Source organism: Pogona vitticeps, chromosome 6 (assembly GCF_051106095.1).
Source record: "Pogona vitticeps strain Pit_001003342236 chromosome 6, PviZW2.1, whole genome shotgun sequence".
Lineage (NCBI taxonomy): Eukaryota > Metazoa > Chordata > Lepidosauria > Squamata > Agamidae > Pogona > Pogona vitticeps.
In genome coordinates, this window is record NC_135788.1 from 120,962,481 (window position 1) to 121,101,090 (window position 138,610).

At 50.0% G+C, this 138,610-nt stretch overlaps 7 protein-coding genes across 30 annotated transcripts in view; 4 read left to right on the forward strand and 3 right to left on the reverse strand.

The window, feature by feature from the left end:
* Nucleotides 1–12,627, forward strand: part of DLG4 (discs large MAGUK scaffold protein 4) — a 133,063-nt gene extending 120,436 nt beyond the window's left edge. For all 10 annotated transcript variants that reach the window (XM_072977205.2, XM_072977207.2, XM_072977208.2 and 7 more), the window contains 9 exons: nt 294–470; nt 2,992–3,028; nt 3,872–3,899; nt 4,196–4,243; nt 5,845–5,946; nt 6,143–6,315; nt 6,869–6,978; nt 8,910–9,001; nt 10,993–12,627. In XM_072977205.2, coding sequence (XP_072833306.1) covers nt 294–470; nt 2,992–3,028; nt 3,872–3,899; nt 4,196–4,243; nt 5,845–5,946; nt 6,143–6,315; nt 6,869–6,978; nt 8,910–9,001; nt 10,993–11,099 — 874 coding nt within the window. In that variant the 3' untranslated portion in view covers nt 11,100–12,627. The remainder of the gene's footprint in view (nt 1–293; nt 471–2,991; nt 3,029–3,871; nt 3,900–4,195; nt 4,244–5,844; nt 5,947–6,142; nt 6,316–6,868; nt 6,979–8,909; nt 9,002–10,992) is intronic.
* Nucleotides 12,628–19,358: 6,731 nt separating this feature from the next.
* LOC110082366 (asialoglycoprotein receptor 1) lies at nt 19,359–33,924 on the forward strand. Of its 3 annotated transcripts, XM_072977220.2 has the most exons (10): nt 19,852–19,970; nt 20,901–21,019; nt 21,701–21,802; nt 23,181–23,306; nt 23,958–24,053; nt 28,097–28,168; nt 29,386–29,478; nt 30,254–30,405; nt 31,274–31,380; nt 33,107–33,924. In XM_072977220.2, the coding sequence occupies exons 3-10, from the start codon at nt 21,733–21,735 to the stop codon at nt 33,255–33,257; spliced, it is 867 nt and encodes a 288-aa protein (XP_072833321.2). In that variant the 5' UTR covers nt 19,852–19,970; nt 20,901–21,019; nt 21,701–21,732; the 3' UTR covers nt 33,258–33,924. The 3 variants fall into 3 exon arrangements, with proteins under 3 accessions (XP_078234610.1, XP_020655495.3, XP_072833321.2); XM_020799836.3 differs by lacking the exon at nt 20,901–21,019 and having other exon boundaries at nt 19,826–19,970; XM_078378484.1 differs by lacking the exons at nt 20,901–21,019; nt 21,701–21,802 and having other exon boundaries at nt 19,359–19,970.
* Nucleotides 33,925–40,041: 6,117 nt separating this feature from the next.
* KCTD11 (potassium channel tetramerization domain containing 11) lies at nt 40,042–50,262 on the forward strand. Its single transcript, XM_072977217.2, has 3 exons — nt 40,042–40,274; nt 43,162–44,550; nt 45,934–50,262. The coding sequence occupies exon 2, from the start codon at nt 43,388–43,390 to the stop codon at nt 44,474–44,476; it is 1,089 nt and encodes a 362-aa protein (XP_072833318.2). The 5' UTR covers nt 40,042–40,274; nt 43,162–43,387; the 3' UTR covers nt 44,477–44,550; nt 45,934–50,262.
* Nucleotides 50,263–55,615: 5,353 nt separating this feature from the next.
* TNK1 (tyrosine kinase non receptor 1) lies at nt 55,616–91,783 on the forward strand. Of its 4 annotated transcripts, XM_078378486.1 has the most exons (16): nt 55,616–55,696; nt 56,293–56,377; nt 57,722–58,482; nt 72,514–72,684; nt 73,002–73,075; nt 73,733–73,927; nt 76,561–76,713; nt 78,088–78,356; nt 79,087–79,213; nt 82,220–82,366; nt 82,997–83,091; nt 83,598–83,801; nt 85,013–85,089; nt 85,363–85,724; nt 87,735–87,830; nt 89,334–91,783. In XM_078378486.1, the coding sequence occupies exons 4-16, from the start codon at nt 72,522–72,524 to the stop codon at nt 89,454–89,456; spliced, it is 2,085 nt and encodes a 694-aa protein (XP_078234612.1). In that variant the 5' UTR covers nt 55,616–55,696; nt 56,293–56,377; nt 57,722–58,482; nt 72,514–72,521; the 3' UTR covers nt 89,457–91,783. The 4 variants fall into 4 exon arrangements, with proteins under 4 accessions (XP_078234612.1, XP_078234613.1, XP_072833323.2 ...); XM_078378487.1 differs by lacking the exons at nt 55,616–55,696; nt 56,293–56,377 and having other exon boundaries at nt 56,407–58,482; XM_072977222.2 differs by lacking the exons at nt 55,616–55,696; nt 56,293–56,377; nt 57,722–58,482 and adding an exon at nt 62,990–63,407.
* LOC110082342 (phospholipid scramblase 2) lies at nt 91,305–107,284 on the reverse strand. 8 transcript variants are annotated; one of them, XM_072977223.2, is made up of 8 exons: nt 107,201–107,284; nt 102,261–102,354; nt 98,265–98,536; nt 97,957–97,999; nt 96,848–97,068; nt 95,817–95,978; nt 95,133–95,294; nt 91,305–94,173 (listed from the first exon to the last, which is right to left on the reverse strand). In XM_072977223.2, the coding sequence occupies exons 2-8, from the start codon at nt 102,271–102,273 to the stop codon at nt 94,111–94,113; spliced, it is 936 nt and encodes a 311-aa protein (XP_072833324.2). In that variant the 5' UTR covers nt 102,274–102,354; nt 107,201–107,284; the 3' UTR covers nt 91,305–94,110. The 8 variants fall into 8 exon arrangements, with proteins under 8 accessions (XP_072833324.2, XP_072833325.2, XP_020655461.3 ...); XM_072977224.2 differs by having other exon boundaries at nt 107,193–107,240; XM_020799802.3 differs by lacking the exon at nt 107,201–107,284 and adding an exon at nt 105,252–105,929.
* Nucleotides 107,285–113,568: 6,284 nt separating this feature from the next.
* TMEM256 (transmembrane protein 256) lies at nt 113,569–117,640 on the reverse strand. Its single transcript, XM_072977227.2, has 4 exons — nt 117,480–117,640; nt 116,427–116,464; nt 115,994–116,074; nt 113,569–114,169 (listed from the first exon to the last, which is right to left on the reverse strand). The coding sequence occupies exons 1-4, from the start codon at nt 117,571–117,573 to the stop codon at nt 114,026–114,028; spliced, it is 357 nt and encodes a 118-aa protein (XP_072833328.2). The 5' UTR covers nt 117,574–117,640; the 3' UTR covers nt 113,569–114,025.
* Nucleotides 117,641–129,614: 11,974 nt separating this feature from the next.
* Nucleotides 129,615–138,610, reverse strand: part of NLGN2 (neuroligin 2) — a 53,074-nt gene continuing 44,078 nt past the window's right edge. For all 3 annotated transcript variants that reach the window (XM_072977228.2, XM_078378490.1, XM_078378491.1), the window contains one exon: nt 129,615–134,637. In XM_072977228.2, the coding sequence (XP_072833329.2) occupies nt 133,689–134,637 (949 nt within the window). In that variant the 3' untranslated portion in view covers nt 129,615–133,688. The remainder of the gene's footprint in view (nt 134,638–138,610) is intronic.

The following is a 138,610-nucleotide window of genomic DNA, read 5'->3' on the forward strand; positions in this document are numbered from 1 at the left end:
GATTTCCCCGTTCCAGAAGCATCCGGTGGGCTCCTCCTCCAGCCTGCCCCACACCGGTGCTTTCCAGAGGCGGTGGGACTACAACTCCCATCAGTGCACAGCCAACACCTCTGGAGAGCCCCCGCTCTCCGTGAACCAACCGCTTTGCTCAAGGGTGTATCTGAACCTTTAGGGCTAAGAAAGGAAGCCCGTTGTCCTTGTCAGCGGTGCCGGGGTGAGGTGGGGATGGCTCGGCCCACGTCAACCAGGGAAGGGGGCCCTGCTGTGACCCCCCCCTCTTCCTCCCCACGCAGGGCGCTCTTTGATTACGACAAGACCAAGGACTGCGGCTTCCTTAGCCAAGCACTGAGCTTCCATTTCGGCGACGTCCTGCACGTCATCGATGCGTCCGACGAGGAGTGGTGGCAAGCGCGGCGCGTCCACCCGGACGGCGACAGCGACGAGATCGGCTTTATCCCCAGCAAGAGACGGTAAAGGGGCTGCAGGGTGGGTGGGGGGAAGTATGCGATTCATTCGAAAGAAGGATAAACCCCACCCCCACCACTTTTGGCAAGGGTGGGAACCGCACCACCCGCACACGGGCCCGAGAAGTGTCATTTTCGCCGAGTCCCCCAAAGCCTTTCTCGGAATGTAGCGCTTGTTTAATTTTTTTTTTAATTGCGCACTCCACTGCTTTCAGCTTTTAAATAATGTCCATTAAGGGTCGAGGCCTTTTAAGGAGAAAGGCGGGGTGATCCTATATGAAACAAATAAATTAAATTAAATTAATTCATTAAAAAAATTGCTAAGTCATTTTGAAAAGCACACACAAAAAACCAGGAGAATTACACCTCGACGACCCTCCACGGGCCAGGGGGTCTTCTCTAAAACAAGCTGCAGGGGAAGGTTCCATTCTAAAGCAGCCGAAGAGAAGGTTTTCAGGAAATCGGCAGCCACTTCCAGCTTTGCCAGGAGGGACTGCCAGGGTTTGCAGGTGAAACAGAGCGTGTGAGGAAATGGTCCCTGGACCTTCCAAAGGGGCCCAGCATCCTCAGTCTGCTTCTGAGCTCTTATCTCCGGGTGTGATCAGATTTGCACGTTTGCCCCATACGTTGCTTCAGTTTGGGGAATGGGCTGGTTTGCTCCTTCTCCTGCTGACCACACAACGTGCGCACTGTTGCAAATCAGTCTATCGCTTACTGATGCCGACCTGAACCTTTTTTTTGGGCTCCTGTCCGGGACTCCTGTGTGTGTTGGGTTTTTTTGTGTGTGTTTTGTTTTTTGGTGCAGTTTGGCTTGCTCTGTTTGGTTTGATTCCAGCAGGTGGTGATTGCTGGGATCGAACCAAAGTGCCTGCGTGGCTGTCTCTTTGCTGAAATGGCTTCCATGATCTTTTTGAAATGGAAGGTTTCCATTCTGTTCACCTTTTTCCATTTCTTTTTAATTGTGGCTAAGGGATCAACAATTCTGTGAAAAGGTGGGGTGTGTTGTGGTTTTGGTTTTTTTTTTAAGCATTGCTGATGCACTGTGTCCGCACCAGTGAAAAAGAAAGGGGAAGCTTTTTCTTTCTCTTGCTTCCGCTCCAAAGTAACAGAACTTCTCGTTTCCCTTCATTTAAAGGCAAAGAGAAACAAGGCTTTCCATTTCCTTATTTTATTTACTTAAAATATTTTTACCCTGCCTTTGTCCTTAAAAAAGAACCCAAAGGGGCTTACATAATTGAAAGACAACATTTAAAGCTAAAAACAATGAGTATACACCCTTTATTTTTCATTCTTGCTAACTGACACGGTGCATCAGAGATGCTTTGAAAAAGCTGTAAAAAGAGAACCCTTTCAAAACATCCCCAGAAGGTCAAGTAACAACTGAAAGAAATGCAAAGGTTCCTTTCCTTTCTCCTGCAAAGACAAGCGCAAAGGGAGATTTCCATTTCTCGAGACTATTTTGCGGCTTCACCTGAGGGACAGCCAGCAAGCCGCTTATCGATTTTCAGAAAGGAGAGGCTTCCTTCTCCCAAAGATCCGTCTAGATCATGCTGAACAGGGTCACGAGAGCTGCCGTGTGGTCATTCCTTGCCTGTACGGGTTCTGCAGGGGTCACCTCACGTGACAGGCAGCACCTCAAAGCGACCCTTGTTTAGCATGATTTAGGGCAGTGGTTCCCACCCTTGGGTCCCCAGATATTCTTGGAGTAAAACTCTCAGAAGCCTTCTCCACTGTGCCTGGCCAGGATTTCTGATAGGATGGATGGATGGATGGATGGATGGATGGATGGATGGATGGATGGATGGATGGATGGATGGATGGATGGATGGATGGATGGATGGATGGATGGATGGATGGATGGATGGATGGATGGAAAAGGAAGGATGGATGGATGGAAGGAAGGATGGATGGAAGGATGGATGGATGGATGGATGGAAGGAAGGAAGGAAGGAAGGAAGGAAGGATGGATGGATGGATGGATGGATGGATGGATGGATGGATGGATGGATGGATGGATGGATGGATGGATGGATGGATGGATGGATGGATACCATCCCATTACTGCAATGCACTCTTCTGGGTGATTTGCAGTATGATTAAATAAAGAGAACGATGAGATTTTAAATAAATGATTAAAAAAGCAACAAGAATTAACAAGAGGCATATTATTCTGATAGATGTTGGGAGGGAAGGACCTGGGGTATCCCCACCGGGAGCTGGCTCCAGGGAGCTGGTGGCCATCATGAAGAAGGCCCAACCTTGTAGATGAAGCCCGGGCCAACATCAGAGTGCCCCCCCCGGGAGGAGCATGGCCTGGGAGGGATCTGGTGGCACGGGCAGGTGACCTTGGCAGGGATAAGCACCATGGCTCTACTCCAGGAACATCTGGGAACACAAAGTGGAGGACCCCTGTTCTAGAAGGATCTAGGATGGGATCTTTTGGCCACCCGGTGACACCTCTAGCCTCATGATCTCTCTCTTTCTCTCTCTTGTTGTTTGGGCATCTCTCTCTCTCTCTCTCCTGCAGGGTGGAGCGAAGGGAATGGACAAGACTAAAAGCAAAAGTAAGCGAAAGATTCCGAAAGCTCCCTTTCCCCCCCCTCCTGGTGCGTGCTTAAAAGGGAGGAATACAAGGGGGCCCCCGTGCAGACGCAGGATTCGCCCTCTCGCCCACACCCTCTGCTGGGCTGTCCCGGCCACAGCAGAAGTGGGAGCTCCCTCTGTGCAGAGGATTGGGACCGCAGAAAAGATCAGGAGAGCGCAGGGTTGGGGGGGCAGAATAAAGGCCCAGGTTTTCCTCGAAGGGCTCGAACCCCAGGCGAGCTTTCTTGTCCTGGACGTCCCATGGCAACGTCCACATGCAAGACACGGATGGCGTTAACTTTGAGATTGTTTTGTGCCTGTGTGCAAGTAACACGGGTGTAGGTCTGCAGGCAAGATGTTCCGAAAGGCCAAAATTTCCGAATTTGGCTGGATTCTCCATCCTGTGTGCATGAAAGACATTTTGCGTGGGTTATTTGGCGTAAGGTGCTTTGATGCTTCTCGATCACGAGGAGGGGGCTGGGGACCTACGTAGGATGCTGTGCCTCTACCTTCACCAGCCCGAGGCCGTCCAGATGGGTTAGATTCCAATGCCCATCCTCCCCAGCCACCTCTGCCCTTCGCCAGTAAGAAGCTGCTACGTCTAACACAGAGGAAACCCTCTCCTCTGGACGTCCAGCCTCCCGTAAAGTAGTGTGAGCCACTGGACCCGATGTAGCCAGGTGTGAGTGTTTGTGTGTGGACGGGGGTGGGTGGGTGCCTTGATGGCATTTCTGTAGGTTTTCTGTTTCCCTTGGTCTGCTGCCTCTTTTTCTCTCTCTTTCTTTTCCTGGCTTCTCCTCATTCTTGCTTCTTTCCCTCTCCAGGATCGGGTGCCAGGATCAGGCTCTCAAGGTGGGTCTCTCTCTCTCTCTCTCTCTCTCTCTCTCTCTCTCTCTCTCTCTGTCTGTCTGTCTGTCTGTCTTTTCTGGGCCTTTGGCTTTCCTTTTTTCTCTCTCTCTCAACCTACTGGTGAATATATTTCCACGCCTGGGATTCCCTTTGCCCGCTGGCCGGGGTCCTGTCGGACTGCCCTTCGGAGCCACTTAGCTGAACCGTTGCTTTCCACGGCTGGCCAGAAGAGGCCGTGGGTCGGGGGCTTGGGTGGTACACACCAGTGGGGGTCACGGCTCCTTTCTTTTCCTCTCAAGGTCGGGAAGATGCCGTCTTGAGCTACGAAACCGTCGTACAGATGGAAGGTAAGACTCCCAAAAAAAACTCCCTTGCCCTCAATGGATTTCTTTGATTTTAAATGGGCATAGACTCTCTGTTCCTTAAAATGCTTTTGATGGAAATACAATAGGACTCCCATGTCCACAATTTCCATTATTCGTGGTCTGAAAATATTTAAAATATTAAAAGAAGAAAAAAAACCTAGAAATATGCCATATTTTTCCATGTATAAGACTATACTTTTGTCTTAAAAAATGTAGACTAAAAATTGAGGGTCATCTTATACATGGAAGTATACTGAGGAGAGAAAAAAACAAGTGGATCCTGCAGAGTTTTGATCCCTGTTTTCCCCTCCACTTGCTAAGCCTTAGCAAAAGGAAAGCAGGGATCAAAGAGCTGCAGGATAGCTTTGATCCTTGCTTTGATCCCTTTGGGCTAATTCCACAGGAGAAAGCAGGGATCAAAGCAATCCTGCAGTGCTTTGATCCATTTTTCCCTAGACTTGCTAAACCCCACTTAGATTTCTTAATTTTGTATTAGAAAAGTGGGGGGTGTCTTATACATGGGGGCGTCTTATACACGGAAAAATACGGTAATTTTTTTAAATGATGTATTCATTAGAACTGGCCACTAGAGGGAGAGAAAGACCAAGCTATGTATTCTTGTTGTTGAAGAATCTATATCATGGTCTCTGGCTTCCTTTAGTGGCCAGTTCTGTTCTAGTAATACATGGTGAAAATATGTGTTTCTGGATTTTTTTTCTTTTGCCATGCTGTGCAGAGCGTCTGCTATTATCTGCTGTTTTCAGCATCTGCAGAGGGCTTAGAACGAATCCCCTGTGGATACGGGGGTCCAACTGTATGTCAACAAGGAAGGGAATTGATCAGTTAACGTTCAGAATATTGGCAGGCTAAATCCAGAAAGCCATTTGTAGGGCTAGAGGGGAGAAAGGCTGGGTTCCCATGAAAGGCAGGTGCCGACCTCCTCAACCTGCTGCCCTCCAGATTTTATTGACTACATTTCCCATTATCCTCTGCAATCTTTCAAGATAGGAATCTGTCATCTTGAAGTCTGCGAAGCACCAGGAATGTTGGTAGCAATACATTCCTTCCTGTCCTCATCACCTCATTAGTGTGATGAGGACACTAATCTTCCTGAGTGACCCTGTCTAGCCCCATGGCCGTGCTGGGGATTCTGGCACTCGTAGTCCAAAATACGTATTGTATCCAGATTCTTGGGTGGCTATATCTGGGAAACCCGGCTGTCACCTTCCCGAAGAGCCACGAAGCTCCCGCCTCTGTTCTGTCCCGTGCCGCAGAACTTCCTCATCTTTCAGCCCTCAAGAAGGGCTTCCCGAAAGCTTGCTTACGGCTTTCATAGTTCAGGGCTTGTTTTAAAAATCAAGCAACGGTTTTGGTCTCTCCAGTAGGAGTAAGGTGTGCCACAAATCTTGCCGGAATTGTCTTTTTCACGACTCCAGAATCCCTCTCTTCTGGACTGTCATACCTACTGGGATTGAGCAAGTCTGGGCAATTCCCCGGCTGGTGAAAGCATTCTGGGCATTGTAGTCCTTCCGTACCCCAGCCCTGTTCCTTTTCCTGACTTCTTTCCTTTTCTTCCTGCCTAGTTCACTACGCCCGGCCCATCATTATTTTGGGACCCACCAAGGACCGCGTCAACGACGACCTCCTCTCCGAATTCCCGGACAAATTCGGCTCCTGCGTCCCCCGTGAGTCCTGAGGGGGGTGGCCCCATCCCAACATTTATCCCCTTCTGGGGAAGGGGTAAATGTTCCCTCTCTCCCCCCCCACTGCCCCAAATGGGGTTGAAGGGAGAGGGGGCAGCCCGCTTTGAGTCGAGACCCCCCTCTGCCCCAACATCTAACGGCATGTGGCCCCACGCTTCCCTTCCGCCCCCATCTGCAGACACCACACGGCCGAAGCGGGAGTACGAGGTCGACGGGCGGGACTACCATTTTGTGGCCTCACGGGAGAAGATGGAGAAGGACATCCAGAGCCACAAATTCATCGAGGCCGGCCAATATAACAGCCACCTGTACGGGACGAGCGTCCAGTCGGTCCGCGAGGTGGCCGAGCAGGTGAGGAAGGCAAGGTGGACCGATACGAGAGGAGCCGAGGCGGGGGCCCCCTGAGCGAGGATCTGTTCCTTTTGTCAACGACCTATTCCCAGAATCCCCTTTCATGGACTGAGGAGGAGGAGGTGCATTTTCCAAGTTCTGGTCTCTCCTGCAAACCCCCCGTGCAAAATCCAGGGTGAGGAAAAAGTCTTAGCAAAGCCCACAAGGACATGATTTGGGCCAAATTTGAACGGTCTCATTCATTGTGCCTGGTCTCCAGCGCCACCTGGCAGGCAGGCAGGATGTTGCCCACCACTCACAGGCCGACCCCTGTGGGACGGGATCTCTCTGCTCCTCCCTTCAAACAGAGTCCCTGAGAGGTTATCTACACTGCATAATTGTTTCAGAATGTGAGACCATTTTGTAGATTCTCACAGCTCTGCACTGCGGAGTCCGGGAATGCGCACGTGGGAGAGGTTCTTCTGGGCGGGCGCCGGACCTGCACCCTTCGGGGGTGGATGAGGGGGTGGGCACGGGGGGGGTCACTGTCCCTAACCTCTTTCTCCCCTTCCAGGGCAAACACTGCATTCTGGACGTGTCGGCCAACGCCGTGCGGAGGCTGCAGGCGGCTCAGCTGCACCCAATCGCCATTTTCATCCGGCCACGCTCCCTCGAGAATGTCCTGTGAGTGGTTGGCGGGAGGCCCCGAAGGGCGGGTGGGATGGCGGGCTGGGCCAGGTGGGAAGGGCAACAAGACCTGGCCTTTTAGCCAGTGGTGAAAGGGGGGGGCGGGCTCGGCTGCTCCTTTTGGCTTGGGTGCAGAAGAGAGAGGTTTGGAAACATACACAAAAGACACCGAAACCGGGAAGGCTAAATCAGCAAAGGAAGCCGGAAGCTTTTCCTTTGCCCAAAGTCTTATATCCCCATTTTTCCATGTTTAGTCTTAGAACCTCTAAGCAATTTCTGGGGCTGCTAGACTATAATGCCGATCACCCCCCAGCAAGGCAGGCTGGAAATGCTGGGAGTTGTAATCCCCCCCCCCCAAAAAATTAATTCCTTCTTTTGAATGCTTGTTTATTTGGGTAAAGGTTGGGGGGAAAGGGGGAGCCCACCAGGCCAAAGTGAACAATGGGACTGAGGTTTTGAAAGTATACATGGTGCGGTTAGAGGGACTACCTCAGCTTTCCCTTACCTGGAACTCTTCAGAGGTTATTGGGCTATAGTGTCCATAACAATCCTGGCTGGGGATGATGGAGATTGTAGCAGAACCCTTAACAGAAAGTCCTGGCTCTCGTCTCCTATTCCCCATTAAGCCAAGGACCCAGAGAGCCACGGCTGCCAGTCAGAGCCCGCAGTATGGGGTATTTGACTCGGAATAGAGTGGTTTCCTGTGTCCGTCCCCTGTCCCCCCCCCCCCCCCCGCGCGCTTCTTATGGCAACAGATTCAAGGGCAGCTCAAGAAAGACCTCGGCCTGTTTAGCCTTGAGAAAAGGAGACAGAGGGGAGACAGGAGAGCCGTTTTCAAAGACTTGAAAGGGAATTCTCCAGAGGAGAGGCAGGATCTGTTTTCGGTGATCTAGATTTAGGCTGAATGTCAGGGGGAAACTTCTTAACCGTTAGAGCAGAACAACGATGGAACCTGTGACCTTAGGGAGAGGTGATGAGCGCCCCAACGCTGGAGGCCTTCGAGAGCCCTTGGGGCAACTGTCTGTCTGCTCTGCTTTGATTCGGATTCCTGCCTTGAGCAAGGGGGTTGGACTGGATGGCCTCAAGAGGCCCCCTTCCCACTCCATCATTCTACGATAAGCAAAGCCCTTTCTTTTCCCCTTCTCCGATGCCTAATTAAGCTACGGAACACCTTGCCACAAGATGTGGCGAGGGTGACAGGTTTCCCCGTTGTGTTCAAGATGGATCTGGCCAGTCTGTGGTCAGGAGGGTGGAATGGAGCACAAAGACCAGCTGCTTGGGGGGGGGGTGTTCTCCGACAGACTCAGGGTTTGCCAACTCTTGAGACCCCGCCCTCTCAGAATACCCACCCTTTGGTCATGCCAACCAGAGCGTCTGGAGCTGAAGTCCCACAGCACCCAGGGGGGCCCCATTACAGAGCACGAGAGAGCTTCTGACCGCTCGGTTTGATACTCTTGGATTCTTCTTCTGTTCTGGGTTTGTCCCTGGGAAGAACGGGAAGTCCAGTTCCGTCCATTCGTGAGTGAAATAAATCTGTGTGGAAAACCGCAGCGTCCCCCTGAATTCCACCCCTGGAACGAGGAGGCGGTTTGCACCGAAAAAGAAAGGAAAACCGCCTTTGCTGCGGCAGTAAAGAGATGGCAGGAAAACAGACTTTCCCCTTGGCCCGTTTCAGAGTGGATGAAGACTCTGGTTTGTAGGTTTCGCATTTCTGGCCAACAATAATTTCTACCCAGAGCAGCTCCCGGGTAAAAATGCCAGCAGCTCCTCAAACCAGCCCCTGTCCAGCCATCTGGGAGTTGTAGTCCAGGAGGGTCACTTTTCTAAGAGCTGCTCCAAAGCAGACGAAAGGGTGAGGGAGACCCATTCTCAGCAACCGAGTAGACTAAGATGGTGAATCCTCTCCTCCCCCCCCCCTTCTTGCACAGAGAAATTAACAAGCGGATAACGGAGGAGCAGGCACGGAAAGCCTTCGACAGAGCTACTAAACTTGAGCAGGAGTTTACAGAATGCTTCTCAGGTAAGCGGGGCACGTCTTGTTACTTACAGTTGGACAGATCAAACAGCAAACGGACAGACGTGACTGCTTTTTAGAGACAGACTTCAACGGACTCGAGAGAGGGGGAGTGAAAGACAGAGCAGAGAGGTGGGGCTGTCTTTGAATTCAGAAGCAGGAATGATTGGTTAATACTGGATAGATTGACAGTCACCCCAGCCCAGAAAGGTCCCTCCCTGCCAAACCTAAAGGCAGCCTGCGAGATTGCCAAAACTTCAACCATGCTCTGAATCTTGGCAGTTACCCTAAACAAAGGTTGCTGTAGAATCCAGCTTTCACCGCTCCAAACTGATGGTCACGTTTCTAGTCCATATGTCTGCAGAAATGAACTTGAAAGCCCATGAGCTTTATTTGGGAAAATTTCAAAGGCTAGGTTAGGGCTAGTCCAGGCCTTTTCTTGCCCCAATAGAAGCAACGGTGTTAGTACATATGGATTTTTCCAGATCTTGAACATACAGTGGTGCCTCGCCAGACAAATTTAGTTCATTCCGCATTTAATGTCGTCTTGTGAAAAATTTGTCTTGTGAAATGCGTTTTCCCACAGGAATGCATTGAAATCGAATTAATGCGTTCCGATGGGCAAAAAAAAAAGTCAGAACAAAGACAAATTTGGTTTACAAAGGGTTTATTAAGTGCTCTTTAAAGCCATACATATTGTGCAGATGATTTCAAAAATTTCAATCAAAAAACTTTTTTAAAATCATAGAAAAACATTTAAAAATCAGCAAACACGAGGCAGGAACAAAAAATTGAAGACATTTGTTTTGTGGAAGGAAGACCACTGGAACATTTGTCTTGCAAGTCATCAGCCCCCATCGCCAAAACCATTCGTCTTGTGGGTTTTTCGTGTCCGGCGAGGCATTCGTCTTGCGAGGCACTACTGTACAGATTTTCTTTCCTTTAAAAAATATCAAAGGAACTGTAAAACCTTCATGGGTGGAATTTCTAAATATCTTGATTACAAAAGCCCCCCCCTTAGCCAAGGGATTAGTATCAGTATTCACTTGTCCATGATATGAAAATATTAACAGTATTTATTTCTAAAGTGACGAAGAGTCGGACACAATTTAACGACTAAACAACAGCAACATATATTTCTAATGGTGAAGTTACCAGAACTGGGCACTAGAGGGAGCCAGAGACCATGTGATGGATAACGTTCACTATTATAAGTAGTGTTTGTTATTATCCACGCTTTTCAGCACCTGCGGAGGGGGCTTGGAACCAAACCCCACCCCCGTGGATACAGGGGTTTTCCTGTATACTGAGCTAGGGAGACCACTCCTCTTAACTTTTGCTGCAGAGAAGAACATGGCCCACCTGTCTGGTGGCGAGGGCTTGCTAGCACGCCCAGGGACCCTTGCTTGTATGATGATGAGGGGCAGTGTTGCAGGTGCTAGGGATGGAACGGAGCAGCGGGTGAACCTCTCTGTGTTGGCGGGGAGGCTCTTCGGGGTGGGGGGAGGCATTGTGTAGGAGAACTATGGGTCCCATAATTTCCACCTCCTGAGGGCTAGAGCATGCAACCGCCGCAGCCCCCTCTGAAGTCCGAAGAAGGAACTCTGTGCATGCCTAGGGGGCCCTCCTGGAGAGGAAGAGATGTGAACAGGGGGAAGGGAGTGGAGGAAGTATCTAACGGATCGTGCTTGATGAAGCTGTTTACCTGGGGTGACTTTTTTTTGAGGGGGGGCAGTCATCTCTTCCCCTCCCACCAGGTGAGAGATTTAATACAGGGCTCAGAGTCCACCCCCTCTCCACCTTCTGAGCCCCCCCCCCCCCCCCGGTCTCTGTTCCCTGCACGGATAGTCTCACAATGGCATCCTCCCTGTCTGTGGAGCTTGGCCGAAGCTGTGCCCGGCATCGTGGGTGGTGGCGGTGGAGATTCTCGTGCCCATCATCCCCGTGCCCATCATCATCATCATCCTCGCTCACGCCCGCTGTCTTCCCCCCCGCAGCCATCGTAGAAGGCGAGAGCTTCGAGGAGATCTACCACAAGATCAAGAGAATCATCGAGGAGCTCTCCGGCCCTTACATCTGGATCCCGGCTCGGGAGAGACTTTAGGAGCTTTAACGAACTGCATTTTCCCGGGGAAGGGATCGTTGGGGGGAAAAAAAAAAAACACAACGACGGCGGGGAAACTCTGCAAGCGAGCCGTCTCCAGAGGAGGGGGAACCACCTCTATTTTGCCACTGAACTTAGCTGTTTGGTTAATATTTGGGCGAAGGGGCGGGGAGGGTTTAGGGTCGAGCTACTTTCGTTTCTTCCTTTAATTCTTTAATATTCTCATATGATTATTATGATTATTATTATTTTTTGTTCTCTCTTCTTGCGTGATCCGGCCACCCCATATGTTGACCCGAGTTGAAAACGCTCCCGTTTTTCTTTTTCCCGGCCATGGGGGTGCCTTCCATTTCCCCCCCCCCATTCTTCACCCCGACACCACCACCCCAACACAGCCCTAGCGCATGCATGCTGTCCTTTGGGGAGGGGGCTGATGGGGAGGAAAGAAAAAGACCGGGGGGGGGCTGTTCCTCAGAGCCCGATGATGCTCATTCTCCAAGAGGACGGGCGGCCCGTGCACAGGGAACAACCCTTAGGAAAGGTAGGCAGAAAAAGAAAAAACAAATTTAGGGAGATCTGGCGCTGTCTCTCTTTTCTTTTCTTTTCCTTTCCCCCCCCCCCCCCCGAAACAACTTTCTACAATGAGAAGCCACTTTTGATACATTTTGCCTTTTAGCGGAGGGGGTTCTTCCCTGTCTCGCAGGTGGAGCCTCGTTAAAGCAGAAAAGTCGTATCGGAAGCGCAGGGAGAAAGAAAAAGCCATCCCTGCATATTTAAAGGTGTCAAAATGAGAAGCAAATTCACAATGCGCAGTCTGCTTTTTTCCCCCTAAAAAAAAAAAAAAAACAAAAAGAAGGGGAAAAGACCTCTATTTTTCCCCTAGGAAGGAAAAAATTAAGTTTCCATTCCTTTCCTCTGTATTTTACAGCGATTGGGACAGTTGAAATAAGCACAGATCCAGAAAGACTAATGAGGAGCAAACATAAATCTTGCTTATAACAGTGTGGCCTGACAACTTTGGAATAGATATTACCGTCCTTATTTCCAATTGAATTTTTCTCTCTTTTCAATTTCTCTTTCATTTTTTTATTTATTTTTTTCCTCTTCTTCTGTGCATGAAAGGTTCCTTGTGGCTTCAAGAGAAAAACTTTAAAAAAGCAAATCCTGAACCGTTTTGCTGAAACAGTGATCTATATTTTTCTTTCCAGGGGAGGGGAGGGAGGATGTGTGTGTGAGTGCGTGAGAGAGAGAGAGAGAGAGGGAGAGAAGATAAAAAGGGGGGAAAAAAGAAATAGAGTTTTTTGCTGTCCTGTGACTATTTTTGGGGGGTCATATCAAGTATTTTGGTGTGGCTGTACGTGTGATGTATGAAAAAAAAAATTACGATGAAAAAGAGAACCGTTTTTTTGGGGGGTGGGCGTTCTGTTTCAGAAGACTGCTTTGGTTTCACATAGGATGATTTTCATTTCCAAATCTAATGGATTATTATTTTTTTGTATATAAAGAAAAATAAAAAAGAGAGAATGGACTTGGAGGGGCCGGGGTAAACAAAAACAAAAAATAGCCCCCTCCCGCCGCCACCACTCCGGCCAGCGGTGGCCCTTCGCAAGACACAAAATGCCCACAGTGGAGAACCCAGAACCCCCGTGTGTGTGTGTGTGTGTGTGTGTGTGTGTGTGTGTGTGTGTGTGTGTGTGTGTGTGTGTGTGTGTGTGTGTGTGTGTGTGTGTGTGTGTGTGTGTGTGTGTGTGTGTGTGTGTGTGTGTGTGTGTGTGTGTGTGTGTGTGTGTAGAAATTTGTGAGTTGAAACAATCATATTGGGGGGAAAGGGGGTGGCCGTTCAGTGAGGATTTTTCTTCTCTTAGTAGCTGTCGTGACCTTGAACAACACGGACTCTCCACTTTCCATCCGGCTGGGTTTTTCAACCCTTCTCCAAAAGAGAGCCAAGCTGCTAGTCCTCACTGTTCTGAGACTCACCCATTAGAGAGAAAGGGGACAAACCTGACCAGTGCAGATTTGCCCAGAATTGCTCAAATGGAGCTGAGATTTGGGGGGGGGGGGGGAGTTGTCCAAAATAATAATAATAATAATTGAGAGGCTGATGGCAGGGAAGCATTGACGCTCTCTGAAGAAAGGAAGGAAAAATGAAAAATGGAATAAGAAAGAAAGAGAACGAACGAACGAACGAACGAACGAACGAACGAACGAACGAACGAACGAACGAACGAATGAATGAATGTGAATGAATGACCGACCAAGCTAAGGAGAGCTCCCAGTGAGACCCATAGGGGTGGAGAAATAGCTCAGAGAAAACAGATACGGAAGGAATAGAGGGTAGAAACAAACACAGAAAGAAAGAAAGAAGGAAGGAGCCCTATCCTTGTGGGAGGAGGCAACCTATGGCTGTACGTCCTTTGACGTGCCGCCCCCCCCACCTCGCAGCCAATTTCTGGCCGAAATGAGATCTGGGGAGGCCGTCGGCCCAGCTGCCCCCGCGGCTTTGCAGAGGTCACAGACCCATAGGACCGGGAAGGGTTGACCCTGGCGGTGGGCTTCGCCAGGGCGGACCTGGAGAAGAGCCCTCCAGTGCGGGCCCTGATCCTGGCTCACAGTTTGATCGGGGGCCCCCCCGGGACACCCACCCCACCTCTTTCTGGAGGCCCTTCGGAGGCGTTTCGAGGCAAGAGGGTGGCAGGATCTGCTTCCCCCCCCTCCATGCTGCATCCTTCTGAGCCTTTTAAGCGAGCAAGGGGGGGGGCAACGCTTTGGATGCAGCTGCTGCCTCCGGACCCTCTGCCGCCCCCCCCCCCTTTTAGGAGGCACGCCTCTCCTCACGATGCTGGTTTCTCAAGGGCTTTCTCACAAGGGGTGGGTGGGACCCCTGTTGCCCCCCCATGCTCCCCCCATAAATATTTGGTGTGTTGGCACAGAAAGGGGTCAGTCAGGCACCATGGAGTCCTTCCCTCCCTCCTCTTCCCTTCCCCCCCCCGGCATTATTGGGGTGGGGTGGGGGAAATCCAAAAGAAAAAAAAATAGGATGTGATTTGGAAGTTGTTTCTTGCTGAGGGCCAAGTGAGATTTGTTGGGGTTGGGTGGGGGGTGGGGACGGGGGTGGGTGGGGAGATATAAGAGAGTATTTTGCATAGAAATATTATCGCCTACGGCAACGAATAATTAAAAACCAATGAAAACCCGCTGGGATCTGGAGCTGCGTGGTTCTTGATTTGGGGTCTGTTTCGTTTCGTTTGATTGCCTTCTGGATTTGGGGAACATCATGGCTCGGGTTTAGAAACGTTAGGTGGGTTTTTTTTTGGTCTCTTAACTCCCGAAACTAAAAAAAAAATGACAATGTCCTTCTTTGGGTGCATCCTGAGAAGGCAGGTTTCTCAGGAAAAGACAAGAATGATGGGAAAAGTAGCAGGAAAAGAGGAAGACCCAATACGAGATGGATTGGGTCTAAAAGAAGCCACAACTTTGAGTTTGCAAGAGCTGAGCAAGGCCATTGAGAACGAGATATTTTGGAGGTCACTCATTCATTCGGTCACCATCCGTCCGAGGCGACTTGACAACACATAACAATAACCGCTCTTGACTTCTCTGGCCATCACAGATCAAGTATGTAACTTTCCAAAGCTCAGAGGAGAAATTAAGTCTGCTAAGACGGCTTTATCTCTTTCAGCAAAAGGACCTGTAAGTGGGCGGCTGTTTGTTTTTCAGCTTGCAACCGTCTCGGTCAGTTGGGCTTCAGCGTCAGGGAGCCCCACGTTGGGGTTCAATTAAGGGCCGCAAAGAGATGGTTTCCCCTCCTACTTTGGCCCTCGGGAGGGGGGGGAACTATCTGCTAGGGATCAGACAGCCCTCCGAACGCTGTGGAATCACAAATCCCATCTGCCGGCATTTATTCGTTGCATTTACACCCCAACCCTCTTGCGGCAAGCCACTCCTCTGGGCGGCTGACCAAAGCGAGACGCAAGTCCAAAAATATAAATAACAACAACAAAACGCAACCTGAGCATGATATAACATAGCACAACCCACCCACTTCCCGACAGTGTCGGCTAGATCAAATAAAAGTGCATAGGATCGGTCAAGAAATCTCTCGTACGGGGAGGATGTCCCTGAACACGTCTGAATTAACCCATTTTAAGCTGTTTTCCTGAAGGACAGCAGGGAGGGCGCTTGGCGGGCATCCACGGGCAGTGAGCGCCGCAGTGTTGTGGCCGCCACCGAGGAGGCCCCGCTCCTGGTGGTTCTTTTCGGGGCCAGGTGATGGGTGGTCTAGCCCTCCTGAAAGGCAGTGACACCAGAGGCCTCCTTGATTAGCTCTCCCCTTGCCAATTAATGCATGCCTTTTAATTAGCACCTCTGAGCCCAAAGAAGATGGCAAGCAGTTCTTCCTGTCTGGGTGCAGATTCTGTGATCAGAGCGTTACCCCTTTGGGAGGCAGAAGTCGCATAGAAACACACTGGTCGTGCGAGGCAGCTGTGCGCATAAGGTTTCCCTTGCCCGCTTGGCTCGTGTGGGCCCAGAGAGGTGGCCCCTTTCAGCCATCCAGTTACTTGATTTTTGACATTTCCAGAGCCAGCAAGAGGAAGATTTTCTGCCTGAAGTGCCACCATAAATACACATTGTCTTTCAAGTAAAGCACACCTCGACTTTGGGATCTCATTTGCTCAATGCCTGGGAACGTTAGCCTTTTTAGGACTCAAATTCCCAGAATCCACCAGCCACCTGGAACTGGGAGTCCAAGCCTGATGCTTTGAACCTGATGTCTTGCTGCGTTGACTCAGGCAGCATAATGTCTCGGGGCAGCCCAATGTGGGTCGTCTTGTCCTCAAAGAGGACGCAGAAACGGGAACACACTCAAAGGTCAGAGATGCTGTGGTTTGCAGCTGGAAACATCTGGAGGGTCAGATGTTCCCCCACCCCTGATTTACACACTTGGTCTTAAGTTATTATTAAGCTTCATACCTCTCCCTCACCACCACCACCATATAGGCTGCCTGAGTTTACCGTATTTTCTGTGTATAAGACTGTAGTTTTTTCTAAAATCTTTAGACTAAAAATGGAGGGTTGTCTTATATGTGGAAGTAAGCTGAGGAGAGAACAAAAACAAGTGGAGAGGAAAGCAGGGATCAAAGCGATCCTGCAGCGCTCTGATCCCTTTCCTCCCACCCTTGCTAAGCCCCACTTAGATTTCTTAATTTTGGATTAGAAAAGTGGAGGTGTCTTATACATGGGGGAGTCTTATACACTGAAAAATACGGTACTTCTGTCTTTCTCTATATTCTTCCTCTAAGGCTTCCGGTGTGGCCCGAAAATTTAGAGTGAATTTCATACAAAACCGAAATGGCAGCTTTAAAAGTGAGTTGGAGGGCATGGTACCAGTGACCCACCTTAAAGGGTTGGCGCAGGAAAACCCATTGCTCTGTGATGCCCTCCCCCCCCCATCAAACATGCTGAGGTGTGTTCACTTTTATTGTCGGCCGTGATACTAGTGGCCCATGACAGCTGCTCCAAAAGAAGGCCTTGGTAATGTTACTTTTTTTTTCAGACTATAAGAATAGGCGCTTATTGGCAAGTGGAGAAAGGTAGGGAAGGCATTATAGAAATGACAGGGTCAAAAAGGCAAAATCTCCAAGCTCTGTTCAAAAGCACTTGCAAGACACGGGATTCCCCAGAACCTCTTTGGGGACTTTCCTGAACTATGAACGGAGTGGTTGAAAATTTTCATTTTTCTCACCCTCTTCAATTTTTAACAAACCACGGGGTTTTCCAACAAAACAAGGAAAATGGCGCCATGGTAGCACACTTGAATTGGGGAAAATCCTTTTGATATCTACCTACTTCTTCATTCGTGTCAGAAGCAACGAGAACATTCAGTTAAAACGAACATTCTGCATGTGCCCATAACGGAGTCCCTCCTCCGGTCGAGAAAGGGGAACCGAGCAATCCTAGACTCGATGATTTACCGCATCCCACTGAGGCTGGGGCTGATGTGACACCGAAGCCCTGTGCCAGGTCTCCTCTACCTGCCTGGTCTAGGGCGAGACGGCAGAAAGTTCAGCAAGAAAACCGGAAAGGGGCAGGTTTTGCTGACTTGCTTGTTTATGCTCATGCCAAACAAAATTGCTAGAGCCTTCAAGGTGCTTTGCAACAGCCATTCTTAACCCCCTTTTTTGGGCCGCCTTCCGGAGAAAGGCAAGGTGAAAATATTTTAAATAAACACAATAATGTTGTTCTCGTGGTTGGCCAAAGTCGTAAACACCATATGGAAGAAACATCGGTGGCATCAGGATGGTATAAATCCTATCATTTGGCATGTGGAAAATGGTTTCCAGTCTATGACCCCCTTTAAATCTGCTGGGGGCAACTAGACCGTAGGTTACCTTCTTTGCCCATCTTCGTCCCAAATCGGGACCCTCTCTCTGGTCAGGCACCGTGGGCATGCTGTGACTGACTGGGCCAGGCGGATTTGGAGCCAGGACCCCCCACCCCCACTGGATCCCAGCAGGGCTCCTGGGCTCGCTTCCCTGGCACTGCCCGGTTGGCTTTGGTGCCAGGGTGCCCGCCCAGAGGTGTCCGTTGGAGGGGAAGAACCCCAGCCAGAAAGGAGGCGCCTCCCCTTCAATGTTACCATCACCACTCCGTTAGTAGGAATTTAAGAATTTCTAAATGTCATTTTTCCCCCCATTGGAAAAGAAGTGTATTGACAGTCCAAAGATCGCCAGAGTCAGGAGGGGGGGGTGTCGGCCGCTGAGTGCCAACCAACAAGCAAGGCTGGGTATGTGTGTGTGTGTGTAAGACAGTAGAAAAAAGTTGTTAAGGCTAATAAATTGTGAGTAGGATGAGGCCCCTTGAATCAATGGGACTTAATGGTGGTGCTGATTCCTCAGATCCCCACTGATTTCAGTGGGCCTGCTCCAGTTGTAATGTACAAGGTGATGCAACAGGATTTGAGCCCGCCAGCTCCACAGGGCAATGGCATGTGGGTGGAAGAACTCATTCTTTTTCCTGCCGGAGACGGCCACGGGTTCAAAACTCATTCTTTTTCCTGCCAGAGATGGCCATGGGTTCAAAAGTGAGAAGGGGACGACAGAGGACGAGATGGTTGGGCAGGGTCACCGAAGCGACCAACATGAATTTGACCCAACTCCGGGAGGCCGTGGAAGATCTGGTCCATGGGGTCACAAAGAATCGGACACGACTTAACCACTAAACAACAACAACGACTTTGAACGAGGCCTCGTACGACGCTGTCCCAACCCGGCCGATTCAATTCAGTGTGTTCGAGGCTGGAGGGCAGCCCTCACGAAGATCAATCCTCCAGATTCTTTGCAAATATGTATTTTTTGGGGGAATACCACGTGAACACCCCCTATAAACGCTTCTTGACACCTCAGAGAACGCCGGAAGATCGGTGAGGCTTCTCTTTAGCAATGCCCGGCTATCTTTTCCTCCTCAACAATGCTTTGCTTTTTTCCGCGTTGTATACAGTAATCTTGAAGGCCCAGTTATTTCCAGGCTTGTTCTGTTATGCTGACTTAGACGTTTTCTCCTCCCTAACCAGGAACCGCTTTGTAAGCATTTCCTGTTTCATTGGGACAAACTCTATGTATTATTCTCCAAAATCCAACTATTTCACCTACCGATTCTACAGTGTGTGCAAATCCAACCCCGTGATTGGTTAATTTTTAATTTGGCAATTAACCCTTGGACGCCCTCTTTGGCCAACCTTCTTTCATTTTGGAAACCCTCTCCAAATATATAAAACCACATTAAAAAGGCAATTCAGAAGTGCTCAGCAGCTGTTTAACATCTAGTGGAATAAAGTAAAATATCAGGTAGTTAGTTAGTTAGTCAGTCAGTCAGTCAGTCCATCCGTTCGTTAGTTTTATATAGTGCCCCATTAGTGTGATGCGCTTATTTTAGGTAGTTCACAACAAGCAGAACAAAAAAGATAAATAACAAAAATGTTATTTTATATTTAGTCAGAGCATGGTTCCTTCTAGCCCTGCACTGACGTTGCAACCTCTGGTTATCCCACCAAAAATTCGCTGGTAGTATCCCTTCCAGCTGGCTGGACAGCTCAGTGGTTTAAGAATATGGCTGGGAGTTTGAATCCCCACTGGGCCTCCAAGGTATAGCGCTAGCCTGGGTAGCCTTGGGCGAGCTACACAGTCCCAGAAAAAGTCACAGAAGAAGGGAATGGAAAACCACTTCTGAGTTACTCTGTGCCTCTAGAAAACACTGGAAAGGGTCCCCATCGCTCAGAATTGACGTGATGGTACGTGATGTTGCGGCTGCTGATTTTTAGCACATTTGAAGCTCAAAACCCAAACGTCCTCCCTTCTTCCTTTGCACGGCTTGCTGCCCGCTTGCCTCCATTCCGCCACAGCTGGCCCTCGGTGTGGGCTTCCTCTCCTGGGAGATGCTCTTCTGCGGAGGAAACAAGACGCGGCACTTCCCCTTTGCAAAGGGCGCCGGAGGGAGAGGACGCGGCGGGCATCTGTGCAGCTGCCGGGTGGGGTGCGGGACCCGAATGTTCGCTTTTGGCCCGGTGGACCGTTTGGGAGCAACCTCTTCCTGTAACCGTGCCCTGGAAAAAGAAAGCTATTGACAGTACAAAGATCACCAGATTCTGGGGGCGAGGGGGGGGGAAGAGCACCAGAGAGAGTCAACAGGGAGTCACTCCAAACAGCACCTGCGGAATTGCCCCCAAGCCTCCGAGGGGGACAGAGAAGGAGGACGGGGAAAGACGGACGGAAGGACGGACGGACGGACAGACGGACACAGGGCTTTCCAGGTCTAGGCTTTGCACCCGCCGGTCTTTTCCTCTACGGCGAAGTGGTGACACCCTCGGAGGCCAAGGTGAGCGGCTCATGGTGTCCCAGTGACATCCCACCAAAGGTTTGAGAGATCGAGATGCTGTAGGCTGTCCCTTCTAGTCCCAAAGACTGCTTGTGGACAAACAGGATGGGGAGGGGAGAAGGGGAAGACTCTTTTCTGCTGCGGGACTGTTGACGGCAGAGGGTCTCACGGGGTGGCAGCAAAAATAAAAATGCCAAGCCCTTTGGCGCCTCAGAAGGAGAGATTTGGGCATGGATTTCAGAGGACAGCAGGGCCTTTGGCAAAGGTGAGGGCAGTCTCTCAAGATCCCAGAGAGGGTGCCATCATCATCATCATCATCATGACGGGTGTACCTAGACATCAGTACAAAGGGGGCAAAGCGTAATGCTAAAGGTCATGGTAGAGCGAAAAGGTCAAAGAAACAACGGAAAGTTCAACAACATGTTTAGTCACTGGGACAAAAACAGCAAAAAGCCAGTATAAAACTTCTTTAAAATTATTTCAAGTTTTTCTGGTGAATAGGACGTACGGAACGATGAAAAATACCGAAATCATGAACAGCTTTGTGTTCACAAACAGGGTTGCCCTGGCAGAGGCTGCTTTGAAGGGGGCAGGATCTGAGCCCTTCCGAGCGTGACATTTGGGAGAAATGTCACTTTTCATGGAGGTAGGGGTGGGGAACCTTCCGGAAGAGAAAAGGTGAGGGAGCTGACAACGCAGGGTTGAAGCAAACAAAGCTGATTCACGGGGCATAATCCACCGGGAAGGACTGCTCAGCTGGCCAACCTCTGGAACTCTACGGACGGTCCATGTTCATGGGGTGGACGATGCAACTATTTGCTTTAGGTGTTGCAAAGTGCTTTGGGCTGGCCTGTCCTCACCCTAAAATGTTCCCTTCAATGCCTTCATGGACGGCGATTTAGAAGGCCTTCTCTGTGGCTGCTCCTTTAGACTCTGGAACTCCCTCCCACTGGAGGCCAGCCTAGCCCCCTCTTGGCTCTCCTTCTGCAAGCAGGCGAAGAAGACCTTTCTCTTCCGGCAAGCTTTCCCTCAATAACTATCTTCCCTGAGTGAGTTTTTTAAAAAGTGGTCTGTTATGCCTTAACGGCTTCGAATGTGTCTTTAGTATGGCTTGTGTTTATCATTTCTCAGAGCGAAACTTGATTGTTCCCTTTTAATATTTGTGTACTTCTTGTTTTGAGCTTTAAATATTGTTTTCCAATCGTGTAAGCCAGCTTGGGTCCTTTTTAAGGCGAAAGATGGGGTTTAAAAAAACATCACAAACAAATAGTGATTCTTCTCAAAGGAGGCCAATTTGCTCCAAAGGCCTTAGCTGAAAAACAGCATGGGGCTTTGGTCGATCGGTCGGTCAGTCGGTCGGTCGGTCTACTGTCTCCCATTGTGCAATGCACTCTCTTTTTTAAAAACTGTATTTGAAATCCTGTTTGCTTTCTTGTGTTGTCCCAGAATGTTACACCGAAGGGGAGATAAAAATGACCCGACCAGCAAAAAGCAATGTTACTTCAGGACAAAAAAAGAGTGTTTCCTAAAAGCCTTGCTCGTTTGTCTGTGACGGCAGCTGGGAGAGATTGTGCACCACCGCAATCATGACCTTTTTGTGCAGAGTGCCTGCATGGAAGGTCTCCTCGCCTGTTGTTGGCCCGTTGCATGCAGCTGGGCATGCATGGATGCCAACGTGCCTGGGTATCCCTGGTGCCAAGCAGCGTTCTCTTCCGTGTCTCTCTCTGCAGGCGGCTGCCTCCCTTCCAGAGTCTGAGTCACAATGAGCCAAGATTATCAAGACCTCACCTCCCTGGACGTGGAAGGGGAGGGCGGGAGACCGATCCTAAAAGGTGTGTAGGCTGGGTGGAATTCGGGACAAAATGGAAAGAAGGAAAAGCACATGTTAAGACTTGTGAGGTTTGGGGAATTGGTGCCAGTTTGATGCACAAGGAAAGTAGCTCAAGGTCTCTGCTGAGGTGACCTATTTATTGCAAAACAAAATACATGAGGAACCTCAGGTACCAATGGAAATGGCCAAAATAACATACAAAAAGGGATAATGTCAGGGATTTCTTAACGTTGACAGAGCCTGGGGGCTTCAACATGTCTTCGCCCATCTCTCTCTTGACCGCGAGTAGCAAAGATTATGTTGGATAGTTTTTAATTTTTGGTAATATTTTTTTGGCTACACAGCAGAAGTACAGAGATCCACATTAACTGGTGCTGAAAGTCTCAATAACTCACACTGAGAAAGTTGTAGGAGAAAGAATAAAAAAAGTTTCTTTACTTACAGTCACTCGAACCTAGACTGGTGTATAGTGCTTTCTTTTCTGCACACATTCTTAGCAGCCATCCGAACAGTTCAACAGCAAAAAATAAATGCCACTAGATGGATGGAAGAGAGGGACAGAACTATCAGCAGAGAGGTGGGGCTTTCTTTGAGTCCAAAAGCTGGATGAAATGATTGGTTAGTGCTAGATAGATTGGCAGTCATCTCAGCTCAGGAAAAGTCTTTCTTAGTCACTCAAACTACAGACATCATGCGACATTGTAAAAACTACCACCAATTGGCTGTGGGTTCTTATTAGGATGGACCACAAGAACACAGAACTGGCCCTTTCATTAGGCAAAGTGAGGCAGCCACCGTAGGTGGTGGGCCACCGAAAGGGGCAAATTCACCATGACTCCTCCACTTTCTTGGGAAGGGCCAGACAGCTCTCTGGAACCGGGACTCCCAAAATGACCAGCTCTGTGGTATCCTTAGACCCAAACCAGCGTCACGGGTGGGGTGATTTGGAAAACATCTGTGCCAGATTTTTGCCTCTGCTGTTATTCTATACCAGCTGCTTTTTTATGCAGGCAGCTTTGCAAACAATCCTCCCAGAAGTGAAAAAGAATGCAAAAAAATTAAAAAGTTACTTTTTAAAATATTGCAGTGAGTGTCTAGGGAAAAATTACTTGGAGAGCTGAACTTACAAACTCTGATGTGAGCCCTGTAAGAATTGCATTGTATTGTGCAACTGCTCTGCATCATCCCACCCCCTTTTTTTTGTTACGCAATGAAAAAGATGGAAGAAATCTAGGGGAAATCCAGCGAAAACAATAAACATAAACCAAAAACAGTGTAACTCAAGATTGCCAGCCAACTTTCGTGAATGGGGGTAACCCAGTCTAGAAGTGCCCTTATCATCACAGCCCTGATGCTTTAGCTCCTTCTTCCTTCCCCAGCGCCTACGAGATTACCTCCAAAGCCATCCTGGAAGCCACATCTCTGCCCCAGCCGCCGGCTGGTCCTCATCGGATTGGGAGTCTGTGGCATCTTCTCCGTCGTGCTCCTCGCCTTTGGTGTCAAAGGTAAATAATCCACCCAGGGAAGCCTTGGCTGTCAGATGGGAGGTATATAAATCAAATAAATAAATAAGCCCTCTCGTGGTCAAAAAGAACCGGGTACAAGGAAGAAAAGCGTGCGAGGAAAAGGTGAGCAGGAGTCCAAGGAAGGATCAGAACAGAGGTTGGAAAAGATCCATTTTTCTTTGCATGGCGTCGCTTTTTCTTGCTTGTTTATTTAATGGAAGTCATTATTACAAGGGTTAACTCTTAAGAGGTTAAATTTCCTTTGCTTATCCTAGCACGAGGTTTCTCAGCTATGGAAGCAGCAAAACCCCTTGCTTTTTCCTTTTCCGGTTGCTCCTTGGGAGATAAGCCCCCCGTTTCCTTCGCCTGTTGATTGTCCAAGCAGAAGGAATACTGTACATGTCTGGAGAACAAACTCCTTATCACCTTCCAGTGGCAAAGCTGGTCTGGTTTCCTCTAAGTCGGCCGTGGGTTCTGCAGTCCAAAAGAAGGATTTCCACCACCCCCAAGTTGTCGTGATGAGTGAGACAATGCAGTGACGTGACTGCGCATAAGGGGAACGGCCGATGCAGAAAAGTGGGATCAAGATAGCAGGCAGATGGTTTGTGCAGTTTCTCAATGCCTACTGCTTTCTTTCCTCCTCGTCACCAGGCAGTAACTACAGCTCACAACTCTGGGGACTGGAGGAGACTCTTAGAAACATCAACGAAACCATCGCAAGGCAGATGGGCGTTCTCCAGGCAAAGGGTGAGCGAAAGTCGCTTCCATGGTGGGTTTCGGCGGAAAAGGATAATCACTTCTGTGTTAGTGGTTCTTTGCATCCTTGATGGATTCCTGGTTTTATTTCTGCCAGGAGGCCCCAAAAAGGGTAGACGAATCGACGAATCAAAAATAGGTAAAAATTTGTATTCATCAGGCTGTCCATATTGAATGAATACGAAGCAACACATTTTTTGTTGTTGTAGGTTTTTCAGGCTGTCTGGCTGTGTTCTTGAGCTTCCTAACATTTCGCCAGTCACTGTAGCCATCATCTTCAGAGGACAGGAGTCAGAACTCTATGACTCTTGTCCTCTGAAGAGGCCAGCCACAGAGACTGGTGAAACGTTAGGAAGAAAAACCTCCAGAACACAGCCAGACAGCCCGAAAACACCAACAATAACCATCAGATCCCAGCCGTGAAAACCTTTGAGAATACGTTCAGCATATTTTCATTGAATCGGCAATTTTTTGACGAAGATCATGATTTGTTTTTTTTTAATTCGTTCCCATCTCTATGTGATACACATTCTGGGACAAAAAATTTAAAAAATTCCCTCTTTGGAAGTTCTTTAGGGTGGGTTAGACTGCAGGAAGATTCAGAAGAGCGCTGTGAAGATGGGGGATGATCAGAGCAAAGGACTTTTAAGCATAAAGGGGTGTGTGTTGAAATCACAACTTGACGTATATGCTGATGAGGTCTGAGCTGGGAGGGATTGGGTGAGGGAAGTTCCTGGGGATGGGTTGTATCAGGCAGCTTGGTGAAAATCAAGGGTGAGGAATCAAGTCACAGGGCTCAATTTTATTTTTCTATATTTACTTAAAATATTTTTATCCCACCTTTCTTTCACGTCAGATTTAAGTCTCCCTGGTGACTTGACTTAGACTTGACTCTGATTCAGATTGCGACTCAGAACCAACTCACCTTCTCCCTTTGTTTCTGGGACAAAAAGCTTGATTTTAATAGGGACTTGGATTTTGGAACTCCAGACTCGGTGCCAAAGGCTCGAACTCAGACTCAAAGACTTGTTAAAAGGATTTCCTGGTGAAAAACTGCCCTGTTAACTACGCCGAAGGCAACTTCACGCTGGGCATTATTAGGAAAGGAATCACAAATCAAGCGGTCCTCCTGCGTCGTCTTGCATGTATACACATCTGTGTATTTGCGAAGGCTTTCACGGACGGGATCTGGTGGTTGTTGTGGGTTTTTCACACTCTTTGGCCATGTTCTGAAGGTTGTTCTTCCTAAAGTTTCGCCAGTCTCTGTGGCCGGCCTCTTCAGAGGATGGACAGAGTTCCTACTCCTGTCCTCTGAAGGTGCCGGCCACAGAGACGGGCGAAACATCAGGAAGAACAACCTTCAGAACACAGCCAAAGAGCCCGAAAAACCCACAACAACCATTATACACATCTGTGATGTGACCCAGTTGGAAGTCTCCTGTAGAGATCAGATTGTCACCCAATTGGGGGGGGGGGGATATCTCACACAGAGCTGGAGAAGGCAAAGAAAAGAGCCGCCAAAATAATTGCAGTTCCCATATTTCCTCCACGAGTTATAGAAACCTTAACCTATTTGACCAAAAACAAAAGAGAAACAGATAATAGAGAAGATAAAAGCGTGGAGGCCCCTTAAAGACAAACTGCTCTGTTTTAATTTGAGCTTTTAAGGGCAAGGCCACTTCCTCTGATCCATGAGATATTTGGAACATTATATTGTCTATAACCACCACCATCATATTAGAGAAAATTAGGCATCCTTCAGTCTCGAGAGCCTATGGTCACTTGGTCTGTATGGAGGACTTGGAACAGCGTCTAGTATTTATTTATACAACAAGATTCCATCTAAACGTAATCCATAGATATTTCTTTCTGTAACGTGATGGATTTTGAAATCAGAGAAAGGAGAAGGAGCAAATCTGCAAAAAACCCAGGGCCGCAGGGAGCTACGAGATGCCCACATCAGAGCTGACGAGGACAGACCTTTATCAAGAGGCTCTGCTTCAATCTTTCTTTCACGGTTGCAAGAATCGAAAGTCTTATCACTGTCACATTCTCCCCAAGATGTGTGTATTGTCCAGTTTCACTTTTGAGTGGGTCCCAGGGAATTTTCTCTGAAATCTAATAATGACTTATGGAACTGATTACTTAAACCTTGTGTTTTCCCTGCCTTGCTTCGGCTTTTCAGCGCCTGCCCCTGTTTGCTTTCTCCTCGGCAGCTTTCTTCTGCTGTTTATTTTGTACACTTTAGTGTTGTAGGTCACCCTGAAAGCCTGTTTGAGCGGCAGAGGAATGGACTTTTGCAAAATAAATAATAAAATATAAATAAACGAAAAGGACATTTGGGGTGTGGTCGTTTAGAACAAACGTCATGAAAGGGAGACAGGACGAGGAAGGTTTTTAAAAAGCATATCATGTTTTATAGGTACAGTGGTGCCTCGCTAGACAATGATAATCCGTTCCACTGAAATCGCTGTTTAGCGAAATCATCGTCTAGCGAAAAGCGTTTCCCCATTGGAATGCTTTGGAACCTGTTTAATGCGTTCCAGTGGGGAAGAATCATCGTTGTCTAGCGGCCATAGGAAAGCCGCTTTGTGAACCGCCGATCAGCTGTTTAAATAGCTGTCCTGAGAAGCTTAGGTCCCAAAAACACCCGTTTTGCGAGTGCGGAGGGAGCTGTCAAAATCATCGTCTAGCGAAAATCGGTTTGCGAAGCAGGGACCAAACATTGTCCAGCGAAATTCCCCCATGGGAATCACTGTTTTGCGAATCGCTATAGCGATCACAAAAAGTCAATGTCTAGCGAAAAAACTGTCGTGCGGGGTAACTGTCTAGCGAGGCACTACTGTAGAGGGTTAAAGTGTGGGGTTCATGAGCCCCGATGTCTAATGGAGGCCACTCAGGTTACCTGGTGGGTCGCCTCCTGTCCTCTGAGATCCGAGGACCTTCAGAAAGGAGGGTGAAGTAAAGGGCGGGTGAGAGGGATCTGCTTCTGGGCCAGCCGGTTCTGGGGGGGGGGAAGTGGGGTACGATGCTCTATGCTCTCCTTTCCTTCAAATGGCACAGGGGGTGGGCAAAGTACCTGCACCGCCACCCCCACCCCCTGCTCTCCAGGCTTCTTACTCTGCTGGTGCCGCCATGTATTACACCGGCCACCCCCATCACGCCAAGCCACTGAGCCCTGATGCCTGGCACCAGACGCTGCAGAAATCCAGCCAAGCTTTACAGCCACACCAAAGCCAGCGTGTTCTTCCTTTGCCAGCAGCTGGTTGCACCCGCCTTCCCTCCTCAAGGTCGAGAGGAGGTTTAGGAGAGACCGTAGCCGGAGATTTCGGGCTATGATTTCAGCCGGCACCCTGAGACCTGGCCACCCCAATGGCTTGCCAGCAAGGACAGCCTTAGAGACGGGCTCCTGGAAGGGAAGGCGAGAACCGCAGAGACTGGTCATCGTGGCCGCTGGTCACCTCCAGATGCAGTTATCACTCTCCCCCCACCCCGACCTGTTGTTGGGGAACGTGTGGCAAAGGATGCTCAATGGGTATTGTAGTCACTGTTAAGTCCAGAACAGCAAGACGGATCGGTCTTTTGTCTGATCTTGCGCTGAACAAATCTCTTCTCTTGTTCTTATAAGCCCTCCCATTGTGTTCATTAGTAGCTCTCTCCACCTTGACTTTTCTTCCCTTTTGTACTATTTCCCCTCTTAGGTCCTCTGTTAAGTTAATTAGCAGCTTCTTTCTCCGACACTTCCTGCCTTTCTTAAATGGTTCCCGGCAAAGGTCTTCTTGTCTCCTCTACTATGTTAGTTAGCAGCTTCCTCCTCCTGTTTATTCCCCCCCCCCTTTTTGGCCTCCTGTTCTGCGCCACGGCAAGGGCATTAAAAAAAACAGCTTCAGTTTTGCTTTAATCTCTCTGTTGCTCTTCCAAGATGCTAAAGCAGGTGACGGAGCAAATTGGAGGGGGGTGGTGGTGAAGAAGGATGCCCGGCTTGCCACCATCACAGAGCCGAGCGTCACTTAATCCCACTTTCTGCCTTGCAGAAACGAATGTAGAAGGCAAAATCACAAAAATAGAGGGGACAGTAAAGCAGTTGACAGAGGAAGGAGAAACAGGTGAGTCGGCGGCTGTCTTCCTGTGTCCTTTCTTGCACACCATCCTTGTTCAGGGACGGGCAGTGAGAGCTTTAGGGCCGGGGTGAGTTAGACTCAAAAGGCCAAGGATGCCGACTTTTAGTGGGTGTTGGGGGGCACAGAGGTTTTTGAGGGGGGGAGTCCACTGGGGCTATGGGGGTGGGTGGGGCGGGTTACTGGTGACCTGCAGGCAACACACTGGTGTCCTCTAGTTTAAGGCACGACGGGAGAGCTGGCGAAGTACTGTAGAAAATTACCGTATTCTGATGCCAAACTAGGATGATCCGGCACCAGTTCATCTAGCACCAAATCTAGGCCAACAGCAGACAACAGACGACGTGTATGGAAGGAAGGAAGGAAGGAAGGACATGATGGATGGATGGATGGATGGATGGATGGATGGATGGATGGATGGATGGATGGATGGATGGAAGGAAGGAAGGAAGGAAGGAAGGAAGGAAGGAAGGAAGGAAGGAAGGAAGGAAGGAAGGAAGGAAGGAAGGAAGGAAGGAAGGAAGGAAGGAAGGAAGGAAGGGTGGGTTAAAGATAGTCAGAGAGAAATGAAGGAAGGAAGGAATCAAGATAGAAAGGAAGGAAAGGAAAGGAAAGGAAGAGCGTAACAAGAACCAATACCCTTTGGGCTTCCCAGGACCTGAACAGTCTTGATGGGAGAAGAAATGGGGGAAAATAGATTAATGAGGTCTAAGCCCAATAATTAAGGTTTAACTATTCATTGCTGACAACCTTTCATTTGAAGAGAACTGAAAGCCTCTGAATGATCAGGCCTGGAGTTTTTCTCACCACCTACGGTGTGCCCCCCTAGCTTTGCTTTGTGGTTGGGTCTCATTTTTCAGGGACCAAGTTTCTGCCTGAATTCTGCCTCTGGAATGGGCGTTTTTCAGCTCTTGCAATATGTTGTCGCCATTTGGCCTTCTGTCTTTGGCTGGGGATTCTGGGAGTTGTGGTGGTTAAAGGCGAGGGGATTCCGGACATGGCAGGACCTTTGCAAAACTATAAGAATTCCCCAGTGGTTCAAGGGGGATGTGGATGAAGGGGCTCCCACCTCTCAGCCTTAGGGTGCTCGGACCACCGTTTGGAAACCATGGGCCTCTCATTTCCCCCTTCGCTTAAACTTCCCTCCGCTTTGATCTTCCTGTTGCTGACCTTGCTTAATTGTTTTTTTTTTTTTTTTTGCCCAGTAAAAACCCGCCTGCAAAGTCAAGTGAACGATGTGCAAAGGAACCTCAGATCCATGAACTGCGACCTGCAGCGTTTCAAGTACAACCGGACAGGTCAGGAGGGCCTCTGGAAAGCGGACGAGGAAGCATCTGGAAGGCTCCCCCCAGTTTGGCAAACCCTAAAATGCGCTTCACCCCATTTCGATCGGGCTGATGGCCTGCAACCGCTTTGCAATGATCTTCATCGGCTGTAAGGGCTGGATGGGATTTGTAGTCACGCCCCTCCAACTTCTGGAGGGCGCACCATGTTGAGGAAAGTCTGTTTCTACCTATTTGAAATAATTTATTTCTGGGAGAATCAGGCTTATTCCCTGATTTCATCAGCAAATATTATTTTCCTGGCTTTGCGTTCACTGCGGAATTTACATCCAGGGTTTTGCTACAGGGCTTGTCTAGAATCAAGAACAGGGTTGCGCGGCTGGTGGGAAAGCTGTGATGTTCTCGAGGCGCATGTCTCAAGAGACCCAGCGAGGAGAGCCTGGCTCCCTCTTTTGCTGTCTTGCAAACGCACCTCGAAAAATACTCACTTGGAACCCAGCCAACCCTCTCTTTCTGGAGGGGGAGGGAATCGGGAATCAGACTTGGGGATCGGGACTCGAGGCTTGCCGCCAAAGACTCAAACTCAGGACTTGGTGCCAAAGACTTGCCCTCATCCCAGGGATTTAGTGAGTCAACACTTATAGACGTTTGATCAGTCCAAGGGGCCTCCTCCAGTTGCAACGTCCCACTGGATTTCAGCCGTGGTTTGTTCTTTTAAACGAACGTGCTTGGACACAAATAAATAATTGTTGTCTTGTTCTCTATCCTTCTCCCCCCCCCAAAAAAAAAGCGGGCCAGGAGACCTGCTGTCCCAAGGACTGGTCTGCCTTTCGGAAAAGCTGCTACTGGGAGTCCCGGGTGGGCAAGACGTGGGAAGAAGCGAAAGAGGATTGCGAATCTCGAGATGCCCACCTGGTGATCATCAACTCCTACGAAGAGCAAGTAGGTGGTGCGGGTGTAATGCTCCCAGGTCTGCCCCACTTCCTTGGGTCTGGCGTGGAGGGTGGGGAGTGCTGAATGGGGTGCGGGGGCAACTGGAAAGCCCTCTGGCCTACCAGCACCACCATGAGCTTTGGTGGGGGCATGGATTTATTGTAGATCAAAAAGGAGGATATGAGCCCACAGGGTGATGGGGCTGCAAAAAAGGCAAATGCAATTTAAAGCGGCATTAACAGAAACATAGTCTCCAAATCCTGCAAAGTGCTAGTCCCTCTCTATTTGGGACTGGTTAGGCCTCCTCGTGAGTCCTGTGTCCAGTTCTGGACACCACACTTCAAGAAGGATGCTATCAAATTGGAACGAGTTCAGAGGGGGGCGACCAGGAGGATCAGGGGGCTGGAAACCAAGGAAAGACGGAAAGATCTGGGCCTGTTTAGCCTTGATAAAAGAAGGCCGAGGGGAGATAGGATGGCACTTTTCAAATAATTGAAAGGCTGTCCTACAAAGGAGGGGCAAGATCTGTCCTCCATCCTCCCAGAGTGCAGGACACCCAACAATGGGCTCAAGTTAAAAGAAGCCAGATTTAGGCTGAACCTCAGGAAAAACTTCCTAACTGTCAGAGCAGTACGACAAGGGAACCCATGACCTCAGGGGGAAGGTGGTGAGCGCTCTTAACGCTGGAGGCCTTCAAAGGAAAACTGGGCCACCGTCTTGTCTGATCTACTTTGATTTGGGGTCCTGCCTTGAGCAAGGGGTTGGACTGGATGGCCTCAGAGGGACCCTTCCCACTCCATGATTCTAGGATTTTAACAATGTGATGTGTTGGGATCTTGTTTTCATTTTCTGTCCTTTGCCTCCTTTCTCCTGCTAGCTCTTTGTAGCTGTGCGTGTGAAGCCGGAGTTCATGTGGATTGGCCTGACCGATGCCAGCGGGTCCTGGAAGTGGGTGGACGGGACGTCCTACACCGTTCGCCAAGAGTGAGTCCGACTGTGGGCACCCAGTCCCCTTTCCCATGACGCAGCGCAAGGCTGCACCCAAAGCGTCGGCTATGAAGTTCCAGCCTTTGCAGGAATCGTAGAAAGAATCTACAGCCGGGCTGGGCAGGGGATTCTGGGACCTGTAATCCTGAAACCAGACAAAACCAGCCGGCACGCCCACCCAAAATATTCCACACCCCATTGTGTTCATACCTTTAGAAGGCTGGTGGGGCGGGGGGGGGGGGGAAGGACAGCTTTCTCTGTTTGGGTAATACGTGTTGTACAAACACAAATTATACGCAACATGTGTTTGGAGAAGAAACAGGTTGTAATACAAAATGTGTTCATGTAACACAAAGAGTGCTGTAAGAAGACGACCCTTTGATCACGCCTTGAATGAGGCCAGCTAAAAATAATACACCCCAGCCGGGGGGAGAGAACGCCGCGCCTCCTCGGGGAGCCTCACGAAAGCCGAAGCACAATACGGATTCGGGGTTTTGGTCAAGGGGGGCTGCCTTTTGGGACTCCCTAGGGGAGTGGTCTTGCACCCTCGGCACAGAGAGCAAACTTTTTCAATAGGGACCTGACACGGCCGGCTAAGCTGTGACCACAGGTGCTGGCGCCCGGCGTCCGGCGTGCATGCGGGTGACGTCTTCCCGAACGTCGGCACCTGTGTGGGCCGTCATTGGCACCGAGGTCCACCAAGACCCAGGCCAGAATGGAGGAATCAGGATCAGGGCTCAGCCCTGGAACGTGATGGAGTCGTGAAGAAATTACTCTGAGCGCGTGCAGACTTCCCTTCTTTGACAGGAGAGGCTTAGGTCCAGAGCTTGAAAATGACAACACCTGTAACCTACCAGCCAGCATGGGCTATTCTGGGAACTATATTGGAAAACAGGCTATGCACATAGCACGTGATACATAAAGGCACATGAATGACACTACTGGGGGGAGGAGACTGGAAAGCAGCCAGTGTTTCTTTTTCTCCTCCCCCTTTTTTTTCCCTTTTCTAGATCTACATGCAGATTGGTGTCCTTAGCCTTTCTTCCTCCTTCTCTCTGAGGTCCTTTTCCCCCCTCTCTCCATAGTTAAAGAAGCAGCTGCCAGCAGATCTGCATACTTCAAAGCCAACACTAGGGACTTTTCGATATCCGTTAACTGGATTTTCTAGGCAATGTGCTGGCCTCCTGACTAATTGTTCCTTCTCGACGGTTATAAGCTCAGCACTGCTGCACCCAGCCAGTAAAATGGCTAAATAGAGCTATTGCTGTTGTTTTTCAGATCACATCTCCAAAGTTTATAGGTTCAGGTAGACAAAAATCTAGGTCCCGTTGGTGCAGAAATTAATGCTTGCATCTTCTCGCTGAAAGTATAAATATATTTGACTGTACAGTAGGACCCTTTATCTGTAGATCAGCATCCACTGATCTGTTTATCCAGTCTGAAAATATTAAAAAATAAATGTTAAAAGAAGAATCCCTCAAATATCTATTTCTAACCATGACATTACCAAAAATGGCCACTAGAGGGAGACAGAGACCATGCTATGTATCGCGTTCACTATTATAAATAGTGTTTGTTATTATCCACGTTTTTCAATATCCGCGAGAGGGCTTGGAGCTGATCCCCTACGGATAGGAGGACCCTAGTGTGTCTTTGACCCACAGTGTGAACACCTTAGTCAGGAGTGGGGAATCACACAAGGACTATTTTCCTTCTTCCCTAGGGAGTGGTGCAGAGAGCAGCCGGACGACTGGTATGGACACGGCCTTGGAGGTGGAGAAGATTGCGCCCACCTTCACCGGAACGGCTGCTGGAACGATGACCACTGCTCCCGGCTGTACGGCTGGGTTTGCGAGATGGAAACTGAGCTCTAAGGGGGAGTCCTTGGGTCCCTCTTGGGGTGGACGGGGTTCCTTTGTGGGGGTGGGGCAAGGGATCCTAAAGAGAGCAGAAGTTACTTAGACTCCGCGTCTTTTGGACTACACCACCCATCACCCCCAACCTTAGAATAATGGGTGCTGCATCTCAAAGGGGAAATTTTATATCTTATATTTCAAGCTGAAATGGAGAAACCTAAGAAAGGGGTGATGGCGATGTTATTATCTTTTTTGGCCGGCCACTTCCCAAAATTCCGACAGATCTCTGTTGTCGGAGAAGTGTTCCCAAGAATTAACCTGCAGGTGGGAGGATTCGGGAGTTAATCATTTTTAAAGAAACCTCCAGTATTTCCCATCTTAGAGCGCTCAGAAGAGGCGGCCTAAGAGTTAGAAAAGGGCCGTTCCTGCCTTCTTAGAAAGAAAATCTGCTTCTGCTTTCCTTACAAATCCATAATTTAATTTCTATTCAGATCACTGTCCTTTCACTTTTAAAAACCAGGAGGGAGGAAACGCCTTCAGGGTTATCTGAGAGAGAGAAAAAACATATAAAGATCTCTCACTTTTATTTGTGAAAGGTTTTATATTATTTCATTTCAAGTTTATTTTATTTTGTTGCAAGGTACACACTTTGTCCATAACCGGTGAATTATGGCGATCCACAGAATTCCAGGTGTGACTTTTTTTTTTAGAATTAGAAAAAAAATTGTATAATTTCTTCTCACAGGGAGAAATGCCCATTTTCAAAAATCTTGGATTAAAGCACGAGGTGGGGGGAAAGGGAGAGAGCACCTAGTACAAATCATTTGCTGTTTTTCTCTCTGTAAACGCTCTGGAAACATACATATCTCCGGGCCGCTGAGAAATATCAGTAGCTCCTCATCAAACAGAGGGCAGAAACTAAGGAATCCACTGGATTCGGTCGCCAGCAGCTTCCAATCTTGTCTGAAATTAGACTTTCGGGGTGTGGGATGACCTGAGAACTAAAGTTTGGAAAAGTTTTGGGGTGATTCTTTGATAGCTCAAGGGTTGAGGTCTCTAGGTTGTGGAGCCAGAGGTTGGGGGTTCGATTCCCCCCACGCTGCCTCTCTGATGGGGGCTGGTCTAGATGATCCCACAGAATCCCTTCCAGGTATGCAGTTCTAAGATGACGACGATTCAAAAATACCAGGCAGAGTCAATCAAAATTATAAATACATTGACTGGTATTCTATAACAGATACAAGTTTTAACCAAAGAACTAAGTTTTGATGATGATGATGATGATGATGATGATGATGATGATGATGATGATGATGATGATGATGATGATGATGATGATGATGATGATGATGATGATGATGATAGCAGCCATGAGGGGAAATGAATGATTCATAATTGTGTGCCATCACGTTGATTCTGACATGAGATGACTCTAGAGGTAGAATACTCAGATGTGGTTTCCCATACGCTCCTCCTGGTGGCGCTCTGGCACCAGTGGGCAGCTTGCCCAAGACCACAGAGGTGGCAGAGCACCTAGCCCCATCATCCACAAGTGCTCTGGGTGACTTGTGACCGGTTCCTCTGCAGGGAGAAGCAAGGGGAGGGGTGAGCCCCTGGTCCCTGGCTCTGCAGCCAGATGCTTCAACCCACTGAGTTGGACCAATGGAAGGGGGAGGGAAATCCGTGGAGAACATTCCCCATGGTTCACGAACACTGTGGTTCTCACCTGACCAGCATGCTTCTCACCTGCCCCCTCCTGTCGCTTGGCTTTAGGTGGACCCCAAATGGGTGGTGGTGATGATCCTGCTTTTATGCCCGGCCGGTGGAACCAGCTGTGATAAGCCACACGAAACCTTCTCCACCCTCTCTGCCTGTCGGGGCGTTTGCTGAGCTGTCAGAAATTCCTGGCTGTGTTGGAAAGGAAGGATGTGAGAAATACGAGCAGAGTCATGCTTGGGGGTGGCAGAGACGGGGAGGTGACCCCAGGTTCCTAATCTGGTTGACTTGTTCTGAACTGACGCTTAGCAAACCTCGCTGGTGCTAGGAGTGGAAATGAGTGTCACGCGTAGCGAAAGGCGAGGCACGTAAGCGGAGCGGCAGAATGAGCTCATCTTGGCCGTGTGTAGGCGGAGGAGCAGACCTTTGGGCCGTGAGGTTTCAAAGAGGCTGCGTTCCCAGACTCGGTCTCGTGTCTGAATGAAATATGGATTTAATAACACTGACCCATAAGCATCTTGGGACCCGGAGTAGGGGGTGATGCCCCCTCCTGCTTGGCCCACAACGCGCCCTTGGATTGCCCTCCGGACAAAGATAAGAGGAAAGTTAAATCATAGCACCAGCTCATTCCAGTCTAACTTTTCCCAACCTTTGACCCTCTCGATCTGTCAGACTGCAACTCCCATAATCCTTGGCTGTGAGATCAGGGAAGTGGTATTCTGGCACACATAGAGTGGGCCTGTCCCTCTTTTTCCTCTCACCCCCTTCATATGTATAACTTCGGGATGAGGATAGTTTTAGTTGATAGAGAAGGATTGTTGGTGGCTGAGGAAAGTGGTGCGGGTGGTTTTGAGGGCCGTGAGATGAAAGGACGTGGTCCAGATCCATCCTCTCCAGCCATATGTGCAGCCACTCACTCGATCATACATAAAAACCTGAATCGGGGATACACAGGGACAGAAAATTCCGAACGACGGCGTCCAAAATATCTGAGCTGCTGGGCCTGAAAATAAAAACAGCCAAATGTCTCTTAAAAACATAGCAGGAACTAAAAAAATAACCTTTTGTTTCTTTGGCATCGAAACACAGAGGGGGCAGTTTTTTTGGGGGGGGGGGGATATTCTGAATGGAAGAGACCATAGTGACTGGCTGAAAATTAAATGAACTTAACAATTACTAACATGATGATCTGAACGATATCTCCCCTGGCCTTACTCTGAGCACAGTGTAACGTTCTAGCTCAGCGCTTCCCGACTGTGGGTTCCCAATGTTCTTGGACTACAACTCCCATAAATCCTGGAGAGCGTAGCTAGGGGTGAAGGCTTCTGGGAGTTTTAGTCCAGGAACATCTGGAAACCCAGCGTTGGGAACTTCTGTGCTGGACCCCCTGGAAGTCAAGACCGAATAGATTTCGAAGCAAAGTAGGAAGAACGAAGAGGCTTCTTGGATACAGGACAAACGTTCTGTGCCTGCGGAGAAATTCTGGAAGAACTGGGCATGTTTAGACTTGAGAAAAGAAGACGGAAGGGAGACAGGACATCATTTTTCAAATCCTTGGATGGAAGACCTACGGAGGAGGGGCAGCATCTGTTCTCCATCCTCCCAGAGTGCAGGACGCGTCATCAATAGTTTAAACGACAGGAAGCCAGATTTTGGCTGAATATCAGGAAAAACTTCCCAGCTGTTAGAGCAGTACGACGACGGGACCCGTGACCTCAGGGGGGAGGTGGTGATCGCTTCAACGCTGGAGGCCTTCAAGAGAAAATTGGACCACCCAATGTTCTGATCTGCTTTGATCCTCACTGACCAGATAGGCGGGGTATAAATTAAATAAATAATAATAAATTAAAAAATAATAATAATAATTCCTGCCTTGAGCAGGGGGGTTGGACTGGATGGCCTCAAGAGGCCCCCTTCCCGTTCCACGATTCTATGATTCTACATAGCACTTCGGTGCAGGCAATTTCTGATGATCTAGCAAATGGCTGAGATCACGCTATCTAAGTATCCTGCTTCTGGTCAAGAACAGTCTAAGTCTCTTAACATTTTAACTTGTTTTTATTTTTACCTGTATTTCATCTACACCCATCATTTTGAACTGTGCAGTGCTCTGGCACAAATAAATAAGTAAACAAACAAATAAACAAAGTTTTCGAGGGCACAAATCACCCCACTAAGTTCCCAGCAGAATCCCAAGGCTGCGATTTCCAGGTTTTGCCTACGTGCTGCCAGAAACGGAGCGGTCGTTACCCAAAACCTCCTGTTGCTTTTTTCAGCTTTTGGCACCTGGCCTTTTTGTATTTTTTTTAATCATGGTTCTAGATTATTTTGTTTTCCTTGCCGGGGAAACAGGGTGGAGCCCGACGCTGTGACTAATTAGCGCCTGTTGTCTAATTATAACCAGAAGCATGGCGTGTTTGCTGAGGAGGTGGAGGTGGAGGCACCTTTTCTGCAGTTTTCCCATCGCCAGGTTTCGATGCAGTGCGCACCGACAACCTAGGTGCCTGAACCATCACCTAGCCACTGTGGCGAGGATGGCCGGGGATTTCTGGAAGGTTCCGAGAGACTCCAGGCCCTCCCCTGTTGCTCTGATCCTCCCATTTCTCCCTCCACCCCATTCTGATGAAAAGAAAACTCCCCGTTTATCCCCTAAGAGTAGGCCCGTATTTATTTGGAAAACTTTCTACTTTCCTGGGGCATAATAAAAGTCGACCCATCCCAGTCAAACAGACCGAGTTGACTCAAAACTGCCGGAATGTACACATGCAATAGACGTAGGTGTCATTGCATGGAGTGTATATTGCTCTGTGCAATGCAATTAGCGTGGTGTTTGCCTCCTGAAGGCGATGGGGCAGGTAGCATTCCTGTTGAAAGCGTGATCTTTTATTGCTTTACTAAAGTTTTTACTTGGAAGCTAAACCTGCTAAGACGTTTGGGTCCATTCTGTCTTGTTTGACTGGGACTGATCAACTTCTTTATATATTTACATGTTTACTTATTTGTTTGTTGACTTGTGTGTGTGTGTGTGTGTGTGTGTGTGTGTGCGTGCGTACGTACGTACGTACGTACATACGTACGTACGTACGTACGTACGTATGTATGTATGTATGTATGTATGTATGTATGTATGTATGTATGTATGTAAAAAACAATCTTGTATACAGCCCGATCAATGCCAAGCACCACCCTGGGTGGTTTACATCAGTCAATGAAGACAGAATATGACGGACAACAACGTCAAAGAGAAACAAATCCTTGGGATATCAGGCAAAATCCCAAGAAACAAAACGTGTCAAAAATGTGGTGTCTCCTTAAAGGCTAAGGACTGTTTTTTAATGTGAGCTTTCGTGGACACGTCCCCTTCGTCAGACATGGGGGGTGGCATGATATACTGGATTAAATGCCAATTTCACAAGTGACACACACTACATCTTCATCGGTGGGAAGAGCCTCATTACATTTCACAGGCGGTGATTTTATGGCCTGTATTTGGTGCTGGGTTCTACTATAAGAATCTCTGCGGGAGAACACGTGGAAATCGGGGGGAAATTCATAAGGCAAAATAGACCAAGCAATAACAAGATGTTGGCGAAACCTAAGAACCCAATTTATTTAACCGAGGATGCCCCTGAAGGCTTCTTGAAACCTTTTTTTTAAAAGCATCTTCTTCAAGGCAGGGAGACAGGAGGCCTGGCTTAGCTCCGCGACCGAGGACTGGTTTTGTGGGGGGGGGGGGTCTCTTGGGCCCCTCTTGGAGGGGAAACCCACAGGAGAGTGACCTGGGAGGATCGGGCAGCCCACGGGCCACGTTCTTCGGCGGGAAAGGCAGGTCACCGAGCCTTGAATGGTGACCGGCTTGTCTGGCAGGATCTTCTGGAACGACGGATGCCAGCCACAAGGGTTTGAAAAAGAATGATCTCAAACTAGTTTATCTCTGAAAGAAATCCAGGTGTGTCGGAATAAGGGATTGCCTTTAATCTGGGTTCTCCGCCTGATGTCAAAAGAAGATGCCCAAAGAATGTGGAGGAACGTGTGACTGGATTCCGGGTGGTGGTGGTGGTGGTGGTGGCGGCGCTGAATTCGGAGGCGGTTGTTTTCAACTCCTGCATTCACTCCAAAGCCTCTGGGAGAGGCCCAGGTGCTCTTTTCCTCTTCTTGCCGTGGCCTCTGATGCCCTTCTCAGGAACCGCCTGGACTTGGCTGGCTGGAACGGTCTTATGCCAAGCAGAAGGAAAGCAAGGGGGTGCGATGTGTGGGGTAGGAGAACCCCATTTTTTAAAAAATGTTCCCCATCTTTAACTATATCATTATTGTTGCTTTTTATTTTATTATATTTTTCTTATTCAATTTTTATTGTTAGCCGCCCATAGTAGACATGTGTCTAGATGGGGGTGGGGTATAAAATAAATAAATCAATCAATCAATCAATCAATCAATCAATCAATCAATCAATCAATCAATCCTGCCTGGATTCCTTCTACTCTTCTGATTTCCTTTTCCTATGAATGAAGGCCCCTTCCATCACACTTTTCCTGGGTCCAGCTCAAAAGGGGGGGCTCTCCCTCTCCCCTCCTCCTGATCCTCACAGCAGCCCTGCCAGGTAGGCCAGGCCCAGCTGCCTCAAGCTCTGATCTGGGGAGCCTACCTTGCTCCATCCATCCTTCTTCAGCCCCCCACCCTCTGAGCTCCCCCCTTCCCTTCCCTTCCCCCGCCCCCCCACCTGGAGGGCTTCCCAAATCCGCCAGCCCCCCTTTCCTTCTTCAGCCCCGCACCCCGGGGACTGGGTGGACTACAAATCCCATCCCTCCGGGGTCTGAGATGAACTTGCAGCTCAGCCCTTCTGGGGTTGGGGTGTGGGTGGGTGGGAGAAACAACCCAAGACCCGGGGGGAGAAGCCTGCGGCGAAAGCCGCCGCGCCCCGGTGCGGTACTCTGCACGCGCTCAGAGACCCGCCCTGACTCCTGCGGGGAGGCTGCTGGTGGAACGGGAGTCCGATCCTGGGAGGCGGGCGGGGGGGGGGTGCGCGCCAAAGCCCAGAATCCCCAGCCCGGGGCGGCTGCGGATTCTGGGCTTTGGAGTCCCCCCACCTGCCAGGAACGGCGGCGCGGCGGGCGCTCCGGCTCGGCCCCGGGGAGCCCCCTCGGAGGCTCGGCTGTCCGGCCGGCCAGCCTCCGCTCCTTCCTCCTCCTCCTCCTCCTCCCGGTCCTGCCCGCCCGCCTGCCCGCCTCCCCGGCCGGTCCCTCCCCTATAAAGGGCGGCCGGTCCGGGCGGCGCTTCCTTCCGCGGCTCCGCTGCTTCCTGGCCGGCGCTGCGCTCCAGGTAGGTCGCCTCGCCCGCTGGATCCCTCCAAGCAGGGCATCCCTTCCTCTTGCCCGCGGAGGGGTGGGTGGATGGGTTGGTGGGTCAGGCTGGCCAGCCTAGTGGGAAGAGCAGCCACCCCTCGCCCGGCTTGTCCACCGCGAGGCAGGAGAGGCTTCTTTTCAGGGGACCCCCAAAAACCCACCACCTCCACCCGCACCCCCAGGTCTCCCTCCCCGCAACACAAGCCGGGCTTGTCCCGGCTCCGGACCGTCCCCACGGGCTTTACGGTTTCGTTTTCCGCCGCTTTGGGGTGCTTAATATTTAACTGGTTGACCCTAAGCCCTTTTTTACCCCGCCTGCCTCCTCCCGAGAAAAGGACCCCAGGCGGCTTCCCCACCTCGTTGCAAGACCGTCTTGGGAAGCTGAAAAGGAGGAGGTCGGTTTGCATCGTCGGAAGGCAGGATTTAAAGCTCCCAACCGGGAGGCTGGCATCCTTACAGGACACTCTCCAAGCCCCCAGAGTCTGTAATGCAACGATATGTTGAAGTGCAGATCATATGGGATAATGTATAGCATGATCTATTCCCTGTTGTCCCAAGTTATTTCCCTTTACCCTTCACATTAAAAAAAGAAAGAAAGAAAGAAATGTCAAAACAGATCAGTAATAGCAGAAGACGGGGTCTTATATTAATTTTTTTGCTCCAAGAATGCATTAGGGCTTATTTTCAGGGGATTATTTATTTATTTATTTATTTATTTATTTATTTATTTATTTATTTATTTATTTGATTTTTACCCCGCCCATCTTCTAGACCATGTCTGCTCGGGCCAGCTTACATAGATTTTACAGTAATGTCATTTTCTGGTTGTTGCACAAGGGTGGAAGGTAGGTTTTCACTTAACTGGGGCTTATTTTGGGGGCAGGGCTTATATTCCAAGCTTCCTGAAAAATCCTACTAACTAGGGCTTATGTTCAGGTGAAGTCTTATTTTCAGGGAAACGGTACTCAATGGCTAAGTACAGGAGAACCAAATCACATTAAATGACATCCTGAAGCATGTTTTCCAGAAAAACGTGTAAGAATTAAATGTAGGTACCACAGCTGGGGGGGGGGGGAGACACTATCAAAGTTAAAAGAAGTGTGCAAATCCTAGAAAGGAGCAAAGAGATGCTTCTCAGAGACCCAGGCAGAGCAGAAAGGCAGAAACATCCACTGAAAATCTGTGTGGGCCACCATTGAGAAGATAACTCACTCCTTTTCTCTCTCTCTCTCTCTCTCTGTCTTTTAATTCAGATTGCTTCTCAATTACTGGCACCCAAATAATTTCAAAGATCTGAAGTCCAAAAACGAGAAGTTTTTCCGAACTCTAACACATAATAGAGGGCGGGAGCCATGCTTTGTTTTTTCCTCCACTTTATGCTAATGCATTTGCTTAAGAAAGTTCACCCAGAATTCCCCATTGAATGTTACTGATTACTGATTATTTATTTGCTAGTTTCTCTCTCTTATTATGCTCTTCCTGCCGTTCAGTGTGATGTAACCGAATACTGTATGCAACTGCATGGCAGCCGGGCGTCTTCAGCAGCCTTAAAAGCTGACAAATTTAATCAGCATAAACGATTCTGGGCCAGAGCCCACTTCTGTAGATGCCGCGTAGGGTAATTTATTTAATTATAAGCTGTTAGTTCAGAGGAAAAACTGAATCTGCCCTGCTTTGGGCACCTCATGAGAAGGCAGGATTCTCTGGAAAAGACAGTAATGATGAGAAAGGTGGAAAGCAGCAGGATAAGAGGAAAGACCCAATACGAGATGGACCCAATTCCTAAAAGAAGCCATGACTTTTGAGTTTGCAAGAGCTGAGCAGGGCTGTTGAGGACGTGACATTTTGGGGATTGTTCATTCATGGGGTCGCCCTAAGCAGGAGGAGACGGGATGGCTCCGGAGGGTCTCCGACCTGGATTTTCCAAGACCCAGGCCAAAACTTCACTACATCCCATGCTTGCTGTTGAAATTCTCTTTTTTTCTAGACTCATTTTCTTTCTAACAGAAGACTAGTGTACCATTCGCATGTGATCATTCAAACCTAAATCTCTCCCCTCCTATGTCTCTCCTCCCCCCCCACCCCATTTTCCAGACAGAGGGCTTTACAATTATTGGTTTAATTCAATTTGTTTTCAAACTTATCATTGAATAGAAAGGTGCCTCTCTTCATATGATTTGGCAATCTTTAAGAAAACAAGAAATATGTCCTTTATTTCGTCGAAGCATCTTTATTAGAATGATACTTCATTGTTGTAGAAGGAGTAGCCATGTTAGTCTGTGCTGGCATGATGTTAAACAATGTGATGATGGCGTCTTTGATAGGATGACAGCGTATTTTAACACCCACTGACTTTCTTGACAACCAACCAGAATCTCTGTATTTTTATATCTATACTTTGATGCTATGTATAAATATTTGACATGTTTTATCTCCTTCTCTTATGTCTGATAAAGTGGACTACTGCATGAAAGCTCACATAAAAAATATAAAAGTATTTAAGGTGCCCCCCACCGTTTTGTCTTTTTCTACTTTTCATTTTTATTTTGTTTTCACCTATAGTTAGAGATGCAAAACCATTTTTGTCCCTGTTTTTTTCCGGGGGTGGGGTGGGTGGGTGGAAATAGGGACATTTCACATCCTTAGAGAGAACTTAAAGACGCAAAGTCTCAGACGTCTTTCATTAAAGTCTTCACACTTTGAATACTATGTTGCAGACACGATATTTATCATTGTAAAAGAACATAATCTACACTCCATTTTTTTTCCAGTTTTTCCAGTGGGGAAAAATGGCTTTGTAAAAAAAAAAAAACACCAAAAACCCTCTTTTCTTCCCTAATTTTTCCGTGTTTTTTTTTCCCCAGGCCTTCCCACCTCTACTGAGAATTAAAATGACAGCGAGCAACGTCTTGGAGGAGGTATTCCAGCCTTCCTCCAGGGGTTGAAGAGAAGACTTCCTGCAGTATTCACGTGTCGTGTCGTTCTGAAGTGCTCTTTGGTGTTGTTGTTGTTTTTTAACCTGCAAAGGTATTTTGTCCATCCCTGTTTTCTCCGCCTCAAAACGGAACTGGTGTCCCTGTCCTCCCAAGGATGCCGGACACCTGTGAAGCTTTGGGACGAGCCGGCGGCCTGGTGACCTTGAACGTTGGGGGCAAACTCTACAGTACCACTCTGGAGACCCTCACCCGCTTCCCGGACTCCATGTTGGGCGCCATGTTCCGGGGGCCTCAGCCGGCCCTCACCGACAGCTGCGGCAACTATTTCATCGACCGGGACGGCAAAACCTTCCGCCACATCCTGAACTTCCTCCGTTTCGGCCGGCTGGACCTCCCCGAGGGCTACGCCGAGCTCTCCCTCCTGCGGGCCGAAGCGGACTTCTACCAGATCCGCCCTCTTCTAGAGGCCCTGCGGCGTCTGGAGGCAGAGCGGTGGCGCCAGCGCAGGAACGCCGTCCTTCACGCCGACGTGGATCTGCGCAAGCGCCTGTTGCACTTCAACGTCCGCCGGGGCCCACAGAACTACGAGCTGAGTACCTGCTCCCTCCAGATTTTCACGGCCAACGTCTTCTGCACCGACGGCTACTTCCTGGCCTTGCTTCGCAAACGCTTGGGCTGCGTGGAGGGCTCCGGCGGTGGCCTGGCCGAAGGGCATTCTGGGAAAAGTTTGGGCCAACCTCTGAGAGGGACAAAGCTCTTGAGCTACCACAGCCAGCCCGGCGGCTCGGATGGGACGGCAGCGAGAGGACCTCGGAACGGCTCCGGTCGGAATTCAAGCCCCACCGATGATAGAGAGTTTCACGAATGGAAGAGGCAGTTGGATGGTCCTGCGTTCGCCAACGGCGAGCTGAGGATTTCCCCAGGTGATTATTCCACAGACGAAGATTCGGAAACGGATGATGAGACCTTGGACGATTCCTCAGAAAGATCCTCCTTGGGAAGCACCACCTGCCATCATCTTTGTCTGGAGTGGGCTCCCCGTCCGCCAGAGCTTCCTGCGACAGAATACGTCAAGCAGAACCTGCGCCCGCTGGTTGCGGGCGGAAAGGAGATCAGAACAGCCAACGAGTTCCTGGAAGAGGTGTTGAAGGCGGCGTTGGCTCAGGGCTTCCGCGTGGATTCCGTTTTCCCCGACCCGGCGGATATCCTCAACGCCCGGTCGCTGCGGTTTGTCCGCCATTGAACGCTTCCACCGAATCCCAGCTGTGGAGTCGCATCCTGTAAGAGCCAACGCCGTTGTGGAGGAAAAGGGAGATGGTAAGAAAGAGGGGACGGGGTCCCAAAAAGAAGAGTTACTTTTGTAAGTTCTGCTGTCCCTCGTCAGGGTTGGCAGGGGAAAGCCCTCGAAGAAGGTGGTTCACGTTCTCAACTGTGCGTTGGTGAAGTACTCAGGGTTGCTAACATTAATTTGCAATTCCCATAATTAAAGATAATACCTCTGATGACACCCGTCTTCTGAAACTGGGAAAATATTTCAGAGTTGATGAGTGGCACCACTGTCCAGTTTTCACGGCTATTGGGGAAATATTCATTCATTCATTCATTCGTTCATTCATTCATTCAATTTCTATACCGCCCATCTGACCAATGGTCACTCTGGCGGTGTACAGCTGTGACAACACCGTATTTCCAAAAGAGTTTACTTACTTCAATTCTTAGAACTGCAGCGCTGGAAGGGACCCATCTGGATCATCAAGTCTAAATCCTGTCTAGGAAGCCCAGTGGTGGTGGTGGGATTAGAACTCCCAGCCCTCTGGCTCCGCAGCCGGAGACCTCAACCCCTGAACGATCCAGCAGTTCTTGCTCTCTTAAAAGCCTTGGAGGTGACAAAGCAAGAGGGAAATTAACTGTCTGGAAGTGGAGATCCTTAGACACCCCCCTTTGCAACTTTGCTGACTGCAGATTCTGGAGCCAGAGTCTGCAAAAATAACTTTTTCCACCGCTGTGGCGGTCAGGAGAAATATCTGAGGCCTGGAGAGATAGCACAGCTTAGAAATCCCTTTCTTTTTTTTACAGATTGGCTCTTCCAGAATCCCTGTAGCCAGCTGAGCATGGGGATTTGGGGCTTTGTAGTACCCCCCACCCAAAAGGATATTTCCCAGGACTTTACCTATGGCTCTCTTTACTTCATTACCTACGGAATGGAGAAGCTGAAAGTCCTGGTGCCTTTTTGGTGGGTCGTTCCCAACTAAGTAGGGTTCAGTTTTCACCAGGAAATGGCCAGATAAAAATATATATCCTATCCAAAAATATATACTATCTTTTTACATATATATTTGCAAGGCTTGGAAAAGTTGCTCTGGAAGATTCCAAGAAAAGGAACGGAGACTTTGTAGGGGGATGGTGGGATGATGACGATGGCAATGTATGTTGGTATTTTGAATGGACACAGTCAAGGGCACACAAGCCGTTCCTCCTGGTCTGTTTATGATGTTTGCTTTTGGGTGGGGAAGGGGGCGGCGGCGAGTGGTACGGTCCTTGCGGAGAGAGGAGGCCAGATGGCCGGCGGCTGTCCTCCTGCACTGACAGACAAGCCATTGTCGCCTGCTAGACAGCTTTCCCTTTGTTCCAGGGTTCGGGGACAACGAGCGTTCGTCCTCTTTAATGTTGTTCCTTTCTTTCTCTTCTGCCGAAATCCAGGTTCGACCCGTGAGCCTTCAGCCTCCCGACCGATCCGGCCCCTGCCTCGAGGGACGGGGTCTCCCTTCTGCCTCCCCGACCGACTCACCATTTTCTGAGAGCTGCTGAAATGACCAGGAGCACCCAAGCAGGATTTGGAGGGCTGGGGGTGAAAAGTCATTGCCTGCCGTTTCCCAGGGGACTTTTCCGTAGAAGCCTGAACCGGTAACCCTTCGGAAGCCCGTCCGTCCGACCTCCATGGGTCTCCTCTAAAAGACGCTGTATTTATTCGCGGACTTTTATCAGTGTCAAAGTACACTTTATTTATTTGTGATATTTATAGCTCCCCTTCAAGATTGTTTACACGGCTCTCTTCCTCTCTCCTTCCGCCTCCCAACAACGTGGCGAGGTAGATCAGCCTCGGAGAGTTAAGAGTCACCCAGGGTCATTGAATGAAGCAAAGGGATGATTTGAACCCATGGCTCCTGAGCCTTCGCCTAGCGCCTCCACCGGCGCGCTGCCTTCCCTCTGGTGCAGAGGCTGTTGAGCTGCATCTTCAAAACCGGCTTCGCCATCATTTTCCACTTGGGAGATTCCGGTTGCTTGTGTTTCTCAGGGATTTTTAAACAGTATTTTTTAGATTGTTCCCCGGACTGCCCTTTCTAGACTTTCTTGAAGGGGGGGATGCCACGCCAATTAAACAGGTTTCAAACCAGTTTAATTTTGCAACCTTCCCCAGGCTGTTTAAAATGTGCATTTCCTTAGACCTGTTTCGGCTTTACCTCCTCCTCCCCCCTTCTTTGGTCTGCCTTGCTTCCGGGTTCATTTCCTACTGGGTTTCTGCCCTGCAGATATTAAAAGAGAGCATGGCGGAGTTTGGAGTTTTAATTTTTCGGGGGTGGTGGTGGTGGTTTGATCCTTCCCGGAATTCCCTAGCCAGCAAAAATCTTATTAAAAGGGACGTGAACACCTTCTGCCTCTCTCCACACAATAAGGCCTTCAAAGGTCTGTTTATCCCCAAGTCACTTCTACATCCAGCGTTTCCCTTTATAGAAAGGGGCAGTGTTCAGAAGACGATTAAACTGAGGATGGCGCAAGGTTCTGCTGGCTAAGAGCGCCTGAAATGAGTCTGTTAAGCCCTTTGGTGCCTCAGCACTTTCTGTGTCTCCTTCCCCCCCCCCCAAATAGCAAACCAGCACAGCTGGAGGTGAAGCTAAATAGGGGAGGCCTGAACCAGGGGCTTTCCAGCTGTTCTTTATCTTGTCTCTGACTCAGCACAGCGTGGTTTTAATAAATACCAGTTTCCTGCTCCTTGTTTTGGAAGTAAACGCCACTCTGCTTAGTGCAAGTGGTTTGCAGGTAAAAGGTCTGTAGCGTTGCAGCTTCCAGGGGCTCTCATGTAAACCTAGGGAGGAGAAGGCACAGCTCAGCCAGTGTTTTTTGGGCTACGTCTCCCATCAACCCCAGCCAGTGTAGACGATGGTAGGGAGGGCCAAGAATTGCAGCTCAGCAACAAGGGAAGAACGCAACGTTGCCACCACCAGCACTCAGATTCCACCTCCAGGAAGCTTCCCCATTCATCCGAGAAATTAATTCTCATTGAGTCGCTTGGCATAATTCAGGTTGCCCACCAAGCATCTCTGGTGCCTTTGTCAGAAATGCAGAAGTGTTTTTGGAAAAGAAAAATAACCACACAGATGGCGCTCCATACAGATTTTTGGTGGATCCTGCCTCTTTACTTCCCTCTCTTTATGAGAACCCACTTTTTGCCCGCTGTCTGTTTCTTGTGTTAACTAGTGAGCGACCCACCTCTTCTCATCAGGAAAATCACCGCAGGGACTTCTCCGTTTGCTCAGGGGGCCGGTGGGGAGGCCTCTGCCTGCAGAAAGCAGAGTGCGTTGAGCCTGGAGGCGAGGAGGCCGAGAGGGTATCCTGGTTGACATCTTTAAATATTTGACAGTCAGTCATGGAGAGGAGAGAGCAAATTTGTTTTCTGTTGCGCCAGACAGAAAATGGGAAAGCGTGGGTTCAAGGGAGCCAGCAAAAGGGGCTTCGCCCTACCTGGGATGGGAAGAGGGAGGGTCCGTCTGCAATTTTCCCTTCCCTTCTATTGCAAGATGGGGTGAAGTCGGAGCTGCTTTGGGAGAACCAGGCCTCTGGAGGGCAACAGCAGAGATGTTTAGGGGGTGCCAGCATGTGGAGTTTGCCACCAAATGGAAAGGCTGCTGCTCGTGAGGAATGTCAAGCGGTATCAGGGCAGTACGTTCCTCCCTTGGGAGCACAAGCTTCCAGCCCCAGTTCAAAACCAGGCTGGTTTTGGGCTGTAAATCTCTTTCGGTAGGTTCCTCCTCTCCCTGCTACCCAATGTCCTGCTTGTTGTAGATGTTGCATAGTGCGATCGGGTTCGGGTTTGACCACCAGCGGTTCCCTAGTCGTTCTCCCAATGACCCCTTCTTTGGATAAATGGACATGCTCCATTTTATAGGCGTGGGTGTCTTCAACTGACAGGGACGGGGTTGCACTGCGGGTTAAACTGCAGAAGCCTCTGTGCTGCAAGGTCAGAAGACCAGTCGTTGTAAGATTGAATCCAGGCCATGGAGGGAGCTCCTGTCGCTTGTCCCAGCTCCTGCCAACCTAGCCGTTTGAAAGCATGTAAAGATGCGAGTAGATAAATAGGGACCACCTCGGTGGGAAGGAAACGGTGTTCTGTGTCTAGTTGCACTGGCCACATGACCACAGAAATGGTCTTCGGGCAAACGCTGGCTCTACGGCCTGGAGATGAGGATGAGCACCGCTCCTTAGAGTCGGACATGACTGGACTCAATGTCAAAGGGGAACCTTTACTTTTCATACTCCATTTTCTAGTCTCAGGTGTCTTCAATTGAACCATTACTCCTGCCCTTTATCTCTTCCCTCTCATGTTCTCCCCGGTAAGCTGGCTTGGGAAAAGATGTATTCCTCTGCCTCTTCTCAGTTTTCTCTAAGGGGGCTTCATCTCCAACCGCTGGAGAGACTGGGGATCTTCCATCTCCTGCAGTCCTTATCCTATCGGGATCCCCTCCTTCTCTTGACGCTCCCTCTTCTCCTCCTCCTCGAGGTTTGATCCTTCCCTCCTTTATCTCCTAGTTTGCCGCTCACCACCTTCTGCCATGACGATGGGCTGCTCCTTCTCCCACCTAGTTGCCCTTAAATGAGCAGCCAAATGCCTTCCTTCCTTTTGAATTTTTTAATACAAGCCTGTTATAACACTTCTGGCTCTAAGAAGAATAACCCATGCATAGACCTGTCCTATATGGAGATGTTGCTGTTTCTTCGAGAACAATGGGGGGGGGGGAACAGCACACAGTTGGGGAAAACGTACAACTCAGCTCTCCTTATAATAAGCCTTCTCCGGTACTTCCATTAATGGATGCTCAGAGGAGAGACGTGTCGTATTCACTGGTGCTCTGGGTCTGTTTGGTGGACGAGGGAGTTTCTGGAAGGCGAATGAGAACGCCCTTTGCAAGGGCCACAGAAACCAACCGATGAGAGGCATACTGTCTAAGAACCAAGGGAGAAATGGACTTTCTAAATTTCTCACCAGAAAAAAAGCATTGATGAAGACCGCAGCAGCTGGAAGCTAAGTGAGTCACCTGGATGGTGTAATCTAAGGAGCTCAAAAAAAGTCATAAAACTATAATGTCTGCAGAAAAAGCGATACATGGTAATAGGGTCCAGAACAGGAAAAAAAAAAACACCACCACCCTTAAAATAATTCTCACAGCTCTTTTTTCCCTGGCCCATTGCTTTTTCCATGAGAACAAAGTTCTGATCATCTCCAGGTAGCAAAAGCCGATGATACACACGGGGAAAAAAGAAACCTTATGATGTAGCTGCCTCTGTAAGGAAATTGACTTGACATGCACAGAAAGCTTGAAAAAATTCCTTTTTTGAAACTGCAACTCCCAGAATGCCCCAGCTGAACCCCCCCCCAAGGGTTGGCGGATTCAAGGAAAAGCCGTCTTCTCCCCCCCCCTTTTTAAAGGAAGCTTCCCAATCTCTCTACTTCTTCTCTGTTTTTCGGCACAAGATGGTCGTGGACCGGCCTTCGAAGTTCTCATTTTATCCCCTGCGGCTTGTTTTTTAAACTCTTGCTCTCATTGCCTGCTTTTGCTTTTGTAAAGCTCAGGGTTCCCTCTCCTATTAGACGGCTTATAGGTTTGCCGGACATTTCTGTTTTTTTTTTTTTTGCTTTTTTATATATAAATTTGAGCTGTTCTTCAATTATGGATTCAACTTGTCTTTTGTGGCTGTTTCCTCTGTGCAACGCCCGGCTCTTTTATTTATCACAATAAAAACACACATGTAAAAGGATTGTCGCTATGGTTTCTGTTGGTGCGCGCCATGTGGGTGGCAGAAATAAAGGCAGGGCAGAAAAAAGAGAAGATAAAAGCTGGTCCGTAGGCGCGGCCGTTGTCTAGCTGGCTTTCAGGAGCAGGATAAATGTCTAATGAATAGTTCGCTTAGCAAGATTCCCGGTTGGAAGGGGAGACAGGTAGCGAGTCTGCCTCTAGCAATGGCTGGGCTTTCCCACATCTGCAGGAGGTTGAAATCAATGACGTTTGAGATGTTTTCTTTGTGTCATATTCCGATTCTAGAGAAGCTCCTGGGGTCAAACGGGGTAGGTGGTCCTCCCTTTGCTCTTACCCCCCAGGGCCTGCCTGGGGATCATCCCACAGACACCTCGGGCTGGCCCCTGCCGGAACAGAAAGCCGACTTAGATCACCTTCCCGCGTGATCCCTCTGCTTGGTCACACACTCCGTTCTGGGGGATCTACTCGCAGTGGAGCAAACTGGACGGCAGAGGGAGAAATCCACCCGCTCTGCCTTCCTCTCCATCTCTCAGGTCAAGGTGCAAAGGCGCCTTCTGTGACTTTAGAATCATTGACAGCTTTGTGTCCGGCTGGAAAGCCTGCTCAGCCCTCGGTGTGCACACAGAACTCCTCCTACACACACCTCTCCTACACCGAAATGTGAGTTGGTGGCCACAGGAAACCAAGCCACCCGCTTCTCCACTTTCCCTAAAGTTTTGATGAGTAGACAAGACAATCCGTCATTTTATTTCCTTATTTATTTCAGGATGGTTAACAGTAATGTATTTTTTGCACCACGTGTTTTGACATATTTATTTTTATTTCAACACATTTTTATCCTACCCTTTAAACACCCCGACCACCCCAAATGACCTGAGCATCTTACAATCATCAGAAAAATGAAACCCGACCGGTTCTCCCTGCTCAGCAGGCTTATGGCCTGAACAGACACAACACAAGAGGAAGGAGAGGTGGGAAGGAGGAGGAGGAGAGGAGCCAATCTTGGCTACCCAACGGCTAGGAAATGCCATCCCGCAGGTCATAAACTCATCAGGTCGCCGAGCTGAGCAGCAACACGAGGGAGAGGGTGCAGCTTCCGTCTCTCATCCCTTCTCCTGGCCTTAGCCACAGAGTCCGAAAAAGCTTTATGCAAACAGGGATGCCAGGATGAGTCCAGCGAGCGTGGCCACTGACTGGTTTGTGAAACATAGCTCTGCATGTGAAGGTTGGATCTATAACGTTCAAGGTATGAATAATGACCCTGATAATAACAGCTCTGCCTGTTTGGAGACACACCCTTCGGGGTTATTCACGGGTCTTACGGCGAAGGTTTGGCCTCAGCCCTGGACAATGCACCGTCTTCAGATTTTAGCGTGACTAAGCACACAGGCAACCCTCTGAAACCTTAAGTGCCTCTCTTTCTTTTTCTTTTTTCTTTCCTCTCTCTCTCTCCCTCCCTGGTGCAGCAGCCCAGAAACGCCTGACCTGTTTTATCACAATCATGGGCTTCCACTCTTGCTGACTCTTCCTTTTCGCTCCCCCCCCCCCCTTTGCAGGCTGCAGGCTGACCTCCTCTGGAGCACTTCCCCATTCTTCGGATGCTTACTCAGGGTGGAAATCAAAAGGCATGAAAAGCGTCTGTCTGAAGAGGTGGTTCTTGGCTGACCCTGTCCAACCATCTCGTCCTCTGTCATCCCCTTCTCCTCTTGCCTTCACACTTTCCCAACATCAGGGTCTCTTCTCATCAGATGGCCAAAGTATTGGAGCCTCAGCTTCAGGATTTGTCCTTCCAGTGAGCACTCAGGGTTGATTTCCTTTAGAACTGATAGGTTTGTTCTCCTTGCAGTCCAGGGGACTCTCAAGAGCCTCCTCCAGCACCACAATTCAAAGGCATCCATTCTTTGCCAGTCAGCCTCCTTTATGGTCTATCTCTCACTTCCATACATCTCTACTGGAAAAAACATAGCTTTGACGATGAGGACTTTCTCAGAGTTGGGAAGCGTTTGTTTTTTTTGGGGGGGGACATGACGGGCTGGGGGATTCTAGGAGTAGTCATCTGGAAAAAAAGGTAAACATTTCTCAGCTTGGACCTTCGCTGACCTGGAATTTGCTGGAGACATAAATTTGCAACAAAGATTTTTTTAAAAATAATATATCTCAGCTCTTACATATCCATTTTGAAAAGAAGTTTTATAAATAGCTCACTCCAGTCTCTTGCTTGCTGCAGCTGTGAGGCGGTCGGCAGCGTCATTTTCTAACCCCCGGGCCTCTGAGGTCTGACTACGACGACTATCATCCACAGCCAACGTGGCCCACCCTCTAGGGATTATGCAGGGCACAGACCAGGATCATTTAAGGGATCTGAGATAGGATTCCTTCTAGTTTTCTCTTCGTTATTTCAAGGGGTGTCTTCAACAGTAAAAAAAAAAAATTCAGGTCAACACACAGGCAACAAAAGAAGATAAGTAGCGTAACAACGCATCAGGTAGAAGCTGGAAAACTGGTGTCATGGGCTGGTTTTGTAGATGGTTTAAGGGTCATATCCCCCAAAAAAGTCACCCTTCTGGAGAGAATCCTGCAGGCGAGGTCCCACGGCCCCAATGTTACACAACATCTTTATGAACATCTTGGATGAGGATTGTGAAGAAGCTGCTCATCATGTTCACTCAAGACACCGCACTGGGAAGGGAGAACAAGAGAACTTCAAGAGCATGAATCAGGATTCAAGATCACCTAAGCCGATGGGAGAACCTGCCTGAAATCAACAAGTTTCAACAAAGGAAAAGTTCTGTGTCAAGGCAGGAATAATCAGAGGCAACAAGATTATTGTTGAAGGCTCAGGGGTGGTCTGTGCCTAACGGATCGAGGGGTCTTTAGCAGCCCACAAGATGAACAGGAACCCACCACGTGATGCAGCAGCAAACGAAGCAAATGTGATTCCCAGTTGTTTCAACAGAAGCCAAATGTCCAGCTCAAGGGAAGTAATATTACACCACTCTATTCTGCTTGGGTCAGATCTCCCTAGACTCTTGTGTCCAGTTCTGGACATCAACCAGAGTGGAAGAAGGATAGTGACAAGCTGGAACATGTTCAGAGGAAGGGGGACCAGAATGATAAAAGGCCTGGAAACCAAAACCCTAAGATTTCAGGAGCTGACCCTGTTTAGGCTGGATACGAGAAGACTGAGCGACCACACCATATCCATCTTCCGAGATCTGAAGGGGTGCCCCATGGAAGACGGAGTGAGCTTGTCTTCCGTAGCTTCAGGGGGAAAGATTCAAAGCAAAGGATTCGCTTTGCAGAAGGGAAGTTCTTGATAAGAGACCTTTGGGTAGTGTGGGAGGCATAAATTAAATAAATAAAATAAATAAACTTTAGGATGAATGTCCTTACAGGAAGACCTCTTTCACCGTGGCAGGGACGACTAATTCCAGAAGATGTTGGACTTTCCTTCTTTAGAGAAAGAGGCCAGGTGGCCACAGGGAGGGTCCACCTTAAGGGTTGCCAAAGCAAGCACTTAGAATGTGGATTCCAAGGTCAAAAACAAAGAGCGTTCTAGAACGTTCAACGTTCAACGCCCACGTCTTCTCCTGACCTCCCTATCCAACGGCAGACAATGGGCTCCCTGGCATCTCTCCCTTGCGGTCTTCTCTCTGTCCTCATTTCCCTCCCTCTTGCTCCTGCTGCCGTCTTGGTCCTCTTCTTGGCCAGCGGGGGCCCAGGGGCAGACGGGTGCATCCCCTGCGGAGGCCACTTCAAGAACCTCAAGATACGCTACGCCCACCTCTGCGCTCAGTACCGGAAACGCTACGGCCGGGCAAACTGCACAAAGTACCCGTGGGGGAGAGAATCCGTCCAGGAGCTAGCCTTAGGTAAAGGTCCTGGGACATCTGGGGGGGGGGCAGGAAGTGGAGGGTTATTTATAAGAAAGGAGCAACAGCAATGACAAATGATGATGATGATGATGTAAGAGATACAAGTTTTAACCAAAACCTGAAATATCAGATCTTTAACTGATACTTTGGGGTGTTTTTTTATTAAAACTTGTTACAAGTATATAATACCAGTCAATGTTTTTTTATGATTTTGTCTGTTGGTTTCATATATTTGAATATTTTGATGATGATGATGATGATGATGATGATGATGATGATGATGATGATGATGATGATGATGATGATGATGATGATGGGGAATGCGACTCCCAGATTGGGGATCTGAAGCCCCTGAAGAATCCTACTCATAAATCATTGTTAATAACAATGTTATTTCAACTCCTGCCCCTGCTAATGGCCATGATGATGAATGTCAACGGTTTGGTTGACAGCCAACGTGGTCTAGCTAGTAGTGGATGGAGCCACCAGTTAGGACACCATCCACTGTACTACACTGAGACCTGGGTTCAAATCCTCGTTCAGCCATGGGAACTCTCCGGGGTGGGGTAGCAATGGCAACCACTCCACGAACATCCCACCTGCCTCAAAAACGGTTGCCATCGGTCCAACGTGACTTGACAGCACACTCACGAATGCTTTTGTATCCATTGTGATCTAAACCAAGGATGGCTAGTGGGTTCTCCAGCTGCTGTCAGACTACATTGCTGATCATCCCCCAGCCACTGCCTAGGCTTGCTAGGGTATTTTTCTGCTCTACAGCTGCTGATAGATAGATACTGTAAACAGACAGACAGACAGACAGACAGAGAGAGAGAGAGATCGATCGATCGATCGATCGATCGATCCTGTCTGGGGAAGCCACCTCACTCTGGCTAATGGTAGGGCCGGTAAAGATCACACCAGCAAACAGGAAGAGACGTTGCTGGCCAGAGATCTTCATAACATCAAACAGGACCAAGGAAACTAATAATCGAAGTGGCACAAAAAGGTTTGTGAAATCTTCCCTTAAATCTCTTTTATCAACAGATCAGCTTTCTCTGGATCTCCTAATGGAAAAAACTCACCGTGTCTTTCGAGTAATCGGTAAGCCGCCCTGCATCTCTATAGAATGGGTTAGATGGTGGAGATGATGATGATGATGATGATGATGATGATGATGATGATGATGATGATGATGATGGTGTGTGTGCGTGTGAGAGAGAGAGTGTTGTTATGTGCCATCAATTTGCTTCCGACGTACAGCGAGCCTATGAACGTGCGCTCCCCAAAAGGTCCCGTCCTCCACACAGCGCTTGCAACCTCAAAAGTCGTGGCTTCCTTGAGGGAGCCCGTCCATTACGGGTTTGGTCTTCCTCCTTTCCTGCTGTCTTCCAACTTTTCCAAATCTTGCCTTCTCCTGATGGGCTCAACGTATGACCGCCTGACATCGAAAGCGGGACTTTCCCTGTGTTTCAGAAATCAACCAAAGCCTTGCCGACTTTCCAAAGTACTGGGACTGGTTACACGAGGTTAAGATGCCAGAGCGAAGCAGAGAAGGTAGGATAAACCTCGCAAGTGTATTAGAGGTTTTGTCTAGGCCAGTGCCAAAACTTATCTGCGGGGGGCATAGCTCAGCATTAAAACTCGCACAGCATTTTAAAAAAGAGAACTCCTCTGAGCAGGTGCAAAGTGTGTTTCCTTCACACATCTATAGTCTCATGCATCAAGGTGTGGGAAAACATAGACCCCTGGGAGTGTTACCTAATAGAAAATAGAGGGAGCCATCTGACTGATGATGGGGAGGGGGAGGTATAGCAGAAGAGTGCTCCCCCCAGATTTAAGGGCCTACTTTGTTTCCTAAACCTTTCTGTCCTGTATTCAAATCCTGCACTTGCAGTGATCAGTACAGGGAAAACTCCCAGTTCCTAACTGAAACTTAAAAAAATTTTTTTTGATTGTGTCTAAAAACAAAGGTGGGCGACACCTTTACTAAAGCACTAAAAGGTCAGAAGCAGGCCAGCTTTTGAGTCTTGCAGGAGTCTTCATCAGGCGGCTGGGCATGGCAGAGCCCGGTTGATGGGTGGGGTGGGGTGGGTGGGCTGAAGTGCCTCTCTGGGCTTCTTAGGATAACCTGCTTGCTTTTTCCCTTCCAGTGCTGTGCCCGCCGGCTTGCCGTAAGTCCTGGGGAAAGGGCCGGGGACCCCGAAATGAGAATTTGATCCACCCCATCTTCTAAAGGTGGACTTCCTTTTTATTTCCCCCTCCATGATTCTCTGCAGGAAAAAAAATGCCATTTTCCCAGACTCTGGCATCTACCAGATTCCATTTCAAACAAAGTCCAAATGCCACACACACACACACCCCCGCTGCCATGCCGACACACCTGTCCATTTCCGTGGTCTCAGGTGTGTGGAAGGAAAGCTTTGCTCTCACAAGAAGAGCCAAATTCTGGGCCAGACAATAATGCTCTGGTTGGGATCACTTAGACCTTCCAAAGGGGGGGGGGATGGTCAATTCCAGACTGAATCGACCTGCTTGGGGCTGGTTTGTGTAAGATCCAGATGGAAGCGAAGGGGAACGAAGGCAAACTTTGCTTTGTATTCAGAGCGCAAAGAGCTTTGGAAGAAGAAATCATTTTTCAGCCAGGTAGCTTTTTTTAAAAGCACATTTTTCCAATCCCCTCCCTGGCGCTCCTTGTCTGAAACAGGGAAACTTTCTTCCCTTCCTCCCCTCTCGGCTCTCCGAATGTCTCACGTACAGAACGTGCAAAAGCGAGCCAACCAACAGGACAGTCAGTTTTTGTTTGCCAGCCCATCATCCGCTTTGCCCATTTCCAAATGGATTTGGATCAGGGGTAGAAACATATTGTGAGATGAAATTAAAAAGCTCTTTGGACCCAGGAAAGATGGCAATCCCCCTTCCCAGGAAAAGCTGGAGATGTATCTGTTGATGAAACAGTCCCCCAAATTAAGAATATTTCCTTGCAGTCTTAAGAAAGAAGGAATCCTTAGGCGGGCGCGTGTCCTTTGTGGGGTTGTCTATCCTGCTCCACGAGGGGTATTTTCCACAGTCAGAAAAGGGGAAAATGTCCCGGGGGGAGGGCCTTGTACAAAATCTCACCGCCACCTCTAGCCAAAATGGGGCAATGCGGTTTCATATGACTTGCTAGACGGCTGGAACATATTTTGTGAAGGGGAGAAAACGCAACAGGAGAGAGTCGGAGTCGTACGAGATGGTTCCTCCGGCTGAACAATGGCGGGATGGAGTGAGGTGCGGGAGGTGCGGGATAAAAACTTCTTGAACTACCGCTCCCTCTATTTCAACCCTGTTTCTGGGAATTGTAGTCCAAAAAAAGGAACGTTTGGAAAGCGCCAACGCTTCTGAACTCACGTTCTTTACAAACATCTCTGGGTCTGCCATGGGAGGAGACGGGATAGAGATAGCTAGACATGTTGTTTCCAGAATCCCCCCCGTGGGGATTCTGGGAGTTGTAGTCCAAAATACAAGAGGAAATCATTCCCCCCCCCTCCCTTCAGAAGGCTTTCCAGAGCCTCACTCCGAGCCCTGTCTCTTCCTTTCCAGAGGGATTCATCACCGCCTTCAACTGCTCCACCTGCCGGAAGGTGGACGTGGCTTGTTGGGACCTGCGCACCTGCTACCCAGGTGAAGAGGAGCCCTGGCACCCTGGCGCACCGGCCCTCGCGTCACCCTCCTTGCCCCTTGGTCCAGAAACCCAGGCCGTTCCCAGTTTTCTCCCTCCTCCCCTCCCTCTCTCCCTCCTCCGCGGATCCCTGGCTGGCAATTCCAGTTCCCTTCCCATCCTCCTGGGCTTGCCCTTGGCCTGGTTCCTTCTCGGTGCCTCCTCCAGGGTCTGGCTGTTCCCCTTTCCCTCCCTCCCCTGGCCTTCCCCCGGGACTCAGCTGTTCCCCTTTCCCTCCCAGGGCTCCTTGCTCAAGGACTTGCTGGCTCTCCGGCTGCCCTCCTTCCCCGCTGTTCCCCTTTCCCTCCCGCCCTTCCTCTGGAGACCTGTCCCCCCCCTTCCTTCTCCCCCTTGAAGCCGGAGCTATTCCAGTCCCCGGATCTGGCTCATCCGGGCAGCTTCTCTCCTCCACGGCACCCCCACCCCACCCCACCCCATCCCTCCTCTCCCAGAGCTTCTGCACCCTTCCAGCGCTCTGCCTTCCCTCCCTTCTGGGGCTGCTGGTCCAGGGGCTCACCTGGACGTCTCCCCACCCATCCTTCTTCTTCCCCACAGATCGCAAAGGGCTGCAATCTACCTTCCGGCTTCTGGGCTCCATGGCCGGCTCCTGCCTTTTTCTGGGACTCGTGTCCTGTGCCCTGGAGTAAGTGGTGCTTCAGGAAGGGGGGGCGATGCTGAAAGAGAGAGGGGCAGGTGGGGTGGGGTGGGTTGTGCTGCAGGAGGGAGGTGTGGGGAGCGAGGGAGGGCCCCTTCTCTTGAGTCTGATCCTGGCCCCGTCTTTGGCCAGCTCTGAGTGGCAGGAAAAGCTTTACGGCATCCCAGGCGGAATTCGCTCCTGGTCCTCTCTGGAGATGGTGGGTGTTCCCCAAAGGTCCCTCAAGATCCCTGGGGTTCCCCTATGGCCCCCCACATCTGATCCTGCTTAGTTTCCAAACTCCGACAAGATTAGGGTGGTTGGGGTGGTCTCCTGGTAGAGTTGGAGGGGAGTCCTTAGAGGCTATGTAGTCTGACCCCAAGGGATGGCTCTCCAGCCTCAGCTCCAAGGCCTCCAGGGAGGGAGAGTGTTTCCCCAACCATGGTGCTCTCCCCCCCCCCCCAATAATTCATGTATTGATCAGGCTGTTCTTACTCAAATCGCTGCTCCCCCAAGGGTGGTATATGAAAGGGACGTGGACCTTTCTTCAAACGGAGGATTGTCCTTCTTGAAGCAGGACACCTGGCCACCCACCTTGCACAGGGCAAGGGCCCCCACCTCGTCTAACCCTGGTCTCACATCTCCATCCAGATCCCAGATCAGAGTCCCCCCCCCCGCTCTGAGACCCTCCATCCTTCCCAGGTTCTAACTTGGCCTGCATCCGGTGTGACTCCCCCAACCCCCAACCCCCCAGCCAAACTGCCCCAATTCTAGACACCTGCACAGCGTTCCCACATAGCTTCCCCGAGGGAAGAGCGGGGCCTCTCCCAGCAGACGATGCCTGAGCTCAGAAAGGGGAGACGTTTCATGGGGGTGGGGTTGGATTTAAGCTCCTACCATCTGCTCCCCCAGCCTTACTAGCAGGCAGAGAGTCTCTCGGATTCTGGTGGTCCAAATGAGCCCCCAAAATTTCCCGACTCCCCCTTAGCCGAGGGAACGGGAAACCTTCAACTGAGACCTTCGAAAGAGGGCCTTCAAAAATAATACCTCTTCCAGCCCCCCCCCCCGATGCTTCCTGGGGGAGTCTGGGAGAGGGGGGACCAAAGACGGTCCCTTCAGATGCCGATGTACCACCACTCCCTAACTCCTTTGCTTCTCTACTGGCTGGGCTGGCTAAGGATGATGGGTATTGGAGTTCAACCCCCCTCGTGGGAAGTTAATAAATTCTCCCCTCCACTGGTCCTAAGGCTGAACCTCCAGGTGACTTCTCCCAGATGCTTCAAGGGTTTCTTAAACTTGTATACATGCGCCTCTTGGCTATGCCCACATTTCCGTGGCTTGTAGTTAACGAGGAGACAAGCTTGAGAAGGTCCACAACCCTTTGACTGGACAAAAAAAGGCCACTTGTTTGCACCCCACGGCGCCTGAGGCTTGCCTGCTACATCATTTTGTGGTGAATCCCTGGAGAAAAGTGGGTCGCGCGCAACCAGCTCTCTTGCTTGCTTGCTTGCAGATTCCGGCTCCGTCCAGGGATCGGGGCAGAGTAGGCACCCGAGTGGGGGAGAGGGCAGCCCAGGACGCCGAGGAATGTGCCCCAAGACGGCTGGTCTTCTCCTTTGAGAAGGTGTAAGAATGAGAGTCCGCAAGGCCTGACCGCAAGAGAGCGCAGGATTGGTCCAGCGCAAGGCGTTTTCACCTGCAGGGGGAGGTTCAGGAGACCCCGAGCGGGATGGTCAGCGAAGGACCCCCCATTGTGGAAACAGGTGGGCGGCGGGCGAATATAAAATAAAGGAAAGGTCCAGAAGATGCTGATGCACCTTTGTGAACAAGCAAGCCATGTGTGTGTGTAAGAATAAGTAAAAGAGTAAAACAATGTACAGCAGCGGTCCCCCCCAACCTTTTTGGGGTTGTGGACTGGCTAGGTGGAGCAAGCTCCAAGCGCAGGGGGGGGGGACACCCCCATGAGTGTGACATCCCCCCCCCACGATCATGATACATGCACCCGTGCGTGCGGGTCGGGGGTGGAGATCCATACCCGCGGCCCAGTTCCAACAAGCCCGCTGACTGACACGGGGCTGCAGACCAGGGGTTGACGACCCCTGATGTACAGGACCATATGGATTAAGTAGCTAATGCATATTTGTGTTTGGGGGGGGGGCTTGAATGGCCTTGATAGCCAAATGAGTGGTATGGAAGTTGAATAAATGAATTAATGAATATGTGCAAGGGGGGTTCCCCCCCGTAAGATTTAGCCTTGGGAACCCTCGACCCATAGATTGCTCTGTTTGCTCAGGGAAGAACCCCAACTTTGTAGGTTGATTCCTCTGGGGACCAGTTGGTTTCCCCTACACTTTGCACGGAAAGTGTGCATCTCTCCCCTCCCCCCATGAGTCTTGCCATAATCCTACGCCCCATATTCCTTGTTCTTCCAAAAAGCTTCCCTTTTCTGACTTATTCTCCAGTGGGTGTGGAGTGTGATGATCCTGCAGTGGCTAACAGAGCCCGGGGCCTCTCGGACAACCGTTAATGATCTATTCTATATTTATTAGCTACATGTATTATTAAACCACACATGCATCCTTCCCTGACCTCGAGGCGGCAGAAATAGTGCTCCTGCTCTCCATTTTATTATTTTTTATTTTCACAACGACCCTGCGGGGGGGGGGGAGAGCCATAGATCGAGAGGACCCCAGCAGAAGAAGCAAAGGGTCTTGACTGAAGCATCAGCCGGACAAACAGATTTAGCAGACGCTTTGTGGGCCAAAAGCCCACTACTCCGGCAGAGCACAGACATATTATGGGATAGGGGCTATTCCGGGGTGAAGAAGGTCCTTTTCAAAGCGAATACGGAGGGCCAGGCTTTGGTGAGAAAATGCCAGGGTGCACCCAGCCTCGAGGGGAATAAGCCAAAGCACCAGGGGCTAGTTTTAATTAAGGGGAGCGCAATCTTTTAATCTGCAGTCAAAGCCTTTCTTGGGCCATCGGGCTGGTTACACAAGCGGAGGCGGGAGGGTTCCTGCTCGGTGTGGGTGCGTTGCATCGTGTCGGGGACCGGTGGTGTTCTTTGAAGTGGGGCTGAAAGGTGGCCCTCGATGGTTCAGCCTGGAAGAGGGTGGGAGCCATTCTTCCAGGGAAAGAACCTCAAAAGGAGGAAAGACGGGACACCCTCGAAGAACCACATGGGCCCCGAGCCTTCCTTCTCCTGTCCCCCCCCCACTCCCACCCCCTTGCATCGAGGCAGCTTTGCAAGCCTTATGGCACAGCCCACCTGCACCATTTGATCCTACAGCCTGATCCCCCACCCCACCAACCTCCTTCACAATTAATTCCGAATATTTGTTTAGAACCTTTACACCCACTTTTCCTCCAAACAAGCTCAAAAGGGTGGTGGGGCATGTGCTTCTTTTCCTCCTCCTGTTCTCCTCCTAACGACCCTGTGAGGTCGGGTCACCCTGGGACCCCGGGAGTGGCCCAAGATTTTTTTCAGGTCAATGTGGGGGATTTGAACTCGGGTCTTTCTCTTTTATTTATTTAAGACGTTTTAACCGTGTCTTTTTCCTTTAAAAAAAAATAACCCAAGGGGTCTTACATTCTTTAAAAGCACACCATCAAAAGCTAAAAGCAGCAAATTGTCCAAATATTAAAGAAGAATTAATATATTTACCTATATTTTGGTAAAAGCATTACGAGAAACAGATTTAGAAGCCACCAAATACAAACCATCCTGCTCATTGGCTCTTGAGTCATCCCATTACTGAGGGAAAGCCTGCCTGAAGGGAAAAGTCTTGGCCGGCTTGTGGAAGGACAAAAAAAAGACAGGTCCAGACTGACCTCCAGTGGCAGGGAGTTCCACAGTCTGGGACGCTAATCCTGATATCTAAGCTCCAACACTTAGATATTATTTACCCCAAAGTCACACCATTCAAGCCTACATTTATTTATTTAAAATCGAAATTCCTTTGCTCAGATAATGGAAATTCCCCTCTATGTGATTGGGTGAAACTTTCCTGAATCGCATTTTGCATTCCAGAGTTTTCTCGGTTCTGAACTTTTTCTCCTCCTCCAGAGATGGTGGGGGAGATGAAATTTCTGGAGAAGGAGAAGGCTTCATCATCATCATCATCCTGTCCAGAGCATTTTCCTCTGGAGTCTTATGCTTTCCCCTCAGTCCCAGAGTGCCTCACTGAGATATAGACAGTGGCTGTTGAGCATGTACAGAGATTTTTCTTCTCTTGTTGCAAAAAAAAGAGCAGTAGAGACAGCAGCTGGCTGAGCTGGCTGAACCCCACATGCCAGGAGACGCTTCACAAGTGCCCCCAACAGCCCTGAGTCTCATGGCACCGTAAAGAGTTAGAAATTGTATTTGGCATCCTTTCAGCCCACTTTTCCAGAGGTGTGAGGTGTGCAGCAGGTCACAAAAAGCTCTGTTGTTGTTGGTCTTTAAAGTGTTTTAAGACTTGGGACTTGCTTTTGCCTGCCGTGTCCTCACCTGGCTGCCTCCACCAGGACATGTTGCCCAGGTGAGAAGAGTAAGGAGTGACCTGGGGGGGGGAAGGGCCCCATAGCTCGGCCCCTTGTCTGGCAACCCCCCACCCCAAAATCTCTGGGCCTTGGGGATTGGTAGGACCGCCCAGGGAAGGAAGCCGGCCCTCCTGGCCTCCCTCTCCCTCTTCTGCCTTCCTACCTGGCCCGCCCAGGTGAGCTGTCGGGAGGCAAGGGGTGGGGCCTGTGGCGGCTGCTCACCTGGGGGCCAGAAGGGAAGGAAATTGGTGGAAAGAAAGAAAGAAAGAAAGAAAGAAAGAAAGAAAGAAAGAAAGAAAGAAAGAAAGAAAGAAAGAAAGAAAGAAAGAAAGAAAGAAAGAAAGAAAGAAAGAAGATTTTACGAGAGAGGGAGAGAGGCAGAAGCGGATCGCGGCACAAATTCCTTCAGACAGGTGAGTGCCAAAGCAAGGACGGGTTGTGGGGCAGTTATTGAACAGGCATCCCATAATAACCACCTTGCTTGAAGAGGAAAGCCCTTTTCCCTCCTGCTTCCCCGATGTCCCTTCTGAAGGTCTGGAGAAGGGACGTCTGTGGATAAAATCTCCCAGAATTCCCCTGCCTGCCAGGTAGGGGATTTGGGGAATAGTTGTCCTCCCAGGTTCTGCCTTTATTTATTTTTTCTTATCTCTTTTACCTGTTCATTTTCTCTCCATCCCTCCCCCCCCCCCAATCTTTTATCAGTCTCCTTCTTCCATTCTGGTTTCCTGCTGCTCCCTCCTCCCTTGTCACCAGTTCTTGCCTATCTCCGGATCGACACCTTCTGCTCCGGTTTTACTTGCTTTCTCTTGTTCAGATTGCTGGGTTCACCTTTCATAGGTTTGCTGGGTCAACAATTCACCCAGAGATCTCACTTCTCTGCCTCTGAACTGCCCCCTCCCTCCCTTTTTCCACTTCCAATTGCCTTCCTTTACCTCCAGATTTATTCAAACTTCTTTCCAGGTATGGCTACCTGTCAGGACAGGCTGGGGATGGTTTTATTTTAGGAGCCCAAATCCCATCTTCCCCAGCTGTGCCTGAATGGTTAACGGTGGATTGTGGGAGTTGTCCTCCCCAAAAAATGAATTTCTGCTGTTCGGCTAGAGAGGAATTTAACCAACATTCATGTGCCCAAAGCTGCTTCGAAAGTAAAAAAACTTGAGTTTCAGATAAGGACTAACAAGAACTGAGTTCAAATCCCCACTCAACCACAGAAGTTTGGTGGGCTCCAGGTAGAATTATTGTCAGTCAGAAGGCTGGAAATGCACACATGGGTGGCTGTGGATTATGGGGTTTGTGATCCCATAAACGAACTTTCTCAAACTCTCCTTTTATCCATACAGGACATTCCCCTCTCTAGTAACTTCTGATCAACCCATAATTCACCTCCCAAGGAGTAGTTAATGGGGAAAAATAATGTCTAGGCCTTTTGCAAAAAGAGAGGGTCTGACTGAGACTTCCGGGCATTTTCCTGGATTATTCAGCACTGGATTCATGCTTTTGCTGCAGGTCACCAAATCCCTTTCAAGTTTTAAATTAATTTCTCCAGCACACACAAGCAGCTGGAGCCATGAATAACATGCCTTTATAAATGAAAATGGACCTTGTTTGCTTTCGTTCCTTGTTTCCAATATTTATATTTGACATCCTTTTTTCTTTCTTTCCTATAACCGTTTTTGTTTTCTGGAAGAAATTCTTTGGTGGGTTTATCAGATGTTCTCCTTTTACAGAGGTTGAGAGGCAGACGTGGTGTTTCGAACCCAGCTCCCTAGCTGTCTTTTGGGTCACACCAAGAGTGTGCCAGAGTTTTAAAAAGTTTTATATTTATTTATTTAAGATGTGTGAATCCCACCTTCTAAGTAAAGGTATCTTACAAAATAAACAAAACACAGTTGACATCCCAGAAAATATAAATACTGTAGTAGCAAAATAAGTGCAGTCGATAAAATAGTCCCAAAAGCCAGATAAAAGGAGAAGTTGGCAGGATTTCTGATTTATTTATTTTTTAAAAAAGGTTTGGAGGAGGGACGTATGACTTCTGAGACATAATGTCTCCAAACAAAATCCCAATATTTCCGTCGGTTTTAAGGTCTGTTTGGAGTTTTTTGATGTGGGGAGGGAAAACACTCTGTACATGCTCAAAGCGGATGTGAATTTTGTAAATGAGCCTGCTCTGATTCGTCGTCTTATATATCCGTCGCTGTCACAACTAGCTGGGGAGTTAGGTGGGAATTAAGAGCACACTTTGGAAAAGTTTTTATTTTTTGGGCTACAGCTCCCAAAATCCCTAGGTAAGGGATTCTGGGATTTGTAGTCCAACTCTAAACAAACAAACAAACAAACAAACACACACACACACACACACACACACACACACACACACACACACACACACACACACACACACACACGCGCGCGCATTTTCCAAGGTTTGGTCTAGGGAAAATGAAATACCAAAAGTGTAAGGGAGCACTATGTATATATGTATGCGCAGATGTGGCGCATGGAGTGCCATGGGGGGAGGGAGGGGGAATGAAGCCCAGGAAAAGGACCCAGGGAGGTCACATGGTACGGAACGCATGGTTGGATTGGACGGGAGACTCAAAATCAACCTTTGAACACCTCTCTCTGCAGTGTAGCATACTGTGTTGCCGATTTAAAAAACTAGGAAACGGGGCTTACATGCAAGGTTAAGAAGTTGGATCAGGCAAAAGGGGGGGGGGTTAATCCAGTATCCCTACTCTTACGCTGTCTCATTGATTGCCCCTGGGAAATGCCTCCCCCAAGTATGGGTGTGACTACATATTCCATCTCCCCAGCCAGGGGTAGTTAGAGGCAGATGGTCTTTGTTAACAGGAACAGATGTACAGCTACCCCTGCTTGGTAGTCATGGATTGCGCGTTGAATAAATAAATGAATTGTACTCATTTCTTTTTTTAAAAAGGTGCTACTGTAAATGGCTTCCCAAATATTCTTTTTTAAGGAGCATAAACACAATAATTGAGAACACAAGAAAACAACCGTGAGAAAACATTTGCAACAAACTGACGGAACATTCACTTCCCCTTGCGTTCATTTGGGTAATCCTCTTTTAAAGCTACCTACAGTGGCGTCATGTGGCAGTGAGTTCCGCCGTCTGTGCACCAGCTAGAGAAGCATTTCTGTCTGTCTGTCTTGAGCCTCCTGTTCAGCTTCATTGGACAATGTGCACTGGGGGCTGATGGGGTTGTAGTGGGACTCCTCTGAGGGTGCTACGATGGGGAAATGGCTCTGGAAAGGCGGTGCATCGCAAAGCCGAGGCACCTTGTGCATAGTGCCCATGTCAAAATAATGCACCGGAGATCTTTTTCTGTTAAGAAGCTGTGACATGATCAGGAATCTCTTCTGCAGCTCAAAACGTGCCACATGTTTCTTAACAAGTTTGCGAAACAAGCATGATATGAATGAAATCACTGATGAAGCTGTTTGCAACCTGGGTGTAGGTCACCGCATGCTTTGTATACTGTTTTGATTAAACAGGACATTATTTTTATTAAGGCACATACAGGTTCTGGACTCGATGATCATCCATAGAGTCCCTTCCTGCCCTGCAGTTCTAAGAGGATGATGCTGGTGGTGATTAAATGGCCAGGCGTTTCCCTGCTTGCCCCTTTTAAAGGTGGATGAAACTCATTCTGAACTGCTGAGAGTGAACTATGGGGCCATTATGTGGGGTTTCCCCCCTCCTTAGGCTAGCAGAAGTGTTCAGCTAAAGGAGTGTGCGATATAAATGTGCTTCTAGCACATCAGGTAAGCAATAGGGGCGATTAGCAAGTAAAAGGAAGGAGGAGGTGGCCCAGGAGATGATGAGCCCTATCGAAGGTGGCAGGAATAGAACCTGTTTTTCTTTGGTGAAATGCTGGGTGTGATGAAATTTACTGCCCTGATTGTCACGGTATTTATTTATTTCATTTCATTTTTATGCTGCCCACCTGGCCAGTTTGCAACATACGTAAACGACATCATTCCAACAACAATTCAAGAGAGAGGAGAAAATAAAAATAAGACGAATGCCAATAAACAGTGCAGTCAGAACATGGAAAAAAATATATTGGCACAGAAACATTTAGAGCATTTATTTAACACATTTTAAAGGGCGGACTTGGTCGGAGAGGCCGAATGAGCTCCGGTTAAATTGCAGGGATAACGTTTCGGAGTGCCTTCTTAAAAGAACCAGGATTTTGATTGCCCTTGCGAAGGGGCCAAATGAATGGCGGGGGGGAGGGAGTTCATTCAACAGGCAAGGAGCCACTGTCGAGAAGACCCAGTTTCTCGTCTTCTCCCTCGAGGCCTTTTTTCAGGGTTAAGTATCCTCAGCCGTCCTCATTGGGACGTTCTTGTAAGACGGGCGGATCCTGTCGGAAGCAGGTGTCTGACAACCTGTCCTGTCCTTGAAGACATTAAAATACAGCATGCACTGTTTAAAACTCTGCATTAGAATATCCCCCACCCTTTTTTTTTACTATAACTCCCAGAATGCTGGCTTGGGGATTCTGGGGTTTGTAGTCCAACCCCCCTGCCTCGCCCCCATGATTCTTGAAGGCAGACGCCAAGCAAAGGAAGATGGTTTTGCAGGCTGTGTGCAAAGCAAAGGTTTAGCTCTCTCTAGACATCAGAAGGTTTTTACAGGGTTTTGTTTCCAGAACACGGCTAAACTGCCCAAAAAAACACACCCTACAACCACCATCGGATCCTGGCCGTGAAAGCCTTTGAGAATACATGTTTCGTTATGTCTTCCCTGGCCTGAGATCTTTAATACAGCAGGGGATGGAAATATTTAAATATCAAACAGCCAATCAATAAATGAGGTGGACTAATCTGGTGGAACTTGTAGCTATTCTCCTCTGTGAATCCCTCCATGTCTGCTGCACAGCTAGAGGGATTTCACCAAAAATTCAAAACTCTGTAACAGTGGCCATGCCCACAAACCACATCTTGAGATGCATCTTTGGGAAAGTGTGCATTTGTGTTCATGTGCCATGCCCATCCCTTCCGTCTGCCCTTTAATAAAACATAGAGGAAGACTCTAGCCTCTGCCAAACAGAGGAAGCCGGCCTGCGTTGATTTTATCCTCCGCATCCTGTCAATATTTGCTCTTGGTTTGAACTTTGCTGCCACTGTGCCACAGGGCTGGGCCCCAAGGAGGGTGCTTGGCCCCGGAACAAAGTGGGATAAACAGATCTCCTGCTGGGGGTGGCTGGGGAGGGGTGGTAAGAGGAAGGGAGAAGAAATCCATGAGGGCAGAAGCACCGGGAAACTGACTCGAGGAGCGTAACGGCCACAGACAGAAGCATTTAATGGTTACTGCTTTCATTGTGTCTCTCCTGCTGTGATTATCCTGGATCATGCTCCATTCTCAGCAGATTTATAGCGCAAGGCTTCTATGACTGTGGAGAAATTCAATCCATGAGCGCTTACGTGCATGCAGTTTATGCCCCACCATGTGTACAAAAGAACTGGCAAACGGCCGAGATAATGCAATGGAAGTAGCCTGCTTCTGGTTGAAAATAGTATTATGATAGTCTAATAACATTTTAATTGGTTGTTGTGGGTTTTCCGGGCTCTTTGGGCATGTTCTGGAGGTTGTTCTTCCTAACGTTTCTCCAGTCTCTGTGGCCAGCATCTTCAGAGGACTGGAGTAGGAACTCTGTCCATGCTCTGGTGCAGTTTGTTTGGATAGTTGAGTATTTATAGCTGTTGTCCTTTTCAGGAGATAGGGTGATGATGGTGATCAGCTTGTTTTTGTGTGTGGATGTATTGTGATACGGGGGAGATATAATCTGTCACTGTGATTGATGGGTGTCGCTAGCTGGTCTTTTGTGTGCAGTGATCACCAGCCCTTGTGGATGGGTAGAGTTCGTTGACCTTTTGCAGGCTCTATTTTTCGGTTTCTGGGAGCAAGGCTTTGTTGAGTTTTAGACTTTCTTCTTTTTTGTTGAAGCTCTGCTGGTGTTTGTGGATTTCAATGGCTTCCCTGTGCAGTCTAACATAATGATTGCTGGTGTTGTCCAGTACTTCTGTGTTTTGAAATGGAATTTCATGTCCAGTTCGTTTCAGGGCATGTTCAGCTACTGCAGATTTTCCTGGTTGTTTTATCTGCAGTGTCTCTCATGTTCTTTGATTCTGATGTGGATGCTCCGTTTTGTGGTCCCAATATATACCTGGCCACAACTGCAACGTATCCGGTATACACGTGCAGTGGTGAGGGGGTCCCTTCTGTCCTTTGCTGACAGTAACATTTGTTGTATTTTTAAATTGGTTTTTCATTTTACCTCTATTTCATATCCGTCCATAATTTTAATCTGTGCAAAGCTCTTATATGAAAAAAGAAAGAAACAGGTTTATAGATTAAAATGCTGGTCTAAACAAAAAAAAAGAGAAAAAGTAGCATACAACGCAAGGACCATATAAAGATATGTTTAAGGAGATTTTAACCTGTTGACATTTTACTTGTATTTTAATAATATGAATACAGTAATTAAATTCTATTTTAATGTTTGTAGGCTTATTGTACTTTTAAAAACTACACTGCAACTCATCTTCCATCCTAGTTCTGCGACATCAGTGCATTACAAAATAAACACAGAAGTAAATAACCGAAGCGCTACAATGTTGTAAATTAGGGTTTGAGACAGCAACACATTCCTAGTATAATTCAATTTTGGTAGGCGATTGTATCCAAGAGCAAGCATGTTACTATTATCACAATTTCCTTGTTGCAAAATGAATAAATAAAACCCCAAAGAAAGACAGAAAGGAAGAGGGGAAGAGTGGGCTGGTGAAACAGAAATTATCCAAGTCCAAAGAATAAAGAAGAACATTTGTTAGGTAGAACAAATGTTAGGTAAAAGTCGTGAGAATAGCCGACGGTCGGATTCCCAAGGATTTCCTGTATGGAGAATTAGTGCAGGGAAATTGCCCCAGAGGGAGACCACAGCTGCGATACAAGGAGATCTGCCAGCGGGATCTGAAGGCCTTAGGAATGGACCTCAATAGATGGGAAACCCTGACCTCTGAGCGTTCAGGAGGCGGGCGGTGCATCACGGCATCTCCCAATTCGAAGAGATCCTTGTCCAGCAGGCCGAGGCAAAAAGGCAGTCTCGAAAGCAGCAAAATCAGGGAGCTGGACAGGGGGGACAGATTGGATTTGTCCTCAGTGTGGAAGGGATTGTCACTCTCGAATTGGCCTTCTCAGCCACCCTAGACACCGTTCCAAGTCCTCCATTCAGAGCATGTTACCATAGTCCCTCGAGACTGAAGGATGCCTAATCTAGATAAACGTATTGCAAAAAACAGATTTAGAAGTAACAAATTATAAAGAATCCTGTTTATTGTCCCCTAGACAGCCAGCTATTAGGGAAAAGCCTGTCTGAAGATAAAGGTCTTTGGCTTGTGGACGGAGAGCCAAGATGGGGCCAGGCTGGTCTCTAGTGGGAGGGATTTCCAGAGTCTAAAGAAGCAGCCACAGAGAAAGCCCTCAGCAGTACCTGCGAGGAGGATGGGATGGAGAGAAAGGCCTCTCCTGATGAGCTTAACACCTGAGCAGACCTATAAAGGGAGGTATGGTCCCTGAGACTGCTTGGACCCATAAGGCTAACCCATGGGGCATGGTAGGTTAAAACCAGCACTTTGAATGGTGCCCAGAAACGGATCGTCAGCCCACGGAGCTGCTGGAACAGGAGGGCCTTCTGTGATCTCTTTGACCAACCCGTCAGCCATCAGACTGCTGCATTTTTTGTTGTTGTTCAGTCGTTTAGTCATGTCCGACTCTTCATGACCCCACGGACCAGAACAGGCCAGGCCCTCCTGTCTTCCACTGCCTCCTGGAGTTGGGTCAAATTCATTTTGGTTGCTTCGGTGACCCTGTCCAACCATCTCATCCTCTGTCGTCCCCTTCTCCTCTTGCCATCACACTTTCCCAACATCAGAGTCTTTTCCAGGGAGTCTTCTCTTCTCATGAGATGGCCAAAGGATTGGAGCCTCAGCTTCAGAATCTGTCCTTCCAGTGAGCGCTTAGGGTTGATTTCCTTCAGAATTGATTTTGCTGCATTTTAGACCCGTCCACGTCTCCCAGAACTTTCCATCGGCAGCCCCACATACAGCATGTTGCAATAATCTAGCCAGTAACAAAAGCATGTGTCACTGTGGCCAGACCAGAGCCCTCCAGGAGCAAGGCATGGGGACATCATCCGACTCCGGCTGATTCCTCACTCACTACACACACAGACACAGACACACACACACCCTGCCTGGCCCTCCAGGCAGCCTGCCTGCTGTTGAGACAGACTGTCTGGCCCGAACGGGAGAGTCAGGCAGCGTGTAGGAACAGGCCTTCTCCTCGGATGGATCTTGCTTTGATTCCTTCCTCTCTCTGCAAGGAACCCAGGAGTCCTCTCTGGAGACACGTTCCTTCTCAAGGGCTCGGCCCCAGCGGCGCTCGGGGTTGGGTGTGACTGGGATCCACCAGGAGTCTTCTAGCACCATCGAGACTGGCAGTCATAGATTAATCTAGTCCAGGGATGAAATGGGATTTACTAGACCAAGGATTTTGCCTGCGGTGGCCCACATTCTGCATCCCACAACATATTGAACCGCACCTGACAATGTTTTATCATAAACAAAATTCTGATTTTTTTAAAAAAAAAAAGTGGCATGGAATTTCAAGCCAAAATTGGCAATCTTTAAGCCGGCACCCGGCTCTTGGTTGTTCTAAAAAGGACCCTGGTTCCCTGCCTCTCAGACATCTGGGCAGCCTTTTCCTCATCTCTTCTGGCTCACCCAGGTCCTTCCTCCACCAAAACGGGTTGTGCGAGATCATTCTCCTCTAGCGATGGAACGTCTTCTCTTTTCTGCTCTCCCCACCTACAAATGGATCTCACTTTCACAAGTAAAGTGGGGGGAGCGTGAGTCAGCAAAGAACAAAGCAAAGTTTAGACTTAGACAGAATGATATGTCGTGTAGGTGGGTGTAGCAAGGCGGAAGGTTGGATATTGATCTTCTGCGGGTTGCAGAAGCGGCTCACAGCAAGAATACGACGAGAAACCTGCTTTCCTTCTCCCTTGTCCAAATGGAGACTCTGAAAAGTGGCAGGGAATTCCAAAAGAGCGTGTCGGAAATTTTTTATTTCATTCAGCAGGTGTGATTTTTTAACTCTTGTACAGTAGTTGAGGGATAAAACCCGACTAGTTTGCAACCAGCAGACAGCTGGGCAAGGGTGGCCAGTGGCCACTGAATTTGGTGGCTGGGGTGGTGGTGGTGATGGTCTTCAGGGTGGAATGTTGTTTGCTCATTTGGCATTGATAGAAGGTTTCTGGTACAGAGTGGTCATAACAACCAGTTGGTGGGATATAAATAAATAAATAAATAAATAAATAAATAAATAAATAAATAAATAAATAAATAAATAAATAAATAAATAAAGTATTTATGCACTTATGCACCCCCATCTTCTCCCCTGACCACCCCAATTCTCTGCCCTGGCAGGTGCCCGAATGGCGCCCGATGATGGCACAGATTGGCTACTCCAGCTTCTCACCGAAATTCAGCTGCAGCAGTTTTACACCAAGATCCGAGATGAACTTCACGTCACGCGCCCAGGCCACTTTGATTACGTCAAGCCTTCGGATCTTGACCGGATTGGGATGGGGCGCCCAGGTAGTCAGAGGGCACGCGGGAGGGCGGGAGGGCTTAAAACAGGTAGGGATGCCGAAGGGGAGGAGGGGATGCTTGCTGCTGGCATCAAGAGAGGACTTGGCCAATTCCTCTCTCTGAAATACTAATAGCCAGCAAGAGCGGCCTGCCTTGGTTCCCACGCACCTGCACACACTAAACGTTTCTAGGGTTGATTAAAGTCCCCGGAAGCAATTCTCAATTAAGTCAAATAAGCCGGTACACACACCCTTGCTTAATTAATTCTACTAAGAGAAGTTTGGTCTACTTTGTCTCTAACCATTGGGCATTCTTTCCCGTAGGACAGAGACGGTTAGAAGAGGCCTTGAAACGCAGGAAGGCTCAAGGCCAACGTCCCATGTCGTGGGTCTATAAGGTGGGTCACTTACAGGCAGAGCTTAGGAACTTTGCTCTCTTTGAAGTACAATTCCCAAAAGTCAAGATTCTGGGTGTTGTAGTCCCCCTGCCCCAAACACTCCCAAGCTCTGCTTATACATGTTTTGGGTTGACGGTTGAAATCCATTTCTAGTGGTTCACAAGTGATGGGCTGGGAAATAAGATGGCAGACAGGAAGTGTAATCCTTTCAGCCACCACTGGGTGGCGCCGAGACGCTTAAATGGCATTTTTGGCTGGTTGCAGATGGTACTGAATGGATTGATCTGATCCAGCAAATAACTGGCCCACGACAAGATGGGCATTCAGGGTACAGACAGAGAGAACGCTGGGATCCAAGTGGCTACGATGTAGGGATGACACCAACATTTCGCGGATAACCCAGCACACACAAAATCTGTAACGTCAACACTTCCATCAATCAACAGGAGAATGGTGGTTGTCGTCTGACGCATCGGGAGGGTGCCAGGTTGGGGGGAAAGCAGTGTTACACCATGTCCAGAAGCCGGGTTGGAAGCAACGTTGAGTGAAACATACTTTTGGGGGGCATCCCTGCGGATTCTGGGTACTGTATTTCCTTCTGGAAAATAAAACATTTGAAGCTTGACGACCTCTTATTTCTTTCTTGTTCCCTTGAAGATGTTCACTGGGGGACGAAGTCCAGAAAATGAAGAACCCCCCAACCGGCAGCTCTCCTCCAGCCCCCGGGGGGACGCCGACGTCTCCCTCAAATGCCTGATCAGCGAGTGGGACCTACGGCTCCGGGAACGCCTGGGGGACGGCTGCTTTGGGGTAGTCCACCGCGCAGACTGGAGCACGCCAGGTGGCGGAGTCGTAAGTTTCCTCTTTGGGATGGGACACTCTGTTGCCGAATATTGAGGGAGGTGTGCATCAGGGCCTGAAAATCTTGTTTTGTGGACTACAACACCCAGAAGCCCCAAACCTGTAGGGCCAGAGAGGGGATTCTGGGAGTTTTATCTGACGGAGCCCTTTTTTCTGGCGGTGGCTCAGCCCTTCAAGCCAATCACATTTTTTGTGATTCGCTGCTGTTGGTAGAACATTTCATTCTTTATTGGCTTGATCCATCCAATGGGCTTAAGGCCTTTGATCTGCACGCCAACCCTGTCAGGTAGCTTCAGCCAAGTTAGGGACCGGCTGGAGGTCATCAGAGGCTTTCATTGTGAAATGGAGATGTGACATATAACAACAACATCTCTCTTACCACTACACGATACAAGAGAACCACCGTATCCCTGGGGGATTGGTTTCAAGTTCCCTTCGGATGCTGAAAAACGTGGATAATAGCAAACGCTATACATCACATGGTAAAAGAAAAAGAATTTTCACCATGTATTGGCAGAACTGGCTCCCTCTAGTGGCCAGTTCTAGTAATTACCTCATGAAAATATGTATTTCTAGTTTTTTTTTCCTTTTAATATTTTTAATATTTTCAGACTGCAAATAAGAGAAACCATGGATACTGATCCTGTGGATCTAGAGGTCCTACTGTCTGTCCTGTAAACAAGCCAAGAGGACCTGATCCTGCAGCAGGAGGGGAATCTCTGTTCCCTGCTCCCTTTAAATCTTGATAATAAGAGTAATAAGAGAAAATAAAGATGTAAAATCTCCCTGTTCAGAGAACACCTGCCAGATTTTGGGGACTTCGGGGTTAACCTGAATGGGGTTAAAAGATGAACCCCATTCACTTAGAAAGCTTGTAAAATATGGATGATTTAGGATTCAGAAAAAGAGGTTTTTCTTTTGGATTTCCTAATGGTTTTACCTCTGTTCGACTTTTGCATGCAAAATCACCTCACTGACATTCCAGCATCCATTCTTGTGCCTAAATGATTCCATGATGCTTTGAGGAGGATGGAGGAGGATGTGATAAAATAAAGGATCATAGGTCTGGTGAATGGAGATGAATGACTGAGGTGGATGATCTGAGGATGCTTCTCTTTCTCATCTGCACCCTTTGCTGTTGATGATGATTTTGATTTATACAGTGCTGCTGAGGCCCAGGGCTGAATGTTGAGGATGTAAACCACCTGCTGCCTAGGTCTGATGATGATATTTTCAATGTATAAGACTATACTTTTATCTAAAAATTTTCCACTAAAAATTGAGGGTCATCTTATACACGGAAGCAACCTAAGGAGAGAACAAACACGAGTGGAGGGGAAAGCAGGGATCGAAGCAATCCTGCAGCGCTTCGATCCCTTTCGCCCTACACTTGCTAAGCCCCGCTTAGATTTCTTAATTTTGGATTAGAAAAGTGGGGGGTGTCTTATACACGGAAAAAATACGGTATTTTTGTTTCTCCGGTGCTGTTGGGTTTGCCTGCTTCTATATTCGATGGCCTTGAATCTCTGCTTTTGGGAAGTAACTCTAAGGGTTCTAGACAGCTTAGTCCAGTGACCTCAACGAGGAAAAGAGAAACAGAAGAACCCAGAAAATTTGGGGATTTGGGGGTTTACCAAATAGACGGTACCTGGAAAACCCTGATAGGGCTTCCTAAAATAACCCAAAATGAATACAGTAGGATTTTTCCTCTTGGGTTCTCAGACCTCCGTTGGATGCTGAAAAATAGAGAAGTCCAGAATGCCGCACATAACATGGTCTCTGGCTCCTTCTAGTGGTCAGTTCTGGTAAATACACCCTGGAAATATTATTTCTAGGGTTTTTTTAATTTGCATTTTTGTCACGTTCCCGGGGGTTACAACAGCCGAAGTCCGATAAACCAGTCCAGGGTCAAGAATACCAAGAATGTAAAGCCAATGTCCATAAATCAACTCACAGAAGGAAGTCCAGCATCAAAGTCCAGAGTCTGATACACAGCGTAGTCCAAGGGCAGAGTCCAGAGTTCAGAATCAGGAACACGGTTCAAGAAGCGTGGATGCAAGCCAAGGTTTTGACTCTTTGCTTCCACAGAATTTCTGGCTTCACTGGGAGCTGTTTTATAGTAAAACAGCTCCTTGAGCTGCTGGAAAGCTTTCTATCCTGTTAATACTCAGGAATAGATGAACGTAGGTCTCTGTGGAAAGCCTTTGAGCGATCCTCTGATCTTCTGGTCCTAAGTCTTTCCCGAAGCCTGCCCCGAAGCCTGTCTGCTGTGGAAGGAGAATCTGGAGGCGGGTCAGGTGTTTCTGATCTCACAGCATTCTCTTCAGCCTCAGTTAACCCTTCTGGTTCCAGGTCTTCGGATGCACTCATGACAATTTTCAGCTGTAGATAAGTGAATCCGTGGATACTGATTCCCATGGAAAGGGGCCCTGACTGTACAGTCCTTTTTTTCCCTCTCATGCCCATCCATACCAGATACTATGGGAGAGTCACATTGTCCCCGAGTCCTGATTTTGGGCTTCCCATGGGAATATTTAGCTGGCCACGTTGGGGAAACTGGGAATGATAAAGACTGCGGAGATTTTCTTATCCTCTTTCCCCCCCAAAATCTTCCACTTTCCCAGCTTCCTGTAGCCGTGAAGACCTTGCGTTCAGACGTGTCCTCTGACCCTGGAGCCCTGATCGACTTTCTCAACGAAGTCAATGCCATGTGCTGCCTACATCACCCCAACCTCATCCGCCTGTACGGGGTCGTGTTGACCCAGCCCCTCAAGATGGTAAGGCGAGCTCGTCTGGGTGTTGGGCGCATTCCAATAGTCAAAAGCAGTTAAGATACAACCATTACATAATTACAATGTTAAAAACAATAGAGTAAGCAATTATCATTCAATAAGGCAATAAACAAACAATCAAAATAGCTATAATAACAATATAATAATTAAAGTACAATAATTCTATCCCAGTCGTTGCCTATTTCCATGGTCAACCCCTATGGTTCCAGGTTGAACAAGTTGGTTTTTAAGTCTCATTTGAATTGGTCCAACTCTGGTTCCACGCGAAGGTATTGCAGAAGGGAATTCCATCAGGGGGGGGGGGGCAGATGAGAAAATGGCCTAAGTCTGGATTGAGCCACTTTGGTCCGAGGGACTAGTAAGGGGCCAGAATCCGCAGATCGATTCCTCTGAGGAGGAATAGGCCAGCCCACCAGTTCCGCTAAATAGCTAGGGCAAGAGAAACGTAATGCTTTAAATGTCAGATCAAGAACCTTATAATAGGTTCTTGATCTGATGGGTAACCGTTGCGATGCCCTGCCGTGCTGGGAAATGGGAGAGCAGCGCGGCAGGTTAAGAACTCCTCGTAGTGCGCGATTCTGCACCAAGGTGAGAGGATGGTGTGCAGAAGAAGAGAGACCAGATCACAAGCTATTGCAATAATCCAAACTTGAAATCACCATGGCAGGAACAAGAGGTTTTGTAGTTTCAAGAGTCAGGAAGCGACAAATGCAGCGAATATTAGCTGAACGGCAGAATATTCGCCTGAATGGCTGTCACATTCACAATTGAGTGAAGCAACTTCCGATAATCCACAAGAACACCAACAATTACCGAGAACGAACGATTTGACCAGCAAGAAGAAGAGGGGAAAAAGCACTTCCAGAGAAGGAAGGAAGGAAACCCTGCATGCCAGGACTCCGGATAACAGCCCAGCCCTAAGCAATCCTGTGCATGTGATGCTGAGACTCCTGGAGGCTGTGCTCTTCCAGGTGGTAGGAGAAAGCAATACCATTTCAAGACCTCAGCCGCCTCGGCCGACAAATTTGGAATACGCCTTGCAAAAAAAATTTAATAACAACCCAGCATTGCTTGATCACTGGGTCTTCCTGCAAGATTTCTCCTCTGGGGCGAATTCTAAGCAGATTAAAATAAGCTTTGCAAACCTGGAGATTTGAAAAAGATTAAGCCACCCCCCGGCAGGCTCTGAGATGCTCTGGGAGGCCACCCATGGGAGCGCATTTCGCAAGAGGTCGGTGGCGTCGCCAGCAAGGACCCAACCTTGCCATCCCGTTCTGCGGCTCCTTCCTCACAGCAAAACATGTGCAAGGGAACGTCCTGGGAAATCAGGGGTCTTTTAAAACTCTTTCTTCCCTGCAGGTGACGGAGCTGGCCCCTCTGGGCTCTCTGTATGACCGCCTACGGCCGCCGTTCCCGCTCCATCAGCTCTGGAGTTACGCTCTGCAGATCGCCCGAGGAATGGCCTACCTGGAGTCCAAGCTTTTTGTCCACCGGGACTTAGCCGCGCGCAACATCCTCCTGGCCTCCGAGGAGCACGCCAAGATCGGAGACTTTGGCCTCATGAGGCCGCTGTCCAGCAAGAGCGACCGCTACATCATGTCCGCCCACCGGCGCATCCCGTTCGCCTGGTAAGGATTCGACCCCCCCCAAAGGGTCCTCTCCTCTCCACACCTCCAGAGTCCAGGAATTTGAAGCAACTCCACCCTAACCCTCTTTCTCTCCTCCTGGTAGACAAGTTTTACTTCTCGTTGGCAGAAGCTACTTTTGTGTGTTCAGTCAGGACAGCTCCTTCGACAGGCATGAGGACTAGAGGCTTGGCTGAATTTGCTGAGCACCAAAATTAGGGGTTTCTGAATCCCATTTGTTTATTTGGTCCATTTTTACCCTGCCCATCTAGATTCGGGAATCTACCCTGGGCGACTTACAAAATATAAAGATAAAAACAGCATTGAAATAACTTTGATGATAAGAGCAGAAAAAAACATGGATTCCAGGGAATGATCTGAGGCAAGAGATTAAGCCCATGTTCCTGAGCATGGGCAGAGTTCTCTCCAGTCAGTAATCCTCCAGATTGGGTGCATGTTTCTTCTTTCGCCTTCTGCTCTGGACAGGAGCCGGTCGGGAGAAATCCTGCAGGGAGATTTAGCTGGATGGAGCAACCCGTAGTTTGGAAAGAGGGCTTATTTTCAGGGTGCCTGTGCAGTGGCTCAGGTTTTGCAAAGACCCTTTGCTTTCATCGGCTGAGCCAGGCTCTTGCAGGAGCAGAACCCCGCGTTTGAACCCCGAGTCCCCTGTAGCGTTAGGACAGGTAAGAAGCCTGCCTTTCTCACAACTTCTCATTCCTCCTCATTTCCTCAGGTGTGCCCCAGAAAGCTTGCGCATGGGAGTGTTCACCAGCGCCTCTGACGTGTGGATGTTTGGGGTCACCCTCTGGGAGATGTTCTCCTACTGCGAGGAGCCATGGATGGGTTTCTCAGGACGGCAGGTAAGAGCCAGTGGGGGGGGGGGGGCGGAACTGGATGGTTGTTGTTTAGTCATTAAATCGTGTCCGACTCTTCGTGACCCCATGGACCAGAGCAGGCCAGGCCCTCCTGTCTTCCACTGCCTCCCGGAGTTGGGTCAAATTCACGTTGGCAGCTTCGATGACACTGTCCAACCATCTCATCCTCTGTCGTCCCTTTCTCCTCTTCCAAGGAGTCTTCTCAGGAGATGGCCAAAGGATTGGAGCCTCAGCTTCAGGATCTGTCCTTCCAGGGAGCACTCAGGGTTGATTTCCTTCAGAACAGATAGGTTGGTTCTCCTTGCAGTCCAGGGGACTCTCAAGAGCCTCCTCCAGCACCACAATTCAAAAGCATCCATTCTTTGGCGGTCAGCTTTCTTGATGGTCCAGCTCTCACTTCCATACATCACTACAGGAAAAACTATAGTTTTGACTGTGTGGACCTTTGTTGGCAAGGTGAGGTCTCTGCTTTTTAAGATGCTGTCTAGGTTTGTCATCGCTTTCCTTCCAAGAAGGTCTTTAATTTTGTGGCTGCGGAACTGTATACCTGTGGCTGAAAAGTAGAAGCAGGAGGTGGCTTCTGTGTACGTGGGGACCAGGACGATGGAACGGGCTGTAAAACTGAGGATAATGCAGGGTTTAGGGGGCTTATATTACCTTTTCTCCAACTGAATTCCTACCGTATCAGTAACAGGTCCTGCTTTTGCCTGTTTATTTGAGTTTTGTTTTGTTTTTTGCTCTTGTTGAAGAATGAGAAAATTTGGAGAAGGCCCTGTTTAGCTGAGAAGCATCTATGTTTTGAAGCAGTGCATCGGGAGAATATTCAGGCTCTTGAGGTTGCAGTGATTCACAGCTCTTACCCATAGAAACGCTGCCCCTCCCTGGGCACCAGTGCCCATCCTAGCCGAGCATGCCCAAGTAACCTAGCAATCGAGCCTCCTTCAGCTGCAAACTGGCACGGTAGCCTCGGGCCACAATTCAGATCCTTTAATCTTAGCCACACCGGCTCAATTAAAAATATGAACAGGCGGACCGTTGAGCTGGCTTTGCAGGCCTGTTGTGAAATACGGAGAGATCGTGCCAAAAAAGACTCTTCATGAGAGCGGAAACTGGCTCTGCAGGACTGTATGTCTTTTTATGCCATGTATTTAAAGTTCAAGCGGTTTAGGTTCCTCACTGCAGAACCTATTATTATTATTATTATTATTATTATTATTATTATTATTATTATTATTATTATTATTATTATTATTATTATTATTATTATTATTATTATTATTATTATTATTATTATTATTATTATTATTATTATTATTATTATTATTATTATCGTCGTCGTCGTCGTCGTCGTCGTCGTCGTCGTCGTCGTCGTCATCGTCGTCGTCATCGTTATTGTTGTTGTTGTTGTGGCTGCTGCTGCTGCTGTTGCTGTTGTTGCCATTGTTATTATTGCTGTTGTTCTTATTGTTAAAAGTTAATTTAAGGCAATGTTTCCCACCTTTGGTCCCCCAGATGTTCTTGGACTGCATCTCCCAGAAGACTCCCCTGCCAGCTGTGCTGGTCAGGATTTCTGGGAGTTGTAGTTCAGAAACATCTGGGGACCCAGGGTTGGGAACCACTGCTTGAAAGCTTCCCTCTCAGTGTCAGACCCTTAAAGAAGAAACCAGCCCACGGGGAAAATGAGACGGCTTTGTTCCCGTGGATTTGAATTCAAGAAGTTTGATTCTATTCCCTGAGGCCTCAATCAAAACGCGGGTTTTCTCTCCCGCCAGAGAGGTTCAGCTGTTATCACAGACCATTCGTAGCAGCCAGGCAAGGCCGAAGCTTGAGGATTTAGATTTAGAACCGTCATGTTTTTCTTATTTTAATTACTCTCATAAATGACGCCGGATATTCTGCTAGTCCTGGAGCACATCCGTGGAGCCGTCTGTTACATACGCGCAGGCTCCCTCTTCTAATACCATTTGCACGAGAAGGAATTCAATAAGACAAGCCTTCTGTTTGATGCTCCCTGGTTGGCATTAACTGCAAGCTAGAAATGACCGGAGTTAATGTGGGCTGCTCCGGGTGCTAAGTCTTCATGCTTAGCATGGCCTGTGTGAAGAGGATGATTTTTTTTCATATAGTTTAAGTAATATATGTATTAAGTAATATATTTTTGCTGTCCTTCCGCAAGCAGAAGACCTCTCTTTTCAGATAAACTTTCCCTCAGTGACGGCCAGCCTGAGAGGTTTTTAAAAAAAGAATAACAACCATAGAAGGGCAGAGCTGGAAGGGACCCCGTGAGATCATCCAGTCTAGCCCCTCTCAAAGAGTCCCGGGGTGGGATTCAAACCCCCAACCTCTGCCTCCGCCTACACCCCTGAGCTCTCCCGCAGTTTTTAATGGAATGTTGTGCCTTTACTGCTTGAACGAGTGGTTCAGGGTTGCTTTCATTTGCTATCCTTGGATTCTTTTGAAATATTTGTATACTTACCATTTTTAGCCTCTGTGTTTTTAACGGTATAAGCTGCCTTGGATCCTTTTTAAGAAGAAAGGGGTGGTGAAAAAATACTTTAAACGAGCATCCTTCCCATGGGATGAAGGGCAAGTTGTCCAAAGGGCTGTGTGGGTGATTTAAAAACAATCTCTCTGTGCGTCGTATTTGCACACGGGCATAGAGACCGAATCCCCGGCTCGTCGAAACGTGATGACACAAAACAGAAATCCATGAGGTGCCTTTCACTCCATCCTTTTCCTGGTTTCCTTGGACCGGCGGTCCTTAGATGTTGTTCACACACTTACGGAGGTACCCCTAAGCACCAAGGAAGAGAATGGGTCTGTTTGTGGCTTCCGGTTAAAAGGGGGGAAATGGAAAAGGGGTGCCATGATAAACCGGCCGTCTTCACAGCACCCCAAAACTCTTGAGTCTGCCCTGAGTGTCCGCATGTCCCCTTCTCGGCGGCCGTGGCTCGCTCCCCACACACCCCTTTCTCCTTCCTTTCTCGCCAGATTATGCTCAAGATAGACCGGGAAGGTGGACGGCTGGAGCGTCCGGACGATTGCCCCAGAGGGATCTACGCCTTGGCCCTCAAATGCTGGGCCCATAACCCCGAAGACCGGCCCCGTTTCCGGGAGATGGTGGGCCTGCTGCAGGAGGTGAGGGAAGGAAGGGTAACGCCGGGCGCCTTCGGGCCAGGCCTGGGACTACCACTCCCATCACTGTAGGTAGGGTGATGGGTGTGTGGTAAAACCAACAAATGAGGGAAGGGTGCCCAGTTTGAGGAAGGCGGTTTTAGGGTGCCTTTTCCTGAGAGGTCTTCAGGATTTCACCAGCTCTTCTCATCTGGCAGGACGTGTAAAACCAGGAGGGTCTTCCTGCTCCTCGTCTCACACGCATGCTCTTTTCCTCATGAGGAGATAAAGGCAGGGCCATCCTCTTGGGAAAATCACTTTTTTGGGGACTAAGATGCCTCAGATTCCCCCGCAGCCATTTTCTGGGAGTCCAGAAGGGTCACATTCACCAGGCCTGGACGTCTCTCCTTTCAGCGGTCCGACAGCTGGGAAAACGGAAAGCAAAGACAGTCTCTAGAATAGATTTTAAAAAGCCAACAAAAAGGAGCCCGTTTGTTCATTTGTAGACGGAACGGGAAAGGGCCAGGAGGGGTCGGGGAGAGCCGCCCCGTTTGCAAAGTCTCGGCACTGCCCCCCCTTCCCCCAAATCCCCCTAAAACGCTCCCTCTTCGTCCAACTCCTCCCGTTCTTTTCTTCCACCCTCGGTCTCCTCAGCTCCGTCCGAAGGAAGTGAAGGCCTCCCGGGACCTGGACGAGCCCGGCTGGCTGAGACTGGACGCCAACGACGCCATCACAGTGATCGAGGGCGGGTGAGTCCGGACGGCTGGGATCGTGGGTTGAGCTGGCCCTGGCCCTTGGGTCTCGGCAAACCCTGCGGGAAACGGCCTTTGCACCCCTTTGCTCTGACCATCGCGGGGCCCTCCTTGTATTCTGCCTGGCAGAATGCAATCTATTGGGGAGCCCTCTCCAAGTGCAGTATCCATTTCGCATCCTCTCATCTCCACGTATGTTCCTTCCTTCCTTCCTTCCTTCCTTCCTTCCTTCCTTCCTTCCTTCCTTCCTTCCTTCCTTCCTTCCTTCCTTCCTTCCTTCCTTCCTCCCTCCCTCCCTCCCTCCCTTCCTTCCTTCCTTCCTTCCTTCCTTCCTTCCTTCCTTCCTTCCTTCCTTCCTTCCTTCCATCCATCATCAGCTCCTCCTTTCTTCCCCCTCTTTTCCTTCCTTCCTGCCCACAGAGCTGTTCACGCAGGTAGGGTGAAACCAGGTGGCGTGGGCATGTGCCTATTTCAATTAAATTTTCTCTTCCTTCTTCTTCTAGTCCGGACTTGTCCACTTGGCGAGGACAGAACAAGCGAACGCTGAGAGTGGGAGCCTTCCCCTCTTCCATAGCAGCCCTGGAGGAAGCAGTACCGCCTTCCGGGGCACCACAGATAAGCCGCCCCATCCGAAACTCCCTTGTTCACCTGGGCCATGGGGACATCAACCCCGAGCGGGCGTGGGGGGCTCCGGACCGGATGGAGGAGTATGTTTGGGGGAGCTCTTTGCATGCACACACAGACAGACACACACACACAGAGAGAGAGAGAGAGAGAGAGAGAGAGAGTGTGTTTTGGGGGGGTTCGACTACACCTCCCATGAGCCCCTCAACAGCATGGCAAGTACAGTGCTGCCTCGCTGAATGATTACCTCGTTAAATGACGAATCCGCTTGACGATGAGGTTTTTGCGATTGCTTTTGTGATCGCAAAGCGATATTTTAATGGGCAAAATTCGCTTCCCGACGATCGGCTCCCTGCTTCGGGAACTGATTCTTCGCATTACCAGGATCAAAACAGCTGATTGTTGGGTTTTAAAATGGCCACTCGCTGTGTAAAATGGCTCCCCGCTGTGCTTTAGGACGGAAAATGGCCACCCTATGGAGGATCTTCGCTGGGCGCTGAGGTATTTAGTCCATTGGAACGCATTGAGAGGTTTTCAATGTGTTTCAATGGGCTTTTTTATTCTGCTTGACGAGGATTTTGCTCTACAGCGATTTCGCTGGAACGGATTATCCTCGTCAAGCGAGGCACTGTAGCTATGCAGGCAGAGGGATTCTGGGATTATAGCAACACCACCCCCAATGCAACTGTCTCAAACCCTGTATAAATACAGGAGAGCCAAGCAGGGGCCGCCCCCATTGCTGATGCATGTGCTGCCACCTAGGGGTCTGTTGTGGCACTGCACCATCCGGACCCTGCTAAAATATCCAAACTTCAGCACGTATGACCAACGCGGTTCTTAAACAATAAAAGTGGAATGTGCCAATGAGTCCTAAAGGGGGGAAAGCTTTAATTAGGGAGGAGGCGGGTGCAAAGGGTCATTATGTAGCAGTTGTACCCCATTCCACAGTTGCCCCGTAGTGTTGGAGGAGAGAGTCTATGTACGAACCTAGCCTGCTGCTTTCGGTGGTGGTGGAGAATCCTGCCCCTTTGCCATCCTTCAGGAACTGTTTCACTGCCAGTCCTGCCACTTTTTTATTGGATCGATCTCAGCCTCAGGCGGCAAAATCTCTTGGGCCTCCCCTGGCCTTTTCCTCTTGGCGGCAGGACGTGCCGGGGAGCTGGAGATCATCATCACAGGGGGAAGCAGGAGCCCAGGAGGGTGCAAATGAGTTTATCTTGAACTATTAATGTAATGCAATTTGATCCAATTAATTTTAATGTATACCATTCGAGGCTGCTGTTTTCTATCCCAGGAAGAAGCCAAAACCTCGGTCCGGGAATGCCAGCCCCCAGAGTCAAACCAAGGGCCAGCAGCTGCTCCGTCTGGCACGTGAGTAATTCTGTTCTGAAGTTCAGCAACTCTTGTGCGAAAAGAACCGCCTCGATTTCCCAATTCCCCGGCCCCAAACATTTTGAGCCAGCCTTCAGCCACTCTTTCCTCTTCATATTGATTGGGCTAGAACTCTTGTCATCCCCAAGGCATTGGCTGTGGATGATGGGTTTTGTAGCCCAGCCCACCTGGAAGGCATTGGGGACGACGACCCTCTTTTACCTTCTCTTTACCGTTGCTTTTTAAGGGTTCCCTCCGTCTCCTTCTTTTTAGGCCTCTCCAAGAGCCTTGAGTCCATCTCAGATTTTAGCGTCTTGCGCAGCAAAGCGAAGTTCTTGGCGTCCAAACCTGATCGTCCAGGCTTGCCAGTCCACCAACGGCGCCTGAGTGACCTCCCAGGCCCTTTTCCACCAGCCCTGCCGCCAGAGCAGCCCCGGACAGCCAAGCCGGCCGGCCGGCCACCCAACTCAGCGCTCCCCTCTTGGGCTCTGCCTAAAACAGACTCCTCTCCGGGAGCCAGGGAGAAGGACCAGCGACCGAGTCGGCCGGCCATCAGAGGAGCTGTGGGCCTGCCCCCGGCCCCTGCGGGGCCCCAAAGACCCACCCTGAGCGACATAGAGAAGAAGATCAAGGAGGTGAGGCCAAGAAGGTGGTGGTTTGTAAAGCCCAGGAGCCGGGGTCTCGCTCTTGAGCCTTCCAGATATCTTGGTTTTCCCATCACAGAAGCCTCTGTTGAATGGGCAACCACCAGGAATTCTGGGCATTGAAGTCCAAAAACATCTGGAAAGCCAGAGCCATGAGGGACACTTCCATCATCTGTTCGTTCATTCATTCATTCACTGGATTTCTGGGGATGACAGGCATTGTAGTCCAACATACCTGGGCAGATCTATGTTAAAGAAAGCTGGTTTTAAGTACAGTGGTGCCTCGCATGATGATGTTAATTCATTCCGAAAAAATCGCTGTCGAACGAAAACGTCGTCATGCGATTTTAAAAAGCCCATGGAAACGGATTAAAACTCAATTAATGTGTTCCTAGGGGATTAAAACTCACTGTCCAGTGAAGATTCTCCATAGCACCGCCATTTTCGCTGCCCATGCAGCGAGGAATCCGTGCCAGAAAACAGCGGGCGGCCATGTTTTTCACCCGGCAGCCATTTTGAAACCACCGATCAGCTGGCCGAAAATCATCGCTTTGTGATAATCGGTTAGGAAAACGGGACCGATCATCGCAAAACGAAATTCCCCCACAGGGAACATCGTTTTGTGATCGCTTTTGCGATCACAAAATCTTCGTCATAAGGCAATTTTGTCGTCAAACGGAGCGCTCGTAATGCGAGGCACCACTGTACAGTTGGACCACCATATCTGAGGGATCCGTATCTGTGGTTTTATTTATCTGCAGTCTCAAAATATTAAAACTATTAAAAGGGAGAAAAAAGTACAGTGGTGTCTCGCTTGATGAGAATAATCCGTTCCAGTGAAATCGCTGTAGAGCAAAATCCTCGTCAAGCGCAATAAAAAAGCCCATTGAAATGCATTGAAAACCGGGTCAATGCGTTCCAATGGGCTAAATACCTCAGCGTCCAGCGAAGATCCTCCATAGGGTGGCCATTTTCCAATGCCTGTGCAGTGAAAAATCCATCCTGAACGCAGTGGGGAGCCATTTTGAACAGCCACGACCGTTTTGAAAACCCGACGATCAGCTGTTTTGATAGTCGTAATGCAAAGAATCGGTTCCCGAAGCAGAGAACCGATCGTCGTAAAGCAGATTTTGCCCATTAAAACATCGCAGTAGTGATCGCAAAAACATCGTTGTGAAGCGGATTCGTCATCAAGCGGGGTAATCGTTAAGCGGGGCACCACTGTAGCAGGTATTTTCACAATGTATTTACCAGAACTGGCCACGAGGAGGAGCCAGGGGTCTTCTGGTTAAAGAATACATAGCATGGTCTCTGGCTCCCTCTAGTGGCAAGTTCTAGTAATACATGGTGAAAAATGCATATTTCTGGGTTATTTCTTTTATCATGCTATGTATAGCGTTCACTATTATCCACAGTTTTCAGCATCCATGCAGAGGGTTAAAACCAAGCCCCCCCCCCCATGGATACAGAGATCTTATTGTACTACTTCTTCAGGAAGTCAGGAAGAAATGGCTTAGATCCCTCATCAAGGCTTTTTTCCTTCTGCAAAACATCCTTTCCTACTCAAGTTCCTTCCATGCACAGACTGTGGAATTAGGAACCCAAGAATCCTGAGAATCCTAAAAACCCAAGTTTTCTAGGTATAGACTATTTAAGATGTGCTTTTCCTCTTCCCTCCATCTGGGGGCGCTCTGGGACCATTGTGCCCGAGGCTACCCACGTTGACATCCCCCCCTCCTCCTGTAGAGGCACAGTGGGAGAAATCAAACCCCCAGCCTCTCCTTCCATAGACAGGGAGTCCACGCTCTCCACCCCGGACATACTAATCCAGTCTGCTTTTGAAAGTTGAGCAGGGTCAGGCCTGGTTAGTCCTCGGGTGAGGGATGAAGGAGGGGGTCGCCCCAACCCTAACCCTTCCTCGTCGCAAAGACCGGCTCCGTCGGGTAAGGCTCTGACTCGAAAGAAGGCCTTTCTGATTGGGTTCCTTTCCACTTTTTCTAGGTGGAAGACCGGCTCCCCGGAGCAACAATCGAGGAGTGTCGTGAGGCCTTGAGGCTGCACAGCTGGGATGTCCCGAAAGCTGTCCAGATGTTGAAGGCATGAGACCCTCTTCTCAGCTATCTTAGTCCGGCCCCGGTCCAGCCTTCTTCTGGCTCTGGGGGGCTTTGCTAAGGAGGGCCTAGTGGTCCCCCATTTTCTGGTTCCCGTTTCAGTTGATTAAAAATATTATTAATGTCTTCCATATAATTATTATAATCATCCCTACTCTTGTCCTCCCTATTGGCTTTATCTTCCCTATTTCTCTTCCTTTGACATATGTCACAACTCTGACACAATTCTTTTATCTCCTTTCCCATTTTTGGCCAGTAATACTTCTGAGATATCCTCTGCTTAGTCTCTGTAATACCTAAATGTCCAGAGAAGGTATCTGTGTGTCCTTTTTCTATTACAGTGGTGCCTCGCACAACGAGTGCACCGTAGAGCGATGAATTCGCTCTACAAGGCCGGTTTTGCGATCGCAAATGCGATCGCATACCGATGCCTGCATAGGGTGAAAATCGCAGAGCGAAGGTCGGTAAGCAGTTCGCTTACCGACCTTCGCTTTGCAACCCGCCGATCAGCTGTTCGGCGGGTCCAAAATGGCCGCCGGAAGCCTCAAAATGGCCGCGCGCAGCGTTTTCGCGCCCTCGTTAAGCGAGGGGAGGGCGTGAAAATGGCTGCCGGCCATTGGAGAAGCATCGCTGTACGGTGAGTAAAGCTGCTATTGGAACGCATTAAACTAAGTTTAATGCATTCCAATGGCTTTTTCCTTCCCGTACAGCGATGTTTTCACACAGTGAGGGTTAATCCGGAACGGATTAACCTCGCTGTGCGAGGCACCACTGTATTTTCTTTCTGTATTTGGAAGGAACCACTAGTAGTTTATGAAGGCTCTCTCCTCTTTTCCTGGGATTTATTAAGATTTCTCTATATAAAAGGCCTTTTTCCTCAAAGTACCTCTCAGGGTTCTCAGATCTTGGGGCAGAAGGACCCGCGGGAGGAGAAGGCTTCCTGTCCCAAACTCCCTCCCTTCTTCACCGCCGCAGATGAGACCTCGGGTTTCGTCACAAGCCGCTCTTTGAAAGCTCTATAGTTAAGGATTAGTTTGGCCTGCGCCGGGACAGGGTGGCGCTGCGGGTTAAACCGCAGAAGCCTCTGTGCTTCAAGGTCAGAAGATCAGCCGTCGTAAGATCGAATCCATGTGACAGAGGGAGCTCCCGTCGCTTCTCCCAGCTCCTGCCAACCTAGCCGGTCGAAAGCATGTAAAAATGCGCATCGATAAATAGGTACCACCTTGGTGGGAATCACGGCATTCCATGTCTAGTCGCGCTGGCCACGTGACCATGGAAACTGTCTTCGGACAAAACGCTGGCTCTACGGCTTGGAGACGGGGATGAGCACTGCGCCCTAGAGTCGGACACGACTGGACTAAAATGTCAAGGGGAACCTTTACCCTTACTAACCTCCCCTCTCTGCGTGCCCACCCACCCAGAAAGGACTCTGCCCCATTTCAACTGCCTGCCTTGACCCACGGCCTCCTCCCTCCCTCTCTCCTTACAGGTAGACCAGCTTTTCCACCTCAGCTCCCACTCGCGGGAGGAGTGCCGGAGAATTCTGGAGAAGCATCGTTGGAACCTCGCCATGGCCTCGCGCTACGTCCTCAGCAGAGGCCTCCGGGCCTGACCCACCTGACCGGAGAGAGTGGCCAGCCAAGGAGGACAGAGTAAAAAAAACCAAAAGGTGCTGGGCCTCTGCTGAGTTCTTCCGTGACAACCCCAGCACCCGCTGCTCCGAGATGGGGAGGAGCTCCCGGTTCCCCTTCTGGGAAGGGCTGCGGCGTAAGATCGGCCGCTGATGAGCAGCCGGGCTCCATGGCTCTTCCTCCGGCGGGAAGAGTCTGACCCTCAAAAGCCACGGGTGCTGCTTGTAGACCACAGCGTGGTGCTTAAACCACTCTCTGGGTGTCATTATGCAAACAACACTTTGCCCCCCCCCCCAAAGCAAGCTGTGTGCAGTTTACGGCAAGGACGGAAGGCTGAGATGACATCCAGCCGGCAACCCGAACCCGGGGGGGGGGAATCAAACCCGCCCAGAGGAGACCTTTAGTCTAGAGGGGCGGGGTAGAAGTCCAATAAAATAAAACAAAAATTAAAACTCAGGTTATCATGAGCAGAGTCTCGGCTGCAGCACTGCAGTTTAACCGCTCTGCCACAAGGCTTCTAGAGACACCCCCCTCCTTGTGCACCAATGCGGTTGCTCCACCCGCTGCATTTAGAAATTAAGTGGTGGAAGCTCCCTGCCGTCTTTGATTCTCAAGCCTGGACGACGCTCGTAACCCTTTCAGAGGTGATGGGCAATGGGGATCCACCTCCCCGTTGGCCAGATCATCGAGCCATCTCTGCTTGCCTGTGTGGGCGCTCCGGACGCCAGTCCTGGGTGAAACAGGACACAAGCTGGCAGGATCTTCTCCTGGACAAGCTGGATGATCTCCCTTCCCTCTGGGCGGTGCTGGTCTGTTCAAAACAGCAAGCAGTATCTACCTGGGCCACCCTCGGTGAATCAGATCTTATCCAGTTTTGGGAACTCAGGAGATTCGGGCCCGGCAACACCTTGGGCATCCCGGGAAAAGCCGGAAGCCTTTGGTTTACTTTACAGGGAGTGGTTCCCATCTAAAGCAGAGGTAACGGACCTAAGCCTTCATACCAGCACAAGAGGCAATCAACTCTAACTGAACGTTCATCTGTGCAATTAAACACACACACACACAAAACGCTCCCCCTAGATATGTAAAATAACATTTCTCATGATGGCCGCTGGAGACCTACCTTCTGAGTGAAGCGTCCTTGCGTTGTGCTGCTAAATTTCTACATGAAAGGAATGCTTTTGCATGCAGAAGCAGTCCATTGGGGGAACTGTCTCTAGTTCTTGGGGTCTAAAGTATCCTCGCAGCGGAGACATCAGGGCACAAGAAAAAACCCTCTGGACTGTTTTTCCCCCCACACACACTTTGGACTTATCTGAGTTTGCATGTAAACAATGCAAGTTGCATCTGTACATAGGCTGTAAATGGGTGAATAAAGACCTCTCTGTGAAAGGAAGCGACAGTGATTTGTATTTTAAAGATGGGCCACCGCCTCGCTGGTCTGAGCACCACTTTATTCCAGCCACGCCTACACATTTTAAGATGAACACATTGAGAAGCCACTTTCTTTTTGGGCTGGAGCTTCCAGAATTCCCCAAAACTAGCTGTCGTCGAACTTTTCCCTAAGCCCTGTGAATTAGATCCAGTCCCTATAGGTATGGAAAGATGAATAATCGTTTTAGGATGGCAGAGGCTGGAAGGGACCCTGTGAGTTATACAGTCCAGCCCTGTCAAGGAGACACACAGTTGGGGGGGGGGAGATTTTATTTTATTTGGTCCTTCCCTGGGGACGCAAAACCACCCAGAGCGGGCGAGGGGTGGGACGATCCCAACCTGACAGAAAGGTGGGAAAGAGAGCCATCAAAAGCACTCGAGACGAGGCAGAGAAATAAAACAGAATTCTACATACATTTATTCTTTGGTTCAGCAGAGAGGAAACAGTTAACGCTTAACAAACAAAGGGCCCCAAATCCTTACAAAAATCCATCGAAACGACTCCTTCTGCGTTCTGTCCGGTCTTATCGTCCTCCGGTTTCAGGAGCCACCCGGAGGCATCGTCGGGTTAATAAAGATGCATTCAACTTGGCCTCTGTGTCTCATGCCATCTGCCGGTTGTTATTCCCTGCCCTTTGGCTGAATGAAGCCTCTTCAAAACAGCCAATCCTCTCAACTTGGTGCTGGCTTTATGTCTTTATATAGAATTGCTCTGGCATTCCACGAGACACTTCTATCTTTCCAATCCGTCTCAATCAGCCCAGGGCCTGGAATAATTTTCTTTTTGGCTACAAATCCCAGAATCCCCAGCTAACACTACCCAAGAGCCCCAGTCTAACATAATAATAATAACAACCAACTTTTCCACACTGCGGACCACCCTCCAAATTTGTTATCAGAGGCAAATGGTCACTCCCAGGAACTTCAGAATCTTCCCAGTGTTTTTTTTTTCCCCCTTCAGCAGACCGATTCCCTTCTTTCGCCTTTGATTCCCACCTGAGTTAGATCCGAGTGTACATTTTGCCTCTGCCAGCTTCACGCCACCTTCCTTGCCTCTCTCGGCCCTTCCAAGAGCAGCGTCCTGGAGCCCACTTGGCCGGGAAATTAAAGAGCCCCTTCTTCCAAGCCCTCGGCTAGAAAATTGAAGTAATATTTCAAGATATAAAACACACACAACCAAAGTTAACAATATTATGAAAGCGTTTGGTTTCCTTGGAGTACAGAGGGAGGGGGCTGAAAAAACACCCCTTTTGCAGACCTGAAATTGCAGGGGACCCCCTTCCCCTTGAAGGCATACAGAAGGGGTGTGTGTTTGTGCGTGTGGGTTGTTGTTGCCGGGTTCAGTGGCTAAGGCAACGTGGCACCGATAACCAGTGCGATGGAGCCGTCTGACATCTTGGTTGGCACCGAAGGCTGAGGAGGTATTAACAGATAGTGGCAAGTCCCCCCCCCCCGCCCTCTTTTTGACAGTAAAACATTTGATAAAGGCGTAGTGGTTTCGGCAAGCAGCAACTCACAAAATGTCCGGCTTGGATGCGCTTCCCAGCACCCTGAAGGGTTGTGTTGTCCAGATCGGTCCCTCCTACGCTCGCAGTTGCCCTCACCCTGACACAAACACACACACAAGCGCTCGGGGGGCCCTGACCAAATCACAGTATGGTCAAGCTGGCCTCTCGTTTGCTCTACGAACACACTCTGCGATGGATCTCCTCCCCCCCCCCGCCTGCAGAGCTTCCCTACACGATGCCCGCTCTTCCAGTCCCGTCTCTTGCATTCCTCCGACACGTGAGGTGCTCTGGAACAGTTCCAGGATTGTGCCGGGACGCCCAAAATCCCCCCCAAGGCGGGAAGATTCATGGAATCATCACCCGGGAAAGCCCCTTTCCTTTGCTCTGTTGCAAAGGCGAAGCTCGACACAAGAGCCCATGTGCCACTGCAGATATTTCTGTTCCCCCCAAAAAGGTCCTCCTTTTGCTTGAACCCATCACTGGTGCCATCCCAGTCTATCTGGCAACTGAGTTCAATCGGTCTCTCTTCTTCCCCAGCCTGAGGTTTTTGCAGCCCCCCCCCCCCCCGCCCCGCCCTGGAGAAGGCGGCTGGTCTGGGCAAGACCCTTTTGACTTCCGCAGGGCTACCAAAATCTTCCCTCCTTGCCCAGTCAAGACCAGCCCACCGAGCAGAGAGAAACAGGGGTTCAGCCAGAGCTGCAAACAAGCCCACCTCCTCGCACTTCCACACCCATGTCAGCTCATCATCCTCTCCGTCTGTGCGGGAAGGAGAGGCCAGCGATGTGAAAGGAGCGGTGCCTCCGCCATCGGAGTGAGCCTGTCTGAAACCTCTCCCAATTTGCCAGGTGGAAGCAAACTTCCCCACCTCCTGCTCTTCCTCAAAAAGACCTCTCCAGCCCCCTCCCCTGCTGAAGATGATATCTGGGGAGAGTCGAAGGACCCCAAATAATGAGATGACTCGTGATGCCGGATGATCCAAAATAAGGAAAGGCACTTTGCATGGAAGACAAGAGTTCGGATCCAGACTCTTACCCTCCGCCACACACCCAGGCATTTCTCCCAAGACAGCTTCCCAAAGCTCAGAAATGTAAACTTTGTGGGGGGTTTCTTTTTACTACAAATCCCAGAATCCCCCCTGCCAGCATTGCCTTACAGGCTGGAGGAGGCTGTAAAAAGAAAATTAGTTCCCAGTTCTGTTGAACTGCAAGCAGGACTGTACCACCTTCTGTATCCGTGGGGCAGTGACTTCAAAACTCTGCTGTGTCCAGAGAGACCGTAGAGTTTTGGGTTCCAGGTGGGTGACCTGAGTTGGCAGTGGGGCAGAAGGAGCACCCGCATGGGAAAATCCTGTTGGCATCATGAGAGACTGCAAGGTTGGGCAGACAGACACACGGAGTCCACTCCAGTAGGGTTTATGCCCCACGGAACGTCCCTATGCATAACTGACCTCACAGGGGGTCTTCTCGGGGACCTGAGGGGGGAAATGCAAAGCATCTCGGGCCCCTGGGGACAATCCTTGTGCCTTCACGGAAAGAGGGATCTGAGAGTCAGCAGCTACCGACCAGGTGAATTGAGAAGAGGCCCCCCCCCCGCGCTCACACTCACGCTCTTCCCCCTTGCACACAACCCAAAGCCCACAGGGACAGCCTCCCCTGTCCAGCCGGGAGGGGGAAAGCCAGGATCCGCGATGCTTCTAGCTCGTCATCACCGAACTCCTTTGTCCCACTTCTCCTGTCTTCTCAAAGAACATGAAATCCTGCCAAGGAGAGAAGGAAGAAAAAACGTCAACATCCATTCCGTCCCCTTCCTCTCAAGAAGCACCAGATCTGTATTCTTGAAGGCTTTCACAGCCAGGATCTGATGATTGTTGTAGGTTTTTTTGGGCTATTTGGCCGTGTCCTGAAGGTTTTTCTTCCTAGCGTTTTGCCAGTCTCTGTGGCCAGAATCTTCCGAACTCTGTCTGTGTTCTGGTGTAGTATGTGGGATAGCTGAGTACGTATTTGTAGCGGTGAGATCAGCTTTTTATCCCTTTCAGGACATTGGGTGATTAGGTGATCAGGGTGGTTTTTTTGTTATGGGTGTATGTTTTGATAAAGGAGGGGAGACGATCTGTCACTGTGATCGACAGGAGTTGTTAGCTAGTCTTTCATGTGCAGTGATCATCACATATGTGAACAATAACAATACATGTAGACAAAGAAGAAGTATTCAGTGCAAAATACCGTATTTTCCATTTATAAGACGCCCCCATGTATAATTCCCCCCCCCCGCTTTTCTAAACCAAAATTAAGAAATCTAAGTGGGGCGAAATGGATTAAAGCACTGCAGGATCACTTTGATCCCTGCTTTCCCCTCCACTTATTTTTGTTCTCTCCTTGGTTACTTCCATGTATAAGACGACCCTCAATTTTTAGTCTAAAGGTTTCAGACAAAAGTATAGTCTTATACACAGAAAAATACGATACATTGTTTTGCTTTCTATATTGGACTGCATTTCCATTCTATAATGGACCGAAAGCACCAGATCAATTGATGGGACACACGGCTCGCTTAAAGTAAAAGAGAAAGTCAGCCATCCAAGCCTGCTCCGGATTCTTAAACTTCCCACCCCCTCCCAAAAAAAGAGAACCTTCCAGATTCTTATCCAAATTTATGAGCGCCCTTCCTTGGGAGGGAAGGAGAGGCATTAGGCAGGGGGTCCTGCCCCAAACTCACAATGAGGAAACACGCTCCCAGGAGCACCGCCTTCATCTTCACGTCCAGGTCCATGGGGAAATTAATGCCAAAGTTGTCCGTGTCGGTGAAGACTTCCTTGAGGAGACCGCCCCACTGTTTGCTGATGCGGCCAACGCCACGCGATTCGTCCCGGGTTTTCACCTGCAAGAGACGGTGGGGGGGAGGGGGAGGGACCCACAAGTCACAATATGCCGTCAATTCCGACTTCAGTATTTTTGGAGAAGACTCAAGACTCGGAACCATTTTTTCCAAGTCGTGTTTTTGAGTTCCTATTCGGGATGGGCCTCCTTGTCTGCTCCTGCCGCCACCGCCATCCTCATCATCATCTGCAGCCCAGCTTCCCCTCCAGGAGCCGGTTACTGCCTCTCTCCATGCACCCACCGCCCAGCGGATAGGCCGGGCGCATGGGCAGAGGCCAGCTCTGGGAAGGGAAGTCGGCCCGCGGTCTCCGCGCAATGCGCATGTGCCCGTCCGGCTTCCCTTCCAGGCCCACGGTCTCTGTCCAGCTGGGCGGCGCATGCGCAGCCTGAGTTTCACGATCCCTGTCGTTTGACCCTCCCGGGAGGCAGGGCAAGGCAAACGACCTGAGTTCCCAAGAAGGAACAGAATAATATATATATATATTTTTTTTAAAAAGTCCCTCCTCTTGCGCTTTTGCCGCACCTCAAAGTTCACGTCTCCGCCGCAGCTGAAGGCAAAGCAGGGTCCCAAAACCCGTAGCATCGTCTCCTTTTCGACGTTTTGAATGGAGAACTTGGGCGTGAAGGGGTGCCACGTCTGTACCACGTACCCAATGGTGGTGCCGGGCGGGCACTGCACCTCTAGCTGTGGGGAGAAAAGAAGAGAGTATCACGTACGGCCCTGTGCCATCTCTCCCACCCACTTTAAAACAGTTTCCTGGCACCCATCGCCGTGGGCTGCCATCGAACCCTCCAAATCTTAAGTCAGCAGCAACATCAGAAAAGGCCCACAGTAGCTTTGGAACCGGGCAGAACCAAAGGATCAATCGGTGTAACGCTCGCCTGCAGATTTGGTGCACAAGGGTGACATTCTGTCCTGTTCCAAAATAGTAGGTTTCTAGTCCTCAAGTTTAAAAACACCAGGGTGCCAGTTTAAAAGCATAGAAGTGGCATTTGGAAAGATCCCAACCAGTTTGCAAGTTGGTAAAAAAAAGGATCATGGCAAAAGGGGAACAGATCCGGTGTAAAATAAGGAAACTGTTATTTCTTAAAATGTATATACCACTTCATTTGTGCCATGCACTATTCAGGGTGGTTTACAATGATCAAAAGACAGCGATCCAAAACAAAACATGCAGAGAACAGCAAAGTAACCTTGGAGGAAAAGAATTAAGTAAGAGCTAGAACCGTAGGGATTTTGTTAGAGCAGAATTGCAAAGCAGTCTAACATTCAGAAATGGAAGTGAATGCATATATTTTGTGCGCTGCGTTAAGGACCACTCAGCTGAATTAACCACCACCCCTGGTTGGAAATGTGAGGGTGTCCTACAGCTCCCAGAATCCCTTCTGCCCTTACTAGCCAGGGATGGTGGGAGTTGTAGTCTCCCCACCCCAAAGCCACCCACCCAAACTGTAAGGCGGCAGGACCGGAGAGAGAGAGAGAGAGAGAGAGAGAGAGAGAGAGGCAGGCAGGCAGGCAGGCAGGCAGACAGACAGACAGACAGACAGACAGACCTCCTGAAGGCAACACGGGAACCAACAGCTGACGCACTTCAGGGGCCGGACCATCCGCAAGACCTCGCGCCCCGCGGGGTCATCCAGCCGCATGGAGAAGCGGCGCAGCGAGCCGCAGCAGTTCCGCGTACAGCAGTCGTTCCGCTCCTCCGCGTGGAAGACGGGCTGCCCGAGGCTGTTGCGCACCTCGTACTTATTGTTCCCTTCGAAGCCGATGTAAGCTAGGAAGGAAGGAAGGAAAGCGATTCGAGGGCCACCGTGGCACAGACTGAGCCACAGTCGGTCCACCCCTGGCTGCCCCCCATGCCAGAACCATGTACTGTGGCACCAAGGATCACCAAAACCTCACGGTGGCCCTTCCACCTTCACCCTCGGCCACCTCGGTGGCCGTTTTCAGTCCCTGCCACCAAGCGACCTGGTGGGCGGCTGCCTGTCTTCCTTAAAGCCTGTGCCACTCAGAAACTTTTGGGGAGGCAGACGGAGGTGGCCACGATGAGGGATCCCGTCAACCACCCGGGACACGTCTCCATTCTCGAGATCAAGCAAAACCTTACTGAGAAAAACCTTAAAGCCTGCCCTAAATCCCGGATCCCCCTCCAGCGGACCATCCAAAAGGATCCCTCGTCCGCTACGGCTTTTGGCCGCCTCGTGGCCCACATGGCCACCATTCTAGGTGGCCAATGGCTATCCTCAAGGCTGCTTGTGTTCCTGCCTGATGCTCAGAGAAGCCAGATTACCATTCGAGGATCCTGACCCACCCATCCTCCCCACAGGGGTGGGCCAATGGCCCCTCCACCCTCACCACCTCACCTGTTCTTTAAGACTGTGCCCTAGGTCACAACCGAGTTCCATCTTCAATGATGGAAAGAGGCCACTTTTGCCACGGTGAAAGCGAGGGGGTCAGAAAGCTACCTATTTTAGCCGCTTTCCCATTCATAATTTGGGGGGAGCAGGGCCTCTAATTGTGTAGACGGAAATTCCAGGATTTATTTTTGTGCAACTGGTCTTTAAAACACCAGCCCAATCCTTTGTCCGGGGCAACAAAATGAGAGAGAAGGCTTAAGAGGCCGGGTTCCCGAGGCATCTTCCTTTCTTGCTGCCCCGCTCACCTTCTACGAGCTCTACTTTCTGGTGTATCAACACTTGGTCCACCTGAGGAGAAAGAAGAACGCAAAAGCAGAGAGAAATTGCATTAAAAGGAAATTCCTAACCAATAAGAGAGGCCCACGCATGACACACGTTAAAGGTAAATGCATGCCAGGAGCATCTTTAAAAGGGGTCCAGTAGCTGCAGGGGCCGAACGGCGAATCCATTCTTGAGACTCTTTGATGTCTCACTTGGGAAGGGTCCCAGACGGACACCACATGAGGCGGGGGGGGAACATTTTCTCTCCCTGCCACCCCCTCCACAGCCTTACCTGGGCGAGATACTCCAACCCAGGAGGGATGTTGGTGGCCACAGGTATGTACGGGGTGATGGCGGCATGGGGGTCCGTCGCTTGTTGGTGGGGAGGGATGGCCCCGTGCTCTCGAATACCCCGGGGGGGAGGCTGGGGGGGAACGACGTGTCCTGGGGCCGGACTGGGATAGACGTTGAACCCAGGGCTTGGCGCAGAGGGGACGGACTGTGGCGGAGGCACTGGGTAAGGTGGCGAAGCCATGGGGTAGACTGGTTGGGCCACGGGATATCCTGGACGAGGAGAATTGAGAGAGAGAGAGAGAGAGAGAGAGAAGGGTGGTTACAACTGATTCACACCCCAGAAACCTAGAAACGACAACGGTGCCTTAAAGAAAAGAAGTGAGAAATTTCTTTGCCTACAAACAGAAGCGTTCCGAGAGGTGTCGTCTCCCAGAGGCAGAAACGGGAGGCAAAAGTGGTCCACAATCATTAAATCGATTGGGAAAAAAACTTGCCATTTTTACAAACTGCGGCCAACTCATGGTCTCCGTCTGCCCACCAAAATGTCTGCCCGATAAAACTGAGTAGTCTTCAAGGCACGACTCTGTCAAGGTGGCCTTTCTTGAACAGCCGGACCCGGCTACCCCTTTAAAAATGTTTGCAAGTGATCAGATCCATGGCTCCCCACAAGATCAACACAGATGTCTGCAAGCGCAGTTGACTATTATAAGGGGCCTGTGTTGCCTATTTTTAAAAAACGGAGATTAGACTCTGTGAATGAAGGGGGTGAGCCAAGGAAAGCAGGCTGGCCGGCCGGCTTGGAGGCTGAAAGGAAAAGCAAATTGCAATGGAAGAAAGAAAGGGAAGCAAGGAGAAAGGAGGAAGTCACTGCGGGCCACGTCAGCCCAGGTTTTGAAAAGGAAAAGCGACAGAAGAAGATGTCAACAAGTCCATGGGTAACGATGCGCCCATCATGGCGGTGAAGTGCCACGGACTCAGAGCAGAGCATGGGAAATGCCTTTTTGGATTCGGGGAGTCTCCCACCAACCGGCATTGCCAGCATGAGATGGGTCTGTGCGAGAAAGCAACTTCCCCAGATGCTGAGTCGGAGATGGCACCTCTCGAACGCAGGACCGCGGCAAACTGCTGTAAAGGAAAGTTAAAAGGCACCCGTGTGGGCAGGGATGGGAGAGAGCCCACACTCCTTTCCGAAGGTCAAGGGCGGGTAAAGAGGGCGCGCCTCCCCCCCAGATGTTTTTGGAGCACAACCATCAGGGCCCATTGCTACGGACTCGGCCGGCTGGGGGGGGCAACGCCCGCGGCTGCCCCACAACATCTGGAGGGTCAACCTTCAGGTCCCGCTCGAAGGAAACCCTCCTTCCTGAACTTGAGGTGCACCAGAACCTGCTGTGACAGAGGTGTGGTGCACTCTGCACATGCTCAGGAACATCCTCTTCGTTCAAGGCGCAGTGGGATGACCTGAACGAAAAGGTCAAGGGGGTTCAACGGGGCAGGGGGAAAAAAATCAAACAAGGTTCTTCAAGCCCAATGGATGCCAGGAAGGGGGAAAAAAGGAAGGTGACAAAGGAATCCACAGCTGGGTGCCGCCATCTCCCTCCATCGGCGCCTGGGTGAGTAAGCGGTGAGGATGCCTTGCAGACAGGGCGTGGGGGGGGCAGTGAGGCTGTTTCTCTGACCCCCAACAGGTCCAACGGCATTCCAGGCTTGTCCGGAAAAGGAGGCAGCAAAATCAGAGGCGCCCGAAGGAGGCGTTGCCAGGCTTACCTTGTTCGTGCCACCCAAGGTTGGGCAGGCGAAACCGTTGGCAAGCCACGCAGAATGCCTGTCACACCATCGCAGCCGCCGGTTGCAGGATTCAGGGAGCGATGGGGCCGAAAAGGAATTTTCCCCGTTTCTCCCCTTGGCTGCTGTTTGGACCCACCTCCGGTTTCCCTCCATCTCCCTTTATTTTATTTTAATTTTTTGCAAGCTGGCTGTCGGGCGTTCGAAAAGGAAAACCAACCCACCAGCCCAGAAACTCCGGGGCAGGGCAGGAAAAAGCACAGCAGAGCCGAGCTGAAAAGGCAGCAGAATAAGCACTCGAAATGATAGATGGCAGAGACAGGGAGGAATGACAGCACACCAGCCGGCCTGGCACCGCGGAAACATCAATACGACAGAGGTTTTAGCAGCACAAAGACAGACAAGAATGTGGCAAAGATGACAGAGATAAAGCAAGAGGAGGAAAAGAATGATGAATGAGCAGGCCAAGCCCAACTAGAAGCTGACTGGCAAAGCACTGAAGCCATCCGTCGTTCCTTTTTCCCCCTTTTCCTGGCACACACAGATAGCGTGCTCCTAAAAATGGAGGCTCTCTTTAGCTTACAACCATTGCGGGGCCTCCCTGAATCCATCTAGTCCACAACCCGCAGTTAACCTCACGTCCTGCATCGATTAAGTCCATGCATTTATTTATTTCATCTACATAAAATGTGCTTCCAGGTCACTTTTAAGAACAGGAGATATGAGTTGTATTTGACTTTACAAGAAGCCTAAGAGTGGCGGGTTTAGGTCCCTGGCTGTGGAGCCAGAGGTTGGGAGCTGGACCGGGGCCGGACTCTATGATCCGTAATGCCTCTTCCATCTCTGCAGTTTGAAGAGGATGATGAATCACTTTGGAAACGAATGTTAGGTATACCCTGTCTCCACCCCCATCACACGAAACAAACCCCCAACCCGAACCTTAAGGAATAGTTTAGGGATAGTGCAGGAGGAGATGAAAAGCCCAACACCCATAAAGAAACCCCACATACTGGCTTCTATGCATGATGATCTGCTAACAGCTGTTTCTCTAAATAGGAAGAAGAAGAAAGAAGTATGAATTAATTACAGAGACATTGAGAAAGTGAGAAGGAAGGAAGCTGGCCAGCCACCTAAGAGTATCAATCCGCACATAGATTTAGCAAAAATCAGGGGAGTATACTTAGGCACTTTTATCTGCCTATTGACCCTGATTGGGTCTGGATTGCTCGTTACTTCCAATGCTGGTCTACTCCAACATTAAGCGTGTGAAAAAGGACTTTCTTTTAAGCTGCTCCGGAATGTGCACAAGTAAAACTGTCTTGGGTGGCCTTCAGTTATTCGAAAATGTCTCCTTGCCCAAATCCTTGTACACCTTTCATGATTTTATAAACCAACTCTGCCCATTAACCCGGACGTTCTGCCTCGATGTCCCCAGCAGAAGGGCATGGCTGCGGAATTCAGAAAAGTTACTTTTTTCAGGCTGCCACCCACAAAACCTTCCCTGCCGATGGGGGGGGGGGGAACAGCAATGTTTCACCCTGTCCTTGGCAAAAGCCTGCTCTTGGGGGGGGGGGGGGATTGGCCACGTCAGTTTATGGGATGCTGCAAGCCTATTTTTCATGCCGATCCCAAGAAAAGCCTTGACTCTTTTAATGCCTGCCTAAGCAAGCCTGCACAACTGCATCTAATGTGCCAGACAAAATTAACTGGACATTGCTCAGTCTGGCTCGCCATATAAATCTAGGCGTTCTCTTGGCACACACAGAGAAAGAGAGAGAGAGAGAGAGACAGAGACAATGCTGATGAGCTGTGCACAGTCTCCGGCCTCATCTTTGCTGCTTTCAGAAGTGGTGTAAAGAACCTTATTTTTTCATTTGTCCTCCTACACTGTTTTGGTAACTGTGATGATTTTAGTGTCTGGGCTGGGTCCCCCCCCCCCCCCAGTGATGTCTGTTAGCTGCCTAGGTTTTCCAGGGGGAAAGCTCGCCAAAACATGCCCTAAACAAATAAGGAGAATTTTTTAAATGGTGGAACTGAGTTTGACTTTAAATATTTTCACTGCATCAGAGGCCACTCCTTTGCCAAAGTCATGCATGCATTTCCTACAGGCACATAGGAAAAATAACTTTTGGGTTCCCACCCCTTTGGAAAGATAACAGTGGAAAAGAAAGACAGAATATCAAAAAAAACAACAACAACAAACAAGCCAAACCTGGAGTGGCCATATTCTCTCTGTCCTCAGGACGGGAGGGGAAACCGAGTCCCTTTTTGATCAACACCCCTTCCTTCCTTCCATCTGTCGGTCCCTGAAAGAGGTTAAAAGGATGACATCATTTTGGCACATTCCATACCAGAGGTTTTTTTATTGACTTTCAGATAAGCCCCCAAAACAAGCTCTAAATTACAACAATGGCAGGAATCAGCTGCGAGAAAGGTGGTTGAGCGAAAAACATTGGGCAAAGAATGAATGTTGGACAATGAATTACGATGAGGTGTTTCTTTAAAAAAAAAAAAAAACAGGAAAAGAGTGGATTTCAGAAAGAGGTCTAGGAAGTGCTTCCATGGAGCACCAGAGGTTCAGAGCGGGAGACAGAACCTTTACAGTCACCCTCGGAAGAGAATGGTCTTTGGCAGCCTGGGGAAGGGCAGCCAAGATGGGGCCAGCCTGGCCTCCGGTGGGAGGGAGTTCCGAAGTCTAAAGGAGCAGCCACCGCAAAGGCCCTTCTTCTGTGTCCTCCATCAAAAGGAGGTGGCAGGATGGAGAGAAAGGCTTCTTCGGATGATCTGAACACCCGAGCCAGCTCATCATTTGAGATCGCTCGGACCCAAACTGATTAGGGCTTTTCAGGTTGAAAACAGGACTTTGGGGGGTGCCTGGAAACCATGGGGGAGAAATTGGTTAACTCATCATTACTCATTGCTATTTGTGTCTGTGCAACACTTCACAGTTCCTCCTTCGTGGACATGTGCGAACATATACACTCTTCTGTGGTCCGCGTTTGGGCACTCGGTTCCCCTACGCAAGCCACAGTGACACGGGCCTGCAATGGAACTGGAGGAGCGATAAGGCCACCTGCCTAAAATCAAAAAGATCTCTAGTTCCTCTCTGGAGGAAAGCAAAACCGAAACCTTTCCTGCACCAACGAAGATCCTATGCCTTCTCCTACTCCTCTCCCTTCCATTCCCACCTCACCCCACTTTCCACCTTTCTGTCACCACCCCAGAGATGGGAGGCCTGCTGACCAGAAACGACCCCCATCCACCCACCCTCAAGAAGTCGTTAGCAGCAGAATCCTGCCCCTCCGATGGAAAGCAAGAAGGCGTTACCACCTCTTGTTTTCCTCCATTTGCTTTCCTGGCAAAGCCTTTGCGCTTCCTCCCAGTTTGGACGGGCAAGCAGAAATCCGACAGGTAAAGCTTTTCTTACTGCAGCAAATAAGAAGTGCTGCCTCAGTGGAATTCCGAGCTGCTTTTAAAGGCATTGAGAGTCAACGGGGCGGAGCAAATAGTCTGGACTCAGGAGACCTCAGATCAAGTCCGAAAGAAACTCACTTGGCAGCAGTAAAGCACTCAACACACATCACCCTAAGTTCATAAGTAAGATGATGGCAGGCAACAACAACTTAAAGGCATATACTATGTGTCCAAAGGCCACAAGAGAAAAAGCCAAAGGTTGCATTCACACATGCCTCTACTGAAAATTTCAGATCACATGCATCGAGTTACAAATGATTTGACATTTAAAACTTACAGCCAAATCATTTAAAGCCCCCGGGGAAGTACACCAAGTTACGTATTTATTTTCTTGCTTGTGTTCTGTCTCTCACGCCCAGCACAAAACATGCACGTAAACAGCTTCAGTCTCCTGGCAAGAAGGCTCCAGCTTTTCAGGCAGAAGGAACATCTGACTCACAGCCCTGGGCGCGCACAGCGCCTCTGAACTCCACCAGGGAGAACCTCGAAACAGATGCAGAAAAGTTGCAGAAGACAAGAGTCGCAGATAACGCAACCCAAGGAAATCTGGAAATGTGCATTTTGGAAGTCCGCGGGATGTTCTAGGCCACACACCGTTTGTATATACACAGAGACAGAGGCGCTTGGCTTGCAAAAACAAAAACAAAAAACAACTCACCGAGATGTAAACACACAAGATCTAACACACAGACACACACACATGCCGAGTCCCAGCCAGAAAACCTCTTAGAAAGACCTCACCCACCCTCTCCTTCCTTGGAGCTTGGCAGCAGAGAAATGGCTTCTGCTTTTCTCTGCAAAGCTGCCCATGTGACTCATGTGAAACTGGATCCCCCCCTCAAGTCAGCACCAGAGCTGCCCTTCCTCCGTCCCCTTGGAAGCCGGGGGAAGGAGGAGACACCAGGAAAGCAGGAAACACAACACACAACAAGCACATAACAACTCCCATGCTTTTTTTTGGTATGCCTCACTGTGCCTCCTGGGCAGGGGCTCAGGGATCTCTATAGGGTCCCTTCCAGCTCTAAGTTCTAAGTAAAAGAGAGTCCCTACAGAGGAGGGGCAGGATCTGTTCTCGATCGTCCCAGAGTGCAGGACACAAAACAATGGGCTCAAGTGACCGGAAGCCAGGTTTAGGCTGAATATCAGGAAAAACCTATTAACTGTTAGAGCAGTACGACAAGGGAGCCCATCACCTTGGGAGGTGGCAAAGCACTCCAACGATGGAGCCCTTCAAAGGGAAAACTGGACCGCCCTCGGTCCGATCTGCTTTGATTTGGATTCCTGCCTTGAGCGGGGGGGGGGGGGGTTGGACTGGATGGCCTTCAGGGACCCCTTCCCGCTCACCTGATTCTCTTATTTCTAAAAATCCTGACCCTGCCACCTCCCTTCACCTGGGCATTAATTCGCTTGCCTTCCCTCCCCTTGCAAACAAACTAGGGACCCGGACTGTTTGGAGAAGCTGCCTCTTATTTTTTAGGGGACTACAATTCCCATCCTCCTACGAACCGGCCCTGCCGTCCAAACCACGGCTCCAACGCCCGCCCCCCCCCGGTCCGAGACTCCCTTCCTTGCTCCCTCCCAAACGTTATCATTCACCCTCCCTGTTCTCCAGACCAGGTTTGCCTTTTGTCTTTTCTATAGCTGCACAAACTGGCTTTTCAAACCGCTCGGCTCTGCCTGGAAACCTCATGATGTGGCCACCCCGCAAGGAATAAATGGGGCCTGGCACCTCCTCCGGCTGGCACAGGAAGCTCTTCTCACCCACATGGGTGGCACCCGGCCTTCTTTGTTCCCAAACAGAGAGCCGGGCCGGGGAGGGCTCCCTCCTCTCTGCCTCTCCCACTCCAGCTGACGACGGAGCCAGCTGACATTTCCTCCAAAGGCCCGTAACCTTTGGCTTGGCGCAGGCAGCGGTGGGTCTGCGCTGGGTTTTGCGTGGGAAGGGAGCGGTCCCTTTACAGCTGAGAGATGGAGAATTTCCTGGGCTCCCCCCCCCAAGGAACCCAGAAAGATGGGAGCCCAGGATTCCCTCCCCTTTGTCTCACTTATTCTTTGCCACAAAGTTACACCATTGTTATCCTTTCACTCGATATTATATTAAAAGGATATTTTCTCCCTCTTCCCTCCCCAGTTTCCACTCATACAAATAAAACACAGAAATTTAGGCCCATACAAGGCGGAGAACCCAGAAATCCCAGCGATTCCCCTGTCCTTCCTTTGCCAGCACAGAATTTCGCCTGCAAATCCTTCTTCCGCCTCTCGCCATCAAAAACAACGCGCGGGGAGGGCGTGATTCAGAGTCCACATTTTGGACTGTAAGTTCCTAGAGGCCGGAGAACTCTGCTTTTAAAATAGAAATGATTTTTTTTAAAAGCCAAATGGGGGACTCTAGGTAGAATAACTGGTGGTGCTGGAGAACTATGAAGACTTCTGGGTATCACAGAACTCTTCAGCGGACAACAGCAAGTTCATTTTAGAAGGGACGCCCTGGTCATCTGTTTTCGGGGGGGGGAACAACCCAGAATCTTGCACCACTTCAGAGGGAAGAGGTTGCAAGAGCCTGAGCTGGTTTGGACAAGGCAGAGGGGCATCGGAAGCCACCCAGAGCCCTGCGGGGGTGGGGGGAGGATCACAACCGGTCCCTTCGGTTCCTGCAGAGTAGACCAGGTTGGATCCCCAAGGGGGTCTGGAAAGAGGGATCAGGGCGAGATGATGTCCTGGGGAAAAACCGAGAGTTCAGAGAAGTTCCCTTTTGGGGTGCGTGGGTGGGGGGGGACTTCCAACACCCAGCATCCCCCCCCCAGGGACATCGCCATGGGCGGGGGCGGGGGGGGGTAACGGCCTGGGCAGGGTCGTTCCGGAAAGGAGTGGCCTGAAAGGAACGGGAGAAGGGAAGGAGGCGAGGCCAGCGACTCCCCGGGCTCTGGGAAGCAAAACATCCCATAATCCAAGCCAGCGGGGGGGGCAGAGAAAGGGGGTCTGCGGCCCTCCTGGCCACCTCCGCGGTGGGGAAACCCCAGGGGGGGGCTCGACATGCGGCGGGGGAGAGGGCGAGAGGGAGGAGGGGGAGGCAGATCCGTTACTTTTAGGAAACTCGGAAACGTTCCTTTTTTTTGGCGCCCCCCCCCCCGGCTCCTGCGATTCTCGCCCGCCAGCCAAAGCCATAAACCGTCCGCGCGACGCTCCTTTTCTCCGGCCCTCCTTCTCTGCCCCCCCCACTCCGCTTTTGCTGGTCTTGTCCCCAAGAGGGGGTGGGGCAGACCCCCCCACCCCTTCCCTCTACTCCCCCCCTCCACAGACCCCTAAGTTTGGGGCGATCGGCAAAAGGTCCAAGGAACCAAGCCAAGCCTCGGAATCACCAACCCCCCTCCAGCTGTTCTCCCCCCCCCGGCTCGCCCTGGCAAGCCCCACCCCGGGGTCCCAGATGCCAGCCTGGCACACACACACACACACACACACACACACACACCGAGTTAGGGGGCACAAAGAACGACACCGAAGGCTGCCCAGCTTGGCTGCGGTTTAAAAAACCTTGCCCCCCCTTTTTTTAAATGCTTGCAAAAATAAAAATAAAAGTCCTGGCATGCCAAGCGCCCCCTCCTTCCCTCCCCGGCCGTGGCATCCTCTCTGCCACCCCCCCACCCTAGTTTTGGAACACACACACACACACCCGGGTACCTCCACGCCCCGCCGCCGCCGAGAAGCCGGGCCGAGGGAAGGAAGCGCCGGAGCAGAGCCGGGGGGGGGGGGAGGAAAAGGAGGAGCCCCCGCCTCGCCCGCCCGCCCGCCCGCCCGCGGGAACCCCGGATCGCGAGCGCCGGTCGTGGGAACGCGGCAGCGGCGGCGGCGGCGGCGGGCTTTGTTCTGCTGGCCGGAGGGAGCGGGGCTGGGGAGGGGCTGCCCGGCGGGGGGGGCGGGCTTTTAACCCCTGCGCGCCCTGGAAGGCGAGGAGGGACGGGGGGAGGGCAAGGTGCTGAGGGACCGACCACGGAGGCTGTGATGGATTGGGCCCCCTGACCTCCTCCGCGGATGGGCACAGTCCTCGCCCTCCTCGTCCCACCCACCCCCCTGTTCTTGGGCCAGCCCCTCCCCCTTGCTGCTTTTTGGGGGTCCCCCAATTTCTCCACCACTACACCACCGCTTTCCCCCTCCCTGCCGAAAAATCCCATTTTTCATTATTTTTCTTCTGACCCAGAGTTCCTTGTCACTTTATTAACTCCTGCGGAACAGGTAATTGCTAATATATGGGAGACTCCAGTGCGCCCCCCCCAAAAAAAATCGGAACACCAATGGCTTCAGAAAGTCTGGGACCCTTTTATTATGGACAAAAATCTTCCCAACAGTTTAGGGGGGGGCAGAGACCTCTCTCCTAGACAAGCCAACTTTGTCTTTCAAGGGGTCCCCTTCTTTGAATAGGGCTGAACAAGGGACCCCATATATCAAAACATGCTATGCTTCTCAGTGGACATTGGAGAAATCACTCAGGACTGTACCTCTCCAGCCGTCACAGAACGCCACCTCTTCAAGCCACATCACGATCCAAGGAAGAGCACACAAAGTATTTTATGTGATGCCAAAGTTGAGGTTCAGTGCGATGTGGACGGGCGCCAGTTCACTTCATATAATGTGTGCGATCATAGCCATAGAACGGCCAAGCTGGAAGGGACCCCGTGGGATCATCTAGTCCAGCCCTGGTCAAGGAGGCCCCATGGGGGATTCAAACTCCCAACCTCTGCCTCCACAGCCAGAGGCCTCAACCCCTGAGCGATCCAGCAGTCATTAATTAGATAACTAACCCGGATAAAGGAACAATGGTTTAGGACAGTATAATAGTACAGTATTTGGTTTAATGCTTAACTGGTATATAATCGAATGCTCCGTTTTTAGTTTTTTTTTAGTTGAAAGTTACATTTGTTATCTTTGTTCTCAGTTTTCTGTTACTAAAATATTAATCTTTTTTTAATTCTTCTGATCAAAGTAAAGGGTAACCGTTTGGTCCAAACAAAATAAAGCCCAAGCACAAAAAGAGGCAATACTGTACCTTTATAGACCACTAAAAAAATAACCATACTTCTTTGTTTGGAGAACTGGGTTGCGGCACTCCATCCACGGGGGGGGGGGGGCTCCGTTGCACTCATAAAACAGCTGCCAGACTCCCAACTTCCATCTAAGAGACAGGCCAGGCCAAAATCATCTTGCCAAGAATGGCTGGACGTAACCTCTCAGAACAACCTTCCTGGACAAATCCATCTTGCCACAAATTTTTGGACTTTTAGGTTTTGGGGCTTTATTTGCACTGGCACAAAGCTGATGAAGTGGCGTTTCAATTCACGAAAGCTCATGTAACAACACAAAGCCAGAGCAGCCTCCAGTGCGTGATGGGTGATCCTGTGGTTTATTCACCAGGCAGAAGGAGCCAATTGTGCCAAATTAAAGTCAAAGACAGTGACAGATTTTACTTTCTTGGGCTCCGTGATCCCTGCAGATGGGGACAGCAGCCACGACATTAAAAGACGCCTGCTTCTTGGGAGGAAAACAATGACAAACCTAGACAGCATCTTAAAAAGCAGAGACATCACCTTGCCGACAAAAGTCGGAATAGTCAAAGCTATGGTTTTTCCAGTAGCGATGTATGGAAATGAGAGCTGGACCATAAAGAAGGCTGACCGCCAAAAAATTAATGGTTTTGAATTGTGGTGCTAGAGGAGACTCTTGAGAGTCCCCTGGACTGCAAGGAGAACAAGCCTATCCCTTCTGAAGGAAATCAACCCTGAGTGCTCACTGGGAGGACAGATCCTGAAGCTGAGGCTCCAGTACTTTGGCCATCTGATGAGAAGAGAAGACTCCCTGGAAAAGCCCCTGATGTTGGGAAAGTGTGAAGGCAAGAGGAGAAAGGGAGGACAGAGGACGAGATGGCTGGACAGGGTCATCGAAGTGACCAACATCAATTTGACCCAACTCTGGGAGGCAGTGGAAGACAGGCAGGCCTGGTGTGCTCTGGTCCATGGGGTCACGAAGAGCCGGACACAACTTAACGACTAAACAACGACAAAGGGAGCCTCGTGGCGCAGTGGTTAAAACGCTGTGCTGCAGCTAAAACTGTGCTCACGACCTGGGGTTCAAATCCCAGGTAGCCGGCTCAAGGTTGACTCAGCCTTCCATCCTTCCGAGGTCGGTCAAATGAGTACCCAGCTTGCTGGGGGGGCAATGTGTAGCCTGTATAATTAAATTGTAAACCGCCCAGAGAGTGCTTGTAGCGCTATGGGGCGGTATATAAGTCCAATAAATAAATAAATAAATAAACAAAGTCAAATCAATGCTTTTTTTCTCTGGTGAACATAAAAGAGTTTTCCATTTGCAGTCGCCTCTGGCTGATGCAGAATCTATGTGGCTGGTGTCGAGAGACCGTCTGGTCTGCTAAGTGGTGCCGTGTACAGCCATTAGCGGTATCTTGTACAGTCCAGAAAGAACAAAGAAAAGGCCAATGGTTCCCCAAGATCACGCAAATGTAAGAGCTAGGGGATACCTTTACTGAACTACAAAACACAAACAAACTTGCAATCTGTGTGATCATTTTAGTGATATAATAAAGGCATCACCTTCCTTTTGTGTTTGTGTAATCCTGAACCACATGCCTCTTGTCCTAGTTCTTTCCAGACAAAGGTAAGAGTGGGAGATAACCCAGATCAGAGTGGCTTGGCTCAGAGAGATAGCAAACTAACGATTATTCTCAAGATGCGTGATTTTCACTCGCCTACTAAATCACACCCTAGCTGATGTGGAAGTCGCTCATGTTTTCCCCTCCTCTTTTCCTGAGATCTGTAACCCCATTTGGCTTTGTATTTTTTATAGACACATTTTGTTTTTTCTGTAATAAAATTCTTTATTTTATTTTGGTCCATAAAATAATAAAATAATTTTATTTTAGCATGTATACATTACTGAAACAGCGACGTCTACATTGGCTCGGGCATGTCGGGAGAATGGTCGCTGGTCGGATTCCGAAAGATCTCCTGGATGGAGAACGAGTGCAGGGACATCGCCCCAGAGGAGGTCGGCCCTCAAGGGAGATGTCATCCCATTATATTCTGAAGACAAAGCCTCATCTTGACTCCTGCCGCCCCAGCCATGGAGGGTGCCTTCGTAAGCCTCTGGAACAGCGTTTTGGACTGCAAACACCACAGGAAAGTGACCTGGGGCAGAGATGAATGTGATCAGGAAGTCTCTTTCGAGCTCTGCTTATTGCTAGCAAAAGTAAATCAGCTATTCCTCACGGTGTTTGCTTTGCGTAATCGAACAAAGAGGCAAAGTACAACTTTTCTTGAGTCTCCTGTGTGCAAAATGGTGATTTTTAATTTCAGCACTGGGGAGACAGGCCACTGCTCGGTTGCAGACCCAACACCAGTCACCAAGCTGATGTGCCTTTCTAAGTTAAATGAAGTTTGATGAATACCAAATACTATTCCACCGGCCACCAAAGTCCCACCAGCCCGAGGAACCTGGCTTCGAAGAGGGGCCAGGACCGCCACGAGGAGGATCCAGATGCTGGGCTGGAGCTGTCCACGAAACGTGGCTGCTTCCTGACATCCTTGGTCGGGCCAGCCGGCCCCATCTCCATCCCCCCCCCCACCCGGATCTCTGCTGCTGGTGCTCCTTCTGTGGGACAAGGCAGCTGAGCCTGTAGGCGTGTCACACCCTCTCCTGCCCCAATATCGGGCTCCCCAGGAGAACGTCAATTTCTGCAAGGAGCAAAACGCTGGATGGAAGGTGTTCCCGAAACTCTGCTGCTTGCTGTCTTCCTGGTCGGGCCAGGAATGTCTGGGGGGCTTTGCTCCTGTGGAACTCTGGCCCCTCTTTCTGTAAGAGCAGCAAGCCAAGAACCAATATCACATATGCCCACTTCATGCTGTTTCTTGCCGTGGACGGGCGCCAGGAAAGGGGCCCCCCACCAGTGCCAGGGGCCAGAAGTGTGCCAGGCAGGGAGGAGAAATATGGACAGACTTCAAGGCCCCCAGAGGTAGACCCAGGAGCCATTCTGTGACCAAGACTCTGAGGGCAGACAGGAATCAAAAGCTTCTGCTCCTTTAGGGCAGGATATTCGCTGACAATACAGCCACTTGGACAGGAATGAGGCAGGATGATGCTTCTACTACTGGAAGAGCAGCAGCAGCAGCAGCAGCAAGCAGGCAAAGAACACAAACCGGTTCTAACTACTGGGTGGTAAACAAAAAGAAGCTGACGGCATAGACCAAGACCCAGGTCTACAGAGCTTGTGTCCTGAGCACACTCCTGTCCCGCAGTGAGTCCTGGACCCTTTGTGTACGGCAGGAGAGGAAGCTGAACACCTTCCATATGCGTTGCCTCTGACGGATTATCGGTATCACCTGGCAGGACAAAGTTCCAAATAGAGTCGTCCTAAAACGAGCTGGAATTTTTAGTATGTATACATTACTGAAACAGCGATGTCTACGTTGGCTCGGGCACGTCGTGAGAATGGCTGATGGTCGGATTCCAAAGGATCTCCTGTATGGAGAATCAGTGCAGGGTAATCGCCCCAGAGGGAGACCCCCAGCTGCGATACAAGGAGATCTGCAAGCGGGATCTGAAGGCCTTAGAAACAGACCTCAACAGATGGGAAACCCTGACGTCTGAGCGTTCAGCCTGGAGGCAGGCGGTGCATCACGGCCTCTCCCAATTTGAAGAGGCCCTTGTCCAGCAGGCCGAGGCAAAAAGGCAGTCTCGAAAGCAGCCAAATCCGGGAGGCAGAGAGGGTACAGATTGTACAGTATTTGTCTTCAGTGTGGAAGGGATTGTGTCACTCTCAAATTGGCCTTCTCAGCCACACTAGACACTGTTTCAAGTCCTCGATACAGAGTACGTTACCATAGTCTCTTGAGACTGAAGGATGCCTAACTTAATAAAATTATATTTTAAAAAAAAGATGACAGTAGCTGAAGCTGCCACAGGGAGAGAAGACGGAATAGTAAAGGTAGAAGCATGACACAGGACTGAGGTGTGGGCGCCATTGAGCGGAAATGGCGATCCTAGAATGACGTCCAGAAGGCGTAAATGGGCTGTTCTTGCAAAATCAAGGCTGCCGTTTCCTTTACTATCCAAGTAGCTTTTGGTTGGTCGTTAATACTTTCCAATATTCAGATGGGGTGTTTTTTAAATGTATGTTGGAGGATGTTCCATTATATGGGCTGACTCTCTTGTCTTAGACGAGTTATAAGCTGGTTCAGAGGGCTGAGAAAACGGTTTTATAGCACTGTTTTGATTTCGACGTTGTCTTGCTGGCTTTTATGCGCCTTGCTTTTATGGCTTGATGTGTCATTTTTATTACCACTCCGTGCCTTTTAATGGGGAATTCAGTGTATAAAGTCTTTCTAAAATCATAATAAAATAATAACTATAAACAACAAGAAGAGGAGGTGTGGTTGCGTTGCCAAGCAATGTTGCTTCGATCCGACAAGACTCTCAAAATGCTTTTTTCACTCTTGTTTTGTTACCGTGCGAGGACCGGGAGAGAAAAAGAGGGGCGACTCGTGAGTTTTATGCTTCCTGATTCCACACTTGCATGGCACACTCAGAAGGATTTTTGTTTGTTGGTTTAAAATATTCCCCCCCCCCCGCCTTACTCCTTGGAAAAGGGTCATACAAAACAGTGTTGTGTAGGCATATTTCCTTTCTTTTCTTTTTTTTCTTCTCTTTTGTTGAGCAACGCCATCTTGGAAACGTGCTGATTTTGAATTGTTATTATTGTATTTTTATATGTGTCAATTTGTCATGCTTTTATCTATGTAAGCCGCCCCGAGTAGATGATGTCTAGAGGGGCGGGGTAAAAATCGAATAAATAAATAAATAAAATATTTACTCGCAAGTAAGCCCAACTGTGTTCAACGGCTTATTTCTAGGGAAAGGCGCCCAAGACGGTGACCTGAATCCATCCCAGTTTTAATCTAGGACAGAAAAGATCAGGGTGGACACAAACTGGGAATCTTCCGGTCCGTCTCTCCCTTCATTTCATAAAAGGCTGACTCATCCAATAAAATCCCATTCTTTTATTGAATTTGTACAAAGTCACTGATTTTGTTTTAAAAAGAGGAACACCACAGAGGTAAATTCCATCAAGGCTCCTACAGATTGCTTGACATGATCCCGTCATCCCTCTTCCCATCGTAACTTTATTCTCATTGTCACTGCCATTTAGTGTTGTTTTCTTGCTTTTTTAAAAAAAGGGGGGGAGGATTTAGCATTTCATGAACTGTGCAGGGGGATTTCTGGGCAAAAGAGGAAAGGCCATCCTTAATGAATGACCCCAGGCTCAATCAACACACGCTTGACCACGTGTGGAAGAAGCGTTCCTCTTTGTCTTCCACTGTTATAACATGCTTCGCTCCTGGAAACGTACCAAAAGTAGCACAGAAAGACCAGGAAGGCCGTCATCAGGCTGGGTTTAAGGGAAGAAAAAAAGCAGGAAGCGACCGAACGGGGAAGTCTCCTTCAGGGAACGAGAGCGAGCCAGCCAAGGATGAGGAGGCTTCCCCCAAAGGGGGCCGCCTTGTTGAACGTGGGGTCTCCGGAGATGGCGTTGTAGTACAAGGGCCCACAAAACAACCCCATGCCTGTCAAAAGGATGCTCCCGGCCTGCAAGGCACAAAAGGGGTACGTTAGTTATTATGTCTCTTAGTTGAAATATTTTTAACCCCGCCTTTCTACTTAAAAAAGGACCCAAGGCAGCTTACAACATATATTAAAAAGGAACAAATAAACTCTGAGAAACGGTACACACGAGCAGTACTAAAAACTTGATCTTTTTATTCTCTCTATTTATTTCTTATTTTATTTTTCTCCTTTTATAAATTGTTTTGGAACTTATTTATGTAACAACTTTTGTGATATTTGTATTTGCTGATTTATGTTGTATTGGAAGCTGCCTAGAGTGATTGCAAGACCAGATAGGCGGGGTACAAATGAAATAAATAAACAAAGTCAAAGCAGTCATTCATAACGATCCATCTAAAAATCCCACCCAGTCAGCCGGTCACTCAGGGAAAGCCTGCCTGAAGAGAAAGGTCTTTGCCTGCTTGTGGAAGGACAGCAAAGACTGGCTTCCAGTGGCAAGGAGTTCCAAAGTCTGGGAACAGCCACAGAGAAGGCTCTCTCCCGTGTATCCACCCAACACGCTCTTGAAGGTAGCAGGACAGAGAGAAAGGTTTCCTCTGATGATCTTAACACCCGAGCCGGCTCAGAATGGGAGACACGGTCTTTGAGATAGCTTGGGCCCAAGCCCATTTAAGGCAAAACCAACACTTTGAATTGAGCCTGGAGAGATTATTAATTAATTAAAGACCGTCTCCCATGTTTATGAGAGCAAAGTTCCTGTTAATAACCACGCAACAGATGCAGATTAGGATTTCTGTCCTGCCGGCCTTCCTCCGAGCCAGGAAGAAGCTTCTAAGGGCTGTATGTAAATCTCACAGCCGAAAGAACGAAAGTGAAAGTAGCTTAACCCACTTGTGGAATATGGGGGAATATTTCTCCACCCATGCTATGGGCCCATATGGGCTGCTCCCCTGTGGGCGCCTCCTGCCCCCTTGAAATATCAGCCATTTGTATTGCATTCAGCTAGCACAATTTGGTAAACTTAAGAAGAAAAGTAATCCATAAAACACCACTTTTTAAACCAATTTAGAATTGGTTTTAAACCAATTGGTGTAACAGAATGTCCACACAGTAGCTAAGCTAGCAATCCTTTTCAACGAACCAAAACAGGCATTTAAAAAAAACCTTTGGCAGTCAGAATCATACCAGCAAAAATACAGCAGTGAAAATCCCCGGGGTAAAAGGCTTCTAGGAACAGTCGCCACTTGTATTCCTTGTGCCAGTGACATGATGAGGAACTCAAGCAGGGACTCCTTAGAACCACAGAGCAACTGAGTTGGAAGGGGCCCCTCAAAGGCCATCTAGTCCAACCCCCTTCCTGCTCAGGGCAGGAACACAAACCCAAGGAGATCTGCCAGGGGATTGTCTAAGTTTCTCTTGCGTGCCTCCAGGGCTGGAGTCATGGATTCCTTTGCCACACTGCTCTAACAGTTGAGAAGGTTTTTTTTTCCTGATGTTCATCCTAAATCTGGCTTCCTGTCGCTTGAGCCCACGTCCTGCACTCTGGGAGGATCAAGGACAGATCCTGCCCCTCCTCTGCAGGACTCCCTTTCAAGAACTTGAAAAGTCCTCTCCTCTCTCCCTCGTCTTCTTTTCTCAAGGCTAAACATGCCCAATTCTTCCCTGCCTGGGGGGAATAATAAGGGTCTGCTCTGACAACTGCAGTGTTCTGTAGCAGAAACCACTGGCTTCTATTTTAGTATTTCGCAGTCATGAACCAGGCTGACGAGCAGAGTTGGGTGGCTCTGACTTTGGCGGGTGTTCAGGCCAGTTTGACCTTGCCTCTTCTCATTCCTGTCTACTCACCAACATGGGGTAGCGGCAGTGGGGCACAGCTAAGAGAGCCAGGCTGTGGAAGAGGTGATACTTGTTCGCCGTCTCGTACAGCTACAAGATGGAGAACGTAAGAAGCAAGAAAAACGTTAAGAAATTGCTTTGGATGAGGCATTCTTGGTTCGACGGTATGGCGTAAAGCGGTGGACTTTAAATCAAAGTTTCTATAGAAAAAGCAAAGAGCAGGTTTATCACAGGGTGTCAAGATTTTTCCTAGGTTTAAGAAGCTGATGAGCGATGCCATCTAAGACAAATGACTAAAAACCAAGAATCTTAAAATCTGTAAGGTACAGAAAGCTAGAATATTTTGGCTGCGTTGTGGGAAAGATTGTCACAGCTGATCATTCAAAATAAAATATATTGGGAAAGCAAATGGGCGGAAGGCAGACAAGGGAGAATAATTCACCTCTTTCAAGTAGTCATCTCGGTCACTGCGGCGAAAACCTGCATGGCATGAGAGAAAGAAGGGAAAGACAGACCACGGGTGAGTTTAATGGGGGGCTGGAAAGGGCAGAGAGCAAACACCCCCCCCCCACCTGAGCTACTAAGAATGCTGAAGCCTCAGGGACACCATACGATAGAAACCTTTTGTGGGTCTGGGTGTGGAGTGGAGATGAATTTGAAGCCCGGGGCCCAATCCACCAGGGAAGGAGCCTTTTTGGGGGGGGGAGTTTAGGGAATCCCAGCAGCAGACAAGTGAAAACAGAGGAGATCATGGTCTTTTAAGGAGGGAGGGATTAGGCACCCAAATAAAGCCTCTATGGGTCCGGCCCTGGGAGGGGGGTTAGAATATGCGGAGGGGAGAGAGAGAGGGAAGTGTCTGCTGACCCTCCAAGAGTGAGTGAGTGAGCGAGAGAGAGAGATCTACTGTATATCTATCTATGAGTTTGCAATGGTGAGCCACAGCTGCAATCTCTGAACTGGGCTGGCCCTTTGCAAATATATATATATATACTGTATATACACACACACACACATACAGTATATGCATACAGTATATATTCACATATATTTGCACATATATAGGGCAAAATATATATGTATATTTTGCAAATGTATATGTATATTTTGCAAAGGGCCAGCCCAGTTCAGAGGCTGCAGCTCCGGCTCACCACTGCAAACTCATTCCTCAGCTAAAAGGAAAGTTCCTTTTTATTTTGGACTACGGCTCCCAGAATTCCCCAACCAGCAAATGCATTGCTGCCTGGGGGAATTCTGGGAGCCGTAGTCCAAAATAAAAAAGGAACTTACCCCCCCAAAAAAGACAAGACCCACCCCCCTTGCTCCAGGCTGGAGGCGACCCCCACTTTTGCACCAAGGCCCCCCCTCCAAACTGCATTTTTTTGGGGGGGGCGCTGCTCCCATCTGGGCTGGGGGGGGGTTCCCGGCCACGGAGGCCCGCCAGCCTCTCCCCCTCCCCTCCCCTCCCCTCCCCTTCCCCCCAGCAGGGCCTGCTCACCGTGGGCCCCGTAAGCGGACGCCCCGACCGCCGCCGCCCCGCTCAGCGCCCCGAGTCGTCGGAAAAGGAGCCCCGCGGCTGCCCGGGCGCCCATTCTCAGCCCCGCGACGTGAACCAGGAACGACCCGCTTCCGCCTCTTGGCGCGCCTTAACCAATCAAAGCTCGCGGCGCCTCCTTTACATGCAGACTCCTCCCCCTCAGAACGTCGCGTCTTAGCCAATCATAGTCCGCGGGTCTTTCCTCGGCGCAAGAGGGCAAGAGGGAGACTTTCTACCGCATCGAGGCGTTCGGATCCGGGCAGCCAATAGGGACCGTCGCCTCGCCAAGTGCGAGACTCGCGATTGGAGCACTAGTTTGCCCAATGAGAAGAAGGATCCCGCCTTCCCCCCCCTCCGTCCTCTCCCTTGCGCATACTCATTCTCCCGATAGGTTGCGGCGAAGTCCATCACAGCGCAGTAGCCAATCCCAACGGCGGGAAGGCGGGCGAAGCGAGTTCCTTCCACCCCGCAATTTAAAGGCACAGGGAGGCAGAATTTTTCCTCCCAAAAGGAAAATGCGTCGCTTTTAGAATCCATACGACAAACGCCGAGGACTAGAAAAGGAGGAGGCTGTATTGACAACCAATCAATCCGTTTATAAAAAATGAGTTTCCTTACTTAGCTTCAGCACAATCTCAAGGCTTTGGGACAAAAAAGGGGGCGGGGCGCAAAAATTAGGATATTTACGGTAACCCATATCTCTGTCTCTCTGCCGCCCCCTAGCAGAAGAAAAAAAAATTATCCTGCGTGTTTTTCCCTGGAAAATGTAGAAGTTTAAATGGGAAGCGTGCCCTCTTTCCACGCTTCTCCTCTTCCCAAAGGCTGTATCTGGAGGGGAAAAGGGTGGATAGCTGTAGCTATAGCTTTGGGGGAAGAGTCGCGTGGGTTTTTGTTTTTTTTTAGTGGGGATTACAAACCCCATAATCCCTTTGCCAGCAGCCTGGGGATTATGGGAGTTGTAGTCCGTCCTCCCACAAAAAGCATGCTCTTCTGGAGCGTCAAGAAAAATCCAGATTTTTTTTTGGCTCCTTCCTTAAAGTCCCCTTATCATTCTCAGTGTTGTTGATTTTTTTTGTTAAAAAAAAAAATGTCACTGTGACCCGTGTTTTGCAGAGAGACGGCCACCCGCGTGCAAAGCGAGCCGATCCTAAAAATCCACTATCAAGAAAAAGCGTGCGTGCCTTTTTTTTTTTACCCCTTTTTCCTCCAGGGAAAATGGGCTTTTCATAGGGTTGCCCACCAGAGGGCGCCCAAGGCCCGCGGCAGCCACTCCGGATTTATTCCGTGTTAATTGCTGGTTTGGGTCCCTCCGTCTCCGGGGGGGGGCGGAGGGGGGCAGTTGCGCAGCGATGCTCAAGGCTGCAAGGACCGCCCCGCTTAAGAAGGCTGCTTGCTTGCTTTCTCTCTCTTTCTCTCTCTCTCCCTCTCCTCCACGGATCGAATCAGCTTCAAGAGAGTGATTAAATTCTGCAAAAATATATCCAGGGATGAAATCAGATTGGAAGGGGGGGGCAGGTTGGGCTTTGTTCTTCCACAGGGGCGGAAGGCTGACGAGGGAAAGCCGAGCACCTGTTCCAAGATGACCATCTGCTGCCTTAAAAAAAATTAAAATAAAAAATCAGATTAAATGTAAAGCATTTCCCTTGGAAACGGGGGGGGGGGGGGACAATTGGCTCGTCAAACGGACACGAGAGGCTTTTTTTCAGAGCATCCAGCCCTTTTTCTAATTAATTAACATCCCCGATCGATGCAACAGGGCCACCGATGAAAGGGTGGTGGCAAAGGCCGGCGGCGACCCTCTGCCCTCCTGTCTTGTAAGCAAAGTTCAGTGACAAGCAACCCTCCGGAGAGGAGGAGGAGGAGGAGGAGGAGGAAGACGACGCCCACTCCTCACATCCCCATCTCCTTCCAGCCTTGAATCCCCCACCAGCCCCACTCAAAAAAGGCCGCGGGATGGGTGAAGGATGCGCCCATGTTACACCAAAGGCGCCACGTGCCCTCAAGTCAGAAGAGCCGACCTCTAGCGACTCTAAAAGGCCTTTCAAGGTGAGCGAAGTATTTAAGGAGTGGCTTTGCCGGTTCCAGATCTCCAGGGAGCTTCCTTGTCTGAGGTGGGATTTGAACCCTGGGATCCAGAGTCCTAGATCATCTTTCTGTCCACTACACACAGCAGGGGTGTTGGCAAGTCTTCAGACACGAGTTCAAGTTCAAGCCTGGATCGTTGGGCCCAAATCCCAAGACCAAGTGATTGGGCCTGAGCCACAAGACGCTGCGCATGTGCCGCCCAGCTGATAGGCTGGCATGTGCGCAGAGACCGTAGGCCTGGAAGGGGCACCGGGCTGGCACATGCGCATGTTGAGAGAAAGCAGGCCAACTTCTCTTCCCAGAGCCGGCCCCTGCCTCTGCGCATCAGCTGGGCAGCAGCCGGCTCCTGGAGGGGAAGCCAGGTCTGCTGCTTCTGAGGAGGATGATGGCAGCAGCAGTGGTAGTGGCAGTAGGGAGGCCCATGCCTCAAATGGGGACACGAAACATGACACAGTTGAGGCAGAGCGCAACTTAAGTCGGGACTGGCCATCCCGGCTACACAGGTAGAAAACGTTGGGACGACACCTCCCAGCCAATGACCAGGGACTGGGAGACCCATCGTCCTGAAACAGGGACTTTTTCGGTCTCTGTGCTCCACCCCTACGTAGGCCCCCCACATCCGCCCCTGTTGCCACGGGGGAGCCCACTGGAGTGAAGAGATGGAGTCAAGGAATCAATACAGCATTATTAGACTTTGCAACCTGTGTTGAAATTGGAGGAACGAAAGCTTCGGCAAAAAGAAAAGAAAAGAAAGAAAGAAAGAAAGAAAGAAGGAAGGAAGGAAGGAAGGAAGGAAGGAAGGAAGGAAGGAAGGAAGGAAGGAAGGAAGGAAGGAAGGAAGGAAGGAAGGAAGGAAGGAAGGAAGGAAGGAAGGAAGGAAGGAAGGAAGGAAGGAAAGAAAGAAAGAAAGAAAGAAAGAAAGAAAGAAAGAAAGAAAGAAAGAAAGAAAGAAAGAAAGAAGACTGCCGTTGTGAAGTCGGTGGGATGCAGCACAGCTCTGGAAAAAGAAGGGTCAATGGGAGTGGGCATTGAGGAGGGCCCAGAAGTATGTGTGTGTGGGTGCGTGCATGCATGCAGAATCCTTAGCAGGTCACCCAAGGGGCTGAATAAACCAGGATTCCCTTGGCTTGAGACCCAGACTATATATATCTTTCCTTTTGAAGGGATCCGGAAGCAAGCCAATGGAAAACTGAACCGGAGAGAAGGGCCATCAAGGCACAAGAGTGCCTGGAATCCAAGCGCATTGCCTTGTTAATGTTTGTGTTGTGCTCTGACACAACACCCTCCTCCTGTTGGCCCAAGGGAGGTGCAAAGAGAGGGCCGGGTGCGAACTGCATTCTGCTGTTAATGTCACCTCGGCCTTCTCCTCTCTCACGATTCATCCAAGCTTTGCTGGTTGTAATTTTAGCTCTACAGTATTTGAAGGAACAACCTGGGGGCAAATATAGTCATACAGCAATCACCTTTGAACTGCAGAGCTGGAAGGGACCCTCTGGATCACTGGGTCCAGCTCCTCTCGAGGAGGCCCAGTGGGGGAATCGAACTCCCAACCTCTGGCGCTGCAGCCGGAGACGTAAAGTCACGGATCTGTCAGCTTGGCAGGGGGAAAGTCCGAGAACAGATTCTGAAACACCTTCAGATCCTTAAGCCTGTGAGCATTTAGAAAATAATGCATTCATCACTAAAACTCAACATGGGCTTTTCAAAAACAAGTCGCCACGACATACTCATCTCCTTCTCCCTGTCTCATTCGTTTAAAAAAAAAAAAAGCCACGTGTTTGGTAGATGAGGGGAATGCGGTCAGTGTAGTATACCTTGATTTCAGCAAAATGCCCGCACCACTTTGGTCTTGTGACCAAGCTGGTTATGTGTGGGCCAGACAAGGCTTCTGTTGGGTGGGTTTGTAGCTTGTTGGCAGGGCGTACCCGCCCGTCATCCATTCCTCACCCCCACCCCCACCCCTGGAGAGAAATGATAAAAGGACACTTGAGTCCAGTGTTTAATAATTTTTAATGTGATATTTATACCATGTTTTTAAATCTGTTGTTTTATCTGCTGTGAGCCGTCTTCGGTCAACAATGGGGAGAAAGGTGGCCCATAAATAAAATAATATTTGTAAATGTAGTGTTGTATGGAAGTGAGAGCTGAACCATAAAGAAAGCTGACCGCCGAAGAATTGATGCTTTTGAATTATGGTGCTGGTGGAGGCTCTTCAGAGTCCCCTGGAATGCAAGGAGAACAAACCTATCCATTTTGAAGGAAATCAACCCTGACTGTTCACTGGAAGGACAGATCCTGAAGCTGAGGCTCCAATCCTTTGGCCATCTCATGAGAAGAGAAGAGACTCCTTGGAAAAGACCCTGATGTTGGGAAAGTGTGAAGGCAAGAGGAGAGAAGGGGTCGAGAGAGGACGAGATGGCTGGACAGGGTCATCGAAGCGGCCAACGTGAATTTGACCCAACTCCGGGAGGCCGTGGAAGACAGGAGGGCCTGGCGTGCTCTGGTCCATGGGGTCACGAAGAGTCGGACACGACTAAACGATTGAACAAATGACTTGGATGAGGGCAGTGGAGGGTGTTTATAAAATCTGCAGGTCACCCCTCAACCTGGAGATGTCATTAATACTTCCTAAGACAGAACTGGGGTTCCGTACGACCTCAATCAGTTGAAGAAATAGGTCAAAGCAAGCCAAACAAGTTTCCGCAGGTCTACGTTTAAGCAGTGCCAATCAAATGAATAAATATAGGGCAGGTGACAGCTGGCTTGGCAGTCGTGCGCATGAAAAGCAGACGACAAACTGAACATGAATTGACGGCATGACGTGGCATCAAAAAAAAAAAGCAGTGGAACGCCAGGTGGCATCAAGAGAGGCCAAGGATCCCGATTAAGAACAGTGATAGTATCCACTTTAGTCGTCTTCGGTTGGATGTCACCTTGAATCCTGCAACCAGTTCTAAGTTCGTTTGTGTGTGCGTGTGTGCGTGCGTGCGTGTGTGTGTGTGTTGTTTTTTTTAACCTCTAAGAATTCCCCAGGCAGAATTCTGGGATTTTCTGCCTGGAGAACCACACTGGCAGATGTATATACTTTGCACTCACCTGGAATGAGCTTCTCTTCCAGGTTGTCTCAGGTCTACTTCCTGTACAAAAAAAAAAAAAAATGGCCCCAGTCGGCTTTCTATGGGAGGTGGGGGTTGGGTCTTTATGGGACATTCGGGGGGGTGCCCTATATGTAGCCTAATGGGCCCCGAGACTACATCTCCCAGGAAGCACAGGAGCAGATTCATTCTCTGCAGGAAGTAGGCCCGAGAGCCAGGAAGACAGGCCCGGTTCTAGGCGAGTGAAATTTAAGTTGTGTGTAGATGCCTGTAAGTGTGTCCCTGTGGGCAGGAACCCCCAGGATTCTCCCTGGCAAGGAGTGGAGAATTCTGGGAGTTGCAGTCCACAATAAATGAAGAAAGAAACCTGGATGTCATACCACGACCGAGCACCATGTTTTAGATATTGACACGTTGGAACAGGTCTAAAGGAAGGTGACCGAGAGGGTCAAAGGTCTGGAAACCAAGTCCAGCTCTAAAAAGTACTCTAAGTAAGAGGTTTGTCGTCATCATCTTAGAACTGCAGAGCTGGAAGGGACCCTGTGGGATCATCTAGTCCAGCCCCTGTCTAGGAGGACCAATGCAGGGAATGGAACTCCCAGCCACTGGCTCTACAGCCAGAAACCGCAACCCCTGAGCTACCCAGAAGTCCTTCAAGCGATAAGAAAGGAGATTTTGACTAAACACGAGAGAGAATTTCCCGACAGTAAGAGCCGGTCAACGAAAGACGGCGGACTCTCCTTGACTTGGCCCTCTGCTGGGATGCTTTACCTGGGCCTTTCCTGCTTCCTCTAGAGGAGATCTGACTTGATGACCCATAGGCCCCTTTCCAGCCCCACCATTTTACGGTTTTACAAAAGAGAGGGTGCCTTTTTAAATTGTCATAGCCATTACCCGCGGGGTCTTTGGAGCAAATTCTTGGAAATGTTTGCCACCGCAACGGACAGAGGATTAGGCAGCGCTGGGAGACGTAGTTAAAAAAAATTAGTCCACATTTCCAACAGAGCTTCTGCAGACAATAATAGTCTATCCCTGAATATTGTTTTTCTCTTGGGGGGGGGAGAAGAAACCACAGGGAGGAGAGGCGTTGCATTCCTGCCCTGACGATGGGCTTTCAGGAGAACTTTGGAAGACCACTTTGGAGCGCAAGGGAGCTCGGATGTTCTCTCCTCTTGAAATCGAGGAGGCCCCCCCTCTTAAGAAGCACCAAGGATGCTCTGAAGGCCAGACCTGGGCTGCGGAGTGAGACTGGAGCGTCATCTGTGCACCTGGGTCCTTGGCCCAGTTGAGAGGATATATAGGTGTGTGTGTGTGTCTGTGTGTGTGTGTTTCGGGTCTTTTGCAGCAGTGAGTGCTTGGGGGGGGGACTTGCATCCTCTGGCAGACGGCTGTTTTTGCAGATTCTTAGGGCTGAAATAAAGCCGCTTTAAATCTATCACAGGATGCTTATAAATCATGCATGCCCACCTCCCTGATGGAGGCGCCCCTCCGCCCTGAAAGACCCTTCTCTCTTTTTTCTTTCATTTAAAGTTCTACCTCCCCCTCCCTCGCCTGCTGTAGAGGGGCTTCCCTTTAGGCTGACCCCCTCCCCTCTCCCAAAAAGGTCCTGAGGGATGGAGGGAAGACCCCCCCATCTGAATCCCTCTTTTTCATCCATCAGCCCCCCCCCCGGGGCTCCAGAGCCTCCCCGGGGGGGGGGGAAGCCTGAGGTTTGCCACCTTGCCTTCTCTGCAACTACAGCTCCCAGAATCCCCCAGCTGGGATTCGAAAAGGGGGGGGCAAAGTGTCTCCACCCTCCCTTCCCGCAGAGCAAAGGGTGAGGTGGGGGTGGGGGCTTGGTGGTTCCTCCCCTCCCCCCGAGGTTTTCTCCAGCCAAGCTTCCTGATCTCCTTCTCTGCCCCCCCCGCCCCAATCCAGTTCTCTTTAGGTCCCATCCTCAGCCCCCCCCCCCGGAAACCCTTTGGATCCCACAGATCTCTCCCTTCTTCCTCCATCATCCCCCCCCCAAATTCCTGGTGCTCTTTGAACATACACCCCCGCCTTGCAAAAGAGGAGGATAGGTGTGTGTGGGGGGGGAATGACCCTCTTAACTAAGACATCTCCCCCCCAAAAAAACCCTATACTGTATATTTTTTCCCAAATGCATCTCCCTCTGCCCCCTCCCGGCTGCAACCGGCGCGAGAGAGCTATTTTTAGCCCCGCGCCCGCGCAGCCAGAGGCGCCCCCCCTCCTCCGCCCCCCCCCGCGCATCCCTTCCTCTCTCTCTCTCGCCCCCCCAAAACACGCCCGCAGTGCGCAGCCTCCCTTCCTGCAGCCCCCCCTCTCTCTCCGCCCCCCCCACTACGGCCCAGCCCAGCCGAGCCCCCCCCACTCTCCCCCTCCCTGCGGGGCCAGGCGCAGGACGGGTGCCCCCCCACCGCCTCCCCTCCAAAAAAAGAAGTCCCTTGCAGCCTGGAGGGGGGACCCCCCACTCCCCTCCCTTCCCCTCCTGCCCCCCCCGCAAGGCAGGACTGCCAGCCCACCAGCCGCCGACCCCCCCTTTTTTCCGGGAGATCCATCTTCTTCCCCCCCCCCCTCTCGTTCTCTCCCGGCTGGGAGCCCCGGAGGGATTTCGGGGGGGGGGGATTTATGGCTGCGGCAGGGAAATAATGGGGAGGGGGGACGAGGACGAGGAGGAAAAGAAGACGATGCGGAGGGGGGGAGGCGGAGGGGGGGTGGACGCTGGAGGGGGGGAGGACCAACCCCCCCCCCAAAAAAAAACCCCAAGGCCGGAGATGAGAGGAAGAAGGAAGGGAAGGAAGGAGGAAAAGAGGAGCCACAAGGAGGGAAGAGGAAAGGGAAAGGAAGTAAGGAGAGGATGATGGATCAAAGGAAGGGAGGAGAGGATGATGGAAGGGAAGGAAGGAAGGTCTGGGGTCTTTGGAGCAGGGGGGACCCGAGGGGCCTGGCGAGGTGGCGACTGGCCATTCTGCCGCCCCCCCACCCATCAGAAGAGGGACAGGGGGCCCCCCAAGGAGGAACCCCCCCTCCCATGTGCAAGGGTCTTACCCCCACCACTACCCCCCCCAGATCCCCTCCCTCCCCTCTTTTTCTGGGAGGGGGGCAAGTGACTAAGGACCACCATCATCCATCAAAGGGATCCAACAGGCTGCTTGAAGCATCTCCCATCCAGACCGCCTGTTATACGCATGGACCTTTTTTAAAAATAAAATATATACCCCCCCCCCTTGGCTGCTTTTTTTCCCTTCTCCCTCCTCATCCTGCTTTCCTTGCGGACCATCTCTTCCATTCTGGCCGACATCCGGGAGGATCATCCATCGTGTTGCTGCTTTCTTTGGCTGCTCTGGCAGCCTTTTATGGTTACAAAGCGAGGCGGAAATGCTTTTAATAAACAAATACTTATAAGTGCTGGCCAAGCATCCCCCCCACCCCCCACCCCCCCACGGGGAGAAGTCTTCCCTAATGGGTAATCCAGAATTAAGGGGCCGTCGGGACGAGGAAAATCCTTTGGACTCCAGATTTTAGACTCCCGACCTGTCTTGTCCTGTTCCTCTTCAATAAAGTCAACTGGGGGGGGGGAGGCTGCATTCCTGCTAGGGAGGGTTTTTTTTGGGGGGGGGGAAGGAAGCCGGCTGACCCTCCATTGCCAAGAGAAATCCAATTAAAAGGAGCCATGGTGTGGTTTTTTTAACACGCTCCTCCAAGATTGTCTGTGCTACTACTCCCCCCCCCCCATCATCTCTCTGATTTTCTTTTCGAGATCCTTTGGCCGAGGAGGAAGAAGATGCTGGAAGCAGAACAAACCCTAGAACCCAGATCTCCCTCTCTTTCACTGGCGGCGGGGGTGGGGTTAGAACTACCTAACTCGGAAAAAAAAACTCCCCTTTTTTGGACCGCAAAGCCCACCATTCTGTGCTTTGTGGTCCAAAAAAAGAGGGAGCTTTTAGAAACTTCGCAGAAAGTCAAATAAGAGGTCACCCATCCCGCCCATCGCCTGGACTCCCCCCCCCCCAGGAGGGGGTCTCCTGGCCTTGGGCTTCTTTGCTGAACCCAGGGCACAAGGCGGGCAGATCTGCCGTTCTAGTTTAAGGCCCCACTTGGAGAACACAGTGTCTAATTTCGCACTCGCACCAGATGGAAGAGAGCCGGCCCTCTGGAGAGATGCTGAAGCCCCCTTCTATGGGGCCACGGCCAAAGCCGCTAGCCGGCCCAAGGGCTGGTGTTAATTGTTGGCCAGCGAAAACTGGGGGTGCAGAAAATCAATCATTGATGATAGGGAATTCAGGGTGTGTGTGGCTAAGGCAGGCAGACAGAACAAAAGGTAGACACTTTCTTTTTATCATCATCATCATCATCATCATCACCATCTTAGAACTGGAGAGCTGGAAGGGACTGATCGATCATTGGATCCAGCGTCTATCAAAGAGGCACAGTGGGGGTATCGAACTCCCAACCTTTAACACCTCACCCACTGAGCTACCCAGCAGTTCATAATGGGGTTGGACGGGGGGCCTAAAAGGCCATCGAGTCGGAACCCCCCCCCCGCTCAAGACAGGAATCCAAATCAAAGGAGATCCGACGCACGGTGGTCCAGTTTTCTCTTGAAGGCTCCTCCAGCGCTGGAGCGCTCACCACCTCTTGAGGTCATCCCTTCCGTTGTCGCACTATTCTAACAGTTGGGAAGTTTTTCCTGATATTCGACAGAAACAGGCAACTTGATCCCATTATGTGTTTTGTACTTGGGGATGAAGAAGAATAGGTCCTGCCCCTCCTCTGTATATGACAGCCTTTCAAATATTCAAAGCCTGTTATCCCATCACCCTCCTGTCTTCTTTTCTCCAGGCTAAACCGGCCCATTTCTTTCGGTCTTTCCTCCGAGGGCTTGGTTTTCAACCCCCTGATCCTCCTTGTCGCCCTCCTCTGAATTTTCCCCCGGTTTGTCAGCATCCTTCTTGAAGTGCCATGTCCAAGACTGGACACAATACTCAAGATGGTGCCTAACGAGTGCTGAATAGAGGGGGGAGAGTTCTTGGACGACAGCTACCAGAATCTCGGCAGCAGGCTGGGAGACGCTGGGATTTGTAGTCCAAAAAAACCAACAACACCAAACCCTTCCACATCCTGGTTTTAGATATTAAAATGATACAAAGGACCCACACCAAAACCCAGAGTAAGTAATCATGGGGGTTTATGGGGCACCCAAATAAACCACGTATTTCTCCGGAATGCCCCTTCCCGCAACCCACTTCCCCCCTTAAAGAAAAGCACGTCCAACCGGCAAATCTTTTTTTTCTTTTTTTTTTTATATTTACAATATCATTTCCCATTTCTTGCAAGGTTTAAAAATGTGTACAGCATCTCAGCCCAGATCCCGCCTCCCCCTCTGCATCCCAACTTCCTCTCCTTTGGGGGAAGGGTGCTCCCACCCCCGACCCCCCCCCAACGTCACACACACCAGAGGTGTTTCTCCACTGTCTAGATCATCATCATTAACAAACGAACGGAAAAAAAAGAGCACCACCTTGTTTTGTTTTGTTTAAATCACGTGGTCTTCCATAAGCTGGAAAAAAAATTATTTTTTAAAAGTCCTTCTTTCTCCTTGGGGGGGTGGTGGGGCTAAGGAAACGAGTCTTTGAGGTTTTGGGGGGACTTTGAGGGTGGGGGCAGGCCTCTCGTTAGCAGCACAAGGCGAGTCCGTCCAAGCCAAGAAATGCCAGAAGGGTGTTTTCCCAAAAAAACCCCCACCCCCCAAAATCAAATCCCCCTCCTGGCTCAAACCCAAGTCTCATAAAAATAGATTTCTCTCCAGTTTGTGAGTGGGAAGGGACGATGCAAATGCAGGGTTTCGTGAGGGAAGGTTCGGTTCCGGCTGTTCTGCTGGCGCCGCCGGGGGTGGGTGGGTTTGCAGATGTTCTCGGCAGCCATTTGGGGTGACTGAGGAACGGGGCCTTCTCCCTCCGCGGCTGTGGAAGGGGGCTCCCCTCTTGCGTGGCATTCCCGGGAGAACAGCCATGCCGATAGGCGAGACGGGGCTCAGGTGGGCCACCCCTCAGGTTGGCCACCTTCACCTCTGACTTGGCCGAGTGAGGTTTCCCAAAAAAAGAGAGGAGCATTTCGTGAAGCCAGGGACGATCTTCCCGGACGGAGGAGAACACGGGCCACCTAGAAGGCCACGTCCCCGTTTAGAAAACGACAGGGCTCCCGAACGGTGTTCTCTTGTTTTCAAATCAAGAGGTGCAGGAAGGAGGGATGTCCTGGACTGTAGAAAACAAACCCCCACCCACCCACCCCCAGCACGACATGGCATTTTAGAGATGTGCCACAGTCAAGGCGTATTGGAATCGAGAGGAGGAGCAGCTCCCGGGTGGCCGAATCGCAACCTCGGCAGCGGCATGTTGCTTCCCGTGGACGGCCACGCTGGGTGGGAGGCCCACACATGCCCCGGCTGCCATCTTGGATTTCGAGACAAAAGGACCTGTGCTTCTTCTCCGCTGGTGGACGGATCCTAGATAGTGCACTTGATGCTTTCGGGGTGCATCGGGGTGAAGAGGGACTCGGCCGGGTGGACCGGCGGGCGGCGTTTGGCAATCGTGTAAGGCATGGTGGGCACCTCTCTGCTGGAGGTGCGACCAATGTCAGAACTGCTTTCCGCTCCTTGGCACGTACATTTTTTTTTCACACGAGCCCCAGCAAACTCGAGTTGCAAAGCAAAAGAAACCCACCCACCCCCCCGAAACCGAAAGCCCCCCATCCCCCACAAAACATAGGATTTCCCCACGCCCATCTATGTTTGCTGAGTTTGGCACAGATTTTGCTCTTTTTTATTTATTTAATTATTATTATCATTTTTTTTTACAAAATAAGTGTTTTCCTTTTTTAAAAAAATTGGATATATATCTATATATATCTATTTATATTTATAATAAATTCTTCTCTCTCTTTTTTTTTTTAAAAAAAGGAAACCAACTTGAAAGGTTGCAGAGTTAGATGGAGTCTCAGAATGGCTTAAGACCAAAAGGCGTCCCAACCCATTCCGCTCCAAGTTTGACTTCCACTCATACGTCAACTTCTCCTTTGTCTTTCCCTCCACCAGAACATTTCCAAAAAATTTCAAAAAAGAGAAATAAAAATGAAGAAATAAAATCTCCCAGAACGAAGGGCAGAGGCACAAGAAATGAACAAAGGCAGCACAGAAAGAGAAAGCCAGACAAAGTGAAGATCAACATGCTTTAAGAAAACAAAAATAAAAAACGGAGTCACTTTTCCTCTGCCTTCCTGGACTCGGCCAATGTCAAGTGCAATTTTCTCGGCTGCAACTGAAAACCAAACCGAGGATAAAATGCTTCCAGGGAGATCAACACGCTTTCTGGGGAGGGATATATGTTGCAGAATAGGATATGAGCCAGTCTGTCTATGTAGGTGGAAGGAAGGAAGGAGCTGATGATGGATAGAAGGAAGAAAGGATTAAAGATAGTCAGGGAGAAATGAAGGAAGGGAGGAAGGAGATGATGAAGGAAGGAAGGAACTGGTGATGGAAGGAAGGATTAAAGATAGTCAGGGAAGAAGGACTCTCAGAGTTGGGGCAGCAGTACACCAAAACGGGGCCACAGAGTCTTCTTAAGGGGAGCCCCACAACCCGCCAGCCCTCGCTACAGATCAGCCAAAGCCAGTCCAGACCACACGCATGTGCAACAAGCAGAGAGAAGGCACGCCATGCGGCGAAAAAGAAAGGGTGCCTCCAATAGTAAATAGATGACTCATGCAAGCAAGCCAAGCTACATCTTCTAAAGGGTCAGGAAAGAAAGAAAGATCAGTACTGTGGGTGTGGACATGGGGGAATTTCACTAAGGTGGGGGATTGGGTGGGTGGCCTCCTGTAGGACTGGGTGTTTGGCCGGATACAGGTTTCTGGCCCCACAGCTCGAGGGAGTGTCGGGACATTCCTGCCGCTCCATCCAGCTACTGATATGGATCGGTTGCGGGTTTTAATTCACCGGATCCTAGCTGACCTGTTCAGCCTCAGCAAGAGCAACAACACTTAACACTGTAGCCTGCTGTCAGATCCCCCCCCCCCGCGTCACAGAGGGTGGTGGGAAAGGGGGGTTCCCCTCTTCCCGGGAGAAGATGACACGTTTCGGGGTGCTGTGTCTACATTTTGGATTGAAACCTCCTAAAGGGGAAACTCTGCCAAATATTTATTCTTCTGCCAGGAATGGTGACAGACGCTCAGGGTCCTTCCAAAAAACATGGTCTCTGTTCTTCTTGGCAGCTGGAAACTTTTTAACCTGTTTCCACCCTTGTCTCGGGTTCTAAATGTAGTTCGGGACCAGCTGCCACCCCTCCCCAAAGGTTGCACCCCAAGAAGAAAAGGCGGAAATGCTGCAGAAGAAAACACACGCGAAGACAGAAACTGGCAGGATGGGGCGTGTGGAGTTATCTCAGGGGAAACAGAATTGGCAGAAAGAAATACATGTGGATCTTTAGACGTTCCTCTTTGGAGTCCCGCTCCCATCATCCCCCAGCCGGCATGGCCCATGGCTACGTTGGTGGGGGATCCGGGGACTTGTCGTCCAAAATGGAAGCGGGTTTATCAGAGGTGGTTGTGAAACTTAAGAGGACCCAGACTCAGCTCAGCTCTGCAAGGGGCCCAAGAAACGGTCCATCGCGGAGGGGCCGGGAAGATGCTGAGCACAGGAGCTCTTGAAATGCAAGAACGGGGAAACCGTGCAAGACCCTGGCTGCATGCATTCCCCCCCCCCGGGAAAACCCGTCCTTAACTCAGCTTCTTTTGGCCAAGAACACCTCCGGAGAGGGGTGGCTTGGTTCAATGCCTTGGTTCCTGCAACTGCTAAATTCATCTCTCTCGAAAACCTGCACAGAAGCCCACCACCTCTTGCGTCTGCCCTCCGGATGCTGAAATCCGACCGGATTCTGGCTGGTCGCCACTGACCGGTGGCCCCAACAGCGTCATCGAAGCATCTACCCGATGCCCTTGAAAGCCAGGGTTTCCCCCCCCCCATATCTTTTGCGCCTTACGCATTACGGGAAGGCCCGCGCCGTTCGTCTGCCCTGGTGGCTTTGACGATCACTGAAAGCCAGGCCCTAATTTTAGGCGAGGGGGGGGATGCTCGGGGAGTGATCCACCCCACGTCAGGTGAGGCTGCGCACGGGAGGAACAGGGGAAGGGGTCCCCATGATCTAGGAGGAGAGGAGAGCAAAGGAGGAGCTTTTGGACCTGAAGGGAGTTGAGGGAGGCACCCATGCATTTTCTTGTCCAACTCTTTAACAATTTGGGGGGGACACACATTTGGGAACATGCTGTGCACTTTTCTTAGGATAGTTCTTTTTCAAAAACAAAAAGTCCCCCCCCCTCGTTCTCCAGTCTCATAACCACCACCCCCTTTTTTTAAAGCTAAAAGAAAACGGCCACCATGGATAATCCTTTCCAACTCCCATCCCCACCCCTTCTTTGGGATTTCCAGTTGTCACCCACCACCTTTCGCCTTGGAAGCCAGATTCGCCGGGATCTTCCCTCACCTGGCCACCCGCCAGTGGCACTTGGATTACACTTCCCCCCATTAGCCGGTCAGGGGGGATTATGGGAGTTGTAGTCTAGCCCACCTTGGAGAGGGTCCTGAGCGCTACAGGCTGTTACAGCAAGCAAGCCAATCCTCCCCGCCTGCCCAACCTGCTAGACGTCATCCCCACCCAGATGTGCCTCTTCAGCTGCCCCACAAGCCATTCTGCGCTTGGGGGGGGGGAGAGGCTTCATTTCCACAAAACAAACCCTTTTTTAGGTTCCTGGGAGCCCCCGTCCAAGGTGTGGCCGGGTCGGCGAGGCCTTGGCTGCTGCGTCTTCCAGCGGATGAGAAAGAGGTGGACCGCGATGGCATCTCCCTTCAAACTGTGCTAGGAAGGCACTGGGATTTTTTTTGGAGCACCCCACCCTGAAACAGAGGAAGGCAGGCTCACGTCTCCCTCCGTCAGGGACCCTTTCCTTCTCGCCATGAAAGCGCCACGTGAAGGCCAGCCGTTCCTGAGGGTGCCACGCGCAAGATGCCCACCCTGTGGCCTTTGGAAAGGAGGGACTGCTTCTGCTCTCACAAACTCCCCTGGCTGGGTGGGTGTAAATTCTCTCTCTCCCAGCGACCATGGAGGCTCCCCTCCCCCTGAAAAGTTTTAAAAGCCAGACTCGCAAGAAAAGGGAGAGGGTGGAAGCGTGAAAACAAAAGGGGGGGGGGAGAGAGAGAGAGAGAGAGAGAGAGAGAAGGAAGGGAGGACACATCCTTTCTCATTCCAGTGTCCTTGGGGATCTGAAGAAAATTCCAGGGTGCAAACCAGTTCTGGGACGGTGGTGTGGATGGCACACAGGCGGTCTCCTCCTGTGCAAGGACGCTGGCCTCTTGCTCTCTCCTTCTGCTAAGCTGTGGTACCCGGTTTCTGGAGGCCTCCATCTCCAACTTTTCCATCTTTTCTGGACCTTCTTGCGTTGCGTTCGTCCCTTGAGTGTCGCACAACCAGGAGCTATGATCTCTCTCTCTCTCTCTCTCTCTCTCTCTCTGCCTTCCTGCCTCTCCCCCCCCCCCCCTTTTAGTCCTGTACAGTTGCTGGGAACAAGCATAGTTCTTTTCGACATCCCTAAAAGGTGGGAGAATGGTGGGATCCCATCTCCCTCTTTCTCCAGCACCCTGATCACCAAACCCACATTTCACATGATAATTGGCTTTTCCATCACCTGTCCAAGCTCGAGGAGGAGATGATGGCTCTCCTCGTGGGCACTCCCACACCAAGGATCTCCGCATCTGGGCCCGATCTCTCTCTCTCTCTCAGTCTCTGAACGGCCGGAAAGTAGACCGGTTCCCGCTGCCGACGTCTCTGGCGCCACGCCGTACTCCGCCACAGACGGACGGCGACGTCTCCGCTCCCTCTGTGCCATGCGTGGGATCCACCTCTACCCCCTCTGCTGCCTTCCCCACCCCCACCCCCCAAGGTTATACAAAAGACACCCCCCCGCCGCCGTCCACGTGGTGGGAAAGAGACCGTCTCCCTCTCGTTGGGCAGGGTGGATAAGGAAATGCCGGAGCCCCGCGGCCGGAAAGGTACAGAGGGGGGGGAGCCACTATACGCGGGTGGTGGAGTGAGGGTGGGGGGAGGGTGTTGTTGTGTCCGGTGGGGAACGTGTTGAAGGGGTGCAGGGCCTGCATACCCGTGATCGTGCTGGGGATCATGGTGATGGTGTTCGGGGTCATCAAGGGGACGTCGTCCGGCGCTCGGCGCAGGGCCAGCGTGTAGTCCGGCGGGCAAGCGGGGCGCAGGATTTCGTGCGGCCGGAGGGGCTCCAGGTCGTGGGCGTCATGCTCCGAGTGCTTGATCTGGAGGGACATGATCTCCTCCTCTTGCCCTCCGTGCACCAGGTCGTTGGCGGCGCTGCGCTGGGGGCTGAGGCGCCGGCCGCTCCGCAGCTCGTGGCGCTTGTCCCGTTTGTAGTAGAGGGCGGCGAAGGCCAAGATGTTGAGGAAGAGGAGGGACGCCCCGACGGCCACCGTCACGCTGAGCTCGGTGGAGTAGTCCCGCGAGTCTCCCGGGAAAGGGACGTAGCGCTGCGGCCGGACCACGTCGTCTTCGTCCGGAGGCAGGGTGGGGATGGGCCGGCGGGTGGGGACGGGCCCCACGCGGGTGCTGGGCCAGCGGGTGACGATGGAGGGGATCCGGGTGGTGGTGGAGGTGTAGGGCGGCTCGTGGAGGTTGTGGAGGTGAGGGACCAGCTCCAGCCAGAAGGCCACCTTGTTCGCCCGGTAGTTGTCCCGCACGCGGGGCTTGAGGCCGATGTGGAGGTACTGCTTGTCCTTGGTGTTGAACTTGGTCCACACTACCTCCTCGAAGCGGTTCGGCTTGGTGTGGATGAACTTGGTGTCCTGCGGCACCGGCTGGTTCGGGTCCCTGCCGGAAAGGGAGACAAGAGGCGGGAGAGTCACGGAGGGGGAGAGTCGCTCCACAAGGACGGGGGGGGGCAGAGGCATGGGGGGGAGAAACCGAATCACCGAACCCTCCGAACCAGTCATTTACAGGAGAGCTTGCCTGAAGAGAAAGGTCTTTGACTACTTGTGGAAGGACAGCAGAGACGGGGCCAGGCCGGCCTCCAGTGGCAAGGAGTTCCAGAGTCTAAATGAACAGCCACATAGAAGGCCCTCAGATGCATCTGTGATGATGATGGGATGGAGAGAAAGGCCTCTCCTGATGATCTTAACACCCCGAGCAGGTTCACAATGGGAGACACCGTCTTTGAGGTAGAAAGATTATTCCCTCATTTGAGCTGCCTCTCTGACGACAGGTGTCGTTTTCTGCATTATTATTAATCCTTACCTTATTTTTTTTTCCTGACATTTTATTTGCAGGCTTTTCAAAAAATATTGCTGGACCTCTTAGGATGCCGCTCGGTGGGACAGACAATCCCAAGAGCGGAAGGGAAAACAGTTCTTCACGTCAGGGGTTAAAACCTACATTGCAGTCTTTTCCCAACCTTTGGGGACCCCCAGATGTTCTTGGACTGCAACTCCCAGAAGCCTTCACCAACAGCTGCGCTGGCTGGGTGTTTTCTGGGAGTTGCGGTCCAAGACCACCGGGGTTCCCCAAAGGTTGGGAACCACTGCTTAGAGGAGCTTCGGAAGAAAGAATTTAGACAATTCAGGGCGTCTTATTGTCACAGGGAGAGCTTATCCCACCTCCTGTAGTTTGCGTATTATGTTGCTTTGATGTTTCTTACAGTTTTTTAAAAATTGAATAAAAGCTCCCCTCGTTTTCCGTTTTTTAATTGGTTGGTTGATGCCCTCCAAACGTAACAGAACTGTCCCCGGGCCCTTCGGAAGGCAGAAGGGAAGTTTTTGAGCCCCCCAATAAGATCATATCAAGTCCAGAGCTTAAAATTATATCACTGCGTGACACTAACGTGCTCTCATTGGGAAAGGCTGAATTTCAGATACAGTATTTTAGCCAGCAGTAAGAATATCATAAAACCTGAAATCTAGTAATAACTCACAACCTGTGTAGGCCCATTGGAAGCAGAGGAACTTGCAGAGGACTTGATGGGCACAAATCAGGAAAACGGTGATTCATTTTGATTTGTGATTCGTCAAGGTCCACAAATCACAACAAATTTATGATTTCTGTGTGCGATTCATCATTTCATATTTTTTTTTAACTTTATCGCTAAAGCATCTAGTGACACCAAATTGCAGGGAGGCTTTCCTTGACTCTCCGCTACAAGCCCTACAAATTTGGTGAAGACTCAGTTTCAGACATCCAAGTTATACATGGATAAACTGGGTCCCCCCCCGGGAAAGTGCCCTTTAGCAGCTGGTTTGGGGGAACCCCAATTTTCACCAAACTTAGAGGGATTGTAGAGGAGAGTCAGAAGAAGCTTCCCTGCAATTTTGGTGCCTCTAGGGGCCTTTGGCGCTATTTCATAGCCAAACAAATGACAAATCACTAAAAATTTGTTGATTCGTATTTATTGGGGGCATTGACTTGTATGACTACAAATTGATGAATTCGCGATTTTTAAATGAATTTGCTGATTCGGTTTTTAATTCGTGCTCACCTTTAATTTTATTATTAAAATATTGAAATTCATCTGGGAGTGTCATGGTTTCAGTCTTTCTCTCTCTCTCTCTCTCTCTCTCTCTCCCCCCCCCTCCCCTGAACCCTCCCCTCACCCCAGGATCGAGATTCTGAAATTAACTTTCCAGCGAACCAAGAACAGGAACTCACACAACTTTTGCCCAAGTTTGTCCAGATTTTGCTGCAAGGATCCTAACTCACTTTCCGCTAATCCCCTTTCCTCTAAGTCCTAAAATAAGTTTTGTACAGTTTCTGCAACTGTCAACTGAAATACGGTTTTAACTACACAGCAACAGGAGCAGTAGTGAGAATCATAGGAGGAGGGAGAAGAAAATGGAAATAATGGAAAAACTGCAAAGGTCAGCAGCAAGAAGTTGAAAGAACACGGAGGTGAGATCAGGTCATCCGTGGGCGGCCTGCTCCTTCTTCCTCCTCGGACGCCTGGCCCAACGGTCTCATGCCCAACTTGGAAAAAGCTACCTTTGGGGAACTACAACTTCCAGAATGCTCGCAGGCACTGGGGGCTGGGAAAATGCTCCTTACGAGACTACAGCTCCCAGAATGAATCCCTTACTGCCCATGACAGCTGAAGGAGCCTCATGGGACAGGGGTTAAACTGCAGTACTGCAGTAAAGACTCTTGCTCACCACCTGAGTGCGATCCCCATGGGCTCAGGTAGCCGGCTCAAGGTTCACTCAGCCTTCCATCCTTCCGAGGCTGGTCAACTGAGTAGCCAGCTTGCTGGAGAGGAGCAACATGTGACCTGCCTAAATGAAACGGTAAACCACCCAAAGAGTGCTTTGAGCACTATGGAGGCAGCCTAGGAGCAGAACACTTTGTTTTAACTAGGACTCTAAACGAGAACAGTAACTTCTCCAAGGACCGGTGATGGGCATCCATTTGTGAGTGACCCATCCTTGAGTCACCGCCCTCTGTCCAAGACAGACAGACAGACAGACAGACAGACAGACAGACAGACAGACAGACAGACTCCTCTTGCACCACTTCCTGCCTCCTTCCTTCCTGCCCTGGGCACATACTGTGCCCTTCACATGCCCTGCACAGTGCCAGGGCGAGGTGGGCGAGCGGGCAAAAGGCAGACTCCCCAACGGGGGGTCCTCCATCCCTTGGCTGCACCCTTGCCATGCACTTTGAGCCTCAGCTGAAGGGGCCGCTCAGCCCGAGAGGTTGCTCCAGGGCCGATCCCCCCGCCCGGGAAAAGACAAAACATCACTGCTCTGAGACGTTCCTGCTCTTCTGGACTGCCAGCCCCAGAACTCAGCCCCCAGCCCTAACGTTCCCAAGCGCCGATCAGAGCCAGGGTCTCGCTCCTCGGTCTCGAGCATGAGAACCCGTTCTCCTTGAACGGCCACCCTGGCCTGGATCCTGAAGGTCTCCAGCACGATGCCTTTGCACGTCCCCCCTCTGCACGGCTTTGACCGGAGCCCACCCCCCCGGCCCCTTTGACCCCCCCCTCCCCAACTGCGACTTCGGACCTCATTCCAGGCCCCCACACCTCTCCTGTCGGGTGGGACACCTCCAGGGGTCAAAACCCCACCCCTGGAAAACCTTCTGGGCCAGGCATCCTCTCAAAGGACAGGTTTGCACTCCCGCCTCCACCGAGCCAACACTGACTAGCTGTTCACACAGGAGGTTTGGGAACAGAACAGAACAACTCCCCCCCGGCACTAACGCCAAGGTGCGTGTGGTCATGCCTGCACTCTGACCTTCTCACTATCCAGCCAAAGCGGAAGTTTTAAAGAGGGCTTCAATGGCCATCTGGTGGTGACTCCGCTGTGGCTACCTGGCATCAGAACGCAGGGGTTGGGACAGATGACCCCTGGGGACCCCTTTCACCTCTCAGTTCCGTGTTTCCACATGCCGCTCAGCAACCTGTTGCCATGAATCGCTCCATGATCCCGGGAGCCTTTCTCCTCCATTTCTTCATTCCCCACCTCCTCCATTCAATCTGTTCCTCCTACATTCCTTTTTATTCATTTAATGATCATCAAGGCCCCCTTATCTGTGGGATCAGTATCCACTGATCCACAGTCTGAAAATATTAAAAAGATTAAAAACAAACATCTCAAAAATATATATTTCTAACGATGAAGTTACCAGAACTGTCCACTAGAAGGAGCCGGAGAACATGCTATGTATAGTGTTCACTATTATAAATAGTGTTTGCTATTATCCACAATTTTCAATATCTGTGGGGCTACTTGGAACCAATCCGCAGTGGATATGGGGCAGGGATCCTAAAAATAGCAATAACATGGTCAAATGAAGTACTTCC

Coding starts and splice junctions, on each gene's coding strand:
- LOC110082366 (XM_078378484.1), top strand. CDS start 19,394: ATGTTGCGGCTGCTGATTTTTAGCACATTTGAAGCTCAAAACCCAAAC. Junction 23,307..23,957: donor CCTCGCCTTTGGTGTCAAAG/GTAAATAATCCA, acceptor CCTCGTCACCAG/GCAGTAACTACAGCTCACAA. Junction 28,169..29,385: donor GACAGAGGAAGGAGAAACAG/GTGAGTCGGCGG, acceptor TTTTTTGCCCAG/TAAAAACCCGCCTGCAAAGT.
- KCTD11 (XM_072977217.2), top strand. CDS start 43,388: ATGCCGGACACCTGTGAAGCTTTGGGACGAGCCGGCGGCCTGGTGACC.
- TNK1 (XM_078378486.1), top strand. CDS start 72,522: ATGGCGCCCGATGATGGCACAGATTGGCTACTCCAGCTTCTCACCGAA. Junction 78,357..79,086: donor CGGCGCATCCCGTTCGCCTG/GTAAGGATTCGA, acceptor TCATTTCCTCAG/GTGTGCCCCAGAAAGCTTGC. Junction 85,090..85,362: donor GCAGCTGCTCCGTCTGGCAC/GTGAGTAATTCT, acceptor CCTTCTTTTTAG/GCCTCTCCAAGAGCCTTGAG.
- LOC110082342 (XM_072977223.2), bottom strand. Junction 95,295..95,816: donor GCGGAGACGTGAACTTTGAG/GTGCGGCAAAAG, acceptor CGTCTCTTGCAG/GTGAAAACCCGGGACGAATC. Junction 94,174..95,132: donor TGGGAGCGTGTTTCCTCATT/GTGAGTTTGGGG, acceptor TCTCCTTGGCAG/GATTTCATGTTCTTTGAGAA.
- TMEM256 (XM_072977227.2), bottom strand. CDS start 117,573: ATGGGCGCCCGGGCAGCCGCGGGGCTCCTTTTCCGACGACTCGGGGCG. Junction 116,075..116,426: donor GAGATGACTACTTGAAAGAG/GTGAATTATTCT, acceptor TCCATCTTGTAG/CTGTACGAGACGGCGAACAA. Junction 114,170..115,993: donor ACTGCCGCTACCCCATGTTG/GTGAGTAGACAG, acceptor TGTGCCTTGCAG/GCCGGGAGCATCCTTTTGAC.